This window comes from Trachypithecus francoisi, unplaced genomic scaffold, assembly GCF_009764315.1.
Source record: "Trachypithecus francoisi isolate TF-2019V2 unplaced genomic scaffold, Tfra_2.0 Lachesis_group10, whole genome shotgun sequence".
Lineage (NCBI taxonomy): Eukaryota > Metazoa > Chordata > Mammalia > Primates > Cercopithecidae > Trachypithecus > Trachypithecus francoisi.
The window spans coordinates 26,588,439-26,729,724 of record NW_022681455.1 but is presented as its reverse complement, the minus strand read 5'-3'; the positions used below and the strand labels follow the sequence as shown (position 1 = coordinate 26,729,724).

At 43.6% G+C, this 141,286-nt stretch overlaps 4 protein-coding genes, 3 long non-coding RNA genes, 14 other non-coding genes and 1 pseudogene across 26 annotated transcripts in view; 16 read left to right on the top strand and 6 right to left on the bottom strand.

The window, feature by feature from the left end:
* BTN2A1 (butyrophilin subfamily 2 member A1) overlaps positions 1 to 38 on the top strand; it is an 18,838-nt gene extending 18,800 nt beyond the window's left edge. The window contains exon 9 of the transcript XR_004439122.1: positions 1 to 38. This exon is cut by the window's left edge and continues 977 nt beyond it. The gene's annotated coding sequence lies outside the window, so the exon portion shown is untranslated.
* Positions 1 to 4,387, bottom strand: part of LOC117088353 — a 9,086-nt gene extending 4,699 nt beyond the window's left edge. Inside the window, exon 1 of the long non-coding RNA XR_004439172.1 lies at positions 4,322 to 4,387. This is a non-coding gene — a long non-coding RNA (uncharacterized LOC117088353). The remainder of the gene's footprint in view (positions 1 to 4,321) is intronic.
* A 20,318-nt stretch (positions 4,388 to 24,705) lies between these two features.
* On the top strand, positions 24,706 to 35,693 carry BTN1A1 (butyrophilin subfamily 1 member A1). Of its 2 annotated transcripts, XM_033219496.1 has the most exons (8): positions 24,708 to 24,991; positions 25,855 to 25,989; positions 26,216 to 26,563; positions 30,194 to 30,475; positions 31,939 to 32,088; positions 33,202 to 33,222; positions 33,312 to 33,338; positions 33,767 to 35,693. In XM_033219496.1, exons 2-8 carry the CDS (start codon positions 25,911 to 25,913, stop codon positions 34,438 to 34,440), a joined length of 1,581 nt encoding a protein of 526 aa, XP_033075387.1. In that variant the 5' UTR covers positions 24,708 to 24,991; positions 25,855 to 25,910; the 3' UTR covers positions 34,441 to 35,693. The 2 variants fall into 2 exon arrangements, with proteins under 2 accessions (XP_033075388.1, XP_033075387.1); XM_033219497.1 differs by lacking the exon at positions 31,939 to 32,088 and having other exon boundaries at positions 24,706 to 24,991.
* Positions 26,741 to 49,555, bottom strand: LOC117088348. Its single transcript, XR_004439167.1, has 5 exons — positions 47,101 to 49,555; positions 45,151 to 45,277; positions 40,442 to 40,559; positions 28,810 to 28,969; positions 26,741 to 27,112 (listed from the first exon to the last, which is right to left on the bottom strand). It is a non-coding gene; the product is annotated as an uncharacterized LOC117088348 (long non-coding RNA).
* Positions 44,597 to 44,704, bottom strand: LOC117088814. The gene has a single exon (XR_004439346.1). It is a non-coding gene; the product is annotated as a U6 spliceosomal RNA (small nuclear RNA).
* Positions 46,411 to 46,493, top strand: TRNAL-CAG. The gene has a single exon. It is a non-coding gene; the product is annotated as a tRNA-Leu (tRNA).
* Positions 49,556 to 58,025: 8,470 nt separating the features above from the next.
* TRNAT-AGU lies at positions 58,026 to 58,099 on the bottom strand. The gene has a single exon. It is a non-coding gene; the product is annotated as a tRNA-Thr (tRNA).
* Positions 58,100 to 62,578: 4,479 nt separating this feature from the next.
* Positions 62,579 to 62,651, top strand: TRNAR-ACG. Its single transcript has one exon. It is a non-coding gene; the product is annotated as a tRNA-Arg (tRNA).
* Positions 62,652 to 62,698: 47 nt separating this feature from the next.
* Positions 62,699 to 72,361, top strand: HMGN4 (high mobility group nucleosomal binding domain 4). 3 transcript variants are annotated; one of them, XR_004439164.1, is made up of 3 exons: positions 62,699 to 62,713; positions 63,267 to 63,586; positions 70,555 to 72,361. XR_004439164.1 is itself a non-coding variant. In XM_033219548.1 (2 exons), exon 2 carries the CDS (start codon positions 70,635 to 70,637, stop codon positions 70,905 to 70,907), a length of 273 nt encoding a protein of 90 aa, XP_033075439.1. In that variant the 5' UTR covers positions 63,057 to 63,586; positions 70,555 to 70,634; the 3' UTR covers positions 70,908 to 72,361. The 3 variants fall into 3 exon arrangements, 1 of the variants encoding a protein (XP_033075439.1); XR_004439163.1 differs by lacking the exon at positions 62,699 to 62,713 and adding an exon at positions 62,999 to 63,138; XM_033219548.1 differs by lacking the exon at positions 62,699 to 62,713 and having other exon boundaries at positions 63,057 to 63,586.
* Positions 63,143 to 63,215, top strand: TRNAV-CAC. The gene has a single exon. It is a non-coding gene; the product is annotated as a tRNA-Val (tRNA).
* Positions 72,362 to 78,678: 6,317 nt separating the features above from the next.
* On the top strand, positions 78,679 to 78,750 carry TRNAA-CGC. The gene has a single exon. It is a non-coding gene; the product is annotated as a tRNA-Ala (tRNA).
* Positions 78,751 to 79,298: 548 nt separating this feature from the next.
* Positions 79,299 to 79,372, top strand: TRNAI-AAU. The gene has a single exon. It is a non-coding gene; the product is annotated as a tRNA-Ile (tRNA).
* A 1,044-nt stretch (positions 79,373 to 80,416) lies between these two features.
* TRNAP-AGG lies at positions 80,417 to 80,488 on the top strand. The gene has a single exon. It is a non-coding gene; the product is annotated as a tRNA-Pro (tRNA).
* A 1,199-nt stretch (positions 80,489 to 81,687) lies between these two features.
* TRNAK-CUU lies at positions 81,688 to 81,760 on the top strand. The gene has a single exon. It is a non-coding gene; the product is annotated as a tRNA-Lys (tRNA).
* An 18,200-nt stretch (positions 81,761 to 99,960) lies between these two features.
* Positions 99,961 to 100,051, top strand: TRNAY-GUA. Its single transcript is given in 2 exon segments — positions 99,961 to 99,997; positions 100,016 to 100,051. It is a non-coding gene; the product is annotated as a tRNA-Tyr (tRNA).
* Positions 100,052 to 100,427: 376 nt separating this feature from the next.
* LOC117088350 lies at positions 100,428 to 107,019 on the top strand. Of its 2 annotated transcripts, none has more exons than XR_004439168.1 (3): positions 100,428 to 100,634; positions 103,177 to 106,176; positions 106,933 to 107,019. It is a non-coding gene; the product is annotated as an uncharacterized LOC117088350 (long non-coding RNA). The 2 variants fall into 2 exon arrangements; XR_004439169.1 differs by having other exon boundaries at positions 100,471 to 100,634; positions 106,079 to 106,176.
* TRNAA-AGC lies at positions 103,012 to 103,084 on the bottom strand. Its single transcript has one exon. It is a non-coding gene; the product is annotated as a tRNA-Ala (tRNA).
* TRNAY-GUA lies at positions 106,729 to 106,820 on the top strand. Its single transcript is given in 2 exon segments — positions 106,729 to 106,765; positions 106,785 to 106,820. It is a non-coding gene; the product is annotated as a tRNA-Tyr (tRNA).
* A 1,191-nt stretch (positions 107,020 to 108,210) lies between the features above and the next one.
* On the top strand, positions 108,211 to 108,304 carry TRNAY-GUA. Its single transcript has 2 exons — positions 108,211 to 108,247; positions 108,269 to 108,304. It is a non-coding gene; the product is annotated as a tRNA-Tyr (tRNA).
* An 8,554-nt stretch (positions 108,305 to 116,858) lies between these two features.
* TRNAY-GUA lies at positions 116,859 to 116,947 on the top strand. The gene is given in 2 exon segments: positions 116,859 to 116,895; positions 116,912 to 116,947. It is a non-coding gene; the product is annotated as a tRNA-Tyr (tRNA).
* Positions 116,948 to 118,600: 1,653 nt separating this feature from the next.
* ABT1 (activator of basal transcription 1) lies at positions 118,601 to 120,813 on the top strand. Its single transcript, XM_033219523.1, has 3 exons — positions 118,601 to 118,884; positions 119,573 to 119,769; positions 119,924 to 120,813. Exons 1-3 carry the CDS (start codon positions 118,644 to 118,646, stop codon positions 120,302 to 120,304), a joined length of 819 nt encoding a protein of 272 aa, XP_033075414.1. The 5' UTR covers positions 118,601 to 118,643; the 3' UTR covers positions 120,305 to 120,813.
* A 1,230-nt stretch (positions 120,814 to 122,043) lies between these two features.
* Positions 122,044 to 122,675, bottom strand: LOC117088326 (annotated as a pseudogene). The gene has a single exon (XR_004439162.1). The product of XR_004439162.1 is annotated as a 60S ribosomal protein L17-like (transcript).
* Between the last annotated feature and the right edge of the window lie 18,611 nt (positions 122,676 to 141,286).

Here is a 141,286-nt window from a genome sequence, read left to right as displayed (position 1 = left end):
GGAGTATTCTCTGTGTTATGCACGTAAAAAGAAAAAAAGGAAAAAAAAATCATTACTGGGAAAGGAAGCATCCCAAACAGAAGTCCAAGAAAGGTACACAGAGGAAACACAGAAACAGTTGTGTTAGCAGAAGATGACATGAAACCCAGCTGACAGTGAAATTAGGAAGTCGCCTTGGAATTTCAAGAACTTGCATTCTCAAGTTTTTGGTTCTATGTCCAACAGAGCAGCAAAATCCAGGACTACTTTTGAGTCTCCGTATCAGGCTAACAGAAAGACAAGGGGTTGGGAGATGCAGGGATGAGGAGGAGCTCAGGAGTAACAGTGTTGAAGAGATTCTGAGCAAAACTCCACAGTGATCTGTGTAATTTATATCCAACCCTGATCCCTCCATCTTCTGCCTGTCCAACCCTTGCTCAGATCTCAATCTAACTTCACTTCATTGTATCCAAGAAGTTCTCTGGTCTTCTCTTCCCCTGTGAATTTAGCAAACCTCCATTTTAGAGGCATTTTCAGGAATTTTTTGCAATGCATCATCACTATGAGAGCTCAGTTTCCTGCGCCCTAGGCCAATTTAGCCTAACATCCCTGTGCTACACCACTCCGACAGACATGCTATCAAATTAGTCACCATCTTTCACACAACCCATCCCCAACCCACCCTTCACATATACAAAACCTCTTCTACCTACAGATTGTGTTTCTGTAATAGGAATTAGCTCATGTGCTTTTTGTTAATCCTGGAATTATGACAGCATTATAATGTCAGTGTTCCTTTTACTCATACTCAATTTTCTCCCAAATTAATGTTTTATGCCATTGAGGAAGAGTTATTTGAGTACAAAATACACCAATAGCTGAGCTCAGCAAACCTCAGAGAAATGCGCTAGCATCTCTAATGCCTTTTAGCCCCATGGTTTTCCTTTTGGCTTAAAAGAAACACAAGACCATAGCTTTGTAGATCACATTTTGTACAAAGATGACAACTTCTCCACCTTTAGCCTGTTGTCACAATGTTACTCAGCCCTTACTCCTGTTGATGTCCTAGAGCCAGCCAGCTTGCACCAGTTTAGGAGAGCTGATTGTTAAATTTTCAGGAAAGTAGTGAGCAAAAATCACTCATAGTAGGAGTATTTACACCACAGAAATTGCCAAACAATACAAAACAAGGCATTTCTTCCTGCATACGATTTATTAGCCCACCACTGCTTTGTTCCCAAATTTGGCAAACTCATCTTTTTGGTATACTTTTTTTTTTTTGAGATGGAGTTTTGCTCTTGTTGCCCAGGCTAGAGTGCAATGGCATGATGTTGACTCACCACAATCTCTGCCTCCTGGGTTCAAGCGATTCTTCTGCCTCAGCCTCCCGAGTAACTAGGATTGCAGGTGTGCGCCACCATGCCTAGCTAATTTTGTATTTTTAGTAGAGACGGGGTTTCCACATGTTGGTCAGGCTGGTCTCAAACTCCCAACCTCAAGTGATCTGCCCGCCTCAGCCTCCCAAAGTGCTGGGATTACAGGTGTGAGCCACCACACCCGGCCAGTATACTTTCTATTAAGCTACATTCACCTACCTTCAGGTAAAGCCCTACATTTACTATTAAACACCTTTAGTTATTGGGAGTTTGGATAACTGTGCTAAAATTATTACTATCATTGATGTTTTTATTAGTGTTCTTTTTTTCTCTTTTTAAGGGTTTTTATGGACAATTTGGTGGGCATTAGGGAATGGGTGCTGCCTGATTGGTTGGCTTTATTAGTGTTTTGAAAACAAACCTGCATGGGTTTAGTTGTCTAAGCCCAACTCTATTTTTTTATAAGCCCCGGTGTTTTTGGTGCATGATTTTGAAGAATTCAAAGTGTTTGGTGGTTTTTTTTTTCCAGGAAAATAAAATAATATATTGGGTTATTGTGGAAACACATACTTTATTTTCTCTAAAATCCCACAAATGCTTGGATAAATGCTTGGTTCCAAAATTTCAAGCATCTTTTTTTTTTTTTTTTTTTTTTTAGAGGGGAAGTTGAGGCCAAGAAAAGTGAAAGTATTTAGTTAAAAACACATAGTAAGTGACTGAGCTGCAAGTAAACCAGTCTCCCAGCTATTCATGCAGTAAAATAACTGAACTACAAATGGAAATAAGAACAGATTAAACTAATCTGGAGCCAGAGTTGTCAGAAAGTTCTCTAGGGAAATCCACGAGAATGTCCCCTTTGGTTCAAGGAATTCTTATGCAGAGGAAGAGAAATAATGTGATTTCTCTCACATGAACTCAGGGGCCAACTTTGGATAGAACTGCAAGCTGGCCGGGTGCGGTGGCTCAAGCCTGTAATCCCAGCACTTTGGGAGGCCGAGACGGGCAGATCACGAGGTCAGGAGATCGAGACCATCCTGCCTAACACGGTGAAACCCCGTCTCTACTAAAAAAAAAAAAAATACAAAAAACTAGCCGGGCAAGGTGGCGGGCGCCTGTAGTCCCAGCTACTCAGGAGGCTGAGGCAGGAGAATGGCGTAAACCCGGGAGGCGGAGCTTGCAGTGAGCTGAGATCCGGCCACTGCACTCCAGCCCCGGCGACAGAGTGAGACTCGGTCTCAAAAAAAAAAAAAAAGAACTGCAAGCTGTACCTGAGAAACAGAGAAATACTCCTTCCTCCTTCGTTTTATACTATTTCCAGCACCAAAACCTTTTCTTCTCTCTGCCTGTCCCCTTCCACACAAACTGTGCAGCTCCATTCTCATTTCCCCACTGAGGTGGATGCTGTGGAAGCACTGCCCTGATCACTCCATGTTGGACTGAGACACACAATCAACCAGCTGCCGAGAGTGTTGGTGGATCAGGGCCCTCAGCTGACTCCATACCATGGAATTGTTAAAGAGCCAAAGAGAGCCCTGTTGCCCAGTGTTATTCCACCTCTCAGTGAGTGGACCACATCCAATGACTGGACAACGTAGGTGTAAAGGGCCTGGACCCCTTGCACAAGGTGCACAGCTCTGAAGGGTCACCCCAGTTCCAGAGTTCATTGTGAGACTGCATTATATTTCAACTTCTTCTGTCTATCCTCTTTCCTTAACTTCCCCAGGGTATTGATGCTGAGGAGCTCCCCAGTGAACGTCCTATAGTCTATTTCTCTGGAACCACCTACGATAGGGATTCTCAAAAGTGTGGTCTGACCCTAAGATCCTTTCAGGGGATCCATGAAGTGAAGACTCTTTTTTTTTTTTTTTTTTTGAGACAGAGTCTCACTCTGTTGCCCAGGCTGGAGTGCAGTGGCGTGATCTCTGCAACCTCTGCCTCCTGGGTTCAAGCTATTCTCCTGTCTCAGCTTCCCAAGTAGCTGGAATTACAGGTGTACACCACCACTCTAGCTAATTTTTGTATTTTTTTTTTTTTTTTTTTTTTTTTTTTTTTTTTTTTTTTTTTTTTTTTTTGTTTTTTTTTTTTTTTTTTTTTTTTTTTGAGACGGAGTCTCGCTCTGTCGCCCAGGCTAGAGTGCTGTGGCCGGATCTCAGCTCACTGCAAGCTCCGCCTCCCGGTTCACGCCATTCTCCTGCCTCAGCCTCCCGAGTAGCTGGGACTACAGCGCCCGCCACCTCGCCCGGCTAATTTTTTATATTTTTTAGTAGAGACGGGGTTTCACCGTGTTAGCCAGGATGGTCTCGATCTCCTGACCTCGTGATCCGCCCGTCTCGGCCTCCCAAAGTGCTGGATTACAGGCTTGAGCCACCGCGCCCGGCTAATTTTTGTATTTTTAGTAGAGATGGAGTTTCACCACATGGGTCAGGCTGGTCTCAAACTCCTGACCTCAGGTGATCCACTCACCTCTCCCTCCCAAAGTGGTGAGATTACAGGTGTGAGCCACTGCACCTGGCCAAGACAATTTTTATAATGATACTTAAATGTTATTTGTGGCTGAGTACGGTGGCTCATGCCTGTAATCCCAACACTTTGGGAGACCGAGGTGGGCAGATCACTTGATACTAGAAGTTCAAGACCAGCGTGGGCACATGGTGTAACCCCATCTCTACAAAAAATACATAAAACTAGCTGGGTGTGGTGGTGAGTGCCTGTAGTCCCAGCTACTCAGGAGGCTGATGTGGGAGGATCTCCTGAGCCTCGGAAGTCAAGAATGCAGTGAGCTGTGATCACGCCTCTAGACTCCAGCTTGGGTGACAGAATGAGAACTCTTTTTCAAAAAAAAAAAGAAGCAGGAGGATCACTTGAGCCCAGGAATTCAAGATCAGCCTGGGCAAGATAGTGAGACCCCCCATCTCTATTTTTAAAAATAAATAATTTTTTAAAAGTTATTTGCCTCTTTTACTCACATACTCCCACATGTATGCATTGGAGTTTTCCAGATGTTAAAGACATGATGACATCATCCCTCTGACACCTATTGGAATGTATGTCACAATATGTAGTATTGTGTTTAAAATGCTGTGTTTTAAGGGCCGAGCATGGTGGCTCATGCCTGTAATCCTAGCACTTAGGGAGACTGAGGCACGTCGATCACTTGAGCCCAGGAGTCTGAGACCTGGCCAACATGGTGAAACCTTGTCTGTATGAAAAATACAAAAATTAGCCAGACATGGTGGTGCGTGCCTGTAATCCTAGCTCTAGGAAACGGAGACAGGAGAATCACTTGAATTTGGGAGGCAGAGGTTGCAGTGAGCCGAGATTGTACCACTACACTCCAGCCTGGGCAACAGAGCGAGACTCTGTCTCATTAAAAAAAAAAAAAAAAAGGTTGTTTTATTTATTTATTTGAGACAGGGTCTCAATCAGTTGCCCAGGCTGGAGAGTAGTGGTGCCATCTAGGCTGACTGCAACCTTCACCTCCCAGGCTCAAGCGATCTTCCTGCCTCAGCCTCCCACGTAGCTGCAATTACAGGTGCATGTCACCACACATAGCTAATTTTTGCATTTTTTGTAGAGACAAGGTCTCACCATGTTGCCCAGGCTTGTCTCAAACTCCTGAGCTCAAGCGATCCACCCACCTTGGCCTCCCAAAGTGCTGGAATTACAGATGTGCACCACCATACCCTGCCCAGTTTTAATTTTTAAATGCTAAGTGTTGATAGATATAACTCACATAAATAAAAACTCTCTGGGGTTCTCAGTTACTTTCAAGAGTATAAGAAGGTCATGAGACCAAAGCATCTGAGAATTGTTGCTCTAAGATAACCAAATCTACCCTGGGAGGAAAAGGCTTAGGTTTTAAAGCACAAGTTATTTTCAAATTATACTTTTAGACATTAAACACACATGTGTGCACACACACACGTAGAGAAGTCAGTGAGACTGGTAGAGTGAGGACTTCTGAAAATCCCTCCCTCCATATAAACAATAAACACTGGCAAAAATTGCCAGAACAGACCAGGTGCACTGGCTCACGCCTGTAATCTCAGCAGTCTGGGAGGCCAAGGTGGGTGGATCACCTGAGGTTGGGAGTTCAAGACTAGCCTGACCAACATGGAGAAACCCCATCTCTACTAAAAATACAAAATTAACCAGGCATGGTGGTGCACGCCTGTAATCTCAGCTACTCAGGAGGCTGAGGCAGGAGAAGCACTTGAACCCAGGATGGGGAGGTTGTGGTGAGCCAAGATCATGCCATTGCACTCTAGCCTGGGCAACAAGAGCGAAACTCCATCTCAAAAAAAAAAAAAAAAAAAATTAACTTTCTCAGAACTCTGTAAATTAACCTAAGGCTGGCAGCAATCAGAGTGAATTTTATTCAAGAAAAATGGCCGGACCTCAGTAAGAACAGTAAGTTTTATAGGCATTTTAACATGTCCTATTACACCACCACCACCCCACTACAGCTCTACAGTAGCCTAGAAACCACCCCACAATTACAATGAAAAACAGCTCCTGACAGTCACTGGAAGGAATAGAAAAAGGTTGGGGCTCCTTCAAAACCCCATTCCTAGAGAATTGTTACTAGACCTGCCTGGTCATTCCTTGTGTAGGGGAGGGAAAAATCTGCCTCTCTCTGCCCCTCTAGGTTATTTGGCTAGGCTGAATTAAATTGATCTAAAACAGATTAACAGAAAAAAAATCATTTTAATTATATGTGTATGTACAGGAGTCCCTCAAATCTCAAAATATGAGACTCAAAGAAGGGCCAGATGATTGAAGCTAATGTAGCATCCTGAGCTACAGAAAGGAGGGGTCAGGGCTTCTGGGAAATGATGGAGACAAATTATGGGATGGTGAAAGGAGAAAATGTATGGTGAGTAAAGGTTACCTTGTTACAGATAAAAGTCCCTCAAGTGATAAAACTTGTCTCAGGGCAGTTCTCTTCCTGGTGTAAATACCTCTACTAGTAAAAATTTATTTTATAGATGTAAATTTTTCTCTACAAAAGGGGTGTTTTATACTTCATTTTAGACAATTGAGGGGAAGGCAAAGAGCTTTTTCTATGTTGGCTGGTCTTCAATTTCTTTTAGCTCAAAAAGATCAATATGCCATGGTGGCATATTTTGAGATGGCATATTCTGGTCTCCTGCACTCCTGCACTCATATTTTTGGATGGTGTGTCCTGAAACTCAGCACCCAGAAGACGTCACTTGCAAACTTTGTCCTTATTTGATCTGACTCAAAGCTTACCAAGTGTGAACAGGGTTTTCTCTGGGAGCATTTGTTGACAATAATCAGTGACAATTGCTTAACATCACAGCTGTCTGAGATGGTGGATAATCATTGGAGCAAACAATAACTAAAAAGCTTAATAAGAAAGGCTGAGGAGTGAAATATATACAGAGGGCTTTGAAAATCTGTGACATATTTCTGGGATTCTAGAAGTCCACACATATATATAGGGTTGTGCCCATGCGCAGGGCCATGTGTGTGCTCTGGAGAGACCTGAGAAGGCCCTAAGTTCTCACTCTAGCTGATCTTGAGGCTCTGTGTGCCCTCATGCTTCACAGGATGGGGACCCGCTGCCACCACTACCAAATTCCTGGTCTCAGAGTAATGTAGAGAGGGCCTGGCCATCTTTACCACAGCACAGCACACTCTACCCCATGCCTGGTGGTAAATGAGCTCTTCCCTCTGGTCACATAAAAGAACCTCTTCCAGTTGCCCCCATTGACACCCATTTTAGGCCCGAAACCCACCTCTCTTCCCGATTAAACTGTTGCCTTAGTAGCTCATTAGCTTATAACCATAGGGCGGAATCCTATGGGCTGTCTCAGGGAAACTCTTGCTGCCACAGGGTTGTCAACCAAGGAGAAAAGCGTGAGAAAATGACATGTTATAAACTACTTGCTTTAACATCAGGGTGGCACATTCAACCTAGTGCTTGATGGACACTGTATGCTTGGACTTATAGTGGAGAAAATAGGACATATGAAGATATATATATAGAGAGAGAGAGAACTATGGAGCCTCCTAAGGAGAAGAGGAAACCACAAAGGAAGGTCAGAGACAGAAGTGGACAGAGAGCTGGGAAGGGGGAAACAGCTGTGAGCCTGATTAAATCCCATCGTGACAGCTATGAGGCCCAGGAGCTGACAGCCCATTTCCACCCAACTTCAAAGATTTCCAGTCCACACTGGAAATCTTCAGGCCTAGAATTGGGATGAAGAAATATTGTACTCTAAGTTTCTATGAGAACAAACTCATGATAAGCTGACTTGGTTCAGGTGCTCCTAGAATAACTAAGGCTGTAGGCATGGTTACCCATGACCTGAGTTTGAGCTTACTGGCAAGCAAGTAAGTAGTGAACCCAGGCTGCCATTAGGTGAATCCTCAGTAGCCGGAGGGGACTGAAAGTGAGCCAGGCATCTAAAATGATGACTTGAAGGGTAGTGTTTGCATTCAAGCCAATTCAATAATCCATGTTTGTAATAATGACCAGGAAAAAAAGTTTTAAAAAAGTACATATGGCCGGGCGCGGTGGCTCAAGCCTGTAATCCCAGCACTTTAGGAGGCCGAGACGGGCGGATCACGAGCTCAGGAGTTCGAGACCATCCTGGCTAACACGGTGAAACCTCGTCTCTACTAAAAAATACAAAAAGCTAGCCGGGCGAGGTGGCTGGCGCCTGTAGTCCCAGCTACTCGGGAGGCTGAGGCAGGAGAATGGCGTAAACCCGGGAGGCGGAGCTTGCAGTGAGCTGAGATCCGGCCACTGCACTCCAGTCCGGGTGACAGAGCGAGACTCCGTCTCAAAAAAAAAAAAAAAAGTACATTTATCAATGTTGGTCAAAACTGTCATTAATTCAGATAGTCAGATCTGGAAATATTTAATAGGAAAGTATAAAAATAGATCTTTTATGGCTGCAGCTCTAGAGGAGTTGTATGCTTTTTACATTTATTTCTGGTATTGCTGATACTCTTTGAACAGTTTTGTTTAAAGAAAAGGTACAATACTAAGTTTCAGGAAGAGAAAAATTCAGCCCTGGTCTCACTGGTTGTATTTTTTTAAAGTCATTGTATTAGACCATTTTCACATTGCTATAAAGAACTATTTGAGACTGTGTAATTTATAAATAAAAGAGATTTAATTGACTCATAGTTCTGCATGGCTGTGAGGCCTCAGGAAACTTAACATTGTGGCAAAAGGTGAAGGAAAAGCAAGCACCTTCTTCATAAGGCAGCAGGAGAGAAAGAGGTAGGGGTGAGAAGGAAAGTGTCACACTTTTAAACCATCAGATCTCTTAAGAACTCATGTACCATCATGAGAAAAGCATGGTGGAAACTGCCCCCATGATTCAATCACCTCCCATCTGGTCCTTTCTTCAACACATGGGAATTAAAATTAAAGATGAGATTTGGGTGGGGACACAGAGCCAAACAATATCAGTCATATCTTCATGGTGCCTCTCTTTCTTCATCTGTACAAAGAGTGAGTTAAACCTGAGGACTTTTTAAAATGAATTTGTGTGTGCATATGTGTTTAAGTTATAAAATGTTTCTATCACTCTGTTAGAGTTCTCATGACAACCCTGTGAGACAGAGTTTATTCATTTTATTTTATTTTATTTTTTCTTTGAGACAGAGTCTCGGTCTTGCACAGGCTTGAGTGCCGTGGTACAATCACGGTTCATTGTGGCCCCAACTTCCTAGGCTCAAGCAATCCTCCCACCTCAGCCTCCTGAGTAGTTGGGACTGGAAGCGCATGCCACCACACCTAGCTAATTTTTTATTTTTTTGTAGAAACAGGGTCTCACTATGTTGCCCAGGCTGAGATAGAGATTATTAAGTCCATATTGTGGTTGATAAAACTGAGGTCTAGAAAATTTAAGTCTTTTTCCTTTCTGAATATTTCCAGATCAAATAAAAAAAAAACTTTTGTTTTTTCTTTTCTAAATCCTGCTCATCTATATCAATTAGCTATTGTTGCTTAGTAAACTATTCAAAAACTCAGTGGCTTTAAAAAGCAAGCATATTTATTGCTTACGTTTCTACAAGATGACTTGGGTTAGCTAATCTAAGTGGAGTTCAGATAGGGTGCTCTACTTCTCACCTGCCAGTTTATGTGTCAACTGGAATGCCTCTGCTCTATGAATCTACCAACCTCCTGGGACCAGTAAGCAAGCCAAGGTATCTACCTCTCATGCTGCTGGCAGAGACAGAAGAGGATGAGAAGTGACAGTCATGAGGCTTTTAAGTCTTATGATTAGAACTGGTACACTATCATTCTCACCCACATGTTACTGGCCCAAAAAGTCATATGGGCAAGCATAGAGTCAAGTGGTAGGACATACATTTCACCCATGAAGAAGCATGGCAAAGGTTTCAGGGATGGCCAATAAGTCCTTCAACCACAATGTATCCCCAGGCCATAATTATTCATGTCTCTCACACATACAAAAATATCAATACATTCAATCCCAATCACAGGACCTTCAAAAAGTCTTACCCATCCTGTCATCATTCTTTTTTTTTTTTTTTTTTGAGGCAGAGTCTCTCTCTGTCGCCCAGGCTGGAGTGCAGTGGCCGGATCTCAGCTCACTGCAAGCTCCGCCTCTCGGGTTTACACCATTCTCCTGCCTCAGCCTCCCGAGTAGCTGGGACTACAGGTGCCCACCACCTCGCCCGGCTAGTTTTTTGTATTTTTTAGTAGAGACGGGGTTTCACCGTGTTAGCCAGGATGGTCTCGATCTCCTGACCTTGTGATCCACCTGTCTCAGCCTCCCAAAGTGCTGGGATTACAGGCTTGAGCCACCGCGTCCGGCCCTGTCATCATTCTTAAGGTCCAGCACCTCATGTTCTACCTGAGGCTTGATCCAGCTTCTCTTGATCTGGAGACCAATGAACAAAAAAAGGATAAGTCCACCCACCATCAACTTGGATCCCTGCATTACACACACACACAATGTACAATGGTGGAATAGAGGCAGAATTACCACATTAACTTACATTTGAGAGAGAATTGTTGGAGAACCATAGCTGTCACTGCTCCACAGTGATTATGAAATGAAATCCCACTGGGCAAATGTTGCCGTTCTTCCTTACTTTGTGATAGAGCCTGTTCCTTGATTAGGCTGTGGTTCTGTTCACTGGGAGCAGCTCTGGTGTCCTCCACAGCTCTTGGTTCCACCCTTTGGGAGGGTCTTCATTTTCCATCCTCCTTAGCCCCTTCTGAAGAGAACTTTGGAGAATAAACCATTTTGGGCTGCCGAGTAACTTTCTCTGCCAGCTTCATGGCATTCAAATTGGGGGTCCAAACAATCTCAGTCTCTTCTAATGTAGGCTGACTGTCAATACAGTTTTCTCAAAGCTTTGTGAGTTTTCTTTGTATTTGATTTTAGTTCACTCGCATGTCAAAAGCAACACCCAACTTATTTTAGAGAAATACCTCTTTCTCTGAATCCTATTTGTGGTGTTTTGGGTACAGCAAGCTGTTACGGGTCCACACCCTTTAAGCTGTCCAGAAACCCTCTTGTACATTACCTTATTCCTTTCAAGGGATTTGAAAAGTATTTTGGTCTAGACTGGGCTGTAATAATAACAACAATAATAATAATGAAGTATGTTACAGTCACACCCATCATTTGATCTTAAGCCAGAAGCCATGCCTTACATGGCAGTCCCTGGATTTCATCTTTGCTCCCAGAGTATGTCAACTGCTGGCTGGAGATCTACTGTCTCATCTACACTCATAGATGAAAAACAGTTTTATTTTTCAACCCAGAAGCTCAAAGCGCTTCATCTTCTAAATTCTACTTACAAACTTGCCTGGGCCATGCCCGGTGACTCACACCTGTAATCCTAGCACCTTGGGAGGCCGAGGAGGGTGGATTGCTTGAGGCCAAGAGTTCAAGACCAGCCTGGGTAACATGGCAAAACTCTGTCTCTACTAAAAGTACAAAAATTAGCTGGGCATGGTGGTTCATCCCTATAGTCCCAGCTACCTGGGAACCTGAGGCACAAGAATCACTTGAGCCTGGGAGGCAGAGGTTGCAGTGAGCAGAGATCTATATTGCACCACTGAGCTCCAGCCTGGGCGTCAGGGCAAGACCCTGTCCCAAAAAAAAAAAAAAAAAAAAACAAAGAAAACTTGCCCATTCTTTCCTGAGCCCATCTCTTTCCTGCAGTATCTTATATGCAACTAAAAGCAATTAACTCACATGTCCAACATTTTGCCTGGAAATTTCTTTGCCTAAATCCAGAAGTTCATTAGGTAACATTTTATATCTCTCAAGTTCTACAGGCAACAGTTTGAATAAATATTTGGTAAATACATAACACAGGCTGCCATTTCTTCTAGCCTTCTCTGGGGGAAAAAAAGCAGTTTTTCTCTCCCTCTACTCACACATTCAAACACAGAACACTTTTGTGATCAGACCTATGGGGTTGGCCTCTGCTAACCACAAGGTAATTATCCAGTGGACACCAATTTGGTATCTTATAATTAAATTCTGACACCATCTACCTGGAGATAATGTCAGATCTCACAAGTTGGGGGCTGGGTCCAGTAAGACTGCCCCCACTTCAGATGCCATTCTAAAGTCTGGGCCACCCATACTTCTGACCCAACAGCTACAAACCAGGGTTTCCACGACCTCTTTTTTCGGGGGAGGTTCATAAATTTGCTAGGATGACTCACAAAACTCAGAGAAATGGTTACTTACATTTACTTGTTATTTACTTGTTTATAGACCAAATATACTTGTTTATAGACCAGAATAATTTTCAAATCCCTTGAAAGGAATAAGGTAATGTACAAGAGGGCTTCTGGGTAGCTTAAAGGGTGTGGACCCATAACAGCTTGCTGTGCCCAAAATACCACAAATAAGATTTAGAGAAAGAGGTATTTCTCTAAATTTTTTTTTTTTTTTTTTGCTAAACATCTCCTTGTAGACATTTACTGGGTTATTATAAAGAATATTACAAAGGATAAGCTCCACAGCCAGATGAAGAGATGGACAGGACAAGGTATGTGTGTGGATGGGAGGGTGACACGGAGTGTCCATGCCCTTTCTGGGCATACCACTCTCTAAGCACCTCCATGTGCTAAACAATCTGGAAGCTCACAGAGAGCTGTAGTTGTATAGTTATTGTCAGGCCTCTGAGCCCAAGCTAAGCCATCATATCCCCTGTGACCTGCATGTATACATCCAGATGACCTGAAGCAACTGAAGAGCCACAAAAGAGGTGAAAATAGCCTTAACTGATGACATTCCACCCTTGTGATTTGTTCCTGCCCCACCCTAACTGATACAATATAGTCTCCCCAGCCCTTAAGAACGTACTTTGTAATATTCTCCCCCACCCTTAAGGATGTACTTTGTATGCCTATCCCAAACCTATAAGAACTAATGATTGCTGACTCGTTTTCGGATTCAGCCCGCCTTCTCCCAGGTGAAATAAATAGCTTTGTTGCTCACACAAAGCCTGTTTGGTGGTCTCTTCACATGGAGGACAGGCATGACAGTTATATAGTTGTATGGTTTGTATAGAGCTTTGTCTGCAAACCCCAGACCATTTCCTGGAGGTTGGCCAGTGGGACTAAAAGTTCTAACCCTCTAATCCTCTGATCACTTAGTCCTTCTGGTGATTGGCCCTGTCCTGAGGCTATCTAGGGGCCCTACCCTAACTTACCGCATTTAATAGCTCAGGTGTTATCTAATGGCTCCCTATGAATAACAAAAGACACTCATATGAATTTTCACTCAGGACATTTCAAGGGTTTTTTGCTCAGTACAAAGACCAAATATATTTCATATTATACCACACCTTCCATAACAGTTTCCAGCCATTTTCAGCTTCCCATTAAGAATTTTTTAGCTCCCACCTATCCAAAATCAATGCCACATATTTTTGGTTTTCAATATTGTAACACCTCACTTTCAAGTATCAATTTCTGTATTGCATAGCTATCGCTGAGTAAAAAATCACTCCAAACTCACTGACTTACAACAACAACTCTTATTATTATTCATCTTCTGGGTCTCAGCTGAGTGTGACTGATCTAGTCTGATGATGAGTTCTTATGCCTTCAGGGTCCCCCCTTCTAACACCTGCCTAAATTAAAAAACAAAACAAAACCAACACCTTCTTAGCCGTGACCACATGGCCAGAGTTAGCCACTTATTCCAGAGTTTTTAAAGAGATGAAACTTGCTCCAAAAATCTCCACTTAAAGAAACTGAAAATTAAGAAATAAAACAAAACAAAACAAAAAACACAGATTGGGTGCAGTGGCTCAGGCCTGTAATCACAGCACTTTAGGAGGCTAAGGCGGGAGGATCACTTCAACTCAGGAGTTCAAGACCAGCCTGGGCAAGAGAGCGAGACCTCGTCTCTACTAAAAATTTTAAAAACACAGCCTGGCTAACATGGTGAAACCCTGTCTCTACAAAAATACAAATATCAGCTGGGAGTGGTGGCACATGCCTGTAGTCCCAGCTACACCTGTGGCTGAGGCAGGAGAATTGCTTGAACCCAGGAGGCAGAGGTTGCAGTGAGCTGAGATAGCACCACTGTGTTGTAACCGAGCGAGTTATAGAGAAATGCCACACTTTGAGACTAATTCAGGAGTCCTTTATTGCTGGTGACTGAGAGACAGCTAGTGCTCAAAATTCTCTCAGCCCCAAAGAAGGGGCTAGATTTTCCTTTATACTTTGGTTTAGAAAGGGGAGCGGGAGCCTAGCTGAAGCAATCCTACAGAAGTAAAACAGACAAAAAAAGTTAAAAAGACAAATGGTTACGGAAAAACAAACAGTTCCAGGTGCAGGGGCTTTAAATCCATTACAAGGTGATAGACGCAGGGGCTTTGGGTACCATCAACCAGATACAAATGCGGGGGCTTAAGGTACTATCAACTGGGTGAATTCCTGGGAACTGCAGATATAGCTTGCCACAGTATCTTATCAGTTAATTGCATTCTTGGATGTGCTGGGAGTCAGCTTGCACAAGTTAAGTCCTTGAGGAAGGGGTCTGGGTAAGGGGCGGCAAGGGAAGGAGCCAAAATGGAGTTTGTCTGGCTCTCTCAGCTAAGGGAGAGTCAATTCAGGTTAGGACAAGGTAGGGTATCACAACTGTACTCCAGCCTGGGTGACAGTGAGATTCCATTTTAAAAAAACAAACAAAAAAATAGCCGGGTGTGTTGGTGCACACCTGTAGTCCCAGCTACTCGGGAGGCTGAGGTGGGAGGATCACTTAAGCCTAGAGGTTGAAGCTGCAGTAACCAAGCCTGGACAACAAAGCAGGATGTTGTCTCAATAAATAAATAACCAATACCTGAAGGAAAGTAACATCTCAATAGTGCCTGTTTAAAAAGCAGAGAGGGGCTCCTCAGGAAGCTAACTTATTCCTGATTCTATGTGACTCTTGAAAAGGTAGAGAAAGGGAAGACAGAAGAATCTCCAAAGGCGAGACCCCTTCCCACTTCATGTCACATTTTCCCCATTCCTACTCACTTCCTCTTATTCTCACTTTCCTGATTCTCCTCATTTCCCATGCTATATTTATTAGTTTGGAGGGTTTTAAACATCAACTCCAATGGTTTAATTTTTTGTTTCTTTTTTTTCACAAGTCCTTTCTCGTAATATCTCTTATCTCCCTCCTTCTGTCTCTCAGAAAGATTCAAAACTTTTTTGAGATGATCAGGTTGGACTTGGAGCCACTGTTTCTTGCTGTAGGAGGGAAGAATGGATTGGAGCACAGATGCAGCAGGCACAGAAGGCCCTGAGTCGCCCCTGACCTCCACACCACCATGCAATTGGGGGGAAATGCTTCCTCAGAGTTTCTCATCAACTTTTCTGGGGCATTTTGTTTTAGCTCCCTTACTCTAAGAGTGATTCTCTGCTCAGTGGCTGTAACATGCCTTAGACTTCCCATTTAGACAATAATTTTTCTTTCAGAAATGAAATGGGGGGTAAACAGAGAAACAATGAATTTACTTCCTGATCCATTTCACCATACCAGGCTATTTGTCAGGAATGTTCCATCCTGGTGGGGATTTAAACCTTAAGCATATGCTTGGATTCATACCCTTTATGATGATTTCCAATCAAAAGTCATCTAAATGTTACATCTAGAATCTAGAAAATGATTCTAAGTTTTTCAAAATTGGAAAGGACAATAAAAGTTATAAAAGCCAAATATGGCCGGGCTCAATGGCACACACCTGTAATCCCAGCACTTTGGGAGGCCGATGTGGGCAGATCACCTGAAATCAAGAATGTGAGACCAGCCTGGCCAACATGGTGAAACCCCATTTCTACTAAAAATACAAAAATTAATCAGGCGTGGTGGCGGGCGCCTATAATCCCACCTACTCAGGAGGCTGAGGCAGGAGAATCGCTTGAGCCCAGGAGGCGGAGGTTGCAGTGAGCAGAAATCGAGCCACTGCACTCCAGCCTGCAGTACAGAGTGGGACTGTCTAAAAAAGAAGAAGAAGAAGAAGGAGAAGAAGAAGAAGAAGAAGAAGAAGAAGGAGGAGGAGAGGAGGAGGAGGAGGAGGAGGAGGAGGAGGAGGGGGGAGGAGGAGGAGGAGGGGGGAGGAGGAGGAGGAGGGGGGGAGGAGGGGGGGAGGAGGAGGAGGAGGGGGGAGGAGGAGGAGGAGGGGGAGGAAGAAGAAGAAGAAGAAGAAGAAGAAGAAGAAGAGAAGAAGAAGAAGGAGAAGAAGAGAAGAAGAAGAAGAAGAAGAAGAAGAAGAAGAAGAGAAGAAGAAGAAGAAGAAGAAGAAGAAGAAGAAAAGAAAAGAAAAGAAAAGAAAAGAAAAGAAAAGAAAAGAAAAGAAAAAAAAGAAAGCCAAAACCTTTTAGACCTGAAAGAGAATGAGGGCTCTGACTGAGAAAGAAACAAAGCAGGCCTGACAGCTATCAGCTGAGAACAGGTCAGGCACTCCCAGCTAGGCTGTGTGTTTCCTACTGAAAAGAAGAAACTTCACAGAGCACTAAATACCAAACAAGGGTATTCTGTGACTGTGATTGAGTGAGATAAAAACAAGACCATTTCATAACCATGCCAGAGCACAGACAAAATGACCATACATCCCCCTCTCCTGGCTAACCAGAGTAACTGCTGCTTCTTTACGAACTACAACTTGAGCCTTCTCTGTTCTCCCACCTCCTAATAAAAAGCACTGGAATAGGGCCGGGCGCGGTGGCTCACACCTGTAATCCCAGCACTTTGGGAGGCGGAGAAAGGAGGATCGCTTGGGCCCAGGAGTTGGAGACCAGCATAGTGAGACCCTATCTCTACCAAAAATACAAAAATTAGCTGGGTTTGATGGTACGCGCCTGTAATCCCAGTTACTGAGGAGGTTGAGGAGGGAGGATGGCTTGAGCCCGAAAGGTGGAGGTTGCAGTGACCTGAGATGGTGCCACTGCACTCCATCCTGGGTGACAAAGTGACACCTTGTCTCAAAAACAAAAATACACAAAAAATTGTCTACTGCTTCATGACATTCATCCAGATAAATCCATTGCTTCCTTGAACATCTCCCAAATCACTTACAACAAATTCCTCCCATATTTTCTCGTGAGTGATGTGCTGCACCTTCCAATTCTCCATGGTGTGTGCGATCTGCCCACAGTGTGTGGAATCCAGGCTGCTGTAACAAGTATCCATAAACGCACTTGGTTGGGTTCCAGGGGGCTCTGGCTGATGAAGTTCAGCATGGCCACAGGTCAGCGCCCACTATAATCCTCCCAGTGCCACTCTACCCACCCAAACTTGGCCCTAAGACTTTTCGTTCTCAGGTACAGCAAAATTTCCTAGCATCTAAAGCCAAAAGGAACTTCCCACAGATTTCTAAGAACAAAAACTGAAACAAAAAGCATGTTCATGGTTTACTGATAATGTTTCAGTAATCAGGTATTCACAGAAGGAAACAGTTGTTTCATTGTATGTTTCATGCACACATTCCATCTCCCTTCCCAAGTCTTTAACTCAAATGATAATTGTATTTTTTTCATTTTCTAAATACACTCATCAAAGAGCTTGAAAAATTCTGAGTTTTTCCCCCTATTGTTCCACAAACAACAAACCTTTTACAAACCCCTCTGTTACTGCAAAATGGAAAAGAGCACAATTGTGTCCAGGTCAGAGGCTCTTCACTTCTCCAGGATTCTGAGCTCCTTCCTCCCAAGGGCTCAAGGCCTCAGGATATATGAAAATGGAGAATATTTGAGACCCTGTCTCTACCAAAAAAAGGAAAGTAGGGTGAAGTCAGGACAACAATGAATTCATAGGCTGCTCCTAAGATGTCTAAGTCTTGCATTTTCACATTTATCATAGCTTGTCCTCCCGCAGGAGAATGTACACCTGCTTTGGAAGGATCTACCCCACCAGGTAACAGGAAGAAAGACTAAGATGAACAGATATGAAAGACAGCTCAGAGGCTGCAATGGGATAAATTCTGGCAGAACTCAAACAGTGGTCCACAAACCTTGATCCCTTCCCTGAACTCTTTCTCTCTTGCTCAATCCAACCTCAATTTATTGGCTCCCGTAAGTTCCCTGTCTACCTCTCTTGTTCTAGGAACTCTCCATTTCAAAAGTACTTCCAAGAATATAATTCAGGGATGTCCACACTCCACCAGATCTCAGCCTTTTGCTTCCCCAGGGCAAACCCCTGCTAACCCCTCTTCCACACAGAAGTCCACCATCTTCATCTCCACACCATCTGCGCTTCACTTCCCCTCCACCTTCACATACGCAAGCTGTTGTGCATAAATTATACAAATTATAATTGTAACATTATATAAACTCTGTATGTATAATTTTAACATGGGCTTGATAAATAGCGGAATTATGTCACTATAATAATGTTGAAGCGCCATTAGGTCATATCTGATTATTACTATCATATCAATAGTGTGTGCCCCCAAGAAAGAGCAGCTGACCACAAAGCTGACTAGCAAGCCACAGAAGAATACAGTATTTACATGATGCCCATTCACCCCAGTCCTTTGTCTTGGCTCAATATGGCCACATGTAAAACAAGCCTAAGACCTTGAGCCAGAATCATCCTTCAGAGGCATCTCTGTAATTCATGCAAAGCTGGTAGCTGCCTCTTCACAGAAAGCTTCTGAATAAGGAGCAAGATAAAGAGCTATAGCTGGGTGGGTGCAGTGGCACGTGCCTGTGTTCCTAGCTACTGGAGAGGCTGAAGTGGGAAGTCCCTTGAGCCCAGGAGTTTGAGTCCAGTCTGGGCAACATAGCAAGACCACCCCCCAACCTCGCACCCTACACCCCCCCACCCCATCTCAAGAAAGAAAAAAAAAAGAGCTGTAGGCTGTAGATCTTGCCCTGTGGACCTGTGGACCAGAGCAACCAGCAGTGAGAATCCTGGTCCTATTCCAGACCTACTAAATCAGAATCTGTTTTTAAGTAAGACCGAAGTGCTGCTCTGGGAAGAATGAAGAGAGGGGACTGATAAATTATCTGACATGCTTGACTATGGAAACTGTGCTTAGAGTCAATTAGAGGAGTGGGAAAAACCTGTGAGGGGAATAACGAAAACTAAACAAAGGAACAAAAATGATTCATTTCACCCCCTCCCTACTCCTAAAAAAACAAGAGGTTGTACATGAAAATAAATGGAATCATATATGATACTTGGTCCCGTAAAACTATAGTTACATAGCCACGGTATTGGAAATATGGAACAGAAGTTGTGATGTATACTACTGGTGGTATAACAGAGCTAAATCATAATTGATCATAATAGGGTATAGAAAAGTAATATCTAGAAATGTATATAGAGAGAAATAGCAGCATAAATATGGTATTGTCTCTAGAAACATTCAGATAAGTACCAGATAAAACAACTGAGCACTTAAAGAAGCTGTTTCTGGGGATTCAGGAGTAATAGGTTGGAAGTGGGAAGTGGGACTGACATTTCTTAAAAGCTCTTTGTCCTTTAAAAAAAAAAACAAAAACCTGTTTGTATGTATTACTTTGACAGAATATGATACTGTCTTGAGAAATATGTAGATAAGTACCACATAACACAACTGATCTACAGTAAACTGTTAAAAAGCACATTTAAAAAGAAAAGACATTGACCGGGCATGGTGGCTCACACCTGTATTCCCAGCAGTTTGGGAGGCCAAGGCAGGCAGATCACATGAGTTCAGGAGTTCAAGACCAGCCTGGCCAAAAAGGTGAAACCCCATCTCTACTAAAAGTACAAAAATGAGCCGGGCATGGTGGCACATGTCTATAATCTCAGCTACTTGGGAGGCTGAGGCATGAGGATCGCTTGAACCCAGGGGGTTGCAGTAAGCCGAGATTGTGCCACTGTACTTCAGCCTGGGTGACAGAGTAAGACTCTGTCTCTAAATAAATAAATAAACACAAATTGTTGCCTCAGTGATGAAAGTCAAGTAAGATGAGAATGAGAGTAACCATTGAATTTGACAAGAGGATAACACTGAGAAATTTCAACAGATTATAGTGAAAAGCAGGGAGGGGAAACAAATGCTGACATTTTATCATTAGGTTCCATATGAAGCATATTATATTCCTCAGCCCAAATGATTTCATGTCTAAAAGGAAGAGGTTTTTGTTTCCATCTCCCAGTGGGCCTGGGAAGAGCAGGAACTTCCTAAGAGCAGCCCCACCTCACAAGGCCTCTCCCAGTCAGGAACCATGACAGACAGGGGCATTCTAGGGGCATCCTAGAGATTCTGTTCTCTAAACCTTGGGAAATTCAGAGATCTTGTCTTTCTTTGTGTAAGACTGATGACTTGGTTTCTGTCAAAATGACCCAGATGCTATCCAATCAAAATAGTGTCTGTTATACAACAGCTTGAGCTCTAAGTACTTTCTTCTTCTTTCCCCCAGACCCTTTCTTTTCAGTATGGCTCCCTAAGTTGCAAGTAAAAGCTCTTTTGTCCCCCTGAAAACAATCTCTTATGAGAATATAAAGCATGAGACAAAAGTCTCATTGAAAGGGGCCGATAAGAGAAGTGAGATGAGGAAGGGGAAATAGATTATAGATGATATGATCAGCAAGTTAAGCATGAAGAGGAAAATGAGACAGGAGCCTTTCAAACTAGGAAGGCTAAGGAATGATGGGTTTGAATAAAGCCACAAATTATATTTCAGTCTATATGCTGATGAGAAGACAGGGAGTAAGAACTAGAAAAGCTCAGTTTAAGAGGGGAAGATAAGCTTGGAAACAAGAGATGACAATAAACACATCTGCTTCTGAAACTAGGGCTCAGATCAGGTGTCTGCCATGAGAAAGGGACCAAGTGTCACAGGATACACCTGGCCCATCTTCCAGGAAAGTCTACTTCTCTTGGAGGGGACAAAGGCTAATCAGGAGAAGCCCTAGAAGTGAGGTTGCATCTGCTTGATGCAATGTCTGAAAGACATTGCAGAAGGTGCAGCACTTACATGAGCTTTTGAGGGAAGAAAAGGAGTTCATCATAAAGATAAGAGGGAACAGGCCAGTCGCAGTGGCTCACACCTGTAATCCCAGCACTTTGGGAGACCAAGGCGGGTGTATCACTTGAGGTCAGGAGTTCAAAACCAGCCTGGCCAACATTAGGAAACCCCACCTCTATCAAAAATACAAACAAAGCCAGGTGTGGTGGGGCACGCCTGTAGTCCCAGCTACTCTGGAGGCTGAGGCAGGAGAAATGCTTGAACCTGGGAGTCAGAAGCTGCAGTGAGCCGAAATTGTGCCACTGCCCTCCAGCCTGGGCAACAAAAAGAGACTCCATCTCAAAAAAACAAACAAACAAAAAAAAGTTAAGAGGGGACAGAATATTCTGGAAGAGGGAAGGTAAGCACTGCTATCTGGAGGCCTGAGAGGCATTGTGGGTTGAGGTAACCACACCCACTTCAAATTCAGCCTGTGGGTGGACAGGCAGGGAAGGAGAAGGGGAATGGAGAAAAGGCCCTCAGGAAAGAAGCAGGGAGACTGCCAGAGTATTTTCTTGACCAGATCAAGCAAGACCTACAGCATTTTCCTAACCGGATTAAGGTGCATAAACTTGATGCTGAAGTCACTAGGGAGACGTGGAAAGGTTTTTAAGCAAAAAGCAATATGATCAGATTTGCATTTGGGAAAGATCATTCTCCTGGCAGTCTGTTGGGTGAAATGGAGTAACTGTCTTTTGTCTTAATCACAATTCCAACTCAAAGATAAATAACAAAACTGGGAAGAATGCTTGTTACTATAATTCAGGATTGATATTTTTAAGTTATTAAAAGTTCACACAGATTGCTAAGAACTAGCACCAGGACCAGTCTTGAAAACAATGGGCAACTGGCCTGTAAAGCTTATTTCTAGAATGTATTAAATGTCTAATTAACACATAAAAACTCCAGCCTCGCTATCATATAAAGGCATAATAAATAACAATTTAATTAACTAGACCCACCCCAATAGTAAGGATGTGAAATAATAACTTCTCAGTGCTAGCAGGGATTAAGTGACGGCACTTACATTGAGGGTGTGATGGGTTCAACATTTCAGCAAGGGACTGTAGAAATATGCTGATACCATGTCAGGCATGGTGGCTCATGCCTGTAATCCCAGCACTTTGGGAGGCCAAGGCAAGTGGATCACCGGAGGTCAGGAGTTCAAGACCAGCCTGGCCAACATGGTGAAAGGCCGTCTCCACTAAAATACAAAAATTAGCTGGGCATGGTGGCACAGCCTGTAATCTCAGTTACTTGGAAGGCTGAGGCAAGAAGAGAATCCCTTGAACCCTGGAGGCGGAGGTTGCAGTGAGCCAAGATTACACCACTGCACTCCAGCCGAGGCGACAGAGCGAGATTCTGTCTCAAAAAAAAAAGAAAAGAGAAACGAAATATTCTTATACCATTTGATCTGATGACTCTATTTCTGGAAATTTATCAAACAGCTTATCAGGACATTATCCAATTTGTAAATACTTATATATAAAGTGTATTATTTATAATAGGACAAAAATCCCAAATGTCCCACAACCATGGCAATTTTACAACTATTAACAATATTTTTAGTTATACAAAAAGTCTAATTGATTGTTTTTATGATATACATAAGCATAAAATAAATCTTGGAAGGAAATATGCCAAAATGTGAATTGAGGTTATCATTAATTGGTAGATTAAGTGTGACTTCCATTTCATAAAAATATTTTTCTGTATTTTTAATTTTTTTCATAACAATGAGAGGTAGGTTTAGTATAAATCCAGGAATTGTAGGTCTCATGATGAGTTGCTTCAAGAGAAATAATTGTCAGGGATGCAACTTTGGGGCCCTGTAAACAGAATTACACTTCATGAGCTGGCCTACCCTTAAGACTGGCCTTTAATGGAGTTGTGCCAACAGACACAGCACCTTCAGTGGACACTCCAATAACGAAGACGGCTGTAGCCAGAGGCTACTGCTACTTGGCCTCTGGGCTTTCATTGTTCAACCCACATAAATAATAATAGAATAACAATTATCCTCTGCTGAGTTCCTACTATGTGCTAAGCAGTTTACCTGCTTAATCTCATTTAATCCTCCCAACACCTCTTCAAGAAAGGTATGTTCAATATTATTACCACTTTAGAGATCAAAGAACTGAGGCTTGGAAAGAGGAAATAACTGGCTGACACCCTCACATCTCATTTGTGTGTTTCCTTGCCTCTCTTCTTTTTTCTCTTTTCCTCTTTTCATTTGGTCCAGCTCATCAATGCATATCTTGATTTCTGAGCTGAAGACCACAAATCCAGTTTTCCGTCTCTCTGAAAAACTTTTCATATCCTTTTTTTTTCTCAAAGTGAATATACCAGGCTACCTGGAGGCAGGCTTTCCTGAGAGCACCTCCCCCTTCCTTTTCCTGTTGGCTTTTAACTTTTGCCCTTGGGGCCACTTTCTCACTTGGTAGCAGTGGCCTCTTGTGCCTTTTTCTCCAAGATCACCCAGGTCAGTATGTGCCATTACTCTCAGTTCCCTGAAGGAGTGAGAAGCCAGGAGGGCATAGCATAGTTCTCTCTCTCCAGCTCTTTTCTCCTTGGTCCTAGGCCCTCTACTCTTCAAGCCCTTTTGCTTGCCTCAGCTCCTGCTTCCTGTGCCATCTCTTCCCATCTTTTCTCTCTTCTCCTCCAATTCATTTCCTTGAACTCCATTTCTGCCTTTATACCCTTATCTTTATTATCATTGCCAAAAGCAATACCAAATTCTTGTATTTGAAAAAAGTCTGGCTGGGCGCTGTGACTCACACCTGTAATCCCAGCACTTTGGAAGACCAACGCGGGCGGATCACGAGGTCAGGAGTTCGAGGCCAGCCTGGCCAAGATGGTGAAACTCCGTCTCTACTAAAAATACAAAAATTAGCTGGGCATGGTGGCACAGCCTGTAATCTCAGTTACTTGGAAGGCTGAGGCAAGAAGAGAATCCCTTGAACCCTGGAGGCGGAGGTTGCAGTGAGCCAAGATTACACCACTGCACTCCAGCCGAGGCGACAGAGCGAGATTCTGTCTCAAAAAAAAAAGAAAAGAGAAACGAAATATTCTTATACCATTTGATCTGATGACTCTATTTCTGGAAATTTATCAAACAGCTTATCAGGACATTATCCAATTTGTAAATACTTATATATAAAGTGTATTATTTATAATAGGACAAAAATCCCAAATGTCCCACAACCATGGCAATTTTACAACTATTAACAATATTTTTAGTTATACAAAAAGTCTAATTGATTGTTTTTATGATATACATAAGCATAAAATAAATCTTGGAAGGAAATATGCCAAAATGTGAATTGAGGCTATCATTAATTGGTAGATTAAGTGTGACTTCCATTTCATAAAAATATTTTTCTGTATTTTTAATTTTTTTCATAACAATGAGAGGTAGGTTTAGTATAAATCCAGGAATTGTAGGTCTCATGATGAGTTGCTTCAAGAGAAATAATTGTCAGGGATGCAACTTTGGGGCCCTGTAAACAGAATTACACTTCATGAGCTGGCCTACCCTTAAGACTGGCCTTTAATGGAGTTGTGCCAACAGACACAGCACCTTCAGTGGACACTCCAATAACGAAGACGGCTGTAGCCAGAGGCTACTGCTACCTTGGCCTCTGGGCTTTCATTGTTCAACCCACATAAATAATAATAGAATAACAATTTATCCTCTGCTGAGTTCCTACTATGTGCTAAGCAGTTTACCTGCTTAATCTCATTTAATCCTCCCAACACCTCTTCAAGAAAGGTATGTTCAATATTATTACCACTTTAGAGATCAAAGAACTGAGGCTTGGAAAGAGGAAATAACTGGCTGACACCCTCACATCTCATTTGTGTGTTTCCTTGCCTCTCTTCTTTTTTTCTCTTTTCCTCTTTTCATTTGGTCCAGCTCATCAATGCATATCTTGATTTCTGAGCTGAAGACCACAAATCCAGTTTTCCGTCTCTCTGAAAAACTTTTCATATCCTTTTTTTTTCTCAAAGTGAATATACCAGGCTACCTGGAGGCAGGCTTTCCTGAGAGCACCTCCCCCTTCCTTTTCCTGTTGGCTTTTAACTTTTGCCCTTGGGGCCACTTTCTCACTTGGTAGCAGTGGCCTCTTGTGCCTTTTTCTCCAAGATCACCCAGGTCAGTATGTGCCATTACTCTCAGTTCCCTGAAGGAGTGAGAAGCCAGGAGGGCATAGCATAGTTCTCTCTCTCCAGCTCTTTTCTCCTTGGTCCTAGGCCCTCTACTCTTCAAGCCCTTTTGCTTGCCTCAGCTCCTGCTTCCTGTGCCATCTCTTCCCATCTTTTCTCTCTTCTCCTCCAATTCATTTCCTTGAACTCCATTTCTGCCTTTATACCCTTATCTTTATTATCATTGCCAAAAGCAAATACCAAATTCTTGTATTTGAAAAAAGTCTGGCTGGGCGCTGTGACTCACACCTGTAATCCCAGCACTTTGGAAGACCAACGCGGGCGGATCACGAGGTCAGGAGTTCGAGGCCAGCCTGGCCAAGATGGTGAAACTCCGTCTCTACTAAAAATACAAAAAATAGCCGGGCATGGTGGTGTGCGCCTGTAGTCCCAGCTACTTGGGAGGCTGAGATAGAAGAATTGCTTGAACCCAAGAGGCGGAGGTTGCATTGAGCCAAGATCATGCCACTGCACTCCAACCGGGGCAACACTGCAAGACTCCGTCTGAAAAAATAAAAAACAAAAAAGGAGACTTTTTTAGTGCAGTGATTCCAAGATTGTTCATCGATGTGCAACCAACTAATGAGTGTTATGCCTCACAGTTCCCTTCTCCTAAGTTTTAGAGTCAGGGTGGTGGGTGGGAAGGTGATGATCACAGTGTAAACTAAAAATCCATACTGGGGATGGAGGTTGAGAGGAGGTTTCAGGGGCAAATGACCAGAACACTTCCTGCTGGAAAGAACTGTAGAGAGGATTTTGAAAAACGGAGGGTTGACAGAGCCGGTAGCTGTTTCCTGTCCATTCATCTCCTAGGCTGAAGCTCCTGAGGGACTCACGTCAGTTATCTTGCTGCTCCAGAAAGGTGGGAGATGGCAGTTTTCCCAAACTCTGGCCTCCCCAGATGTCTGCTCACCCTCATTCTCCTCCAGCTGCCCAAACTGGATTCAGGTAGGTCTCTTTCTCTCTCTCTGGCCTGCATAGATGAAATATCTCAATAAATGTGAAAGAAACAATCCCACTTGGCTCTCCCTGGAGACCTCCACTAGATCCAGATAAACTCAGCTGTCAAAGGAGTAAGAGAGCTCGGGGCACTGGGCCATGGCGGGAATCTGGTCCGTGTCTGTCCGCAGTTCCCATATCCACATCCCATCTCATCCCACTCGTTTTTCCGCAGCTCCCTTTGACGTCATTGGACCCCCGGAGCCCATCCTGGCCGTCGTGGGTGAGGACGCCGAGCTGCCCTGTCGCCTGTCCCCGAACGCAAGCGCCGAGCACCTGGAGCTGCGCTGGTTCCGAAAGAAGGTTTCGCCGGCGGTGCTGGTGCACAGGGACGGGCGAGAGCAAGAAGCCGAGCAGATGCCCGAGTACCGCGGGCGGGCGACGCTTGTCCAGGACGGCATCGCCGAGGGGCGCGTGGCCTTGAGGATCCGCGGCGTCAGAGTCTCTGACGACGGGGAGTACACGTGCTTTTTCAGGGAGGATGGAAGTTACGAAGAAGCCCTGGTGCATCTGAAGGTGGCTGGTGAGTAGACGGGTTTTGACTTTCTCTGACGACTCCCCTGCTGTATATACTTTCGTATGGATCAGCTACTTTGTAAACCATCAGATTCATTCTCAAAATCTCCTTTAGGTTGATGTCGCCGGGGAGGGACGACTATCTGGGCCGGAGGCGCGGTGGGGACGGGGTGGGGGGCAGATAAAAGAATTTACCGAGACAATTGTAAAGGCAGATTTACTTTTAAAAGTATAAAAATACTTTGCGAGGAGGCAAAGGGCAGGATCAGCAAAAGAGAAACTGACTGCCAGGAAACAAAGGCTTGCTGGAGAATTTATAGAATAGTTTTTATGCTGTCTGTTGAAGAGAGTTTTGTGCAGTATCTACAAGGCAAAGGTTGCGGTGAGCTAACTTGCAGGTGTTTGGTGATAGCTGGACACAGGAAGGACGACTGTGAGTTATTTGCACAGGAGGGCTGTGTACTGGACCTTGAAGAAAGGCAGACTTGTAGCTTATCTGCCTTATCTCTTTCCTTTCCCCTGATGAGGACTCCACAGCTAGAAGGTACTGAAGGTCCTACAGTAGATCAGTGAGAAAGGGTTTTGAGTTGAACACGGAGAGAGCAGTGCAATGTCTTTATTGTAGAACTTTATTACAATTATCTCTAGCCCTTTTTCAATAATAGGGTAAGCATTTCTTCATGAAATAATTAAATACGTGTAAGAGTTATGTAACAGTCTTTTATACAAGTACACCATAATTTACTTCGAGTCCCTGAATTGTACATTTAAATTGTATTTTTCACCATTACACACCTTATGGCTGTGATGAGCATACCACACACTTTAAGGCTGGCTTATGGATTAGTTTCTAAAGACTGACATCCTAAGATTAGAGAGCATGGCCATTTGTCACATTCCTGATTCATATAGAAAAGATTCTCTTCTTGTTCCCTTTTTTGTTTCAAGCCAGAACTCAAAGGGAAACAATAAAGAAAATAATAAGCTTTGGGGAGGAAAGTACGCATTGAGGTCTGACTTTTTCAATTCCTAGTGAATGACATCAAGCAAATCTCTTTCTGATTTTTTTTTTTTTTTTTTTTTTTTTTTGAGACGGAGTCTCGCTCTGTCGCCCAGGCTGGAGTGCAGTGGCCGGATCGCAGCTCACTGCAAGCTCTGCTCCCGGGTTCACACCATTCTCCTGCCTCAGCCTCCCGAGCAGCTGGGACTACAGGCGCCCGCCACCTCGCCCAGCTAGTTTTTTGTATTTTTTAGTAGAGACGGGGTTTCACCGTGTTAGCCAGGATGGTCTCGATCTCCTGACCTCGTGATCCGCCCGTCTCGGCCTCCCAAAGTGCTGGGATTACAGGCTTGAGCCACCGCGCCCGGCCTCTGATTTTTACTGTAAAACTGAGGATGCTTTTATCTAAGATTATTTTTCAAGAATAAAATAGTCTGGGAGCAGTGGCCAACTCCTATAATCCCAGCTCTTTAGGAAGGAGAGGCAGGAGGATCTGTGAGCCAAGAAGTTCAAGGTTACAGTGAGCTGATGGTTGCCACTGCATTCCTGCCTGGACAATAGAGTGAAATGCTGTCAAAAAAAAAAAAAAAAAAAGGTGGGGTAGGGTGTGGTGTCTCACACCTGTAATCCCAGCATTTTGGGAGGCCAAGGCGGGTGGATCACTTTTGATCAGGATATTCAAGACCAGCCTGGCCAACTTGGCAAAACCCCATTTCTACGAAAAAAAAAAAAATTAGCTGGGACATACCTGTAATCCCAGCTACTCAAGGAAAATCGCTTGAACCTGGGAGGCAGAGGTTGCAGTAAGCTGAGATTGCACCACTGCACTCCAGCCTGGGTAACAGAGTGAGACTCATCTCAAAAAAAATAAAAAAGAATAAAATAAAATTAGACAATATATGAGAAATGACCTCGCCAATTCTAAAAACATTATGGATGTATTAGATGCTACACTGTGCCTTAAACTGATCTAAAACATATAATATACAAACATTGCCTTTCACACATATATCATATATGCATGCATTATCTATATCTATATGCATATTATATATCTATATACATAGATATATATTCAAGTAAACATAAAGTTTGAAAAATACTTGGGTGAAATGTGGGTCCCTGCTTCACAACAGGGTCCCCCAGTTGCAGCATCATGTATAATTTTAATATTGACATTTTGTTTTCTGGGAAGAAGTATCTTAAAGGTTGATTATAGAAACCTAGAGATTTGATGGTATAAAACGTGTTACCTTTTATGAGTGGCAGACACTATTGAGAATCTGCTGAAAGTGGCAGCTTCTTCCATGAAAAGAATATACATTCTTGTATATGCACACATTATTGGAACGTGGATTTTAACCAGTGGTTGTGGGAATGTGTTGAAGAGCTCTTTTAGGCAACTCAGTTTTTCTGTGCCATGTGGAATTAAGAGAAAAAAATAGGTTGAACACACAAGAAAAGCAGCTTTATGTTTATATATAGCAGGCCACAATTATGTGAGGGAAGATGAAGTTGAGACCATTTAAGAAAATTTCTAAATCAACATCATAGATAAAGAAAGCTTAAATTGTCAACTATAATCTCAGGTCAAAGAATCTCCAATCCTCTACTCAAGGATATTCCTCTGTTCATCCCAGTCCTAGTTATCCTCCTCCCCACCAAAGCCTTCTCATAATGCTCTCAACCATAGAGCTATCAGCCAGCTCTGAGGCTTTCAACCTAGACCACTAACCCACCTCTGAGTTATTGGTCTTAGTGTTCCTGCTGGCTGGACAATCACCCCCAAGTCTGTCCACCAAACTGCTGCAAACATTTCAAAGGCTTGATCCCAACAAGGCATCCCTCTCTGATAAGGTATATGAAATTCATTTTATTGGCCGGGCGCGGTGGCTCAAGCCTGTAATCCCAGCACTTTGGGAGGCCGAGACGGGCGGATCACGAGGTCAGGAGATCGAGACCATCCTGGCTAACATGGTGAAACCCCGTCTCTACTAAAAAATACAAAAAAAACTAGCCGGGCGACGTGGCGGGCGCCTGTAGTCCCAGCTGCTTGGGAGGCTGAGGCAGGAGAATGGCGTAAACCGGGAGGCGGAGCTTGCAGTGAGCTGAGACCCGGCCACTGCACTCCAGCCTGGGCGGCAGAGCAAGACTCCGTCTCAAAAAAAAAAAAAAAAAAAAAAAAAATCAATTTCCTTTAAAAAAAAAAAAAAAAACTTTTTTAGAAACCGCATTTCACTCTGTCACCAGGGCTGGAGTGCAGTGGTGCCATCACAGCTCACTGCAGCCTTGAACTCCTGAACTGAAGCAATCCTCCAACCTCAGCCTCCCAAGTAGCTAGGAATACAGGCAAGAACCACCATGCCCAAAGAGATGGAGTCTCATTATGTTGCCAAGGCTGTCTTGATCTCCTGGACTCAAGCAATCCTGCCTCAGCCTCCCAAAGTGCTGATATTACAGACAGAAACCACTGTGCCTGGCCCTCAGTTTCCTTGCGTATTGAAATATGGAGATGAGTTCTTCCCACTACTAGTACACTTGTGCCTTTCTCTCTCTCTCTCTTTCTCAAACTATGTACCTCTATGGTTATAAGGCTCTCAAAAGGGGTCCACTAAAACATTAATTCTCTCTCCATAGCTCTGGGCTCTGACCCTCACATCAGTATGCAAGTTCAAGAAAATGGAGAAATCCGGCTCGAGTGCACCTCAGTGGGATGGTACCCAGAGCCCCAGGTGCAGTGGAGAACTTCCAAGGGAGAGAAGTTTCCATCTACATCAGAGTCCAGGAATCCCGATGAAGAAGGTTTGTTCACTGTGGCTGCTTCAGTGATCATCAGAGACACTTTCGTGAAAAATGTGTCCTGCTACATCCAGAATCTCCTTCTTGGCCAGGAAAAGGAAGTAGAAATATTCTTACCAGGTTAGTGGAATCAATGCTGCTGGATTCCTATGTTGACACAGCTTCAGAGACATACCACCTGGGACATCTGCCCAGATGTGACCTCATGGCAGAGTTGTCTACTTTCCCCACCTAAGCTCTTGTCCACTGACTTAAAGGAACCCCCTCAACTTTATTAGAAGAGTTAAGATACTGAAGACATAAATCTAACTTGATCTCATATAAATTTCAGATTATTTATCTATTTAATTTTTGAGACAGTGTCTCACTCTGTTGCCCAGACTGAAGGGCAGCAGCAGAATGATCTCAGCTCACTGCAAGTTCCGCTTCCTAGGTTCAAGCGATTCTCCTGCCTCAGCTGCAGAACAGCTGGGATGACAAGTGCACACCACCATGCCCAACTAATTTTTTGTATTTTTAGCAAAGGCAGGGTTTCACCATGTTCCCCAGGTTGGTCTTGAACTTCTGGCCTCAAGCAATCCACCTGCCTTGGCCTCCCAAAGTGCTGGGATTATAGGTGTGAGTCATTGCACCCAGCGAAACTCCAAATTTTCCATTTTAGGAGATCTAAGTGAGATAGAGAAGCTTTGTCCCTGGAGACCTTCCTGATCCAGAGCCTTCTCGCCTCAAGTAAACAAAAAGACTAAGTTGACTGGGCGCGGTGGCTCATGCCTGTAATCCCAGCACTTTGGGAGGCCGACACGGGGGGAGACCACGAGGTCAAGAGATGGAGACCATCCTGACTAACACGGTGAAACCCCGCTTCTACTAAAAATACAAAAAAATTAGCCGGGCATGGTGGCAGGTGCCTGTAGTCCCAGCTACTCGGGAGGCTGAGGCAGGAGAATGGCGTGAACCTGGGAGGCAGAGCTTGCAGTGAGCTGAGATCGCGCCACTGCACTCCAGCCTGGGCGACAGAACGAGACTCTGTCTCAAAAAAAAGACTAAGTTTTTTTCTACTTTTGCCATTTCCACCCATACCCACTTCTCCCTCCCATCCTGTGCTAGAGCTCTGTCTAGGTTTCCAGGGTCCTCAGGGAAGCAAATCCTCTCATTATTCCCCAGATACTATCTCTGGTTCAGGCAGGAACTTTCCTTATTCTTTGGTCAATGAGTCCCACTCTGTTACATACAGAGGCACATTTCCCTTTCCTTATTTACCTCCTTCATCCTCTTGGCTCCCATTGTGCACTGATAGTTAAGGAGGAATTTCCATAATGACATGAATTTGTCCATTATATTTATTATTTCACAGGTCCTGTCCTCAAATTACTCTTCATTTCTCTCTTTCTCTGCTGACTCCTGCTTGAAGTCAGTTTTTTTCTGAAAATTTTAGAGTGGCATTGGATTGACTATTTTTTTGCTGTATGAGGGAGGAGAGTGGTCCAGGCCATCAACTCTTCTACCCTTCTTTGGAATCTGGAGAAAAGCCAGACTTGCTCAGCGTTTCTCAACTAATGTCCTTCTTGGGGATTTTGTTTTAGCTTCCTCCCTCCCAAGGCTGACTCCTTGGATAGTGGCTGTGGCTGTCATCCTGATGGTTCTAGGACTTCTCACCATTGGGTCCATATTTTTCACTTGGAGACTATACAACGAAAGATCCAGAGAGAGGAGGAATGAATTCAGCTCTAAAGGTACATCATAGAATCCACAAGGGCTACGTGTCAGGAGTGCTTCAGAGGCAGGCTGGATCCAAGTGCTTTAGAATGACTTCCTTTAGGATGACAGGAAGATATTTGAGGCTGGGCATGGTGGCTCACACCTATAATCCCAGCAGTTTTGGAGGCCGAGGCAGGTGGATCACCTGAGGTCAGGAGTTCGAGATCAGCCTGGCCAACATGGCAAAACTCCATCTCGACTAAAAATACAAATATTAGCCAGGCTTGGTGGTGGGTGCCTGTAATCCCAGCTACTTGGGAGGCTGAGGCAGGAGAATTGCTTGAACCTGGGAGGCGGGGGTTGCAGTAAGCCAAGATCATGCCATTGCACTCTAGCCTGAGCAACAGAGTAAGACTCCATCTCAAAAAAAGAAGAAGATACTTGATTCTAGAATTCTGAAAATTGGAAGGAATCATAAGGCTCCTGAAGTCACAGATGCCAATATGAAGAAGCACAGAAGTTTGGGGCATAGGCAGAGTCTAATCAAGATATCAGGCCTGATGTTTACTCACTACCCACCCTCAGACCCTACTCCCACTTTTAACTCAATTACCCAGTACCAATCTTATTATCAAAGATCTGAGGCCAGGTGCAGTGGCTCATGCCTGTAATCTTAGCACTTCTGGAGGCCGAGGTGGGTGGATCACATGAGGTCAGGAGTTCAAGACCAGACAACATGGTGAAACCCCGTCTCTACTAAAAATACAAAATTTAGCCAGGATGGTGGCGCACACCTGTAGTCCCATCTACTCAGGAGGCTGAGGCGGCAGAATTGCTTGACCCTGGGAGATGGAGGTTACAGTGTGCTGAGATTGCACCACTGCACTCTAGACTGGGTGACAGAATGAGATTCTATCTAAAAAGAAAAAAAAAAAATCTGATCCCAAGTGAGTTCCAATATGTAGGAACTTCCTGCATCTTTCTTCAAAAACAAAGCAAAACAAAATCCTTGTTCTTGATTTATTGGCAGTGCTTCAATATTCAGGTAGTCATGAATTAAACAGTTCCTCCTTTGTGTGTTTCCCACACGAGTTTTGTCCCCTCCTTTACATCCACTATACATTGAGGTATTTTTGTTTGTTTTCCAGAGAGACTCCTGGAAGAACTCAGTAAGTTCTGTCTTCTTGTTATTTCACCCACAGAGTTTTCTCTCTCTATTATATAACCTGTCAATGACTATCATTCTCTTTTGTTGCAGAATGGAGAAAGGCTACATTGCATGCAGGTCAGTGGCTCTGAACTTCTCTAGGGCTCTGAGGCTCTATCCCCTGGGAATTCAAAGTGCTATGATACTTGGAAATGAAAACACTAACACACTTTAGTGATGAGGATAGGAAGGAAACCAGTGATGACAAATGGCCTCAACAGTTTCTGTGAGGCACACAGAGAACCCTCGGAAGATGGCCAGGAGACAAGCCCCTTCCAGCAGAGTCCCATTAGGCCCTAGGCACAGTCAGCTCTTACATCACCCTCTGGCTGCTGGTAAGGGGGGATCCTGTGGTGAATGGAGGCCCATGAGCAGGCCAAACATCTCCCCACCTCCAGGAGACCTGTCAACTCCTACAACAGTGCTCTGTTTCTTAGAAGAAGGAAAGACAGTTCTGCAACCTGTAATATTCACTGATGTCAGATCTGCTGTTTCTTTCTCTCCAGTTGATGTGACTCTGGACCCAGACACCGCTCATCCCCACCTCTTTCTTTATGAGGATTCAAAATCTGTTCGACTGGAAGATTCACGTCAGAAACTGCCTGAGAAACCAGAGAGATTTGACTCCTGGCCCTGTGTGTTGGGCCGTGAGACCTTCACCTCAGGAAGGCATTACTGGGAGGTGGAGGTGGGAGACAGGACTGACTGGGCAATCGGTGTGTGTAGGGAGAATGTGATGAAGAAAGGATTTGACCCCATGACTCCTGAGAATGGGTTCTGGGCTGTAGAGTTGTATGGAAATGGGTACTGGGCCCTCACTCCTCTCCGGACCCCTCTCCCATTGGCAGGACCCCCACGCCGGGTTGGGATTTTCCTAGACTATGAATCAGGAGACATCTCCTTCTACAACATGAATGATGGATCTCATATCTACACTTTCTCCAACGTCTCTTTCTCTGGCCCCCTCCGGCCCTTCTTTTGCCTATGGTCCTGTGGTAAAAAGCCCCTGACCATCTGCCCAATTGCTGATGGGCCTGAGGGGGTCACAGTCATTGCTAATGCCCAGGACCTTTCTAAGGAGATCCCATTGTCCCCCATAGGGGAGGACTCTGCCTCTGTAGATGCAGACACACTCCATTCTAAGCTAATCCCTACCCAACCCAGCCAAGGGGCACCTTAAGGAATATCCCAGCTCATCTGTTTTCCTTTCCTCTAACCCCTCTCCTCCATAGCCTTCTGAGGCTTCACCAGCCAGCTTCACCCAGCCTGTTTCTTCCTGTTGGGTGGCAATTAATCAATCCTGTGAAGGTTGCATTACTGCTGCTAGAGAGGGTGGGGATCGCACCTTCCGAATCTGTTTCTGTACCAATATTTGGGGGATGGAGGGGTGACTCAAACTGCTTCTTGTGTTCTCCTAATCCCTTAAGACTAGAACCTATAGGAAACTACTTGGAGCAAACTCAAAAGGACAGATTAGGGATCGAGATCGGGTCAGGTTAGCAAGGGGTTGTGGTTGAAATGTCTTGGTATCCAGGATAAGGGTATGTGGAAAAACAGGCTTTAGGCAAGTGGAAAATTCAAAATGTGCTGCAAAAGGACAATCCCAGGCTGAAATCCCAAGAAGGAACTTGGAGGGAACATTATGATGGAGGGAAGTGAGGTGAACCCAGGCACATGATGAACACCTGGCTCACCCATAGAGTTTTCACAGCCTATATCTCAAATTTTCTAAGCCATGTCCTATAGGATAGAGGAGACTGGCCCCACTTCTATGGGTGCTGAGCTCTGGAAAAGGGGGAGCAGAGAAGAACTGAGATGAGCAGGGATGAAGAGTCAGGCAGAAAGTGTAATAGAGGAGAGAATTTTTGACAAAACTCGAAAGTTGTGTGCACCACTGTCCTTTGTGCCCTATTCTTTTCTCTGCGCCCTCCTGTTTCTCCCTTGCCTGGAGGTCATTCCACCCTCAGTATGTTGACTCTGCAAGTTTCCAGTTGTCCTCTTCTTTTTGTTATAGCATCTCTCCATTTCAAAGACATTCCTAGAAATCATCCTTCAGTGATATCATTACTTGATCAGCCACCATCTCAACCTTATGTCACCTCAGCCCTCATCTCAATGCCCAAACCCCTTACGCACACCTTCGGTTAGCTTTAACTGCCTCCATTTCCACACTGTGCACCTTTCACTGTTTCCCTACCCAGCTTTCCTACATGCTGCCTCTCCTCAGGGTCCCCTGAATGCCGCATTATTGTGTTCAGCACAGCTGGACTGACTGCACCTATGTATTTGCCCCTGAGCACTTTCCTGTATACATGTGGCTTGTCTTGCCAATGAACTCTGGCTTACACCTTCCATTTCCATTGTATTCTCCATTTTCCAGGATAGATGTTGCTCATTGTCTTTACCTAATAAATAAATTTGTCTGATTGCTGAGAGCAGCCTCTTAACCTTTATTTATGTGAACTGAAACAAAATAAAACATTGGGAAAGAAACTTGCATGGGAATGCAGCTGTCCAAAGCTTTGTCATTGTATGTGGTCTAAGACTCATCTCTAGGCCTGATGGCAGTGGGCTCACCAGGGCAGGTGCACATAGGGGCTGATGCCTCATGAGGGAACAACTACTTACCAATAGTCTTCAAGCAGGAATACAGAATCTCAACTCAGGAACAATTTTGTGTTAGTCCATTCTCATATTTCTGTAAATAAATACCTGAAACTGGGTAATTTATAAAGATAAGAAGTTTAGGCTGGGCACGGTGGCTCACGCCTGTAATCCCAGCACTTTGGGAGGCCGAGACAGGTGGATCACGAGGTCAGGAGTTTGAGACTAGCCTGACAAACATGGTGAAACCCCGCCTCTACTAAAAATACAAAAATTAGCCAGGTGTGGTGGCAGGCACCCGTAATCCAAGCTACTCAGAAGGCTGAGGCAGGAGAATCACTTGAACCTGGGACGCAGAGGTTGCAATGAGCCGAGATCGTACCATTGCACTACAGCCTGGGTGACACAGCAAGACTCCGTCTCAGAAAAAAAAAAAAAAGATAAGAAGTTTAATTGGTTCATAGTTCTGTAGGCATGACAGCTTCTGCTCAGCTTCTGGGGCGGCCTCAGGAAATTTACAATCATGGCAGAAGGCGAAGGGGAAGCAGGCAAGTCTTAATGGCCGTGGCAGAAGGAAGACAGCAGCAGGGATAGGGGAGGAGGTTGGGGGAGAAGGGGATGTGTTACACACTTTTAAACAATCAGATCTCATAATTAGTCACTCATTCACTATCACAAAAATAGCACTGGCCGGGCATGATGGCTCACGCCTGTAATCCCAGCACTTTAGGAGGCCGAGGTGGGTAGATCACCTGAGGTCAGGAGCTCAAGACCAGCCTGGCTATAATGGTGAAACCCCGTCTCTACTAAAAATACCAAAAAAATTAGGTAGTCGTGGTGACATATGTCTGTAGTCCCACCTACTCAGGAGACTGAGGCAGGAGAACTGGTTGAACCTGGGAGGCAGAGGTTGCAGTGAGCCGAGATCATGCCACTCACTTCACTCCAGCCTGGGCGACAGATAGAGACTCCATCTCCAAAAAAAAAAGAAAGAAAAAAAGAAAAAGAAAAAAATATAGCACTGAGAGGATGGTGCTAAACCACTCATGAGAAACTGCCCCCATTATCTAATTACCTCCCAATGGGCCACACCTCCAACATTAGGGATTACAGTTGAACGTGGAATTTGGGTGGGGACACAGATCCAAACTATATCAAATAATTTCCAAAGATCACCCACCCCATTTTTCTTCCTTTAATTCCAAGGCCTTAACATTAAAGATTTCCCAAACATTTTCTCCTCTTGGAAAAGTACTGTTAATTTAAAGAGCTGGCTTCACTTATCTATACCATCGATCAGGTTACCTTTACAGTAGTAGAAATGGAGTCACCACCCAAACAGGGGCAGTGGGTAGGTAGCCACTGGCATTGTGGCCCTTTGGATAGCTGAACACCTGGAGGTTCCTGGAGGGTGGTGTGTGCACAGAGAAGGCTTGGGAGCTGCATGCCTCTCCCCACACACCTTGCCCTATACATATTTTCCATCTAGCTGTTCATCTGTATACTTTGTAATATCCTTTATAATAAATCAGTAAACATGTATTTGCAGGATAGGTTGGATAAAATCAAGAGTAAACTCTATTGAAGGAAGGAGGAGGATTAGTAGCATCAGTCCCTGAATTTAAAAGGGATGTTTGAATGAAACTGGGATTCCAAGAAGAGGAAAGAGAAGACTAAAAAAGGAACTAAAAGAAATTGCTCGATCTATTTATAATACATTATGATGCATCAGGAAAGTAAATACCACTCTAATACTTTCAGGATATATTATAATCCTCCCTGCACTTACTTGCTTAAATCCAACACCTATTTCTGCAATATTAAAATCCTCCAAAGCATTCTATTTGTTTTAGGGGCAAGTAGGCAGTGGAGAAGCTGTGAGCCTGCATTGCATTCTAGTGTGGGCCACAGAGAAGAGGACTCTCAAGTTGAAGAATGGATGGTATCAGCCAGAAAGAGGAAAATGGGCTTGTTTCCGGAGCTGAGGGGAGAGAAAAGGGGGTCAAATGGGAATTCACTTGGGGTTACGCATTACATTCAAGTGTGTATTTGGATACAATCCTTTACCTCAACACCTTCCTTATCCCCATTCTGAATAAATTTCGTGCCAAAGTAAAAACAAAACCAATTCATAATCATTCTATTAAAAATAGTAAATATTTAAGAACCACAGGCAGTAGCTTTACTGATTTAATGTGTAATGTATATCTTGAAATGTATCTCTAAACCTCACCCAGAATAGACAGACTGCCACAGAAATCCCCCTCTGAGAGTAGGGAAAAAGAACAGTCACAGATTATAATCAGCTCTATGACTCCTCTTTCCTTTTTCCCCATGACCTTCCAGGAAAATGGTCACTGGGCACAGTACTGAGCTTGTGGTAGATTCTTAGGAGATACCATGTTCTCCTTCCTTTTTCCCTCCAGCTCCAGCCAGACACACCCCTTAGAAAGAATTTATGTGGGCCAGGCGCAGTGGCTCACAACTGTAATCCCAGCACTTTGGGGAGGCCAAGGTGGGTGGATCGCTTGAGGCCAGGAGTTCTGAGGCCAGCCTGGTCAACATGGCAAAACCCTGTCTATACTAAAAATATAAAAATTAGCCAGGCATGGTGACACACGCCTGTAGTCCCATCTATTCGGGAGGCTGAGGTTGGGGGATGGCTTGAGCCTGGGAAGCAGAGGTCACAGTGAGCCAATATCATTCCACTGCACTCCAGCCTGGGGGACAGAGCCAGACACTGCCTCAAAAATAAATAAATAAATAAATAAATAAAATAATTTATGTGCTAGAGCTAAGAACCCGCCTTTGGCTCCCTGTCCTGGTGGCACCAGCTATAAGAAGTGTGCCCCAGAGATAAGGAAATTATCAGTCTCAGTATGTCTGGCCTTATTTCCAAATCTTCTAAAAGACAAGAAATGTTGCATCGCCAATGCTTTACCAAAGCCTGTGTTAGTCACCCAGGCAAAGTAGGTGACACTATGATTTCAAAAGCACTGAAACTAACTGAAGTATTTGCTAATGTCTGATTTTTTTAAAATCTAGAAACAAACACCTTTCCACCCTACAACTAAAAATCATACTAAAAATGCACATACCCCTAAAATAATAACAGCTGACTTTATTTCACACTGCCAAATGCCAGCTCTGGTAGTCACATGTTTCTGGAAGCCTGCCTCTATTTAACAGAGACTATGAGGTAACTAAACCCAGACATTCAGATTGTGAGAAAAATAACTGAACTACTTCCCTATTCCCTAATCAATAGCAGCTCTTCCATGCCATTCCTCCACACATCTTGAGTCATGTCTCTTCTGCCTACAGACAGCACTCATATTTCCTCAAATACCTCTCTTGCAATAGTCTTTGACAGTCTACTCCCAACTACATACACATTTACTCTTGCTCTCATCGTATTATTTTAAAATGGAAATAACTCATTTTCCTGACAATACATGAAAATGTATTTTACAAAGTAAAAATGGTCCGAAATCTCATCACTCAAATATGACCAATGCCAATATTTGGATTTATCCTTTCATTTAAAACATATATATATACACACAGACACATACACACACACATATATAATATATACACACATATATTACATATTATATATAATATATATATATATATATATTATATATTATAATCTATTATATATTTTATATATATTATATATATATATATATATATGTGGTGCCAAGAGCTTCCAAGGAAAGGTCAGATGAGCAACAATCATCCATCATAGAAGACTGGCTGACCATGGAGGAGAGAGCTGCATAGGGATTCCATGCATACTTTAAAGCATTGCTACTCATGCTGATTCTGGACTGGCTTGTTAGAACCACAAAACCTTAGGTCCCACTGAGACCTCCTGAATCAGAAACTGCATTTAACAACATGGTGATTCATGTGCACTTTATTGTTTGAGAACAGACTACATGTGTGCTTCAAAATATTATGCATCTACTCGGTATTGAAGATCTTAGTTGAAGTAACAAGAGTCTTTCTAGAGGAATATCTCACTGGGTGCAGTGGCTCATGCCTGTAATCCCAGCACTTTGGGAGGCTGAGACAGTGGATCACCTGAGGTTAGGAGTTTGAGACCAGCCTGGCCAACATGGTGAAATCCCATCTCTACTAAAATTACAAAAATTAACTCAGCATGGTGGCCCACGCCTGTGGCGCCAGCTACTCTGGAGGCTAAGGCAGGAGAATCGCTTGAACCTAGGAGGCAGCGGTAGCAGTGAGCCAAGATTGCACCATTGCACTCCAGCTTGGGTGACAGAGCGAGACTCTGTCTCAAGAAAAAAAAAAAGAAAGAAAGAAAGAAAGAAAGAGAAATATCTCCAAATTTTGATAATTGTGCAAAATGCATTTATGTAGTGACTGAATATGCATACTCATAGTATTAACAGTGACAAAGTACTTATTATGCATCAGATCCTGTATTTTGCATGTTGTAATTCCTGCCATTTTTCAGACCCCTAGGAGGTAGGTAGGTATCAGTGCAGTCTCCATTTTACAAATAAAGAGTCTGGGGAGCAGAAAGATAAAATGGCTTCTATCACCTGCTGGAGAGTAAGCAGAGATGAGATTTGACTCCAGGCCATCTGACTCCAGGGTCCATGCTGTTGGTTAGGTACAAAGTACACTGTCCAGAAAATGACTTTCAAGTAATCCTATAAGCTGAGCAAATCTTGTGTTAGTTTATAAAGCAGTATACAACTTAGAACCAGTAGGAGGTAAGAAAGTTAACATAACATCAAGCCACTGCCACAGAAAGACCTTCTGCTGGACTATACAAGAATTTGGCCTCATGTTCTTCTAAGAGAGAGAGGTGAAGGCAGCCACCAGTTCCATTCAAACAGCAAAACAGCAGTGGAAGATAATCAAGGGTCAGGACAGTGGCTTTGGATTGTAATAACCACAGTGAGACACTGTTACATTGTTGTAGTTGTCGAATTGTAGTTCTGACGAGTTTATTGTTGTTTAAAGCCTTTTAATCCTTTCAAGAGCCGCTGAAGACTGAATTTTTCTCTAGGTCTGCAGCATTAACTCTCACCTAATTGGCTCACTACTCCTGCATCGATGACTCTGGCCCCAACATGGTTTCCCAATGGCCTTACTTATTCTACTGCCTCTTGAACATCTTCTCTGTGATAAATAATAGGTACCTCAAATTTAAGGGAACCAAAGTACAACTCTAGATTCCCTCTGACCAATTTACACCTTACTTAATCTTTTCCACTCCATTAATGACTCTAATTGTCATCCATTTTCTCGAGCCAAAAATATAGGTATAAGCACTAATTCCTCTTTTTATCTCATTTTCCACCTCCAAATGCCTAGTAAGTCCTGTCAGCTCTGCCTTCAAAACGTATCCTGGACATGAGCACTTCTTTCCTTCTTTACCACTAGCTCCCTAAGCCATCATCACTTCTTATCTGGATTTTTTATATAGCACTTGCTTCAACCCTTGCCTCTATGGTCAGTTACCCACAAAGACGAGAGTATTGTTTGGTTTGGTTTGGTTTGGTTTGGTTTTGAAATAGAGACTCACAGCCAGGTGTGGTGGCTCACACCTGAAATCCCAGCACTTTGGAAGGCCAAGGCAGGCGGATCATGAGGTCAAGAGATCGAGACCATCCTGCTCAATATGGTGAAACCCCATTTCTACAAAAAATACAAAAATTAGCTGGGTGTGGTGGCGTGCGCCTGTAGTCCCAGCTACTCCGAAGGCTGAGGCAGGAGAATTGCTTGAACCAGGGAGGCAGAGGTTGGAGTGAGCCGAGATCGTGCCACTGCACTCCAGCCTGACGATAGAGCAAGACTCCATCTCAAAAAAATAAAAGGAAAAGAAAAGACAAAGAAATAGAGTCTCACTCTGTGGCCCAGGCTGGGTATTTTTTGTTTGTTTGTTTGTTTGTTTGTTTTAGAGACAGGATCTCCCTTTGTTGCCCAGGATGGTCTTCAACTCCTGAGCTCAAGCCATCTGTCCTCCTCCGCCTTCCAAAGTGCTGGGATTACAGGCATGAGCCACTGTGCCACGCCCAGAGTATTGTTTTCAAAGACAAGTCAGATTATGTTATTAAAATTCTCCAATGGCTTCCCAATGCAGCCTCAGGATTAAATTCAGGCCCTACTAACACCATCTGGTCCTTGGCTATATCTGCAGTTTCATCTCTTTCATTTACTTATTCCTCTTCTCCAGACACAGAAGCCTTTTGTTGCTCCTTCATTCTCTCCCCATGCTCTTTGCCCTTGCTGTGCCCTCTGTGTGTCCCCTGGATATGTGTGATATGTGTTTGTCTTGCCCCCCATTTCATTCAGGTTTCTGTTCAAATGATGTCTCTAACCACCCTCTGTAAAATAGCACCCGCCTCCCACTTTTCTACTTTCTGACCCGTCACCCTGCACTACTTTTCTTTTGGGAAAACTCCTGCACAATTACTAATTTTCTTTAAAGTACTTATTAATACTTGAAACTATATGCATTTTTTTAATAGTCTTTCTTCATCACAGAGGCAAGAATCCACAAAAGCAGGGATTTCATTTTGTTTGTAAATCAAGTACCTGGCACATATTAGTTGCTTAATAAATATCAACTGACAGATTAAGTCATGATTATGCTCAAAGTTCAAGGAAGTTTGAAACTGACCTGGAGGTCAGGGATAGTATGGTTAAACTACCCGAGAGAGATGGCTGCTGGATGTTTTCAAACACACGTGGGGACAGACCCAAACCCTGCCTACCAAGTAGACTTTTATTGACTTAGCCTCTTTGGGATTTAGCAAATAATGTATTTTAATGTTGGACATACTTACACTAAAAAGTCATTCATGGTTTATCTGAAATTCTAATTTAACTATGTATCCTGTATTTCATCTAGTAATCTTATTTGAGAGCCCTGAGCCCTTATACCCTCTGGCTGAGTAAATCCCATGCTTCACCAGAAAACAGCTTACCTCAAGAAATTTGTATGAACACTCACTCTCTATCCTCTTCTTATCTTTCACCTAATTTTCAATTTTGTGTCTTACGATTTAGTTTTTCAATTGTTAATTTTGTTTCTTCTCACTGTTCTTTAAGATTACTGTAGTAGATGGTTGTATAAATACACCTGGGCCCTACCCTTGTAGTACCCTCTGCCTACACTGCCTTTGGTTTGGGCCCTGTGACTTGCTTTGGGTAATGTGAGGCAAGCAGAAGTTCGATAAGAACGTGCACACTGGGGCATGACCTCTGGGAACTGCTTTCCCATCACATCTAGCCTCCTTGGGAATGAAAGACTTTATGAAAAGAGAGGGTTGGCATCTTGGCTGAATGGCGGCATAAATGAGCCTAGGCAAAGCCAGCCAGAGCTGGGGGTGAGGGGTGGGGGGATGGGGGTGGGGAAGTGGGAGGAAGTTTCGTTCTTGTTGTCAAGGCTGGGGTGCAATGGCAGTCTCGGCTCACTGCAACCTCTGCCTTCCAGGTTGAAGCGATTCTCCTGCCTCAGCCTCCCAAGTAGCTGGGATTACAGGTATGGGTCACCTCGCCTAGCTATTTTTGTATTTTTAGTAGAGACGGGGTTGAAACCCCCACTTGTTGGCCAGGTTAGTCTTGAACTCCTGACCTCAGGTGATCCGCCCGCCTTGGCCTCCCAAAGTGCTGGGATTACAGGCGTGAAGTCACCACGTCCGGCCTTAGTTTTGCTTTCTATATTTTTAACCATTTATTTATTTGAGATAGAATTTTACTCTTGTTGCCCAGGCTGGAGTGCAATGGCACGATCTCGGCTCACTGCAACCTCTGCCTCCCAGGTTCAAGCGATTCTCCTACCTCAGCCTCCCAAGTAGCTGGGATTACAAGCATGTGCCACCACGCCTGGCTAATTTTTTTTTGTTGTTGTTCCTGTATTTTTAGTTGAGATGGGTTTTCACCATGCTGGCTACACTTGTCTCGAAGTCCTGACTTCACGTGATCCACCCGCCTCGGCCTCCCAAAATGGTGGGATTACAGGTGTGAGCCACTGTGCCTGGACATTTTCAACCTTTTATAAAACTATCTAGCCAGGGCAACATAATAACAAAAAAACAAAAAACAGCCAGGCCAGCTGATGTGTGCCTGTAGTCCTAGCTACTGTAATCCTTGCTCCTGTACTCCTCCTTAGGGAGTTTGAGGCTACAGTGAGCCAGGATCATGCTGCTGCTCTCTAGCATGGGCAACAGAGCCAGATCCCATCTCAAAAAATACATATATTGTTTCGAAATTGGACTTTTCCTCTCCCACTTCTCTTTCTTTAGAGGGCGATTCTAATTTTCATTGAGGAACTAAGCTGGGATTTCTCATGAGGCCTAGAGACTGCAGTTAAAATAACTACTTTATTAGAGGACTCAGCTTCTCTATTTTATTATTTTTTAAATTTTGTATTCTTTTTGTAAAAAATGGAATGCTTTAGTCGGGCACCGTGGCTGAGGCCTGTCATCCCAGCCCTTTGGGAGACTTGAGGAGAATGGATCGCCTGAGGTCAGGAGTTCAAGACCAACCTGGCCAACATGGTGAAACCCCGTCTCTACTAAAAATACAAAAATTAGCCGGGTATGGTGGCGGGCGCCTTTAATCTCAGCTCCTCGGGAGGCTGAGGCAGGAGAGTGGCTTGAACCCGGGAGGCGGAGGTTGCAGTGAGCCAAGATCGCACCACTGCACTCCAGCCTGGGCGACAAGAGCGAGACTTTGTCTCAGAAAAAAGAGAATGCTTCACAAATTTGCCTGTCATCCTTGTGCAAAGGCCATGCTAATCTTCTCTGCATTGTTCCAATTTTAGTGTAAGTGCTTGCCGAAGGGAGCACAGCTCTGTCCATTTTATTTCATGTTTCTTGGGCTCACTGCCCCATTATAATGTAAGCCCTTCGATGGTGGAGCTTCTTCTGTCTGTTTACTGTTGGATCACCAGCACCTAGAACTCTGCCTGGCACATAGTGGGTACCCAATAAATATTTCCTGTATGTTGGATGAATGAATTGCCTCTCTCCTCTCTTGTCTCCAAAGTTGGTATCCACCAGTATACTACCCTGTGAAAAGAGCAGAGGTGACTGCATTTTAGAGGCCTTGCAGAGGACTTATTAAACACTTACTGTGGGATTCTATCCCCATAACTTCTTAATTTGCTTATTTATATTTTTAAAATCAACAAATATATATATATATTTATGATGTACAAAATGATGTTTTGTTCTATGTGTACATTGTGGGAAGGCTAAATCAAGCTAATTAACATATCAATTACATCACATACTTATCTTTTTCTTTTTGTGGCGAGAACATTTAAAATCCACTCTCTTAGCAATTTTCAAGTATTCAATAACGTTGTTATTAACTGTAGTCACCATGTTGGACATAGCACAACTTCTGAATTGGTAGGCCTGGGAAGAACAGAATTTGCCTCTAATTGATTCCCTGGAGATGGGAATTTAATGCTTAATTTAAGGGATTAAGCATTGTATTCTATCAATTGAACTCACGATGAAACTATTATAGGTGTCTAAGAAAGCTGTTTCTAATGTCCACAGAAGCAAAATGACTTATCTAAGATTCTCCAGGTAGTTAGTGACCAGTTCTAGTGCTGTCTGAAATTCGTATTCAGATCCCCTGACTTCCAGTCAGTGATATTCCGACCCATGGCATCCTGACTGCTAACCCTTGCTAACAACATTTAAAGTAGGTCACCTCTGACCTTCATGTTTAGAAAAGTTGTGCTAGAGGCCTTCTATCAAGTACCCGCTGTGCCAGGTTTAGTAAAATACATAAGCTACTCCCCATTTTTGTTGCTGTTGTTTTTGCTTTTGCGTTTTAAAGTTTTTATTACATACAGTATAACATCCACACCGAAAAGTACACAAATCCTCCATAAACTCCGATCGAGAGGCAAGACAAGCCAGCCTACCCACTCTCCCCGCCCCCTCCACCCGCCTCGCCAACAGTAACCACGTGCTGGGAGATTTGCAGCAGAATGCAAAGGAGAGGGATCAGCGAGCACCTTGTTCCAGCAAAAAACTGGAGTAAGCCTAAAACTTCCTGGGAGTTAAGCGTAAATTTAAGCCAGGTAGTCTAGCAATGTCGAGTTCAACAGGATTGCCATTATTTTAACTAGAATTCAGTTGAGAGTAGAGGACGATCGCGCGATCGCCGTCTTCCGCTGTAGTCACTCGGCCCTGAGCTTGCTCACGCCCGCCCCTCGCTCCGCCCCGCCCAGCTGCTCCCCGCCCCGCCCGCCGCCGCCCTCCTCGCGCAGCCTGCGAGCGACTCGGCATTCTCTCGGGAGGCGCCGCTCTGTGGCCCCGACAACCTGTCCTATGCAGTGCTTCAGCTCCGGGTCGCCGTCCGAGGCAGTTCGTGGAGTGGCAGCTTACCTTTTAACCCAGCAATGCCCATATCTTGAGAAAAAGAGAAACAAGGGGGTGGGAGGGGGTGGGGACTGAGGGGGACGGTGGAGGGGGAACGAATAGCTTTTAGATAGAGACAGAAGTGAGTTCTGAGCAGGTGAAGCAGTAAGCTAGTCAGGATGGCCGAGCGGTCTAAGGCGCTGCGTTCAGGTCGCAGTCTCCCCTGGAGGCGTGGGTTCGAATCCCACTCCTGACAGCTGCTGCTTTTAGTATTTACACACAAATCGACTTGAAGTTTACGCCATGTTTTCTTGAGTATAAGTTTACGCTACGTTTTCCTACCTGCTCTTTTAAAAAATAATTTTTCCGAGTTCCGGAATAAAAGCACTCTGTTTTTATTAGCCACTCCAAGGACAGCAAAAAGTATTCTGTACTCAGAAAATAATTTCAGAACCTACTGGTGTTTTGAAATCTCACCTCCTTTCCCTGTTTCTCCTCTGTCTCTAGTTGTCTTTCCCTCTCCCTCCTTCACATGCAGAGTTGAATGAATGTGGATCACCATTCATTCTAATGAGCCTCTTCAGTTCATGGCTCATTATCATTACTGTAGGGCTCTTATTTATTTAGTTATAGATTTCTTTTTAATTCCCTTTCCTCAGTCTCATTCCCCACCTCATCCTGACTCACTGCAAGAGTTCCGGCCCCGCTCCTCCTGGGCCCCCCAGGCCCTCCGGCCCTGGGTCGGCGGGTGAGCTAGGGGACCCCGGGACAGGCCGCGCCCTCTGCCCTGCAGATACGGGAGGCCTCTACTGTGACTGGGCCCAGGCCTTGAAGCGGCGTCGAACCTCTCTTCTCCACCCTACCTCGGTGACTGATGGCGGCGTTGGCCTCTCCCAGCCCGGACCCCGCCGGCCGTCGAGTCTCCCGGCCCAAGCCTGCCGGGCCTGGTGGCGGGAGTGGCGGGCTGGGAAGCATGGCGGCCGCTCGAACGCCGCGCAGCGGAGGCCGTTAAGGCGTGGAGGGCCCGGGAAGGCGGCCTAGGAACGCAGGCAGGCTCGGCCGCCTCTTCAGGCCATGGAACCGCCAGATCTGGGTCCCGGGTGACCTGTCTGTCGCCATTGGGCAAGACCTACCTAGTCCTGACGACAACGGACAAAGGCCTTAACGGGCCTGCGAGGTGAGCGAAGTCCCGAACGACGACGGGTGGAACGGTTAGCGGACATCGGGCGATTGGTCTTCGTACTACCAGACCTTGCTGTCGGAAGAGAGAAATGGTAGAATGACAGGCCACGTTTGGCCCATCGGAAATGCCCACCACCCTCTGGGAAGATTTACTGGCGGTTATGGAAGGCCTGTGTATATAATATGAAAAAGCTGCCCTCAACTCCACCCTAACCTTTTAATAGAAAACATTTGTCAAATCTAGCCCTTCTAGATGGAAAGAGGTTGCCGACCTATGATAGTTAGAAAGTCACACATCTTGTAAATTCTCATATATTTAAAAGAAATCGTAGAAAATACATGTCTTCTGGAAATGACTTTTGGAAATGGAGTTGTTAGACGGCCTCTGGAAGCTATACGTCCACGTTTGTTGAGTGGGTTAGATGACATGGAGCTGGAAGACCCGAAAAGGAAGAAAAGAAGGTTCTATGCCAGACTGGTCATATTTAGAAGATATTTTCATATTCTATCCAGTATTTTGTGTGCATTTTGTTCCTCACTACTGTGTATATAGTTGACAATGCTAAGCTTTTTTGAAATGTCTATTCTTTTTAGATATTCTGAAGTGTCTGATATATGTTAGAATTAGAGGTAGTAAAATCACATTTTGTAAATATCTTTTTGTTACAATTCATAGACATGTTATTTTTGGGGGGAAATGACCAAATCACCTGTTGAGTAATACTCATTGTGTTTGTGCAGTGGTTCAGGGGAAGAGAGAGGAGGGGAGGTGCAGAGAGCTGTATGCCATCCTACTTACAGTGAGGCAAGATGAATCGCTATGTCTGTGCATTTTGTTTTACTTATCTGTGTGTATAGTATACATAAAGGACAAACGAGTCCTAATTTACAACATCTAGTCTTTCTGGATGTTAAAGAGATTGCCAGTGTGTGACAAAAGTAGAGTTTGTAAACTAATATATTTTGTACATTTTGTTTTACAAGTCCTAGGAAAGATTGTCTTATGAAAATTTGAGCATTCTTGCCCACTGGATTGATGGAGGTGGGAAGGGTTCTAGGCCAGAATGTTCACATTTGGAAGACTCTTTCATATTGTAACTGTTGTTACATGTTTGCAGTTTATTCAAGACTGCTGTGTACATAGTGGACAAATTAACTCCTTACTTGAAACATCTAGTCTATCTAGATGTTTAGAAGTTCCCGGTGTATGTTAAATGTACAGGCAGTAAAATACCACTTTGTAAATATCTTTTTGCTAAAATTCACAGGAAATGCTTTTGGAAATTGAATTGCGAAGCCACCTTTGTAAGCAGTATAGTACTGTCTATACTTGTTCAATGGTTTAGAGGAGGTGGGAGGGAAGAAATTGCAAAAGATAATATGCTGGTGTGTTCATACTTGGACATTTTCAGACACCATTTTTCTGTATGTTTTGTGTGTTTTGTTTTGCTCTGTATATAGTGTATATAATGGACAAATAGTCCTAATGTTTCAACATCTAGTCTCTTGATGTTAAAGAGGTTGCCAGTGTATGACAAAGTAGTAAAATTGGCATATTTTGTATACTTTGTGTTGAAATTCATAGGGAAACTTGTCTTCTGTAATTGACTTTTGCATAGGAATTTGTTCAACAGTCTCTAAGCATTACACGTGCCTGTACTTGTCCACTGGATTGAAGGCAGAGAAGGAAGAGTAGAGGGAATGATTCAAGGCCAAAATGGTCACATTTAGAAGATAGCTCAGATGATAACCATTGTTATGTGTGTGCAGTTTTATTTAACAGTGCTGTGTACGTGGTAGACAAGTTATGAAATGTCTAGTCTTGAGATATTTGGAAGTGCTTGATGTATTTTAAAGTAGTATTAGAATAACACTTTTTGTAAATAACTTTTAAAAACTGATGGGAAATGCTGTTTGGAAGTGGAATTGTTGAACCACGTGGGAGGTGGGAGGGAAGAAATTGCAAAAGGTTTTGCCATTGTTTATTAGAACATTTCAGCTTAATCCATTGCCTATATGTTACATGCATTTCATTTAACTTTGCTATACTGTATATTGTATATATACTGGACAAATGAGTCCTGATTTTATAATATCTAGTCTGTAGCTATTAAATAGGTTGCCAATGTATGACAAAAGTAGAATTAGTAAACTAATGCATTTTGTACATTTTGTTAAAATTCATAGAGAGGCTGTCTTCTGAAAAGGACTTTTGGAAGTGAAATAACGTCAGCTTGAAGTGACACATGTGCCTATATCCACCAGTTTGGTGGTGGAGAGGAGTTGGAAGGAATGAAGGGTTCTAGACCAGAATGTTCCTATTTAGGAAACACTTTCAGATATAACCATTGTTACATGTGTGTAGTTTATTCCACAGTGCTATGTATATAGTGGACAAACTTAAGTCCTTATTTGAAACATCTCATCTTTCTAGATGTTTAGAAGTGCACAAAGTATGTTAAAAGTAGACGTAGTAAATAACACGTTTTGTAGTTATCCTTTTGATATGAAATATTGTCTTGGAAATTGATCAATTCTCGGAGAAGTACACATTATGATATTTGTGCTGGTTCAGGGTAAAGGAGGAGCACAAAGTACAAAGGGCTTTCTACCAGTGTCCAGTGTGTTCATGATGAGGCACATTGACCATTGTCCCTTAGGTCTGCATTTTCATTTACTGTGCTGTGTATATAGTGTATATAAGCAGACATAGGAGTCCTAATTTACATTTAGTCAGTGTTAAAGATGTTGCCAGTGTATGACAAAAGTAGAGTTAGTACACGAATACATTGAGTACACTTTGTGTTAAAATTCATAGGGAACATTTCTTAAAAACAGAAATGAAATTGTTAAAATCCCCCCTAAGCATTACAGATGGCTTATAGCTGTCAACAGGGTTGGTAGAGGTCAGAAAGGGAAGGGTTCTAGGCCAGAATGTTCCTATTTAGAAGACACTCAAATTATAGTCTATGTTATGTATATACACCATTTATTCAATGCTACTGTATATGTAATGGAAAACTTCAGTGCAGTTTGAAACATCTAGCCTTTCTAGGTGTTTACAAGTGCACAACAGCCAGGTGCAGTGGCTCACACCTGTAATCCTGGCACTTTGGCAGGCCTAGGCAGGCGGATCACGAAGTCAAGGGATTGAGACCATCCTGGCCAACACGGTGAAATCCCATCTCTACAAAAATTAGCTGATCATGGTAGTGCATGCCTGTAGTCCCAGCTACCTGGGAGGCTGAGGCAGGAGAATCGCTTGAACCCGGGAGGCAGAGGTTGCCGTGGGGGGAGATCATGCCACTGTATCCAGCCTGGCAACAGAGCAAGACTCTGTCTCAAAAAAAAAAAAAAAAAAAAAAATGCACAACATGGGTTAAAAGTAGAGAGCTAAAGTAACATGCCTCTAAGCATTTGTTTTCAGTACTTCTAGGAGTGGTTGCATTTGGAAATGGAATTGTTAAAACGTGATGCTTAGGAGCCTATGCTGACTATTCATTGGGTGGTGGAGTAGAGGAGGGGAGGAGGTATGCAGGGAGAAGGGTTTTGTGGCCCTGAGTTAGATTAGTTCAGATAGTCTAACCATTGTTCTATATGTGCATTTTAGTTAATATTGTGTATTAAAGGATAAACAACTCTTAATGCTCAAAGTATGTTAAAAATAGGTGTAGTGAATCCGTCCCTTTGGGAATGTCCTTTTGTTAGTTTTTAGGAAAGCCTGTCTTCTGGGAGTGACCTTTATTAGTCCACCTCTTGGAGCTAGACGTCCTATACTTAGTTACTGGGGATGGTGGAAGAGGGAGAAGAGGAAGGGTGAAGGGAAGGACTGTTTGCTAGTATCTCCATATCTAGAAGATGGTTTTAGATGATAACCACAGGTCTATATGAGTATTTTTAGTAAAGTGCCTGTGTTTATTATGGACAAAGTTTATTATTTTGCAACATCTAACCTTTACGAATGTCTGAGGTGACAACATATGATAAAAACTAGAGCTAGTGGGCCGGCTACGGTGGCTCATGCCTGTAATCCCAACACTTTGGGAGGCCGAGGCAGGTGGATCACAAGGTCAAGAGATCGAGACCATCCTGGCCAATGTGCAGAAACTCCATCTCTACTAATACAAAAATTAGCTGGGTGTGGTGGCGCGCACCTGTAGTCCCCGCTACTCAGAAGGCTGAGGCAGGAGAATTGCTTGAACCTGGGAGGCGGATGTTGCAATGAGCCAAGATTGTGCCACTGCACTCCAGCCTGGGCAACAGAGTGAGACTCCATCTCAAAAAGAAAAAAAAAAAAAAACTAGAGCTAGTGAATTAGCCAATTTGTAAACACCTTTGTTAAAACTGATAGAAAATATGCATCTTGGACATGGAATTGTTAAACCACCTCTGAGCAGTATATGTCAGGACTTGTTCATTAGGTTGGCAGCAGAGGGGCAGAAGGAAGTATACAGGGAGAGAGAGATGTATGCAGATGTGTCCATATGTGTCCTTATTTACATTTTGATGATTGCCATTGATGTATGCATCTCTTTTGGCTGTACTATAGGAATACATTAAGTAAGTCAATGGAAATATACCTTGCTTATATTATAATGTTATAGCTCTGCTAATGAATTCTCTTAGGAACATTATACTTAGTGTATTCTGTTGCTGTATGTTTCATTTTAAATTGAGCATTAAGGGAATGCAGCATTTAAATCAGAACTCTGCCAATGCTTTTATCTAGAGGCATGTTGCCATTTTTGTCTTCTATGAAATTTTTGTCCCAAGACAGGCAGGATTACATTTTTTTTTTTAACAGATTGAGTTGGTGTAGTGTATTCTTGGTTATCAAAATACTCGCATAGCTTTGGGATTCTGAATTGATAAATATTCATGATGTGTGAAAAATCATGATACATACTGTACAATCTCAGTCCCATAAGATTGGATGTTGTGCCTACACAAGCAAAGGACCTAGAAGAACATGTCAAACAATAAACTGCTTGTGATTGTGAATGACTTTGTTCTTTGCTTCTTGTGGTTTTCAATTTCCTATAATGCACATATTAACATATTAACTTTTAAAAATACAGGTTGTTTTAAAAGCCTGTTTAAAGGAAAAAAGAAATCACTGGAAAAGGCATCCTTTTCTTTGTATATGCTTTTGTAGAACAGGTATGATTGGTTTGGGTGAATGTGTTTTTAATTTACATAAGTGGTACTGTGTCATAGATCTCTTTCTTATTCCATTAGTACTGCAGTTTTGAGTTATGTTGCTGTGTGTACATCTAAACCAATTATTTTAATTGCTGCATAGAAGTCTGCAATGTGAAGTCACCTACTCTCCCACTTTGCCACTAAAAATAAGGGTTCCATCAATGAACATCTTCGTACATTTCAATTACGAGACTGTAAGATTTTCCTTGAGATACAGCAGGAACACATTGCAGGTCATGAGATCTGACAATCTACTAATTTTGCAGTTCAGAACAGGACCTGGGACCCAGGGAGCATGATGTAGACACACAGAAGTTCATGTTTAATGACATCTCCAGAAATATTCCTCAAATTCAAGTTTCCTGATGTTCAGCCTGATCATCTTGAGCATTAATAGCTACCGTTAGAAACATGAATAGGCAATGTTTCTATTTTGAGCTCATAATTTACTGCAAAGCCTCAATCAAAAACCTCAGATGACTGGAATTTTCTCTTCATCATTCCTTTTTAAAAAAGAAATTCAATCTGATTACCAAGTTACCAAAGCAGAACATAGAGTGAATCTGTTTTATGATCATTGATATTCAAAATTTTTCTGCCCTCTTTCTCTCCTAAAACTCTTAAAACTCACAAAAAGATTCAAGCATGCACTAAAAGAAAAATGAATTGATATGTGTTAGAAAGATCATTATCAGCAAGGCTAGAAAAGAATAAAGTTCCCCCTTATTGCCCAAGTATTCACTCCACATATTCACTCCATTTCTGCCTACCCTGACATTCTGATCAAACATGGCTTTGAATCCCTCCTTCAGAGGTGGCAACATAAGAGAAAGGAGGAAATGGCAAATAGGTGTACCCCCTAGGGTAGCAGAAAAAACACTTAAAGGTGCTTGGAAGGCCAGCAGATTAGTCGAATTCAATTCAGGCTGCCTAGGCCCATCTCTGGATGCTGCCACTTGTCACCTTCCAGGAAAGTGACTTTGCATCCTTGTGCCTCAGTGCCCTTCTCTTTAAAACGGAGGAAATAATTGCACCTTTCCTTATAACTATGCAGTAAGGATTACATGACTTGGAATATGTAAAAAGCTTAGAAGAGTGTCTGGCAAATAACAAATGCCTGGTACATTGTAATTTTTTTTCATAATTGAGTACCTGCTTGTATTAGGGTCCTTCAGAAATGCCGAACTAATAGTCTATCTATTAACTATGTATGTATGTATGTATCTATCTATCTATCTATGCCTGTCTATCGAGAGAGAGACAGTAATTTATGATAAGGAATTGGTTCACACAATTATGGAGGAGGCTGAGAAGTCCCACAATCTGCCATCTGCTAGCTGGAGTCCCAGAAAAGCAGGTCGTATAATTCAGTCTGGATCTGAAGGCCTGAAAGCCCCAGGAGTCAATGATGTAAATCCCAATCCCAATCCAAGAGCAAGAGGAAAAAAATGAGATGTCAAGCAGTGGGATGGGGGAAAAGAGGTGAATTCCTCCTTCCTCAACCTTTGTTCTATTAAGGTCCTCAATGAATGGGAGGGATCATACTGGGGAGGGCAATCTACTTTACTGAGTCCCTGATTCAAATGATAATCTCATCTAGAAACACCCTGAGATAAGTTCTCGCTCTGTCACCTAGGCTAGAGTGCAGGGGTGCAACCAGGGCTCACTGCAGCCTCGATCTTCTGGACTCAAGTATTCCTCCCACCTCAGTCTCATGAGTAGCTGGGACTACAGGTGTGTACCACCACACCTAGCTAATTTTTTTTTTTTTTTTTGTAGTGACATGAGGGCCTCACTATGTTGACCAGGCTGGTCTCAAACTCCTGGGCTCAAGCAATCCTCCTATCTTGGCCTCCTCCCAAACTGCTGGGAGTACGGGCATGAGCCACCAAGCCCAGCCAGAAACAATGTGTAATCTGAGTATCTAATGGACCACTCTAATTGACACATAATATTAATCAACACACTGCTGTTGGCCAGGCCCTGTGCTGGTCTCTGGAGATACAGCAGTGAAGAAGACAGGCACAGCCCCTGCCTTGAGAGGTAAACAGGCTAGCTCAGACAGATATGAAGCAAGTAGATGAGCATTGCTACTTAGAATGCAATGGGAAACACGGTCCTTTCTAGTTCTACCTGCCCATAGGAGAACCTCAGCAGCCAAGCTAGAGGCCCTACTTAATCCACAACTTGTAAATTCAAATGCTATCCAAACTGCTTTGGTAAGGCATTGTCTTTTTAAAAGAAAGCATGAAACACCTGACACTTATCAACTGCCAAGTCCAATGTTCTCTAGCTATCTCCAGACAAAAAATAGTTTTAAGACTTGCACATACCCTCACCTAACTACCTTCCACTTATCTGAACTGCGCATTCTCTTCCTCACCTTTAGTTACACAGTGTTTCCTTTGCCCAGAGCATCTATTCCACTCCTTCTCCCACATCTACCCTCTTGCCTTGATAAGTTCTATGTCTCCCTCGTGGCTCAGCGTGGGTATCACTTCTTCCATAAAGTCTTCCTTCCACCTTCGCCCAATCAGGGTTTTTGTTTGTTTTTCTATTTTGTTTTGAATTTTTCAGCCTCAACCTCCTGAGCTCAAGAGATCCTTCCGCTTCAGCCTCCCGAGTAGCTAGGGCTACAGGTACACACCATTATGCCAGGCTAATTTATTTTATCTTATGTAGGGATGGTGTCTTGCTATGGACTATGTTGCCCAAGCTGGTCGTGAGCTCCTGGCTTCAAGTGATCCTCCTACCTTAGCATCCCAAAGTGCTGAGACTACAGAGGTGATCCCCACTGCACCCAGCCCCAACACAGGTTTGTTTCCAAATGTAGCTGCAGGCCTGAGCAGTGGCCCACGCCTGTAATCCCAACACTCTGGAAGACCTAGGCCAGAGTATGGCTGGAGCCCAGGAGTTGGAGAACAGCCTGGACAATATTATGAAATCTTATCTTTACAAACAAAACACAAAAGTCACCTGGATGTGGTGGCAAACACGTATGGCACACACTGGTAGGCCTAGCTATTCAGGAGGCTGAAGCAGGAGGATTTCTTGAGACCAGGAGTTCAAGACTGCAGTGAGTTAGGATTGTGCTATTGCACTCCAGCCTGGGCAACTGACCCAGATCCTGTCCCTAAAAAAAAAAAAATAAATAAGCAAATGTGGGGCCGAGAGTGGTGGCTCATGCCTGTAATCCCAGCACTTTGGGAGGCCGAGGCAGGTGGATCACTTGAGGTCAGGAGTTCGAGACCAGCCTGGCCAACATGGTGAAGCCCGTCTCTACTAAAAATACAAAAAGTAGCCGGGTGTGGTGGTGGGCACTTGGGTGGGACTGTACTTGGGAGGCTGAGGCAGGAGAATCACTTGAACCTGGGAGACAGAGGTTGCAGTGAGCCGAGATCACGCCATTGCACTCCAGCCTGGGCAACAGAGAGAGACTCCATCTCTAAATAAATAAACAAATAAATAAGCAAATGTGGCTCAAAGCACTCTGTACTCCCAATAGTATTACATCCCACTATACTATAACTGCCATTAAATTGTTTTCCCCTCCCATCAGCCTCTTCACCCAAGTGTGATCAGCGTGGTAACTGCCACATAATTGGTCATTGACAAATAGCCACTCACTAGACAAACAAGCATCTGATTGCAAACCGTTTCCACTTTTACATATAAATTGTTTCCATGATTTATCCATTTATGGAGAGCTAGGAAGACATAGGCTTTTGGGAAAGATAGTGAGACTCATCACCTGGAATATTCAATAGCTTCAGTAGCCAGTACTACTACTGCCAACTCAGTAGTACAGACTATGCAATCTGTTGAGGGCCACTTGGCTACAAGCCTCCTATAAAGGTATTTCTGGAGCTGACGGAGCAGGAGAGTGGAAATGAGGCAGGGTTGGTAAGGGAATGAATTAGTGATTTAGTGTTGATGTCTGCACCAGTGACCCAGCCTGTCTTATCATTTGAGGGAAGTTTGTATCTGGACCTAGGGAAAAAGAACAGAAGATGGAAGGCTCTAGTGAAAAAAAAAAGGGTCTGCCTTTCCACTGCTGCTTGATGTTTGTAAAGAGAAGTGGGGAACTGGCCGGGTGCGGTGGCTCAGGCTTATAATCCCAGCACTTTGGGAGGTCAAGGCGGGCAGATTACCTGAGGTCAGGAGTTCGAGACCAGCCTGACTAATATGGTGAAACCCTATCTCTACCAAAAATACAAAAATTATCCGGGCATGATGGTGGGCGTCTGTAATCCCAACTACTCAGGTGGCTGAGGCAGGAGAATCACTTGAACTCTAGAGGCAGAGTTTGCAGTGAGCCGAGATCACACCATTGCACTCCAGCCTGAGTGACAGAGCGAGGCTCCGTCTCAAAAAACAACAACAACAAAAAAGAAAAGTGGGGAATTAAGCTGCAGAATGGGAGTAGAAAGTCCATAAAAGTAGAGTTGCTTCTGAGCTGTTCCTCCAAGTGCTGGGATTTTGTCTCCAGAGCTAGAACAGGAAATCATATTTCAAGCCTTGACAATCTACACAAAATAATATGCTCTGAAGGCAAAAGCCAGAGAAGTGGAACTTTCTGTGCCAGGTGAGCTGGGGGCTGGGTTTTGGGAGATGGGTAAGAGGATCGGTAATAGTTACAGTGAACTTCCATTTTCTTGTGTTTCTATGTGGAAAACTTCTTCTAAGAGTAAAACTGACTTCTTTCCTACTTCTCAATTTCTCTTTCTTCCTCTTGGAGAGTTTGGGAGAAGGCATCTCAACCCTTCCTAGACTTCTTCAGGTCAGCCTGTTCTAGTGGGCTCCATAAGTAAATGGAGGCTCCTCTCTGACAGCTCCTTTTCTCAAGTCTCGATGACAAATATTTGTTTTTGCTTTGATTTGTTCCTTTCCAAAAAACTCTGAGTACAATGCAATCTTTTAAAATAGCGAATCACAGCTTGTTTTATGTGGCCAGATCTTACTGTCTGCTGTGAATTTTCAGAGATGCTACAGCCTTCTCAACAACAGATTATCAATCATTCCAAAGACTGACCTTCCAAAAACATTACCTGCAGATTCTAACAATGAATCTGTTTAGGATGTCCCCAGGAAAGAAAATAGAATGACCAAAGATTGTGATGTTGCTTGTAGTTTAAATTTGGTGTTTACCTTCGGCTTTCCCTGGTTCCTCTCGTACATGTTTTAAGAATATAACATGTGGAAGAAAAATGTAAGAAAAACAAGAAATTCACAATTTCATTATTCTAAAAGAAAGCCAAGTTGATGTTTGCTTTTTTTTCATAAACAAGTTGGTTTCACACCGGACGCATATAAAACATTTTGAGGGAGCCCCACGGTGGCACATAAGCTTTCAAGTTACACTTCAATGGTTCCGTGAGTACTTCGAAGGCAGTAAAACTACAACAGGCCCCGCTGGGATTCGAACCCAGGATCTCCTGTTTACTAGACAGGCGCTTTAACCAGCTAAGCCACGGAGCCAGTATACTTTGTACGCTGCAAATGAGCATAGAAAAGAGATGATCTTTGCCTTTGTTCTGTGCATTGATTTATTTTCTTGTTACTGAGGTTTGAAAGTACGCAGACACTGAAGATTAACCTTGGCTTCGCCCCAAAAGACCTAAGAAACCGCTCAGTTGCAGGATAACGAAGTTTTACGCGCGGGGGAGGTGAGGGATGGGGAAAACACCGGCGATAGCCTGACCCCCGCCCCAGGGCGAAACAGCAAGCAGCTCATCCTGCTCATCCTAACGTGGGTGGGTAAAGTATGACCTCTGGCCTCAGGGAGAAGAGGGTAGGAAAGCGGGTAGCCAGCCACGTTTACAGAACACTCCTCCGAGTCGTGTAATACATTTACACCAGAGCACTTACGGCACCAAGAACTGATCCTAGCAAGAAGCAAGCTATTTCTTATTTCATGGCTTTTAAATTAAACTGGAATTAGATTAAAATTCCGGTCATTCCTTACCCCATTTCTTTCCGTTAAAATTGGGGTCCCCCTACCTGCGTAAAGATTAACTAATGGAGTTCCAGAGTTGCTTCTTAAAAACTCAACATTTGGCCGGGCGCGGTGGCTCACGCCTGTAATCCCAGCACTTTGGGAGGCTGAGACGGGTGGATCACGAGGTCAGCAGATCGAGGTCATCCTGGCTAACATGGTGAAACCCCGTCTCTACTAAAAATACAAAAAATTAGCCGGGCGTGGTGGCGGGCGCCTGTAGTCCCAGCTACTCGAGAGACTGAGGCAAGAGAATGGCGTGAACCCGGGAGGCGGAGCTTGCAGTGAGCCGAGATCGCGCCACTGCACTACCGCCTGGGCGACAAAGCGAGACTCCGCCTCAAAAAACAAAACAAAACAAAACAAAAACCGGCAAGATTTAAGAATTAACAACTTAATCTTGGAAAGAGATAAAGAAGTTCCCTTCCTGGTATAGCTACACAGAAAGAGAAGCTTTCTTGTCCTGATACTTGACCAAAGGATCTGATTTGATGTGTCAAATTAGCATTATGTGTATGTGTGTGTGTGTGTGTGTGTTGTGTGTGTGTGTGTATACATAGAGAGAGGAAAAAAAATTCTATATCGTCATGGTGGCTTATGTGTTGCCAACTTATTCTGTTCTCTATTAAAAATAAATCTGATCTTGGGAGTATAATTTGAACAAAGGGGTTTAATGAAATTCTGAAGAGTATCCAAATTGTTGGCACAGCTGTGAAAGTAACTTCCCAAATGAAACCTGTAATTATGTTTGGCTTTTTTACTTGAAATCTGTTGTCCTGGTGATTATGCTGAAACAGACATTTCAGTATTTCTTAGCTGTATCAATATTTAGAGGATTTCTCTGTCACAATCTAAGGCAGACATTGGCATGTACCTTTGCCTATATATGTGATGGGGTGAACAGTAAAAGGCCACGCCGACTAGAGTTTTCATTTTTATAAACAGATGCAAGTCTATGAACTCAGCACTCACTTTGAGACTCATGAAATAAGCACTTATTACTTTATTATTATACGATTAGCCATCATATTATGAGTGTGCTTGGAGCCAATATAATCATCATAAATAGCACAGTCACACCTAAAATGGCTTTAACCCAACTGTGGCAGGCACCAGACAGCAGAGCCAATAGTATTTTATTTTGGTTTTTCTTTTGACTGGCAGCTGACGAAGTTTGCACACAATTTCTAGGATGTCAAAGGAGTTGTTTAGCCAGAGATAAGCCTTGGAAGCAAATTGAGACTTTGAGCAATCATTTTCAGAACTCTTGGTGTGAACTGGATCTTCTATTCAGTTCCCACTGTGATTAGGATGAACCGTGGAACTCTCACGTTGGCTCCGCTCCACACATCTGAAATTGGAGAGGATGCAGGTGGCTGTGTCACAGTCTGCTGACAGTCATGTAAAACAATGTGAGAGTGGCGATGGTGCAGTTTTCCATATGCCTGGGAGTGAAACTGAAAAAAACTGTGCACTGAAACAGAGGAGAAGAGTCCACCACTGTGATAGTTGTATGTGTCAACTTAGCTAGGCTAGATAGTATCCAGTTATTCAATTAAACGCTAATCTACATGTTTCTGCGAAGTTATTTTGTAAATGTGGTCAACAATCAGTTAACCTTAAATAAAGATTTTCCTTTATGTAGATGGGCCTTATCCAATCAGTTAAAAGGCTTGGAGAGCAAAACAAAGACTTCCCTAAGGAAGAAGAAATTGTTTCAAGACTTCAGCGTCAGCTTCTGCCTGAGAGTTTCCAGCTTGCCCTACAACCCTACAGGTTTCAGACTTGCCAGTCCTCACCCTAGATATATATAAATATATACCTAGATTTATATATCTGGACTCTGTTTCTCCGATATATGCTGAAGAAAAGACTGGAAGTTGAAACTGGAACTGTCAGAAAAGACGTAGAAAGATGCTCAAAAACAAAGCGAAAGCATTTTCTTTTTCTTTTCTTTCTTTCTTTTTTTTTTTTTTTTTGAGACAGAGTCTCGCTCTGTCGCCTAGGCTAGAGTGCAGTAAGTGGCGCGATCTCGGCTCACTGCAACCTCCGCCTCCCGGATTCAAGCAATTATCCTGCCTCCCGAGTAGCTGGGACCGACGCCCGGCTAATTTTTTGTGTTTTTAGTAGAGACGAGGGTTCACGATGTTGGCCAGGCTGGTCTCGATCTGCTGACCTCGTGATCCGCCCACCTCGGCCTCCCAAACTGCTGGGATTACAGGCATGAGCCGCCGCGCCCAGCCGAAAGTATTTCTTGTAGTGAATATAGCTAAGAAATTTGAGGTTCCCAAGGGAGGTCTTCAAAGCCTGCAAAACACAGATAAATTTTTATAGACAAACACTGAGGAGACTGAATGTGGACAGAACCTACAACCAGCTGAGTTAAAGTCCATTTTTAAGGTGCTAGGTGGGACCTGTGACTTCCAGGGATGCTCTAGCCTGACCAACATGGAGAAACCCCGTCTCTACTAAAAACACAAAATTAGCCGGACGTGGTGGCACATGCCTGTAATCCCAGCTACTCAGGATGCTGAGGCAGGAGAATCGCTTGAACCCGGGAGGCAGAAGTTGCGGTGAGCCGAGATCGCGCCATTGCACTGCGGCCTGGGCAGTAAGAGCAAAATTCTGTCTCAAAAAAAAAGTTTTGGTAACCTATTTTAACATAATTAGTTTTCTTTTGAAATCTTACATATTTATCTTTTCTTTCGTATATTCAGAAGTATTATTGTGAGATAGAGTCCAGAATCGCCAAGCTGCCCTTGGGGTCCATCGTACAAAACCGAACGAGAAGATCCCTATGCTACTGCCTAGGGAGGAATCCATAACCTAGGCCTACCTTAACGCTTATGCAGAAAGAGCAGAATATTTTTTGTAAGGGCTGTTGAAACTTTATGAACTGAAAACAAATATTTTCTAATCTCAATGTGTATATTCTCAGTATCAGACAGTTTTACTCCTGTTTAGTAGACCTTAACTTACTTAAAATGCTCACCAGGCATGGGGATGATTTATTCTCAGAAATATGGACAAACTAAAACACACACATATGAGACGTTTGTTTGCTTTCAAAGTGAACACGTGAACATTCATATGTGTGTCCGGGTTGATGCTCCTTATAAAGCTGTCAAATTCTGAGATCAAGGCCCTGCAGTAGAAGCAGCATGCAGTGAGGAGGCCTAGCACAGTTTTGCTTAGTAAAATATTTGAAGAAAAAAAAAAAGAACCACAGAGAGACAAATAAAAACTCAGACCATGTCACCGTACAACGGCTTCCAGTTTCCTACCGAATACCAGCCAGGGTCCTTACAAGGGCCTGTAAAGTTGGCCAGAGTACTTACAAGGGCTATATAAAGCCGGAGGTGGTTTTCCAGGATCTCCTATTCCTCTCCACTGAGCACTGGCCTCCTCAACATAACTCCCAAGCCTGCTCCCACCTCCAGGCCTTTTTCCTAGCGATTTTTCCCCTGTTCCAGATCACTCTTTTCCCCTCATAACAGCATTTATCTCTCATTCATCGCTTTCACTGCTGGCCTTTCCTATCCTCTTCCCTGTTTTATTATTTTTTTCTCCAATCGCTTATCACTATTATTTCGTTTACTTAGTGCTTTATTATCCGCTTCCGCCACTGCCCTGTAATCTTCAGGGCAAGGGTCTCTCATGTTTTCTTCACCGTTATCTACAGTACCTTGAACACTAATACTGGTTGAATGAACGAACATATTAATGGAGCGGTGATACTGGGGCAGAGAGGATGCAGGGCATGCTTTTCACCGCCATCTTTCAGCCAGGAGAGACAGTCCGAGAAAGGAATGAAGGCTACGGGGCGTGTGCAGAAGTAGCCACCAGGGAGTCCGTGCGCTGCGAGCCTGGACCAGCGGGCAAACGCGGCTTACAGGCCCTCGCCCAGACATTACGGGTATAACCTAGTTTCTTATGAATACCCTGCTACTGCCACACGCGCAGGGCCAGTGGCGCAATGGATAACGCGTCTGACTACGGATCAGAAGATTCCAGGTTCGACTCCTGGCTGGCTCGGTATATGCGGAGGTTTATTTTACAACTTTCCGATTCCGCTGGAGTAATGAAATTCGTGCAAGGTAAATTTGCCTGGAAGTCTCAGAAGCGAGAGGGGCCGCTTTCGACAACAGATGGGGTTATCATTTCTCTGGGGAGCAAATTCTGCCACCGAACACGTGGTAACGCCAACTACGTCAGAGAAACGCTCGCCCTACCCAAATCGTGCCCAGCCTCGCCTGACCATTTTGGCCGAAGAACGAAGGACCGTTCAGAGATATTAAAGTCTCTATCGTGTTCTTCCCTATTCAGTCATTTGAAATGACTGTATGTGGCTTCAGTTTTAACACTGGAGAGGCTAGGTCTGAACTGTTCATTGGTTTTTCTGGTTTGAGAGTTCGGTACAGAGACGCATGCGCACATCAGCAAAACTCGCACTTGGAACGAAGTAACACCAAGTGTATTTACTACGCAGATAGAACTGCTTGCTCTAAGAGGGCGCTTTTCGGTAGGTTTCCGTAGTGTAGTGGTTATCACGTTCGCTTCACACGCGAAAGGTCCCCGGTTCGAAACCGGGCGGAAACACGGTTTTCTCTCTTCCTACTACGAAATTCTTACATTGTGTATCTTTTAAAGATTTTTCAGGCCATCATAAATTTCCTGTCTTCCTGTCTTACAAGGTCGGGAGAGCGGTGCTTAGGGCGGGCCTCAGAGGCTCACACACGTATCGCCAGGGGGAGAACCGGCTCTCTCCGGCTTGAATTCGGGGCGGCTCCCAGCCTGCAGCCCCGGAAGCGCATCCTCACCTTCCCTCGCCTTCCTGTTCCTGGCAGTGCTGCGCTCCCCTCGTCTTTTCTATCTTGGGGCTGGTGCTGGCCCTGCCCACGCCTAGGGCTCCGGCGCGTTAAGAGCCTCAGCTGGGATTCCCGCTCCCCTCGGACGGCCACGAGACTCGGGTAAGTGCCTCACAGACTTTAGTACACTACCCGGGAAAATGAGGGGCGGGGTGGGGGGTCTCGCCGCCCTCCATATACTTAGGACCCTCCTGCCAGCTGGCCCCGGTCATGATTAAGGGCCTTGGGCCCCGTCAGCCCCGCCTGTCTTCCCGTCTCCAGAGTAATCGCAGCATCTCTCCTGAGCTCCGAGTGTGAATCCCTGGGAAAAGCTGAATCCAGAGGTGGGGTCACAGAGAGCCGCAGGCCCGACAGGGATGAGAAGCCCTAATCGGCGCTCTAGGGCCAATAAAAGAAGGAAAGAAGGGGATTTGAAAGGATTGCTCCCGCAGGTCTGTGGCCTTGAAGAGGTGGTGACTGGCAGGTTCGACTGACCTGCCGTGGGCTCTCCTTTCCTCCCCAATTTACCTTCGAGAAACCCTCGTTGAGGAGACACCCAAGGGCTGAGTCTTCCTCCACTTTGACCTTTCGCTATCCCATCACAAAGAAAAAATGGATCCCAGGCTTAAGAAATGGACCAGCACTTGTTTAGAATCAGGACTTGTTGCATGGTGTTTGGCCTCTTACCCCTGCTTGCCACATGGCTTGTTTACAAGTTAATTGGATTAATCAAACGCTTTTATGAGAAAGTTTTGTTGTGCCACCTGGCAGCCTCGGATGTACCCTCAGAGAGATTTCTTTCTTGGATGTATTACTACTTTTTCTAGGGATTAGCCAAGCCTAGCCTCTCAGATCACATTGCTCCAGGTTCCCTCAAATGACTGATAAGAATGTGATGTGTTTGTTTTTGTTTGTTTTTGAGACAGAGTCTCACTGTGTCTCCCAGGCTGGAGAGTAATGGTGCGATCTCTCTCACTGCAACCTGCACCTCCCTCTACCTCCCGAGTTCAAGCGATTTTTGTGCCTCTGACTCCCGAGCAGCTGGGACTATAGGCATGCAATACCACGTCCGGATAATCTTTGTATTTTAGTTAGAGACGGGGTTTCACCATATTGGCCAGGCTGGTCTCAGACTCCTGACTTCAAGTGATCCGCCTGCTTCGGCCTCCCAAAGTGAGATAACAGGCGTGAGCCACCGCGCCCGACCGAATGTGATATTTTTATGACCACGACAAAAGAAGGGCTGCATTCTTTGGTGGGTCTGCAAAATTAAAAAAAAAAAAAAAGAAATAAAGAAAAGAAAAAAGAAAAGGACAATGTTTAATGAGCTGTTTTCTTTTTACCATTTTCTTAAACAGGCTGCTTGGATAGATGTTGACTTGAAAGGTCCATTCTTTTGTCATCTTGCTGTTTCCCTTAACAAGACAACATCTTGGTTAGCAACATAATATCTTGGTTAGCAAGACAATAAACTTGGGCATGTGCTCAACAGCAATCTGTCTAATACATTTTCATTTAAAATCCCCTCTGTACTACCCAGAAATATAAGCAAGTTATTGTGGTGCCCTGAAAGGGGGCAGAGGTTCCAGGGTCCTGGGAGATGACAAGGATTTATCCTCTTCATCTTTCTCTGATGCCAGTTAGCAGGAATACTTTAGCCTGGAAGCTGAGTGTGCCTCTAACCAACCTTTACAGATGGGTGACTGTCTAGGAGCTTATGGCTCACTCCTTCTCTTTAAACCAGATGCATTCTGGCAAGCTGCAACAGCAAACCTACCATTTTAGACACCCTGCCTTTTCTCATCTTTCCTTTCTACCCCTGCATCTCCCAGTCTCTCTCACTTAACCCCCATGGAAACTCATGCTGCGTCTCTAATACTTTGGAAGATGAAGAACAAACAGGCCCTGGAGAGTGACTGACACCATGTGACCTCTTGCTTCTGTAGCACACAGCATCTTGCCTGTGAATCTTTTTATTTTTTATTGAGACAGAGTCTCGCTCTGTCACCCAGGCTGGAGTGCAGTGGCGCAATCTTGGCTCACTGCAACCTCCGCCTCCCGGGCTCAAGTGATTCTCCTGCCTCAACCTCCCAAGTAGCTGGGACTATAGGCATGTGCCACCACACCCAGCTAATTTTTGTATTTTTAGTAGAGATGGGTTTCACCATGTTGGCCATGCTGGTCTTGAACTCCTGACCTCAAGTGATCCACCTGCCTCCACCTCCCAAAGTGCTGGGATTACAGGCGTGAGCCACTGCTCCCAGCATTGCCTGTGATTTTTTATTGTATTTTAATTACATCCTTTATTCTCTCTTTCCTAAGCTTGGTGTTCATAACTTTCTTCCAGGTCTTCCTTCCAACCCCCCAAAACGATCTTTCCTTAAGAGGCAGGGAAGAAGAGGGGAGCCTTCTGATTTTGGGGTGGGATTGAGGCTAAAACCCAAGTTAGAACTACCTCCCAGAAACGCAGTTCTGTATCCATTGAAAGAGCAAAAAGATGCTGCTAAATATGCCTTGTGTTTGCTAGGGATGAGGTGAAAATGAGTATTGAATGAGGTGGCATTTTGGTCCATGGATTTGCTTGCTATGAAAGAGAAAAAACATGGAAAAATATATTTTGAGAGCTGGGTGAGACCCCCAAATTAATCTAATCCAAGATGCTTCCCTAGTCACTAAATTCTTTTCTTTTCTTTTTTTTTTTAAATAGAGTCTCACTCTATTGCCCAGGCTGGAGTGCAATGGCGCAATCTCGGCTCACTGCAACCTCCGCCTCCCAGGTTCAAGCAATTCTCCTGCCTCAGCATCCTGAGTAGCTGGGATTACAGGCACGTACCACCACCCCTGGCTAATTTTTGTATTTTTTAGTAGAGCCAGGGTTTCACCATGTTGGCCAGGCTGGTCTTGAACTCCTGACCTCGTGATCTGCCCACCTTGGCCTCCCAAAGTTCTGGGATTACAGGCGTGAGCCACCACGCTCTACCCAAGTCACTAAATTCTTACACTGTTCCCTCTTATGTTAGTCCGCTAGGGCTGCCAAAACAAGGTACCACAGGTTGGGTGGCTTAAACAACAAAAATTAATTTTCTTTGACTTCTGGAGGGTAGAAGTCCAAGATCAAGATGTCGGCAGGTTTGGTTTCTTCTGAGGCCTCTCCTTGGCTTGCAGATGGCCGCCTCCCACTACGTCCTTAAATGTGTTCCTCTATGTTGTCTGTATCCTAATCTCCTCTTCCTAGAAGTACACCAGTCATTTGAATTAGGGCCCACCCATAAGACCCTATTTTGCTTTTTATTTCACTATTAGGTTTTTTTTTTTAAGCTATTTCTGCCAGTTAATTTAAACATCACGATCTTTTTCTGAGGATAAAAATGCAAGTCTTCATGCTAACAAAAGGATTGGAAGAAGGATGAAGCAGATGTTCCTTCTCTCCTACAGCAATCTCTTTAAATGAGGAGTGGCCGGGCGCGGTGGCTCAAGCCTGTAATCCCAGCACTTTGGGAGGCCAAGACGGGCGGATCACGAGGTCAGGAGATCGAGACCATCCTGGCTAACACGGTGAAACCCCGTCTCTACTAAAAATACAAAAAAAAAAAAAACTAGCCGGGCGAGGTGGCGGGCGCCTGTAGTCCCAGCTACTCGGAGGCTGAGGTAGGAGAATGGCGTAAACCCGGGAGGCGGAGCTTGCAGTGAGCTGAGATCCGGCCACTGCACTCCAGTCCGGGCGACAGAGCAAGACTCCGCCTCAAAAAATAAAAAATAAAAAATAAATGAGGAGTTAAATTGAGAACATTCATGAGAATTTCAGTCCAGTTCTGTGCAATGAAGAGGAGTGATTCAAAACTTTCACTAACTTGCTCTGTTGTTTGTTAATATAATGTTATTGGAAGAGTTATTTTAACAAAGGGGAATTGTTATATTTCTAAAACTTTTAAATTGTTGCCATGTCTTGGAAAAATAACTTCAGTATCTGTCTTGATAATTTCTTGCCCTGATGATACCACTGAAAGTCATTTCTCTCTGTTTCCAAAAGTTACACAGTTACTAGTAAGATTTATCTGCCAGTTAATGTTCTTTTCTTCCACATGCATGAAGGAGTATTTGTAATGACTTTTATATTTTATCATTAACATTATTTTTTTGAACTCTTAAAATGTGTATTGTTTTTACATTAATAGACTTCCTTTTTTTAGAGCAATTTTTGGTTTACAGAAAATTGAACAGAGCGTTCCCACATACTTCCTTTCCCCCACCTCAGTTTCTCCTAAGTTATTAACAACTTGCACTGGTGTTGTACATTTGTTACAAATGATTAACTAATATTGACAGCTTATTATTAACTAAAATATATAGTTTACATCAGGGTTCACTCACTGTATGAAGTTCTGTGGGTTTTGTCAAATTCATAACATCTACCATTATATAATATATGCCATTACAGTAGCATACAAAAGAGTTTCATTTACCTAAAAATCCCTTCCGTGCCACCTCAGATAATTTCTTCTAAGTTAAAACCACTGTGTGGTGAGAGCTCCTTCCTTTTCGAACCTCCTTGTCCTTTATGGAAATGGTAAGAGCTTTTACCCATCTCTCTGGCCCCTTTTCATTATATGTGTATCTGTCTCCTACATTTGTAAGTTCTGTAGAGAGTCGGTGACCTGGTCTCCTAATCAGCTTCCTAAAGGTGAGTTTCAAGAATTAAATCGTTATTTATATACTCAGATACAGCATCTAGGCAGTGGCCTATTTTTCCTGATTTTATTTTGTCACCTGCTGTATTTTGGCCTTTGACATGTGGAGATAATGGCCCCCCTACTTGGGATGGACTGCAATGGATCTAACTTGAAGAAAACTGAACCCAGGAAAAGAGGTTGTGTGAGCATTCCCACACCAGGAAATGGGCTGAGAAACAATTTTGTAGTGAGATGGAAGGAGAATGGTATGCGGTATCCATTCTTAGGGAAATGTGTGCTAGGCCAAAAGCTCACTCTTTGGTTAAACACTCTCATTCTCTGGTAACATAAAGGTCTCTAAAAATATATGCAGAATATTTGGGATAACCTTATTTATTATTCATTGCCCAAGTTGGGTCACTTTTCAAAGTAAAAGGGAACATTATGAATAATTATACTAGGGCAACAGGTATAAATCAAGTCACCCTACTATTAGACCAAGTGATTTTCACTGGTTCCTTCATTGTAAGAGTAGCTTCTTTTGTTTCCTAAAAATTGTTAAAATGATTCCTTAATGTTGCATTTGAAAGAAAGGGAAAAGGACAAAAATTAGCAATAAATTTATGTAATGGCAAGGATTTCTTCAGAAGAGAGCAGGTCAGGTGTAGTTAGATCAGTAGAACTGTATGTCTCAGTGGCACCATTACTTTTTTATTTTATTTTTTTTTGAGATAGACTCGCTCTGTCCCCCAGGCTGGAGTGCAGTGGCACGATCTCGGCTCACTGCATCCTCCGCCTCCCGGTTTCAAGCGATTCTCAGGTGGATCACCTGAGGTCAGGAGTTTGAGACCAGCCTGGCCAACATGGTGAAACCCCATCTCTAATAAAAATACAAAAATTAGCTGGGTGTGATGGTGGGCACCTGTAATCCCAGCTACCCGGGAGGCTGAGGCAGGAGAATTGCTTCAACTAGGGAGACAGAGGTTGCAGTGAGATGAGATCGCACCACTGCACTCCAGCCTGGGTGACAGAGGGAGACTCTGAGACTCCGTCTAAAAAAACAAAACAAAACAAACAAAATCAAAACTGGAGCAATTTGGAGACAAGATTAAAAAACTAATAATAACATTGTAGAATGGGGCCACTCACAAGGTTACAGAATTTCCCAGAAAATGTTTTCAAGGGTGGGGCAGAAGGTATGATAGACAAAAGCTTTAAAAAAGTCACACAGTGCCTGTGAATGCCAGCCCTAGGCCTAAGTCCTAATTACCCAAACTCAAACTCTTTTCTATTTCCTACCTGTGTGGCTATCAATCTGTGCTCTGGGCTACCCACATTTTTTAGTATTTTTATTAATTCTTGAGCAGGCACATACAATTTTTCTGTGTAAGACATAGATAATACTCCACCCATGTGCTTCCCCTACAGCTTAAAGAAGAGAACGCAACATCCCCCATCTCTGGACTAACCTACATGCCTTCTCCAACCACATCCCTTTCCCAACTCCCAAGAGATAACCACTGGCCAATTTTTATTTATCCCTTTTTTTTTTTTAAGTTTTGCTATATGTTTGTGGCCTCAACATGTCATAGTTTTACATGTGTAAATGGATCTATAGTGTACATATTCTTCTGCAACTTCCTATTTTTGTTTGTCATTATAGTCTTGAGATTGATCCTCGTTTTTGAACCTAGCTGTAATGTATTTGTTTCTGCTGCTGAATAGAATTCCCTTTTATAGATACTACCAAAATATATATATCCCTTCTACTATTGAAGGACATTTGGGTGATTTACAGGTTTTTGAAATTACAGTGTTGCTGGAAACATTCTTGTGGAGATCTCCTGTCCACACCTCCAAGAATCCCTCTAAGTAAACACCTAGACGTAAAATTGCTTTGCATAATACCACTGTTTCCAGAGTGCTTTACAAATAACCACTGTTTCCTGAAGCAAATACACTAATTTGCACACACACACAGCAGTACATAAGGGTTTTGATTGCTCCCTATCAGTTGAGTCCTTGATATTGTCAGATAACTTGGTTTTCCTCAGTTTGATAGATATGAAATGTTACATCCTATGCTTTTCATATGTACTTCTTATCTATTTTTAGGTGCTTATTCCTCACTCATGCTTCCAAGAAGTATCTGTTAACATTTTTTGCCATAGTTTTAAAATTTTCATTTTGTCTTTTTCTCATGGATCTGTAGGAATGCTTTATGTATTCAGGATTCTAACATTTTGTCCATTATATGTGTTACACATATCTTTGCCGAGCTGGTAACTTATTGTTTTACTTTTACTATGCTATCTTTTTTGATATACACAAATTATTAACAATATAGTCAAATTTGATTTTTAATATTTACATTGGTCAGTCTTTCCCTTTATGGTTTACACTTTTTGTGTCTTGTTAAAGACATCTTTCCAGGAGCAGTGTGAGGAGGACAGAAACACCCACCAGGACTGCTCAAGCTGCCTGCCAACACTGCTGCCACCATGCCGAAGAGAAAGGCAAAAGGAGATGCTAAAGGTGATAAAGCAAAGGTGAAGGATGAGCCACAGAGGAGATCAGCACGGTTATCTGCTAAACCAGCTCCTCCAAAACCAGAGCCCAGGCCTAAAAAAGCCTCTGCAAAGAAGGGAGAGAAGCTTCCCAAAGGGAGAAAGGGGAAAGCAGATGCTGGCAAAGATGGGAACAACCCTGCAAAAAACCGAGATGCCTCTACACTGCAGTCCCAGAAAGCAGAAGGCACTGGGGATGCCAAGTGAAATGTACATTTTTGATAGCTCTGTCTTATAGTGATTCTACTGTTTGAAATACTATTTTTTTAAATCAAGTTTTATAAAACCGTAGAATTTTGGCTCTCTTTTTTAAGTTATGTTGTTAGCACACAGGACACTTCCTTGTTGTCTTTTGTGGAAAGGGCAAATACCACTAATAGGGTGTATCTCAGAAACTGAATTGAAATAGGGGAAAATAGGATTTTCTGTCCTGTTTGAAGATAGTTCTTGATTCCCTTGATTCCCAGAAGAGAGTCTCTGACATTCACATGTCAGCCACTTTGGCAGAGAAGCCTTACAGTGTGGGGAACCAAAACTTCGTGTCTCCTCTTTCCCTGATGCCATCAGCATAGACTTGACTTCCTTAAACCAAGAGTCTTGATGTGGCCTTGGCAACCCTAAAATCAACTGTGTTAGGTAACAAAACTCAGGCTTTCTGTTGATGACATTGAGATGGTGTCACTCAAAAGAGCCAAGATTCCTGTTTTCAGTTTGTGGATCCATCCTGCTGGTTTTACTTTATTCCCTTCATGTCAAAGTGGGCCTGTGAAAAGCTCATACAGGCCTCATGGGAAGTGTCCACCCTTTCTGAAAATCAGTCTTGTTCAAAACAGCAGCAACCTATGTTGTTAACTTTTACAGTGACTTTTAGAGGAAGGAGTTTGGAAATTGTAAAATGTTATAGATTGTTGCCTATTTCCTGCTGAAAGTAAATGTTTTTAAAAAGTATCATATAAAGCTGAACACAAGTTGGTTTGGGGGGAGTTCTTTTCCAACCCAAAGTCATAAATATATTCTTTACTGCCTTGTAGAAATTTTATACTTTTGCCTTTCACATTTGTCTTTAGTCTGTCCTGAACTGATTTTTGTGAAAATTATGAGTTAGAAATTCAATTTAACATTTTTCATATTTCAAAGTGGTTGTCTCTGCACTATTTACTGAAAAGTTCATCTTTTCCCCAGTGATTTGTAACACTGCCTCTTTCATAAATTAAATTTTTGTGTACGTGTGTGGGTCTTTTGATGGTTTCTATTCTGACTGACATCAATTTGTCTAATCTTATAGCAGTACAATACAGTCCTGATTATTGCAACTTTAGGAAAAGGTCTGATAAAAACCAAGATGCCTCCACATTTTGTCATAATTTTAGCCAATTTCACCTCTGTCTCCAATATCACCACAAAATTTTTCTTCCTTGGAGTGTCTTGGCTATTCTTAGCCAACTGTTCCTCCATGTTACTTGTAGAATTAGATCAACAATTTGTAAATCAAACAAACCCAAGAACATTGAAATTTTGATTGGATTTGTATTGAATTTATAGATTAATCTGGTAAGCCATGTCATCTTTACAATGTTGTCTTCCAATACATGAATATGGTTCAGCTCTCCATTTACTTAGGCCTTTGAAATATCTTTCAATAAAGTTTATAATTTTCTCCATAAAGGTCTTCTTGTTAATATTTCCTAGAAACTTTATGCTTTTTAACACTACTTTCTATGGCATATTTTTAGTTCTTACATTTTCTGGTTTTAGCTAATGTTGATTTCAATTTTTGTATCCAGCAACCTTGCTACCTTTCATTCTTGTATCTGCATATTCTTGTGGGTTTTTTGTTTTTTACATAGACAACCATATATTCTGTGTATATAAACAATTTTGTTTCTTTTTAGTCCTTACACCTGTAATTTCTTTTTCTAATGCTCAGTGTAGTCTAGGTGTTGGTGTCTGCTTTTTTTTTTTTTTTCTTCCAACCAGAGTCTCACTCTGTCTCCCAGGCTGGAGTGCAGTGATGCAATCTCCACTGGCCGCAACCTCTGCCTCCCGGGTTCAAGCGATTCTTCTGCCTCACCTTCCAAATACGTGGGACTGCAGGCGTGCACCACCACACCCGACTAATGTTTGTATTTTTAGTTAGTAGAGACGGAGTTTCACCATGTTGGCCATGCTGGTTTCGAACTCCTGACCTCAGGTGATCCACCCGCCTCAGCCTCCCAAAGTGCTGAGATTACAGACGTGTGCCACCACACCCAGCCGTGTCTCTCCTTTCTTTTCTTTTTTTTTTTTTTGAAATGGAGTCTCACTCTGTCACCCAGGCTGGAGTGCAGTGACGCGATCTCTGCTCACTGCAACCTCCGCCCCCGATCCTCCTGCCTCAGCCTCCCGAGTAGCTGGTATTACAGGCACCTACCACCAGGCCTGGCTAATTTTTTTATTATTATTATTTTTATTTTGTATTTTTAGAAGAGACGGGTTTTTGCCATATTGGTCAGGCTGGTCTCGACCTCCTGGCCTCAAGTAATCAGCCCGCCTCGGCCTCCCAAAGTGCTGGGATTACAGGCATGAGCCGCCATGCCCGGTGCCATTAGAGTTTTGAGCAAAGAAATGGCACAGTCTAAGGTGTTTCATATATGCGTGTGTGTGTATGGCTGCTGCGTGAGCAATAGACGGTAAGCTGTCACAGCAATCTAGGCAAAACATGTTGATGATTTGTACCTGTTATGGAACCGTGAAGAGGTCTGAGAGAGTTGGCAGTAAATAATGCCAAGTTTGGATGATTGCTTAGCCTTTCTAAGCCACAGTTTCCTCAGTAGCAAAGCAAGAACTAATATCTATTTTGCAAGGTTTTGAAAAGAATTAGAGATACTTTATGTAAATGACTAATATTGCAATTTACTAATATGCATAAAGCTCTTGGAGATTTGAAAAAAAATTAATATTTCCAAGAATCTTACATCGCCACTGCAAAACGGGAGGAAAAAAGATGATTCGATTACTCCACAAAACGGAGGCCCAGGACACTCCATATGGAGCCTTACTAAAACCAATAAGTAGCATATATAGTAAAATTGGAATTACGTAATAGCATTTTTTTCCTTTGTAATAGTGAATTGCTGGCATTTCTACTTTGTCATGCTGTATTACCATCCTTCATCTGCTCAACTATTCCCACTCCATTTTATTTGTTAAACAACAAACACTTATCTGCACTTTATGCCTGACAACAGATTAGGATCCATGCACCATATTGCACCATATCTATGCAAGGATAAAAGAAATATTCCCTGTTCTCAGCTCAAAGTTGAATGAGAGCCGGGTGCAGTGGCTCACACCTGTAATCTCAGCACTTTGGGAGGCCAAGGCAGGCAGATCATTTGAGGTCAAGAGTTCGAAACCAGTCTGACCAACATAGTGAAACCCTGTCTCCTACTACAAATACCAAAATATTAGCCAGGCATGGTGGCGCATCCCTGTAGTCCCAGCTACTCAGGAGGCTGAGGCAGCAGAATTGCTTGAACCGGGGAGGCGGAGGTTGCAGTGAGCCGAGATGGCGCCACTGCACTCCAGCCTGGGCCACAGAGTGAAACTCCATCTCAAAAAAACAAAACAAAACAAAACAAAACGTTGAATGAGATAGAGAGACAGGTCACCATACAGTAATGTGCTCTCTGTTATAACACAGCAAGAGACCCAAACCCCGACGCCAGGGAATGAAGAGGCCTTAGGGAGGACTTCCTGTAGTATGTTGACACATGACCAATAAAATGAAAACAGAAAGGAGCTGGTCAAGCAAGGAGTGGGAAAAAGGCTTCCAGTAAGAATAATAACGTTTACAAAGATGTTAAGAGAATATGGTGCATAGATGTTTACTTTTATTCTTTTTCCCCCTCTTGCTGTCATCTTAGGTGCACAGATGTTCAATAAATTATTGTTGGATCAAAAAATAATTAAGATGAATAACCAAATTATATCAGGTTTCTGACTATAATAAAAGAGATTAAGTGTTGTTTGCCCAACTGCCCAGTGATTTATATGAATAATTTTATTTCAAAAACCCTATGAGCTGAGTAGCATTGTTCTCATTTAACTTTACATTTAGACAAACATAAATTTAGACATATATCAGCCTGAGTGATCTAGAGTATTTTGTTTGTTTTGTTTTGTTTTGTTTTGTTTTTTTGAGACGGAGTTTCACTCTTGTCGCCCAAGCTGGAGTGCAATGGCGCGATCTCAGCTCACTGCAACCTCCGCCTCCCGGGTTCAAGGGATTCTCTTGCCTCAGCCTCCCGCGTAGCTGGAATTACAGGCGCCTGCCACCGTGCCCGGCTAATTTTTTGTGTTGGTTTTAGTAGAGACAGGGTTTCACCGTGTTTGCCAGGCTGGTCTCGAATTCCTGACCTCGTGATCCGCCCGCCTTGGCCTCCCAAAGTGCTGGGATTACAGGCGTGAGCCACCACGTCCGGCCTAGAGCTTTTAATAACCAAATTTCTCACCCTCACATCTGAGGCACTGAGCATGGAAGAGTTGGAAAGAAGAGGAAGGGAAACTTATTTTTCTGTATCCGTCCTTGCACCACTACCTTCTTTTCTCAGTAGTAGTTGTGTTACAGGAAAGGGGCCCCGATCCAGACCCCAAGGGAGGGTTCTTGGCTTTCACGAAAGAAAGAATTCAGGGTGAGTGCGCAGTGCAAAGTAAGAGCAAGTTTATTTTATTTTATTTTTTTTTTGAGACGGAGTCTTGCTCTTTCGCCCGGGCTGGAGTGCAGTGGCCGGATCTCAGCTCACTGCAAGCTCCGCCTCCCGGGTTTTACGCCATTCTCCTGCCTCAGCCTCCGGAGTAGCTGGGACTACAGGCGCCTGCCACCTCGCCCGGCTAGTTTTTTGTATTTTTAGTAGAGACGGGGTTTCACCCTGTTAGCCAGGATGGTCTCGATCTCCTGACCTCGTGATCCGCCCGTCTCGGCCTCCCAAAGTGCTGGGATTACAGGCTTGAGCCACCGCGCCCGGCCGTAAGAGCAAGTTTAATAAAAAAGTTAAGTAGTGAAAGTACAGCTACTCCATAGACAGAGTAGGGTGTTCCTGAAACACTGAGGAACGCGTCCACCCTAGGTACAATACTTACATATATGGGGAGATGTGCTCTGCTACAAGGGTTTGTGATAAAGGATTAATTTTCTTATTATATTTTGTGAGAACCGATAATATTATATTTAAAGCAAAATTTCGAATACCTTTGTTCTCCAGATGTGGGGACATCTGGAAACTCCCAAGTCTGGGTCTGTTTACTAAACATTATTAATTTGTTTCCTTAACCATAAACATCTAGAGGCTAGGAATGCCTGACTTTCTGGGAATGCAGCCCAGCGAAAGTTCCAGCCTCGTTTTCCTAGCCCTCACTCAAAATGGAGTCGCTCTGGTTCGAATGCCTCTGACAGAGATCCTGGTAAAATGTACCTCCTCGGTTGCAGTGAGCCGTGATCGCACCCCTGAACTCCATCCGGCCTGGGAGATAGAGACTCCGTTTCAAAAAAAAAGAAAAGAAAAGAGAAGAAAAAATACCTCCCGCTTCTCTCAAAACTCGCCAATGGCTTCCAGCCTGAGTCATCAACATGGCCTGAGGAGCCCTACTTGGTGTACCCAAGAGCGCGGCCCAAGCGCCGCGACGCCCCGCCCCTCTGGCCGGCTCTGCTCTGGGACGCACTTCCGACACCCTCGAGGCCTGGGAGGTCAGCGACTCTCGGTGTCGCCTGGCGGGGCCGGCTCTGGTTGGCTCACTGATTCCCAGTTGGGTAGGGGAGGCTTGACTGAGCTCCCACCCGGAATTTCACCTTAGACCTTTAAAGACCTTGTTCCGGCCTCAGGAGCCAGCGCTAACCCCTAGTCCTCATTAGTGGAGTTGCGGCGGAAGGGGATGGCAGGCACCCGACAGTGGTCTCCTCAAAGATGGCGAATTTCTGCGGGGATTCATCTTTTAGCTCCCAGGGAGCCCTCTGGCCCCAGCAGGAAGCCCATGGAGCCCTTTTCAAAAATTGTATTTTTGAAAAATTAAAAAAATACACAGGACTTCAAAGAAAGCCAATTATACTACAAAACAGTTATCAAACGATTAAAATAATTTCAGAGTAATGTGTGTTTCTCATTAAGGCATTAAATATTAAACTTCAAGACCCGTCTTATGACTGCTGTAATTTTGAAACAGTTGTCTTGGGTATTTGTAACAACTGTATTATATTGTATACAGAAATATGTGATTTTTCTTGGTGACAGAGTCACAGTTACTTCTCTTTCAATTGTATTGGCAAGTGAAAGATATGTTAAATTTCAGTTAGAATAGACTAGAATCAGAAATAATCAGAACACAGTGTCTATGGTAAGAGTAAGGAACAGTTCATGCAACTTTTGTTTCTGTTACTTATGTATGACTGACGATGTACACTAAACTTCAAATTGTAGGTTACTACCAAAAAAATGAAAGCTACTGCCACTAGGCCCAAGTTCTGGGTGACAAACCACGTCTGTTTACCTAGGCAGCCCCAGGGCAAAACAGGGGATCAGAAAGGAGCACACTAATGGAGAAAACAGGGAGCCTTTGCATTTTTGTTGCTTTTCAAGAAAGAGTTTAACTTTTAACAACTTGTAACCATTGTTATTGCAACTTTATTCCTATTCCAGATGAAAAACTTTGTGCGCTGAGGTTCCCTTTCCAAAAGGCCCATCTATTTACTAAACAGCTCCTAGGTTATGAGATCTATGGTCAGCTCAAGAGTCCTTCATTTTTTCGGGGATATCAGCCTGTGACTTGATCTTACCTTCCTCCCTCCAACTGCAGTAACCTCTCTCGCCTTGTCCGTAGTTTCCCTTCCGCTGTCTCAGTTACCCTCTTCAACCGTGGTCCAAAATATTAAATGAAACTTCCAGAAATAAAAAATGCGTAAGTTTCAAATAACTCACCTTTCTCAGTAGCGTCATGAAATCTCCCACCCGCCCGAGGATCATCCCTTTGTCCAGAGTATCCACGGGGTATGCGCTCCCCACACGTTAGTCACTTAGTACTCATCCTGGTTATCAGATCGAAAAAACATAGTATACTATGGTACTATCCGAGGTTTCAGGCATTCACTGGGTGTCTTGGACTGATAAGGAAAGAATACTGTACATATTGGGTTAAAAATGAAGAAACTCAGCCACAACGAGGGTCCGTTTTAAGACCGAGGTCTAACTATATTACAAATTAATGCTAACATCCCCCCAAAATTCTATCTATCTATCTATCTATCTATCTATCTATCTATCTACCTACCTATCTACCTATCTTTCTACACGCATATATATGTATTCGTGTAATTCAGTCCAGTCAAGGACTAACAGAATGCTCGCCTTCAGTTCCTAGGCTTCCCAGATAAATATTTCAAATCCTCTCTCCAAACTTGGGCCCAAACAAAACATTTTCAAAAGTAACCTGATCTGACGCTGGTGCACGTAAAGGGGAGTAATTGAATCACCTTTTCGGCGACATACTTAGGGAAGCTGATGTGAGACGAAGAATAGAGAAAACTGTTTGATTTAGCAGTGCTTGGTTTCACCTGCCTTGGTTTTCAGTGTTCAGTTTCTTTGAAAAAAGGAAAAAGAAATTAAAGAAGTTTGTAAAGAAACGTCCTCACTCTCCTTTTTCTTCTCAGATTTCCAGGTAGTTATCAATAGTTCTATCCCTGGGTCAGTAGGTTAAGTATTTGACTAGTGTGTCTGATGCCTGGAAGGTTTTACACACTTTGAAAACTGATGGATGCTACCCCATTAACCATTTCAGGATTTTGTTTGACAAATAAAAGAGAATTTAACTTCAGCAGTCAGCAAACCTTAGAATTTGGGGACCGAGATGGGGAAGGGGGCAGATATGGGAAGACGAAGGCGCGGGGGGAGGTAACAGAAATCTCTTACAAACAACTAGGGAGAGCTACAAACAAGACTTCCGTAGGTTTGGGGATGTAGCTCAGTGGTAGAGCGCATGCTTCGCATGTATGAGGCCCCGGGTTCGATCCCCGGCATCTCCAAGTCCTTTTATCCTATCTGCCCAATACTATTAGAAACTGTATTTCAAAATGTTAAATAATTATATTTTGTATCCTCCACTTCTTTAACTTTTTATGGCGTTCTTTTAGCCACTATATGTAGAATTGTATATGGAGTACGGGGGAACAAGGTTGCTTTGAGCTATTTTGAACTATGTGAAACAAATCGAATTGAGAACACAGGAAAACCTGCCCAATGGAGAGATGACAAAAGAGGAGCAACCTGGAAAGTTGCCCGGAAACCATTAATGAGCCCTATTTGTGGTATATGGTTTGCCTTTAGGGCAAAAATAATCTTGGCTTGAGAACACGGAAAGGGGAGGGAGGACGGGCTATTGTTAGTCCTGTGCGTCATAGGATGATAAAAATAGGACAAATATCGGGAGAAGGATGAATCTCAGCTAGCTCAGCACGGGTGAATTTGATTGCTCTAGTGCACCGTTCTCCCGTAGGGGAATAACGAAAACGAAAACATTCCGAAACACTGATGAAATTCTTAATACAGTTTTTAAAGTCCCTTAGACGTAGGTGGCCGGTTAGCTCAGTTGGTTAGAGCGTGGTGCTAATAACGCCAAGGTCGCGGGTTCGATCCCCGTACGGGCCAGAGTTCTTTTCTTCCGTCATGGAACTTACACAAAGATAAGGAAAAACCAATTGTTTGAAGACTGTTACTACAGGAAAGACTGTGCTAACCTCTACAACTAACACTTTGCCAGAAGTCCAAACATTTGTAGTAAGTTCAGAGGCCCTGTTTTCTTAACTCATGGTGCTCAAAATGTTTGCTCATGAGAAGCAGAAAAGCAGCAGGATATTTTAGGAGATTTAAATTCAATATAGGGCAAAACAATGGCACCAATTTGTTTAGTGCTCCAACACTGTCCTTGAAATAGTCTGAAAACAGATAAATCTTCAGATACTGAAATGCGGGGCAAGTGTGAGAAGGCAGTGTTCATTATCTCTGATTGCCCAGTTAAGGAAAGCTCAACATTCACACATCAAGACAGAAATTTCATTCCGAGAGAAACATTTTCTTGTTACTTTGATTTCCCAAGAAAGGACTAAGCCCCTTTCCAAAAATCTACCTTTTCCACATCAGCAACCTGGACCCTTTGGTCCAGGTTGGCCAACTCCAGGAATAACAGTTCAGTCCACTTCTTGATGTATTTAACATTCCCCGTTCCTTGTACAACGAATGTACTCTGTTTATTTACGACCTCACAGCTGTATATCCTGTCGAGTGAATTTTCACGTGTTTTACTATTTTCTATGGAAAATGCTGATCTCAAGTTCCGAGCTCCACGTGGGCTTTGTTAGCCCCATACCTGTGGGTGAGCTCCAGCGCTTGTCAAAAACGAAACTTATTGGGCCTCGCCTCCAGATACTTTGACTAAGATTTGAGAGGGAACCCAGATTTCTGCGTTTGAAACAAACGCCACAGTTGTTTCTTTTAGAAAGGATGGGTCAAGACCCCTTTGAGATAACAGTCCTTAGGATTGGATTGAGGGACAATTCTGAGAGTCTCGTTGACCTGATAATTTTTTAAATAAAGTTAATTAAAGGTATTATAAATCATAGTTGCATATAGCTACACGTATTTTTTAAAAATTTAGTAAATATTAAATACATTTAAAATGGATTACGTTCAGGCGGCTCGTTGGTCTAGGGGTATGATTCTCGCTTAGGGTGCGAGAGGTCCCGGGTTCAAATCCCGGACGAGCCCAGGTTTTGTTCCTTGCTTTTGAATCTGGCTGCCTTCACCCAACCTTAGTTTCTAAGTTAAAACTTTCCAGTTAGAAGTGCCGGTAATCGTGGCATCGATATGCATTCAAACCCAACAAGTGAGTTGCGATCTCTAGTTAAGGACTTTTTTTTTTTTTTTTTGGCTTCTCTTTAGTTTCCCATCCGCTCTACAGAGACTTTTGCAAGGGCAAACGTTTCCGGATCTTCTAGAAGTTCCGACTCCACGATTGTGTTCATGTGAAATACGTTAGAAATAAAATGGCCACATCTTAATTCAATGCTGCTTATTATTGATTCATTACATCAAAGGATGGATTTAAATGGGAAGATTAAGAGTCAACGTGTTAGGAACCTTTGAGTTATTTCGACTTTCCTCGTTGCTATAGCGTCAAGTACTACCCTGTCATACATATCAGGGTTCTACTTTCTTCTGAGAAGGAGCATTTTTTCTCTCCTCTTGGAGCGTACCGTTGGTATACTCATTAAGTAGATTTTTTTTTTTTTTTAATCTATTGTGCTGAATCTACTTTTGCGGTTGGTGGTAAACACAACATAACAAAAATCACTGAATCCTATAGTAGTGGTTGTCAGATTCTTTATATTAAAATATAATTGCAACCCTGCCCCATTTTCTGTGTGTGCCTTGATTATGAAGGGCAACAAATGAGAAAACATACGAGTCCAGCAAAGGTGAGAGAACGCCGCAGACATTTTCTTGAGGGCCATATCCACATAGCTTGGCAGGAGGGGCAAGAATTGATGGGTTATGAGGACAAGAGAGGAACGCCTCACTGGACCACGGAGAGGGTCCAAGATATTGTTTGGGCTCGAGGACCTAAGGTCCTTGGGACTATGCTTGGAGCCACATTGGTAACCGGGTCTGGAGTTTTGGGTGTGCCAGTGCAGGCGTCACTCTGGTAAGCATCCAATGACACTGACTTTTAGGTTCTGGAAATATTCTGTGGTCTATCAACACAAATTGGTGAGAATGGGGAAAAGAGGGAAGATGTAGAGAAAGTGAGTGGAATGCATGCTAATGATTCAGATAATGTTTACGTCCTTTGAGTTTCATTTCATCTTACCTATAAAATCAACATAAACATAAAATCCAGAATCCCAACTGTACAAAAGAAGTTATGTATGCTCTTAGTAGGTTGGAGAAGACCTAGTGTCTCAGGAGCCCGGCTAGCTCAGTCGGTAGAGCATGAGACTCTTAATCTCAGGGTCGTGGGTTCGAGCCCCACGTTGGGCGCTTTGTTTTAATTCATTCTCAAAAGTTTTCAGTTTCTTCATTACTATCCAAAAAAAGGGCATTACTAAAGCTCATCTACCCTGGAAGAATGGAATTGTGTGATCGTGGTGACCATTTTAGCCTTACTGACTTGACTGACATATTCCAGCCTTCTCTGAAATTCTAGCTGAACTTAGTCTCAGCGCTCCCTGGTGTGGATACACTTTTCTCTAGCCTAGAGGCTTTGTAAAACCAGAGATACTTAAACATAGGTTATGTAGGTCGGTGGTAGGGCATGAGCTCTTGTATATTTAACAAGTTCCTGGGCTGATTCTGAAGCACAAATCCCAGCAAAAAAGGTTTAGGAGGCAGGAAGAAGGATCCATGACCATGAGTCAAAAAAAGCATACCATACACCTTTGATTTCAAAAGCCCAGTTAGCCACATACTTTCCTTTCACTTCACTAACATAGTTCTCATCTCTTCAGGTCTCAGGGCAATATAAAGAAAATGCTCTAGCTCAGGTATCCAAGACTGGCTGTACATGTGAATCACCTGAGGCACTTTTAAAATTTTAGATTCCTGGGCCCTAACTCAGACTCACAGGATCTGAATCTCCAATGGTTTAGAAACCATTGTTTTATAAGGTCCTTTTTTTATTTTATGATACATATAGCAAGTTGGCTGCCTATTCAGTCTAGAATTCCACAGGAAATCAACGCCTTATGGAAAACACCACCATCTTTCTGTAATAGATGTAAGGTATTAGCTTTTTGGGTTGAGAAACTTGATGTTACATGTTTTCCTGCCATTCCCAGTTCAGGGAAACTCCAGAAGGATGAGCTTCTGATTAATACATGTTTCATACATAAATGAAACGTACTTATCCATTCATTCATTACACACGTTTATTGAGAACCATAGGTGTTAGGCATTGTTTTGGGTATTTGAGATCCATGAGTGAACAAAACTAAGATTCCTGCCCCTCACATTCTATGGAGGGAGGCAAACAATAAGTATTAAGTGTAAAAGTAACAAATAAAAAGGTAAGAAGAAAAAAAAGTCAGCTACGTAGGATGTTAGAATGTAATTGGAAGCGCTAGGAATGCTGTGGTGCATGTTGCAGTATTGGCTAGGGTAGTAGAGCTGGGTCTCATGGAGGTGACATTTGAGCAAAGACGGTCAAAAAATATTATCAAAAAGAGTTCCTAGACCGGGCGTGGTGGCTCACGCCTGTGATCTCAGCACTTTGGGAGGCCGAGGCCGGTGGATCACTTGAGGTCAACAGTTCCAGACCAGGCTGGCCAACACGGTGAAACACCGTCTCTACTAAAAATACAAAAATTAGCCGGGCCTGGTGGTGCACGCCTGTAATCCCAGCTACTCTGGACGCTGAGGCAGGAGAATGGCTTGAACCCGGGAGGCGGAGGTTGCGGTGAGCCGAGATGGCGCCACTGCACTCCAGCCTGGGCCACAAGAGCGAAACTCCGTCTCAAAAATAAAAATAAAAGCATTAAAATAGGCCGGGCGCGGTGGTTCACGCCTGTAATTCCCAGCACTTTGGGAGGCTGAGGTAGGCAGATCACCTGAGGTCGGGTGTTGGAGACCAGCCCGACCAACATGGCGAAACTCCGTCTCTACTAAAAATACAAAAACCGGGTGTGGTGGCGCATGCCTGTAATCCCAGCTACTTGGGAGGCTGAGGCAGGAGAATTGCTTGAACCTGGGAGGCGGAGGTTGCGGTGAGCCGAGATCGCGCCATTGCACTCCAGCCTGGGCAACAGGAGCGAAACTCCGTCTCAAAAATAAAACAAAATAAATAAAAATAAAAGAGTTCTAGCTGGGCGTGTGGCTCAGGCCTGTAATCCCAGCACTTTGGGAGGTCGAGGTGGGAGGATCACTTTGGATCACGAGTTAGAGACCAGCCTGGCCAACACGGTGAAACCCCGTATCTACTAAAAATACAAAAATTAGCCGGGTGTGATGGTGTGTGCCTGTAATCCCAGTTACTCAGGAGGCTGAGGAAGGAGAAACGCTTGAGCCCAGGAGGCGGAGGTTGCAGTGGGCGGAGATCTCACCACTGCTCTCCAGCCTGGGAGACAGAGTGAGTCTCAAAAAAGAAAGTTTCTAAGTAGAGGAATCAAGTAGAGCCTAAGGCAAAAGCAGTCTGGTTTACTATAGAAACACAGCAGGCGGGCCAGTGTGGCTGCAGCAGTATGAGAGAAGAATGGTGGGAAGGAAGTCAAAAAGATATGGAGCCTTCCGGGCTTTAAGGACTTTAGATTTAACTGAGAGATGGGAAGTCTGTGAAGGTTCTGAACAGAAGAGTAACAGTGTTGTGGGAAGTCAGGGACCCCGAACGGAGAGACTGGCTGAAGCCGCGGCAGAAGAACATAAATTGTGAAGATTTCATGGACATTTATTAGTTCCCCAAATTAATACTTTTATAATTTCTTACGCCTGTCTTTACTGTAATCTCTGAACATAAATTGTGAAGATTTCATGGACACTTATCACTTCCCCAATCAATACCCTTGTGTTTTCCTATGCCTGTCTTTACTTTAATCTCTTAATCCCGTCATCTTCTTTGTAAGCTGAGGAGGATGAAGGTCGCCTCAGGACCCTGTGATTGTGTCAACTGCACACATTGTTTGTAGAGCATGTGTGTTTGAACAATATGAAATCTGGGCACCTTTAAAAAAGAACAGGATAACAGCGATGTTCAGGGAACAAAAGACGTAGCTTTGAACTGGCCGCTGGTGAGTCGAACGGAACAGAGCTATATTTCTCCTCTTTCATAAGCAAATAGGAGAAATATCGCTGAATTCTTTTTCTCAGCAAGGAACATCCCTGAGAAAGAGAATGCACCCTGAGGGTAGGTCTATAAACGGCCCCTTTAGAAGCGTGCGGTCTTTTATGGTCGAAGCCGAAGGGATGAAATAAGCCCCGGTCTCCTGTAGCGTTCCCAGGCTTATTAGGAGGAGGAAAATTCCCGCCTAATAAATTTTGGTCAGACAGGTTGTCTGCTCTCAAACCCGGTTTCCTGATAAGATGTTATCAACGACAATGCGTGCCCGAAACTTCATTAGCAATTTTAATTTCGCCCTGTCCTGTGGTCCTGTGATGTCGCCCTGCCTCCATTTGCCTTGTGATATTTTATTACCTTGTGAAGTATGTGATCTCCGTGACCCACACCCTATTCGTACACTCCCTCCCCTTTTGAAAATCGCTAATAAAAATTTGCTGGTTTTACAGCTCGGGGAACATCACGGAAACTGCCGACATGTGATGTCTCCCCCGTACAGCCAGCTTTAAATTTCTCTCTCTCGTGCTCTTTCCCTTTATTTCTCAGCCCAGCCGAGACACTTAGGAAATAGAAAACAATCCACGTTAAACTTCGGGAGCGGGTTCTCCCGATATAACAGAATCTAACTTACCTTTTAAAAAGATAATTTTAACTGTTATGTTGAGAAAAGACCTTAGGGGGACACTGATAGAAACAAGGAAACCAATTAAGAGACTCCTGGTGACAAAAAGTATTAAGAAAGATCAGAGTGCTAGCAGGGAAAGAGAAGTGGGTCTCTCTGGAAGGCTGAATCAGTAAGATTTCCTGGTAGATTTGAATGGGAGTGAGGAGAATAGTCAAGGATAACTTTAGGTCAGAACACCAACCTATATATCCATACCAATGAATAAAAGTGTTAAGTGGCCCAGTGCATTTTTTAAAATTGCCCTCAAACTTGGAAAGACTGAATTCACATATAGTGTTCTCTATTTAATCAGAGCAAAAGGGGTTCAATGATAACAAGAGTTATATCACTGTGAAGACTTGATATATCAGGTCTGCAGCCCACTGCATCTGTAAGGAGCGCCAGAACATGGATATTGCATTGAGAGAATGCTCACCTCCGAGCACGCTGGAGACACGATGACAAATTACCACTGTCTGTCCTCTGCCATCCAACCCTTTCTTCTTCTTCTTCTCCTTCTCTTCTTCTTCTTCTCCTCCCTCCTCCTCCTCCTTCTTCTTCTTCTCTTCTTCTCTTCTTTCTTCTTCTTTCTTCTTCTTCTTCTTCTTCTTCTTCTTCTTCTTTTTCTTCTTCTTCTTCTTCTTCTCTTCTTCTTCTCTTCTTCTTCTTCTTCTTCTTCTTCTTCTTCTTCTTCTCTTCTCTTCTTTTCTTCTTCTTCTTCTTCTTCTTCCTCCTCCTCCTCCTCTTCTTCTTTTTTTCCTCCTCCTCCTCTTTTTTTCTTCTTCTTCCTCCTCCTCCTCTTCTTTTTCCTCCTCCTCCTCCTCTCTTTCTTCTTCTTCTTCTTCTTCTTCTTCCTCCTCCCCTCCTCCTTCTTCTTCTTCTTCCTCTCTCTTCTCTTTTCTTCTCCTTCTCCTTCTCCTTTCCATTCTCCTCCCCTCCTCCTCCTCCTCTTTCTTCTCTTCTTCTTCTCTCTTCTTCTTCTTTTTCTTCTCCTTCTCCTCTCCTCCTCCTCCTGCCTCCTCCTCCAAAATGCTAGGATTACAGGCATAAGGCATCACAGGCCCTTTTTTCTTTACTCAGTAATCTGAATATTAACAGTAATTTATCACTTGCTCCATGTGATGTTATATCCAGTTTTAAAACTATTCCATATTTTATCTACTTAGATAAATAGCACATAGAGTTGGGCACAGGAAATTACAAGTATTAAACTAGATGGGGACTATCGCAGTGGTTTACGTCTGTAATCCCAGCACTTTGGGAGGCCAAGGTGAGCGGATCACTTGAGCTCAGGAGTTCAAGACCAGCCTGGCCAACATGGCAAAACCCCATCTCTACAAAAAATACAAAAATTAGTTGGATGTGGTGGTGCTCATGTCAAGTTCCAGCTACTGGGGAGGCTGAGGTGGGAGGATCGCTTGAACACAGGTGACGGAGGTAACAGTGAGCCTTGATTGCACCACTACACTCCAGCCTGGGTGACAGAGTGAGACCCTGTCACTAAATAAATAAATAAACTAACTAACTAACTAGATGGACTCCCTAGGATTTGGGTGTATTGTTGGTATATACACGATGAAACCTAGAGTTATGAGTTAACATAAAATGGATGAATTTGACCACAGTAACTTTTCTTCAGTACAGTGAGACTTGACTGTTCTCTAAGTCTACTTTATAAAAGATACAGTGTCTTTCAAAACAATTGACAAACACATTTTTATTAAGCACCTTTTCATCGCTGGACATTTAATAAAAATATGAACATGATATAGTCCCTGCCTTCAAGAAAGCTGCCAGCAAGACTACTTTCAGTGATCGTTTCCATAGTTTGTTACTAGAGAAGTTTCTCTGAATGTATAAAGCAGTGTAAGAAAAAAGAAAAAAAAAGAGAAAAGAAAATTGCCATATATCTACTGGGTGAATGTGACTGATTTAACAAAAATTACATCCACAGCTATGTATTAATTGTCTGGCAATAGGAAATGAAGATGCAGCCAGGTGCGATGGCTCACGCCTGTAATTCCAGCACTTTGGGAGGTCAAGGCAGGAGGATTGCTTGAGGCTAGGAGTTCAAGACCAGCCTGGGCAACATAGCGAGACCCTGTCTCTATATTTAAAAGAAAAAAATTCTTTTTCAGAAAATACAAAAATTAGCTGGGTGTGATAGTGCAACACCTGTAGTCCCAGCTACTTGGGAGGCTGAGGTGGGAGGATCACTTGAACTCAGGAGGTTGAGGCTTCAGTGAGCTGTGATTGAGCCACTACATTCCAGCCTTGGTGACAGAGCAAGACCCCGTCTCAAAAAAATTAAATAAAATAAAAAAGGATAAAGCATGTGCATTGCTTTATGCTTCTGTAAATAATTCTAGGATTTGAGTGCTAGAAATAGCATCAAAAAAAGTTAGTGGGGCCAGGGGTGGTGGCTCATGCCTGTAATCCCAGCACTCTAGGATGCCGAGGCAGGTGGATCACCTGAGGTCAGGAGTTGGAGACTAGCCTGGCCAACATGGCAAAACCCTGTCTCTACCAAAAACACAAAAATTAGCTGGGTGTGGTGGCTCGCGCCTCTAATCCCAGCTACTTGGGAGGCTGAAGTACAAGAATTGCTTGAACCCAGGAGGCAGAGGTTGCAGTGAGCTGAGATCGCATCACTGCACTCCAGCCTGGGTGACAGAGTGAGACTCCGTCTCAAAAAAAAAAAAAGTTAGCCTTGTATGGATATATGATTTTAAATATAATCTTAAAAGCAATCTAAAATGAAAATTGAAAATATTTGGGCCCTCTAATGTATTACGATATGAAATACCAGCATCATCTACGAAATACTTTAGCGAAAAATATTTTAACTTGAATTGAATCAAGTTTCTGGACATACCTTCTAATTTATAGAACACAGAGGATCAAATGCAACAAAACTATGAATCAAATGGTCTTTAAAAAGTCAACGTTATAAAAATATTGAGAGACTAAAGACATTACAACCACATGGAATGAGTGACTCTATACTGAATTCTAGTTAAAAAAAATAAATACATAAATATATTCTTGGGATAACTAGAGAAATTGGATCATAAGCCAGTTCTTAGATACAATGAAATTACTGATACTTTTCCTAGGAGTGATAACAAGTTTATGATGTGTAGAATGCTCTTACATGTAGGAGTGCTTGCTGAAGTGTTTAATGGTAAAGTCATCACATCTGTCACTTATTTTCAAACAGTTCAGCAAAAGAAATGTACATGCTGTGTGTGTGCACACACAAGAAAGATTGATTTAAAGCGAGTATGGCAAATACTAGCAATTGTTGATTGTGGAGTGTATATATTGTTCACTGCAATATTATTTCAACTCCTTTTTGTAAATTTAAAGCTTTTCGGCTGGGCGCGGTGGCTCAAGCCTGTAATCCCAGCACTTTGGGAGGCCAAGACGGGCGGATCACAAGGTCAGGAGATCGAGACCCACCTGGCTAACACGATGAAACCCTGTATCTACTAAAAAAATACAAAAAACTAGCCAGGCGAGGTGGCGGGCGCCTGTAGTCCCAGCTACTTGGGAGGCTGAGGCAGGAGAATATCGTAAACTCGGGAGGCGGAGCTTGCAGTTAGCTGAGATCCGGCCACTGCACTCCAGCCTGGGCGACAGAGTGAGACTCCGTCTCAAAAAAAAAAAAAAATTAACTTTTCATAATAAAAAGCTATAGAGAGAAAATAACCTCCTTCAAGAGTAACATATAAAAAATACGACACAACTAAAAACTGTGATAATTGTGCCCCTTTTGTAATTTCTGAGAAATCTCCAAACATTGTCTTTTATTCTTTTGTAAAGGAAGAAAGTTTAGGCAAGAGTTTATTTTAGGGACAAGCCTAAGAACATGTTCTCTTTATTATTTCTGTTTTAATCCAAAGAGCTTCTTCAGATGTCAAAAGTCATGTACAATTTGTGTGTGGATGAGATTAGAGCAAGGCAAGTTCCTGGCTAATGATTCACATTAAGAGGCTGAACATACTGGGTTTGAAAATGGCTCAGGCTGGGCACTGTGACTCATTCCTGTAATCATAGCACTTTGGGAAGTCGAGACCAGCCTGGCCAACATGGTGAAACCCAGTCTCTACAAAAAATACAATAATTAGCCAGGCATGGTGTCAGGTGCCTGTACTCGCAGCTAGTCGGGAGGCTGAGTAGGAGGATGGCTTAAGCCCCATAAGGCAGTGAGCCATGTTCATGCCACAGCACTCCTGTAGCAGGAGGAGTCATAGACAAAAATCCCTCAGACACTGGATTGTGGAAGGAAAGAGCTTTATTCAGCTAGGACCATTGGCAGACTTACATCCTAGAAACTGAGCTCTCGGAATAAGTAATTCCTGTCCTTTTTAAGGGCTCACAACTCTAAAGGGGCTGCGTGAAGTGGGGGTCGTGATCGATTGAGCAAGCAATGGGTACATGACTGGGGGCTATAATGCACCAGTAATCAGAAAAAAACAGAACAGGGAGTTTCACGATGCTTCTTCATACAATGTCTAGAATCTATAGACACCACAAGCAGTGAGGTCAGGGGTTGAATTTTAACTACCAGGCCTGAAATGTGGCACCGGGCTGTCTGACTATGAATTTCACTTCTGTCTATTCTTTCAACTTCTACCTTTTCAGCAAACAAGAAATAAGTATAAGACAATATGAGGAGTGGTCTCCTCTCTCACTCCAATCTGGGAACAGAGCCAGACCCTGTCTCAAGAAAAAAAAGAAAAAGAAAAAAGAAAAAACAAATAAAGAAAAGAAAACGACTCAGTAATTGGATTGGGATTGTTGCAAAATTTTAGAAACTAGGTGTTAAAGCATGTACAGTGGCAGCACATTGTATGCACTATATGTTAATAAATAATTACTTAATACTGGTGAGGTTTGGCAGGGTAATGGGTATGTGTTAACTGAAAGAGGACACCAACATCTAAAAAAGGCAACGTTCTTACCAGCTGAGAGCTGAAAACACAGCTAATATTTAATTATTCATAGAAGGAAAATAAAATGAAGAAAAATCTCAACTGATCTATCTTCTAATGTTCTGAAATTTACAGCTCGTTGCTTAAAGTAGGTCTAGCAAAGAGAATGGAGTCAAAGCTCTTCTTTTTTTTTTTTAACCAAATAACATCTATTAACATCTCAAGGAACTCTTGATACTCAAGGAACTAACATTTAGCAAAAATACGTTTTAGAAAATATGGTTCTTTTCAAATGTAAATTATTGTGACAGGCAAACAACCAGGAAATAAAAGACTGGAAGAACTGGTTAAAGACACATCTAATGCCATAAAAGTTCACAAGACTACTTAAATATAAATAATAGTTTATTAACAATCTTGTACTTTTAAAATTTACATTGGTAGTTCTAAAATGCTTTGAGTGACATCAGAATCACCTAAGATGTGGGAATGACAATCAATTAATTAATTTATAATTAATCTAAGAAAAGTTATATACATTTTAGAGACCAGGAAGACTAAAGTGGCTTCTGAATTACTGTGTTTATGAACCAAGAACTGGATTATGAAGACTTTTATAAAATCATCTTGAAGTAGGAAAAAAACCAACGTTCTGGGAGTACGATGCCCATTTTTGTGTGTGTTTACAATATTGTGATTGCTGTAATAATCAGGCAGTGAGAATACCAGCTCTTCATCTGACAAGCCACTGTAACCCTCAGGTCCTTATTAACCCTTTATAGAGCTGGTGATATGGTGTGGCTGTTTCCCCACCCAAATCTCATTTTGAATTGTAGTTCCCAAAATCTCCATGTGTCATGGGAGGAACCCAGTGGGAGGTAATGAAATCATGGGGATGGTTGCCCCCGTGCTATTCTCTTCATGGTAATTGCTCATGAGATCCAATGGTTTTATAAGGGGCTTCCCCCTTCACTTGGTTCTCAGTCTCTCTCCTGCCGCCCTGTGAAAAGTAGGCACCCTTCTAGGGGCATGCATTATCACGTGAAAGTATACCAATGTTAAATACAGAAACAATAGACTCTAAGGAGACTTCAGAAAGGAAAAACAGTAATATAAAAGAGGTCAGAGCCGGGCGTGGTGGCTCACGCCTGTAATCCCAGCACTTTGGGAGGCCGAGGCAGGTGGACCACGAGGTCAGGATATTGAGACCATCCTGGCTAACACGGTGAAACCCCATCTCTACTAAAAGTACAAAAAACAAAACACAAAACAAAACAAAACAAAACGTAGCTGTGTGTGGTGGCAGATGCCTGTAGTCCCGGCTGCTCAGGCAGGAGGATGGCGTGAACCCGGGAGGCGGAGCTTGCAGTGAGCAGAGATGGCGCCACTGCACTCCAGCCTGGGCGACAGAGCGAGACTCCGTCTCAAAAAAAAAGAAAAAGTGGTCAGAAAAGGGATACCTCTCATTGACACCTATTAGACAAGTACAGGACAAGATCTTGACAGAGAGTGGAGGGATATCCTGCCCTATCTCATTAGGGTTACTCTGTGAGGCAAGACCAGGAGTGGAGATAGGTCTGAAACAGCCATGTTGTAGTAAGTCTTTCCAAGAAAACGTCACTACATTATTTTGGAGGACAGTATGAAAGGTAAGGTAGCAGAGAGAACTGGGGATAATCAGAAAATAGGCTGTCCCACTCAGCTTTCTTCCTATTTGTTTATTTATGCCACAGAGTCTCCCTCTGTTGCCCAGGCTGGAGTACAGTGGCGGATCTCGGCTCACCGCAGCCTCGACTTCCCAGTGAGGCAGGAAGATAGGATCTGGAGGCAGGGAACATAAGGCCAACTCACACTTCAGCTATAACAGGAAATATCCTCTCCCTAGGGCATACACGGAGTAAATGACTTTGTAACTTTACTTCATCCTCTTCATTTACATAGGGTGTACCCCAAGTAGACGGTATTTAAACTCACAAAAACTCTGTAAGGGGGCCTTTGAGCGCCTATGCTCAGCCCCACTCCCACACTGTGGAGTGTACTTTCATTTTCAATAAAACCCTTCATTCTTTCCTTGCTCTGTTTGTGCGTTTTGTCCAATTCTTTGTTCAAGACGCCAAGAACCTGGACACCCTCCACCATTAACACCAGGCTCTAGTGATCTCCCATCTCAGCCTCCTGAGTAGCTGGAACTGTAGGCACGTGCCACCATGCCCAGTTAATTTTTGTATTTTTTGTAGAGACGGGGTTTTGCCATATTCCCCAGGGTTAAATTTTTTTGTTTTTTTTTTTGAGATGGAGTCTCCCTCTGTTGCCCAGGCTGGAGGGCAGTGATGCGATCGGCTCAACTGCAACCTTCACCTCCTGGGTTAAAGCGATTCTCCTGCCTCAGACTCCTGAGCAGCTGGAATTATGAGCACACAACACCATGCCCGGCTAATTTTTGTATTTTTTAGCAGAGACAACGTTTCACCATGTTGGCCAAGCTGGTCTCGAACTCCTGACCTCAGGTGATCCGCTGGCTTCGGCTTCCCAAAGTGTTGGGATTATAGGCATGAGCCACTGCACCCAGCCAAAAATTTCTTTATTAGGCATTAATAACTGTTATCATTTATTAAAACCCTGCCACAGTCAATCAAGGCCCTATACTATGTGCTCGAAGGCTAACAACACAAGACAGACCTCAGTTAGTGAAAGCTACATAAGTAATGCCTAAACATATCAGGTACTTTGAAATGTTAGATGTTTTCCTGACAGTTATCTAAAGTCTAGTAAAAGTTTACGGACTTTACCATTCACTTTTCCTACTTTTCTAGCTCTTTTGGTTTTTACTTTTTAAATATCTTACACTTCTAGCATAGAATACCTTTAACCAAAAGTCATGGGGAAAGGAGAAGTTATGAATCAATTAAAAAAAAAAACTCAAGGGAAAAAAATGATAAAATTTTACTCTGAAAAGCTTGTAAAAATACTGATGTCTGCTGGTATGTATAAGGCATGTTTTAACCATCTTATGGCATTCTTCATGTTAGATATTTGCAATCAATCTATATAGCATACCAGGGGAGAAATTTATCTTAAAGCAGGGAAGTTGTTGGCAAGTATGATTAATTTAGCTTTGCCTTGTGTAATCATTTTTAGTATCTGTCTGTGTCCCAGCACATATTTCCTAATTTTCATAATTGCTTGCGTCTAGAGTTCAGAGAGTTCCAGGATTTTTTCCAAAAGACATATGTTTACATAAGCAAAATACACTTTTATTATAGTATGGTGTAAATCACCAACCAGAAAGGTTCTACAAACTCAAATTCCAAGCATTCTGAATCAGACCTTCAAAGCCAAAAACCTTTATTTCCATAACTGACTCATGACTTACTCTTTGAGCTTTTAAATTTTGACAGCTTTTGAGGACAGAGGCTGTCTTGTTTCTGTGTGTTCCCAGCACTTAGCATAGGACCTGGAATAGTCAGTGATCAATACATGTCTGTGAATATACAGGTCACTGCTGTGTACATATTGCTTCCTTTTAGTACTTTTATTCTCAGAATTACAACAGCTGAAATGTTCACTCATTTGACTACCAAGATCAATGTAAAATACACAAATAAAAAAATCAAGTAACTTTTAGATCTTGCTCACACATACATAATCCTGGGATGGATTCAAAATGTCTCTACTTAACTTTTGTCAGGAATCTATTCAAAATGTCACTACTAACTTTTGTCAAAAGTGATTCTGGGCAGGGTGCGGTGACTCATGCCAGTAGTCCCAACACTTTGGGAGGCCAAGCTGGGAAGATTGCTTGAGCCCAGGAGTTCAAGACCAGCTTGGGCCACATAGTGAGACCACATCTCCATTTTCTTTTTTTTTTTAAGTGATTCTGGCCAGACACAGTGGTTCACGCCTATAATCCCAGCAGTTTGGGAGGCTGAGGTGGGTTGATCACGAGGTCAGGATTTCGAGACCAGCCTGGCCAACATGGTGAAACCCTGTCTCTACCCAAAATACAAAAATTAGCTGGGCACGGTGGCGGGCGCTTGTAATCCCAGCTACTAGGGAGGCTGAGGCAGAAGAATCGTTTGAACTTGGGAGGCGGAGGTTGCAGTGAGCCAAGACTGGGCCACTGCACCACTCCAGCCTCGGTGACTGAGCAAGACTCCTTCTTGGGGAAAAAATAAAAGTGTTTCTGATCAATCACTTCCTTCAAAATTCCTATCTAAGCAAGGGCAACATAGTGAGACCTACGACTCAACATACTGAGTCTCTACAAAAATACAAAAACAAAATAAAACAGCCCATTAGCTGGGCATGATGATATGTCCCTTAATCCTAGCTGCTCAGGAGGCTGAGGGGAGAGGATCCCTTGAGCCTAGGAGTTCAATACTTCAGTGAGCTCTGATCCCACCACTGCACACCAGCCTGGACCACTGCACCCCAGCATTAACAACACAGTGAGACCCTGTCTCAAAAAAAAAAAAAAAAAATCCTCTGTAAGGACTGTAACTCCATCTACGAGGCTTTCCTTAATTAATCTCAACCAAATCTGATCTCTTACATAGTCTAAATTCTTGTGTACTTAGCTTTTTTTGTGGTACTGTTTGGGACTTGTTTTTAATGATTACGTTATTACTCATATGCTTCCTATGGTGTTATTCTTGAATTCTTTATACTCTAATTTAACCAAAGATAAGGCCCAGCTAAAAGGCTTTCCAAGTACCCTCTGTGGGTTCCCCTGTTTGAGCCTGTGGGAGTAAGGCAGTAGACAGCACACTCTGAGAAATGAATTCTGTTTCATTTGATATTCACAACTACCCCCTTAGGATCTGTATTATCTTCATTATCATCATCTCCATTTTGCATAAGGCATGAGGAAGTTAGGGAAGTCATATTACTTGTGGGACATTGAAGTGGCTAAAACGCCTGTCTGTGTTCTTTCCATTACATCACACATAGGAGTAAATAGCCCGTCATGTTGCTGTAACTTTTACTACCAAAATTCATTATTTACTTTTAAATTGTGTTCAAAAGGGTCTATGTACACAATTAGTTCAGTTACTGTTGAAACACATGCAACAGAAATTGGTTCTTCACTCACTCCCGAAGGACCCAAGCGGCCTCCACTTGGGGTTCCTCCGGCTTTATCTGGCGCTGCTGCACCACGTCCTCCCCTACACGTGGGGGTCGGTGGTCCGATTTCCTCACCCTCAAGGGACCACGCGCTCGCAAAGAACCCAGGGCCTCTTCCACCAGCCCGCAGCAGGTACGCAGTAAACCTTTACCGAATGAATGAATGGAAAACTGCGAATTAACCTTATGTTACTTTGCAACATGGGCTGTATGTATGTATATATGTGTGTATTTATATATTTTTTGAGACGGAGTCTCGCTCTGTCGCCCAGGCTGGAATGCAGCGGCGCGATCTCGGCTCACTGCAAGCCCCGCCTCCTGGGTTCACGCCATTCTCCTGTCTCAGCCTCCCGAGTAGCTCAGCCTCCCGAGTAGCTGGGACTACAGGCGCCCGCCACCACGCCCGGCTAATTTTTTGTATTTTTAGTAGAGAGGGGGTTTCACCGTGTTAGCCAGGATGGTCTCGATCTCCTGACCTGGTGATCCGCCCACCTGGGCCTCCCAAAGTGTTGGGATTACAGGCGTGAGCCACCGCGCCTGGCCCGCATTTTTTTTTTTAATGACACTTATTTGATCTATAAATACGCAGATGCACAGAGCGCCACTCTACAACCTTTCATGTCACCCGCGGAGTTCTGCAGCCGTGGCGGCAACTGCGCCTGCGCACCTGGCAACACAACTAGGCCACACCCTTGCCACCACGTGACCTCCTCCCCATCACGCGACCCGTTGCTCCCCACGCTGGCCCAGGACCGCAAGTTTCCGGTTACCTTTATTTCGCTGGTTTTCCAAACCTCCAACGGAACGCGCTCGCCGTCCGCTTGCTGTCCTCTTGCTAGCCGCTAGCTCCGGATGGCTACCATTCGGAAAATCAGCTCCGCTACCAAACACAAGTGGAAAGAAAGCGTGTCGGATAGAGTGAAAGCGGGTGAAAAAGCTGAGAAAGTGGAAGAGGGCGACGGGCCCCCAGCCCCTTAGCTCAAAATGACCACCCGGGAGCAGAGATACCCTTTGCGAAGCTTTCTTTTTCTTTGTGTGTCTATTCGTCAACGCAGGTGCCCCCCTCGCCACTCCCTCTTCACCTTTCCCTGTGCGAAAGGCTTTGCAGTCTTCCAATTAGCAAGTAAATGAAACCGACGCCAGGGCACCCACCCTGGGCCCTGGCCTCTGGCGCTACTGATACTCTCTTCTCTTGCACTACAGCGGGAGTGAGGTGGGGGGCTGGAAGGGGCAGGTGGGACTGGAGACTCATCTCCCACCTGCATCTAAGAACACGATTTATGAAGGAGAGCAAAGGAAAGCAAAACCTTTCCAGCTTCCCGTTTTCACATTGGGTTATGTTTTGTTTTGAAAATGAACACATAGAAGATAATTTTAGCCATACATAGGATAATCATAATTCCTAACCTGCAAGAATACAATTTGTCATGCCCGTCTCATAATCCCTCAAATCTAACGTTTGTTCCCGTCACTTTCCGCTGTCCCTCAAATTTCCTTCAGGCCTGTCTTCTCTGAATTTTCTGTAATTTGGCGCTGGAGAAATGAAGGAGTGGATCCTGCCTCAGGGCGGATGTAGGATTACACACAAGTATGAGCCCCAGTCCACAAGCAAATTCAGGAAGAACTTGTGCTTGGAAGACTTCATAAATCACATTTAACTTACACTGGGTGGTTCTGTTAGTAGGTCAGACTTTTTTTTTTTTTTTTTTCAAGATGGAATTTCGCTCTTGTTGCCCAGGCTGGAGTGCAATGGCGCGATCTCGGCTCACCGCAACCCCCGTCTCCCTGGTTTAAGCGATTCTCCTGCCTCAGCCTCCTGAGTAGATGGGATTACAGGCGCCCGCCAACATGCCCAGCTAATTTTTGTATTTTTAGTAGAGACAGGGTCTCGCCATATTAGCCAGGCTGGTCTTGAACTCCTGACCTCGGGTGATCCACCCGCCTCGGCCTTCCAAAGTGCTGGGGATTACAGACGTGAGCCACCGCGCTGGGCCTGAACTTCTTTTAATGGTGCCAATCTTATGGACCTCAGACACCTCTCAGTGAGAACTTGCTGGCATTTTGTGTGGAGAACAGAACTGAGAGGACCAATCTGGACAAGGGGAGCCAATTAGAAAACTGCAGGCCCAGGATTATCTTATTTTCATTCTCTAGAGCAGAGTTGCAATAGAGCGCTATTGACATTTTGGACTAGATATTATAATTCTTTGTTGTGGGGGCTGTTCTATGCATTACAGGATGTTTACTAGCATTCCTGTTCTTTACCTACTATATTCCTCAGTTACAGCTATTTACCTACTATGTTCCTCAGTCACAACAATTAAAAATGTCTTCTTACATTGTCAGATGACCCTTGTGAGGGCAAAATTGCTCCATTAGAGAAATCACTGCTCCACGAGTATGTAGCATTGTTTTGGCTTACTATTTATTTTTGAGACAGGGTCTGGCTCTGTCGCTCAGGCTGCAGTGTGCAGTGAAACAATCATAGCTTACTGTGGCCTCAAACTCCTGGGCTCATGGGATCCTCCCTCTTCAGCCAGTCCCAGTAGCTGGGCCTACAGGCGCCCGACCACTACTCCCGGCTAATTTTTGTATTTTTTGTAGAAACAGGATTTCACCATGTTGGCCATGGCTGATCTCGAACTGCTGGTCTCAAGCGACTTACCTGCCTCAGGGTCCCAAACTCCTGGGATTACAGGCCTGAGCCACCAAGCCCGGCCTAGTTTACTATTTATTGATTAGGGTATTTTTTCAGCTTTGTAAGGGACCGTCGTTAACCTGTAGACAACTGTGATGATGCAAATGAACTTCGTCTGATATTTAGTTATTTTCCGTCTTGTAGAAACAGTAACAGTTGTATTGCCCTATGGGGCAGTTTCTAGTTCTCTATCTCACTTAGCAATGTTAATTTACAGCATTGCTTCTTTCAGTGACTATCAATAAATTCTTTGAATCAGTTTTACCATCTTGATGATTCCCTCATTAGTGAATTAAACCTTTGGCAAGTGTTTATTTCATATTCATATAATAATCATGCATTTAACCGTTTGAAAAGTGTATTTTGACCAAATGCAGTAAATACATCTATGAAATAGGGTAACTTATTCAGTCAATTGAGGTTGGAGAGGAGATAAAACATTACGTTTAATTCATACAGACTCGCCCCACTCAAATGAATGTTTCATGGACTTGAGGAGATTAATGGCCAAGTTAAATGTGCTTTCAATTCTTGTTCAGAAAAGAAAAAATAAATCTGTGTGCCATAAAGGAGTGAACATTGGGCTCAATGGACTACCTGCACAAGAAGGATCATTGCCCTGTGCATGTTGTATTACATGACGAGGTAATTATCTTTAATGGAACATGAAGAAGAATGAAACGGATTTGTTTTCCTTTTTCTTTCTTTCTTTCTTTCTTTTTTTTTTCTTTCTTTTTTTTTTTTTTGGTTTGTTTTTTTGAGAGGGAGTCTTGCTCTGTCCAGCAGCTGGAGTGCAATGGCAACATTTCTGCTCACTGCAACCTCAGCTTCCTGGGTTCCAGCGATACCCCTGCCTCAGCCTCCCGAGTAGCTGGGATTACAGGCGCCCACCACCATGCCCGGCTGATTTTTGTAGTTTTAACAGAGACGTGAGTTTCACCATTTTGGCCAGGTTGGTCTCGAACTCCTGACCTCAAGTGATCTCCCCATCTCGGCCTGCCAAAGTCCTGGGATTACAGAGGTGAGTCAACACGCCAGGCCATAATGAAACAGATTTCCGATGCCAGATTCCACAAGTGGATTTCTTCGTTAATGAGGGAGGATAATAGCTATTCTGAGCTTCAGAGTCATAGAAAACTAGACAAGAACTTTACACTTTGCAAAACTGATATTTGAAATGATATTACCTTGTATTAAAGTTGATCATTTAAAAATGTATCATTTTAGCACCCCCATGGATAGGATTTTGCTGAGTGAAGAATTAATGTGATGGCCAGCTGCTGTGGGCTCACGCCTATGATGCTAGGACTTTGGGAGGCCAAAGCAGATGGATCACTTGAGGCCAAGAGTTCGAGACCAGACTGGCCAACATGGCAAAATCACATCTCTACTAAAAATACAAAAATTAGCCAGGCGTGGTGGCTTGCGCTTGTAATCCCAGCTGTTCGGAGACTGAGGCGGGAGAACGGGAGAATCGCTTGAACCTGGGAAGCGGAGGTTGCAGTGAGCTGATATCACGCCACTGCACTCCAGTCTGGGCGACAGAGCGAGACTCAAAAAGAAAAAAAAAAAATTAGTATGCGTTCGAAGTTGCATTATTTAGCCTGCTCTTCCTTCTCCTCCTCCTGTCAATTATCTCAATAAAATATCATTAAAATTGCAGTGTTAAAGTGTTTCAAATTCTATTTTTAGGTAGAGATTAAAATTGGTTATATAATGCATTCATCACAACAGAAGATGGTCATTGCTAAATTCTTATCAGTTCCTTGTGCCTCCTTAACATTTTATGTTTCTTTTTGTAAACCAGTGAGAGTGGTGCTCCTGTTTTCTCCCTGTTTCAGAGAAAAGGGCTTCTGAATATCAATCAATTCCGAAGGGGTACTGGATGTCAAAGAGTATCAACAACATAGGTAAATAGGACGGCAAACGGCCACGATTGCCCAACCTCGAGCAGAGATGGCATCCCCAGCAGAGAGAGAAAGTTACGTGAATCCTTCGATAGCTCAGTTGGTAGAGCGGAGGACTGTAGTTGGATATTTCCCTAGACATCCTTAGGTCGCTGGTTCGAATCCGGCTCGAAGGAATTCATGGTCTTTTTGGCGTATAAATTTTAAGAATCATTCTCAGAAATGAGTAGTTCACTTATATATATCCTCGATGAGAATCTATTATAAAACTATTCTGGATGTGCAATGAATCTCTTTAATTTTTTATTATTCTCCGTAATAATTTTTAACACGCGCCATCAAGACTTCATCCCTATAATTCATATAATCCAACTCTTTTAGAAGTCCTGGGCACTGAGGAAGTGAATCAGACACTGGTCCACTGGGCTAGAGATCCACAGAGGCCTCTCCACCCCTTAACCCCGGATCCACAGCCTGGGGAAAGGGGTGGCTGGTGGGAATTACTCGGAGCAACTGGTAATTGGTGGGGCACGCGCGTCCCCTGGTGTTCAAAGTTCTGAATCGTTGAGAGTTACGTGCTGAACCACTAGCGTCTGAACCCTACACATCTGAAGCCAGGATGACATTCAGGGAGTCTATTCGCCCTTCTCCTTTTAATTGTCAAGGTGGTGGTTTTCGATCCTAGCTGAGAATATGTGGTAGATACTAGAATCACCTGGAGAGATTTTACAACGCATCTATGCTTGGGTTTCTTTGGAGGTAAGATTCAGGTATTGTAGTTTCAAAAGCTCACCAGGTGACTTTTATGTACTGCAAGTTTTGTAAAACACTGGTAGAAGCGAATTATTTTAGGATAAAATAATACATACAGGAAAAAATGGACAGGATTTCCTACCCATATAGGAAATTAGCTCACGAAGTAGAGATCTGGCATAACAGTGGTACATATTTGCTAATTTTGTGTCAATCTAATTACAATATATTAATCCCATTGTACCCTTTTGTGTCTCCAAATGTGATCCCAGGTACCTATGGAAGAGTTCTTAATGACAAATATCTTTGTCTAGATCAAAGTAAGGAAGCGTTTTCTGAGGATTTTGTGCCTGGCAATTTCTTGTATGTGCCTTCCCATGTTTCCAAACTTTTATTTTTTATGAAAATAATTCTCAAACTTGGATATGTATCAGAACCACCTGGAAAACTAATAAAAAACACAGAAGCCCAGGCTTATTGAATTAGGGTGGTGGTTGGAGAGCCCTGCCCAAAACGCATTGGAAGCCACTCCTATTAAGGGCTGGAGATGGATCTAAACTGATAGCTCCCCATGAACTTGCTTTTTGAAAGCTGGTTGGGGGCAAAAGAAAAATGGCCTTTTGTTTGTTTTTTGAGAAGGAGTCTCGCTCTGTCGCCCAGCCTGGAGTGCAGTGGCTCCATCTCAGTTCACTGCAAGCTCCGCCTTCCGGGATTCTCCCGCCTCAGTCTCCCGAGTAGCTAGGATTACAGGCGTCCGCCATCACGCCGGGCTAATTTTTGTGTTTTTAGTAGAAACGGGATTTCACCATGTTGGCCAGGCTGGTCTGGAACTCCTGACCTCAGGTGATCCACCTGCCTCGTCCTCCCAAAGTGCTGGAATTACAGGCGCGAGACACCGCACCCAGCCAGAAAACAAAACAAAACAAAAAATAGGTACTTTGAAAGGTAATGTTTGGGCCTTGAATGCGACATTTATTAAATAGTCCTGAACTAAGCTTCTTGCCAAGGCACAATAGATTTCGGTCCAGATAGATTCTCTGTTACAATTCTCCTCCCATATGCCAGCACCAGTAACAGCAGAAGACCCCCCACCCCCACCCTCCGGCAAGTTATAGCAAGATTACTTCAGAAGAGGAAGAGTGAATGTCAAAACAAAACAAAACAAAACAAAAACCCTCAAACATACCTACATATCTTTGGCTCTCCCTCATTTTATTTTGTTTATTTTTTTTGAGACGGAGTCTCGCTCTGTCGCCCAGGCTGGAGTGCAGTGGCGCGATCTCGGCTCACCACAACCTCTGCCTTCCGGTTTCAAGCCATTCTCCTGGGTCAGCCTCCCGAGTAGCTGGGATTACAGGCATGCGCCACCACGCCCGGCTAATTTTTGTTGGGATTCATGCACCACCAAGCCCGGCTAATTTTTGTATTTTTAGTAAAGGACGGGGTTTCAACATGTTGCCAGGCTGGTCTCGGCCTCCCAAAGTGCTGGGATTACAGATGTGAGCCACCACGCCCCGCCCATCCATTTTATTGAGATAATGGGAGTGCATTTGTTACAGTTGTAACAACTCGAGGTGGTCCTCAATAGGTCGGACATGTAGGAAATCGATTCTAAGAATAAAAATGTAATTTTAAAAATCTTTTAAAATTTGTAATACAGGGCCAGGCGCGGTGGCCCACTCCTGTAATCCCAGCCCTGTGGGAGGCCGAGGCGGGTGGATCACTAGAGGTTAGGAGTTCAAGACCAGCCTGGCCAATGTGGTGAAACCCCGTGTCTACTAAAAATATTCCGGGTGTGGTGGCTCACAGCTGTAATCCCAGCTACTCCGGAGGCTGAGGCACAAGAATCGCTTGAACCCGGGAAGCGGAGGTTGCAGTGAGCCGAGATCGTGCCACTGCACTCCAGACCGGGCGACAGAGTAAGTCTGTCTCAAAAAAAAAAAAAAAAAAAAAAGGAAAAGAAAAAGAAAAAGAAAAAAATTGTAAAATTTGTAATATGTCAAGTCTGTCTCAAAAAAAAAAAAAAAAAGGAAAAGAAAAAGAAAAAGAAAAAAATTTGTAATGTCCTCAGTCTGCTCTGATAAAAATGTAATACATAAATGTAATACATAAATGATCGAAGTGCATAATAGATTTGCCAAAGCACCTGGCAGAGACCAACGTTCAGAACTGAAAACCGTGAGAGAAATTCCAAAGAACCCAGCTCTGTCTACCATAGAACAATCTGAGGACTAGGTGGTGAGGGAATCTTGAGCTTGAAGGAAAGACCACCCCCATTATGATATGGAAGTGTGTTGTTAGCTGTTTATGAGTCAGCAAGACATTCATGGAAACATAGGAGTAAAGGCCAAAGGGTAAGGTGGGAGAGGAAACTACATAAAACTGGAGAATGCGGGCATCGATCCCGCTACCTCTCGCATGCTAAGCGAGCGCTCTACCATTTGAGCTAATTCCCCTCGTGGAAAAATATCACTTACATCCTTTACCCTCTTTGATATCTGGAAGTAATTCAGGACTCGCTGCTATTTCAATTGACTTTCGTCATTAGCCAATAGGAAAAAAATGAAGAACTGTATATCAATGGTAACTAAAGAGCCTCAGCATGACTTCTGCCCCTCAGCGCCATCTATAATCTGTTTTACCATGTCGGATCCCGTCGGGAGGAGACCACGGAGTGCAGGTGAACCAGGGAGTCAGAGTCCTTAGAAACAGCTGTCTTGGGGATCCGGGAAGAGTTTAACACTGGAATCACATCTACGGAAACCGGAAACTGGAAGCAAATTGAGGATGCAGCCAGAAGGGAAAATCAAGTTTTTCAAGCAATGAGGTTCGGCCTTGGCCTAACCAATAGTTTCTACCACTCTCCGCACCCCTAAAATTTTCATCTATTCATCTGGTTCCAGAAACAGATTATCCAGCGTCTTTATAGATCTACAAATGTCCCTTAAAGTCGGGAGCGGTGGTTCACGCCTGTAATCCCAGCACTTTGGGAGGCCGAGGCGGGTGGATCACTTGAGATTAGGAGTTCGTGACCAGCCTGCCAATATGGTGAAACCCCCCCGCCCCCCCGTCTCCACTAAAAACACAAAAAACTAGCCGGGCATGGTGGCGCACGCCTGTAATCCCAGCTGCTAGGGAGGCTGAAGCAGGAGACTCGCTTGAACCCAGGAGGCAGAGCTTGCAATAAGCTGAGTTCGCACCACTGCATTCCAGCCTGGGCGACAGAGTAGTAAGACTCCCTCTCAAAAAGAAAAAGAAAAAAAAATCCACTTTTTGTCTGGCTTTGTCACCGCCGGAGGACCTGTGGCCACGAGGGGGCGTGCGTCCCATTTGATTTCTCTATTCTAGTTTCTGTAGTCCTGATTTCGATCAAGGGGTGTACAAATTATTTTTCTAAGGTAAATATTAGCAAGAGAAGCGAATATACTTATGGCTGCAGACTTAGAGGCAGAGTGCACAAAGACAAATGCTTTAGTTGCCACTTTTTCTTCTGGGCCTACTGAGTACCAGGTACTGTGCCAGGTGCTAGGTGCTAGGTACTGTTCAGCAGAAGCTAGTTGGGAAAAGGAGGATCCGTTGGGCATTGCTAGAGGCCCATCACTCTCAGAAAAGCCATACGAAAGCTGTCACCCAACATCTGCACCTTCAACTGCTTCTTTTCTAGAAATTCCATCATTAGAAACTTATTTTTTTTATTTTCTAGTCTCAATGAAATTGGGGCAAGATGCTAAAAATTGAAAATGGAGAAGACAAAATATCTTATGTAAGAAAGTGACTATGCTGCTCAGGACATAACAGGTCTTTTTAAAACCTTAAGACAACCTTTAGTACTTGCTCTTCTCTTTTGCTTTTTCATTGCAATCATGGCTGACAAAGTGGATAACTCTGTGGAAAGAAGACCTCCCAATTTCCTGCCCCCACCATTTTAGACAAGAGAGTTAAAAACTCAGATATTGCCAGGCGCAGTGGCTCACTCCTGTAATCCCAGCTCTTTGGGAGGCGGCTGGATCATTTGACGTCAGGAGTTCGAGACCAGCCTGAGACCAACATGGCGAAACTCTGTCTCTACTAAAAATACAAAAATCAGCTGTGGGCCGTGGTGGGTACCTGTAATCTTGGCTACTTGGGAGGCTGATGTAGGAGAATCGCTTGAACCTGAGAGGCAGAGGTTGCAGTGAGCAGAGATTGCACCACTGCCCTCCAGCCTGGGTGACAGAGCGAGACCCTCTCAATAAACAAACAAAAAACCAGATGTTCTAAGTGTGTGTAGAAACCCACCATTCATCTCGGAACTTGGCTCAAAGTCAGCCTTGCTTTGAGGCTCACACCACCTAGGTGCTTTCTCCTTCTACCCTGGACAGAATTTATCCAGTCAGTTTGGCCTCCCCTTACTCTTTTCTGTTTATTTTCTATGACTCTATTAGCAGTGCGGGTGTGGAAATGAGGTGAAAGAAAATTAGCCCAATCCCATAGTTCAGATCCATGGGTTGTGTGTTGGCATGACTGCAAACTGGGAGCAATTGGTTTGCCTAGGGCTTTTGAATTGGGAGTTCTGGTTTCCAGCAACATTGGATTAGGTATCAAATTTTACAACTTCTTAGCTTCCACAGAAGTAAATTAAGGTCAAGAAACCCCATCTCTACAAAAAGTACAAAAATTAGCTGGGCTTGGTAGCATGTGCCTGTAGTAGTCCCAGCTACTAGGGAAGCTGAGGTGGGAGGATCATCTGAGGAGAGTGAAGTTGCAGAACTGTGATCATGCCTCTGCACTCCAGCCTGTGTGACAGAGTGACAGACTGAGCCGCTTTCTCAAAAAAAAAAAAAAAAAAGAATATCTTAAAGTTCACATGGAAGTTTTAACAGTTGTTAGCAGTAGTTAAACTATTGACTCTCAACTCCAAACCCACTGCTATGGACTGAATTGTGTTTCCTTAAAATTCTGTGTTGAATCCCGAACCCTTAAAGTGACTTAGTTGGAGTAAGGAAGTAGTTAAGGTTAAATAAGGTCATAGGGATGGGCCTTGATCCCTAAGATTAGTTTCCTTATAAGAGGAGACAGAGTACTCAAACCATGTGAAGACACAGCAATAAGATGTCCGTCTGCAAGCCAGGAAGTGAGCCCTTACCAAGAACCAAATCAGTTAGCAACTTAATCTTGGACTTCCCAGTCTCCAGAACTGTGAGAAAATAAATTTCTGTTGTTTTAAGCCACCCAGTCTGTGGTATTTTTGTCACAGCAGCCTGCTAGAGTTTGAATGTCTGTGTCCTTCCAAAATTCATTATACTGAAATCTAAGACCCAATATGATAGTGTTAAGACGTGGGGACTTTAGGAAGCCATTTGGCCATCAGAACTATGCCATTTCTTTTTTGAGGGGGGCCTTCTCTTTCTTCTGCCATATGAGAACACAATGTTTCTTCCTTATGCCCTCCATTTCTTCTGCCATGTGAGGACACAAACATAGGTGCTATCTTGGAAGCAGAAAGCAGGTCTCACCAGACACTGAATCTGCTGGTCCCTTGATCTTGGACTTCCCAGCCTCCAGAATCGTGAGCAATACATTTCTACTTTATTTATTTATTATTTATTTATTTATTTGAGATGGAATCTCACTCTGTCACCCAGGCTGGAGTGCAGTGGTGCAACCTTGGCTCACTGCAGCCTCTGCCTCCCGGTGTCTCCTGCCTTAGCCTGCCCAGTAGCTGGGACTATAGGTGTGAGCCACCATACCCAGCTAATTTTTGTATTTTTAGTAGAGATGGGGTTTCACCATGTTGGCCAGGCTGGTTTTGAACTTGTGACCTCAAGTGATCCACCCACCATGGCCTCCTAAAGTGCTAGGATTACAGTTGCAAACCAGAGCACCTGGCCTCTACTCTTTATAAATTACCCAGTCTCAGGTATTTTGATACGCAGAACAAATGGATTCATTATACCGAATACTTCCAGTGTTCTGAAAAAACTGCGTTAAAACCGATTGTAGTTTAAAAAATGAGTATCAACATAATTAAAACTGAGTCTCCTTAATGCAACAAGACTTGAAGACCCAGAAACTTTCAGGACACGTATTTAGGAATTCTAGAAAACGGAAACCTACGTGTCCTTCGATAGCTCAGTTGGTAGAGCGGAGGACTGTAGGCTTACTAAACATTAAGGGATCCTTAGGTCGCTGGTTCGAATCCGGCTCGGAGGACGTCAGTTTTGAACTGCGGGCTAACTAACGAACTTTACGAAAATAAGGCTCTAGACGGGAAAACGTATTAAGCTGCTCTTTAATCCTTTCTTTAATCCCCTTTGTGATACAGGAAGTAAGACTCTTAATCACACTGCAGTTTTACCACTTGACCCTATGGATAAGCCTTGCCAAAAGGGAGGCTACAGACTCCAAGGCTGGAGGTGAGAAAGTGAACTTGTTTTCTTTCTGGGGCCTTCCTGTTTCTCTAGGTGTCACCCCAGTAACCCTAACAGAGACAACAACTTTGTAGCAGCCCCGTCTCGAAATTTCACTTCTTATTGGCATCTCTGTAGCTTTTCCACGTGGTGTCCAAGGTACAGATAGGATACACAATGATGTCAAGAGAGACTGTCCACATCCTAGGATCACTCCTCTCTAGCTGCTAGCTCTCTATTAGGTTAGAAACATTGAAAGTTAGCATCTACTTTTTTCTTAGTTACTCATGCAAGGGACTTAATTACGGAGTTCAATATCAACTGTATGCTATTAATATGTCTGACAAGAGGCACTGGCAGTTGCCATTTGAAAAAAAAACTTGGGATTTTTCCTTTTAAAGCTTTTCTTGCGAGATAGTTTTAACATATTCCCCATTTCTGCCTTACGTATAAGGAAGTTGAGCAGACAACAATCTACACAGAACCTCTCTCTATGTTGGACAATTTGCTTTGAAAAAGGAATATTTATATTTCCACGTAAAGTTTTCAAGAGTTTTTGCTTCATTTTAACTGCTCCGCCATGATTATGTAATATACACTCAAATTTACACAAACACGCACAGACGACACTTCAACGTTTCAACACTACAGTTATGAATATACACAATTTATCATTCGACTTTCAGAAAGGAGAACTGCAAGGATACCGGAATGCTTTGTTCACAACCCTGGGATCCTCATCAACCCAGTTGTCTGTATTTAGGGCAACCATAGCATTTATCAAGCAAATCCAGACACTTTTAAGAGAGAAAGGAGGAGTTAATCAGACAAAACAGCAGGAGAGAGGGCGTAATCTGGGAGATTGTGTATATCTAGGGGAGGAGGACGGGGAATTCCAGTAAGGTTTCTGGTTTGAGCTATACATAAATATCCTAATGTTTTCAATATAAAACCCAATGCCTTTTACATATTTATAACCATGAAGCCAATTACCTAGATCATTACACAGAATAATTCCGGTGTCTGAGAATACTGCTTTAAAGCCGATGGAAGTTTAAAAAATTAATATTAATTAAAACCAAGTCTCCTAAACGGAACGAGACTTGAAAACCTAGAAACTTCCAGGACGCACATTATTTTGGGGCTTTTAGAGAGCGCAGAACTACGTGTCTAGAGAACAAACAGTTACGTCTCCTTCGATAGCTCAGTTGGTAGAGCGGAGGACTGTAGGTAGGTTCATTAAACCAAGGTATCCTTAGGTCGCTGGTTCGAATCCGGCTCGAAGGACGGCGGTTTTGACTTACGGATGAGTGATTCCAGACATATATGATCTTTACGAAAATAAATAAAGATCTAGAAAAAAAGTGTTTTACGAAAACAAAGATCTAGAAAAAAATGAATCAGAGGGCCCCTTAGGCTCAACCATGCGCGAGTAGACAATTTTTGGTTACATGCGTAAAATCTTTTAGGAATAAACCAGAAACGTGGTAGCTTCACCGAAGGGCGCCTGCGTAGATGAAAAGCAGTGTTTCCAGGAAGTCTGAGGCTTCACTTTTTCCTTGTGAAATTTGTACCTCGCAACACTCTTCACCTCCACTCCCTCCCTGAGTCTCCTCCTGGCTCTTGGTTTCTTGATGTCATTCTTATTTCCCGCTACTGATCATCAAATGCAGTTTTTATTCCCCTCCCCATCCCCGACCCGAGTTGACGTTCCACCAGCAAACCGCCGCCAACGCCCGCAATGGAGTTCAGTTAAGAAGGCGCGTGGGAGGTGTGGGGAATGCCAGGAGCACCCTGGCCCCAAGGTTTTCATTTCAGTTTTTATTGGAGGTTAGAATATACGAAGACTTTTGGGGTCCTCTGCTATCTTGTTACTTTTCTTCTTCTCTCTTTCTTTTTCTCTGTGTGTGGGGGTTTTTGTTGTTGTTGTTGTTGTTGTTGTTTTAGACAATCTCGCTCTGTCGCCCAGGCTGAAGGGCTCACTGGACTTCCTGGGCTCAAATGATCCTCCCACCTCAGACTCCCGAGTAGCTGGGACTACAGGCTCGAGTCACCACCCCTAGCTATTTTTGGAGAGACGAGGGGTGTGGTGGGAGAGTCTCGCTTTGTCGGCCAAACTAGTCTCGAACTGCTGGATTCAAGCGATCCGTCCGCCTCGGCCTCCCACAGTGCTGGGATTACAGGAATGAGCCACCGCGCCTGGCCAATACTTTTTTATTCTTTAGGCACAGAAAATGAAGAAAAAATTTTGAGAACTTTTTTATTTTTAAATTTTCGGTTCAGGGGCTACATAGGCAGATTTGTTACGTGACTAAATTGCGTGTCGCTCGGTTTTGGTGTACGAACGTCCCCATCACCAAGGTAGTAATCATAGTACCCGATAGTTTTTCAACCCTCATCCTCCTTCCATCCTCCTGCCTCTAGTAGTTCCCAGGGTCTATTGTTCTCACCTTTGTGTCCATGTGTACTCAGTGTTTAGCTCCCTACTTATAAGTGAGAGAAGGTGAGGTATTTGGTTTTCTGTTCCTGAGTTAATCCACTTACAATAGTGGCCTCCAGCTGCACCCATGTTGCTGCAAAAGACGTGATTTTGTACTTTTTCATGGCTGTGTAGTATTCCATGGTGTATATGTATCACGTTTTCTTTATTCCACCCTTAGTGGGTATGTAGGTTGATTCCATGTCTTTGCTATTGTGAATAGTGCTGCAACAAACATACTTATGCATGTGTCTTTTTGGTAGAATGATTTATTTTCCTTTGTGTATATACTCAGTAGTAGAATTGATGAGTCAAATGGTAGTTCTAAGTTATTTGGGAAATTTCCAAACTGCTTTGCCCAGTAGCTGAATTAATTTACATTCCCACTAACAGTGGAAATGTAAGCATTCCCTTTTCTCTGCCACCTTGCCATATATCCATTATTTTTGATGTTTTAATAACAGCCATACTGACTGATGTGAAATGGTATCTCATTGAGGTTTGATTTCTGTTTCTCTAATTAGCGATGTTGAACATTTTTCATATATTTGTTCGCTGCATGTATGTCTTCTTTTGAAAAGTGTCTGTTCATGTCTCTTCCCCATTTTTTATTGGAGTTATTTGTTTTTTGCTCATGGAATTATTTAAGTTCCATATGAATCCTTAGCATTAGAGCTATGTCGGATGCATTTGTGAATATTTTCTTCATTCTGTAGAATGTCTATTTACTCTGTTGACGGTTTTTTTGTTTGTTTGTTTTGTTTTGTTTGTTTTGACACAAGAGTCTCACTCCGTAGCCCAGGCTGGAGTGCAGTGGTGCGATCTCGGCACACCACAATTTTGGCCTTCCAGGTTCAAGTGATTCTCATGCCTCTGCCTCCTGAGTAGCTGGGACTACAGGTGTGTGCCACCATGCCTGGCTGATTTTTGTATTTTTAGTAGAGATGGGATTTCGCCATACTGGCCAGGCTGGTTTCCAACTCCTAGCCTCAGGTAATCCACATGCTTCCACTTCCCAAAGTGTTGGGATTACAGGTATGAGCGAGTGAACCAGGCCCCTTGATAGTTTCTTTTGTTGGGCAGAAGTTCAATTACATTCCCCTTAACAATTTGGTTTTTGTTGCAAATGCTTTTGGAGACTTAGTCATAAATTACTTGCCAAGGCTGATGTCCAGAATGGTATTTCATAGGTTTTCTTCTAGGATTTTTATAGTTTGAGGTCTTACATTTAAATCTTGAGTTAATTTTTGTATATGGTGAAAGGTATGGGTCCAGTTTCAATCTTCTGCACATGGTTAGCCAGTTATTCCAGCACCATTTATTGAACACAGTCCATTCTCCATTGCTTGTTATTTTGTCAGCTTTGTCAAAGATGAGATGGTTATAGTTGTGTGACTTTATGTCTGGGTTCTCTATCCTGTTCCATAGGTTTATGTGTCTGTTTTTGTACCAGTACGATGCTGTTTTGGTTACCTGTAGCTTTGCAGTATAGTTTGAAGATGAGTAGTGTGATTCCTCTGGCTTTGTTCTTTTTGCTTAGTATTGCTTTGGCTATTTGGACTCTTTTATTTCATATGATTTTATTTTATTTATTTATTTAGAGATGGAGTCTCGCTTTGTCACCCAGGCTGGAGTGCAGTGGTGCCATCTCAGCTCACTGCAACCTCTGCCTCCTGGGTTCAGGCGATTCTCCTGCCTCAGCCTCCAGAGGAGCTGGGATTACAGGCACCCGCCACCACACCTGGCTTTTTTTTTTTTTTTTGTATTTTTAGTAGATACTGGGTTTCATCATATTGGACAGGCTGGTCTTGAACTTCCGACCTCTGCCTCAGCGTTCTAAAATGTTGGAATTACACTGCGAATGGCCGAAATTAACTGATGTTGAAATTAACCTTTCTTGACTCTTTAGCCACACCTGGCTAAATTTAGTTTGTATTTTTAGTGGACACTGCGTTTCACCATGTTGGACAGGCTGGTCTTGTACTCCTGACCTCTGGTGATCTGCCTGCCTCAGCGTCGCAAAGTATTGGAATTACACCGCAACTGGCCGAAATTAACTGATCTTGAAATTAACGTTTCTTGACTCTATCGGTTGATAGTGAAATAAACTTCTCCCTGATATTTTTTTTTTTTTTTTTTTTTTGAGGCGGAGTCTCGCTCTGTCGCCCAGGCTGGAGTGCAATGGCGCGATATCCGCTCACTGCAAGCCCCATCTCCCGGGTTCACGCCATTCTCCTGCCTCAGGCTCCGAGGAGCTGGGACTACAGTACAGGCGCCCACCTCCAGGCCCGGCTATTTTTTTTTTTTTTTGTATTTTTTGATAGAGACGGGGTTTCACCGTGTTAGCCAGGATGGTCTCGATCTCCTGATCTTGTGAGCTACCCGCCTTGGACTCCCAAAGTGCTGGGATTACAGGTGTGAGCCACCGCGCCCGGCCTCCCTGATCTGGAAACAAACCCTTCTTTATTGTTTATCCTCTGGCAGCTACTGCTTCACACATCTTGAAAGAATGGTCCTCGGTCTTTCTTGTCTTTGCACTCAGTCTTTTCTTTATTTTTTTTCCTTTATTTTTTTTTTTTTGAGACAGGGTCTGGCTCTGTTACTCAGGCTGCACTGCAGTGGCATGATACCAGCTCACTGCAGCCTCAACCTCCTCAGCTTAAGCTGTTCTCCCACTTCAACCTCCCGAGTAGCCAGGACTACAGGTGCGTGCCACCACACCTGTGGCTAATTTTTGTAGAGATGGGGTCTCTCCATTTTGCCCAGGCTGGTCTCCAACTCCTGGTCTCAAGCGAACCTCCCGACTTGGCCTCCCAAAGTGCTGGGATTACAGGCTTGAGCCACTGCATCCAGCCTGTCCTCTGTGTTAAACTTACTCCAATTTGTCTCTCATCTCTACATAAATGGCTCTTTTCAAAGTTCCCGTGGACCTCACTGTTGCTAATCTAATGATCAATTCTCTGCCTTCTCTTACATGGTTCATCAGTAGCAGCATTAGATTGGGACGCTCAATTCTTCTTGGTATATTTTCTTCATTTGGCTTCTGGGGCATCACACTCTCTTTGAGTTACTCCTTCCTCATTGATAGCTTCTTCCTAGTCTTCTTTACTGGTTCTTCCTCTTCTCCCTGACTCCTTAACATTGTTTTTCTCCCCAGGCTTTAGTTCTTAGTCCTCTTCTGTTATCTATTTACACCCAATTCTTTGAGAGTCTCCTCCAGGGTCATGAACTTAAACCTGTTTCTGTGCAGATAACTCACATTATTATATCTCCAGCCCAGACAGTTTTGGCGGTTATGCATAAAGCTACTATAAATATTCATATAGTGTTATGGCAAATATACGTATAATTTCATTTTTAAAAACTGACAGTGTTTTTCAAGGTGGAACAGTTTTTACTCCCACCAGCAATATATGAGAATTTCAGTTATTTCACATCATCATCAGCACTTGGCACTGTTAATTTCTCACCTTTTTTTTTCTTTTTTAACTTTAGCCATTCTCTTAGGTGTGTAAAGCATCTCATTGTGGCTTTAATTTGCATCTCCCTAATGAATAGTGATGTTGAATATCTTTTTACGCTTATTGGCCATCAGTACAGCTTCTTTTGTAAAATATCTGTCCAAATCATTTGTCCATTTAAAAAAATGTATTGTCTGGTCTTATTATTGAGTTGCAAGAGTATGTTATATGTTCTGGTTACAAGTCCTTCATCAGGGAAGTGTTTTCCAAGTATCTTTTTCTAATCTGTGACTTGACTTTTTTTTTTTTTTTCTTTTGGTAGATACGGGATTTCACTGTGTTGCCCAGGCTGATCTTGAACTCCTGGACTCAAGCGATCCGCTGGCCTCAGCCTTCCCAAGGGCTGGGATTATAGGCATGAGCTACCATGCCTGGCCTGACTGTCTTTTCTTAACAGTATATTTTAAGGAGCAGATTTTTTGTTAAACTGTAATGAAATTCAACTTATTTTTTCCTTTACGGTTTATGCTTTTGTGTCCCATTTAAAATCTTTTTGCTTAACCTAAAGTCACAAAGAGTTTCTTCTCCATTTTCTTCTAGAGGTTTTGTGTTCTAGTCCCTGCATTTAAGTCTTTGATTAATTTTGAATTAATGTTTGTACATTGTGTGATATAAGGGTCTAAGTTCATTTATTTGCATATGGATATTCAGTTTTTGCAGAATCATTTTGCAAAGATTATCTTTTTCTTATAGAATTACCTTGGCACTTCTGTCAAAAATCAATTAATCATAATCATGTAAGTTTATCTCTAGACAGGGTCATGCTCTGTTGCCTAGGCTGGAGTGCAGTTCTTCCATCATAGCTTACTGCAGGTTGGAACTCCTGGGTTCAAGCCATTATAGGCATGACACCAGGCCTAGCCTCCCATGTTGTTTCCTCTTCTTCTTTCTTCCTTCTTTCTTCTCCTCCTCCTCCTCTTCCTCCTCCTTCTCTTTTGTCCTTCTCCTCTCCTCCTCCTTCTCCTTCTCCTCCTCTCCGCTCCTCCTCCTTCTCCTTCTTCCTCTTCTTCTTTTTCTATTTTGGCCTTACTGAATCACCATGTTTCTTTTATAATTAATTTCTTCCCCTATCTTCTACCCCAGCAGCAACTATGGATATTTTCTGTCCCTATAGTTTTGCACTTGCAAGAAGTTCATAGGAATACCATAGTATGTAGCCTTTTGTATCTGGCCTTTTAAATTCAGCATAATGCAGATGACTTTCATCCCTGTTATTACATTTACCAATAGTTTGTTCCTTTTTATTCCATAGGAATATTATAGTGGTCTGTAAGCTTCAAGAGAAGTTAAAACCATCTAGGTAGGACTCAATTCATAAGTTGAAAAGGTACTAAAACAATAGAGAAGGTACAGGGTGAGATTGTAATCAATTGATGATGATACATCTCCAAGAATTATTTCAGAGTTAGATTTATCCATAAACCCATTTTGAACTTGTGTCTGCAAGAGGGAATAGAATGGTCGTTCTGACACCAGATTCTGTAAGAAGAGGAAGAAGGAAGTCTTCCCACAAAGTGATACAGATATCTAGTGCGGAAAGGTCCTAATCACTTGTTCTTGTATTCCCAGGAGGCAAATCTTGGGGATTATCAGGGGAAAGAGCATTTCAGGCAAATGAAATTCCAACTTTAACAGCCCTGAGGTGAGATTCTCATGCTAGGATTAGTTTATAGGTAAAGAAAATAATTGATGAGATTAGCAATTGGAGTTCTTCCCGATCAAAATCAACTCTATAGTACCATGTCACTGGGAGGCATGAGGCTCTGGGAGCTTGTGAGCATAGCAGTAACTGATGAGAAACATACTGAGCATTTTTTTCAGTATATTTACTGCCCCCTGTGAAAATTAGTGAAGCTTTTATTCAAGAAAGCACGTGAACTGAGATCCTGGGGTTTGGTGGTGAAATGGCAGGGTTGGTCAACTGCTTTTACATCTGGTGTCCAAGGCTCAGGTAAGTACACTTCATATGGGCAGAGACCATCTCATACAGAATCTGCTCATTTCTCTTCTCTGGCTTCTCGTATTTTCCCCTGCTAGGCTACGTTATTGAAAAGGAATTTACCAGACTGTATATGCTTAGTTTGTCATGGCAATGAATTGAGTAACTGAATTACATACTAGTTATGTTGCTGCAGATATTTCCCATGGGAAATGCTGGAGAGGATCTTTTGGGAAAAAAAGCATATTTTTGTCAAGATTACAATTATGGAGAACTTTAATAAGTGAGGATCTTTTATAGATAAATTCACCAGAACTCCTTTCCATAAATTTCACAATTTATAATTTCCATATAGTTTTAATAATTTTATAAAAAAGAAAAGTCTCTCCAGATGCCTTCCCATTTTTCCCATTGGTGTTCATTTCTGTCTTAGGCGCCAGGAAGCTGAATACCATTATAGGCATTTATTAGCTAAGCATGACAGCATACCTGTGTGAAAACTGTCAGAATCAAGATGGAGTCACTATTGTTAAAACACACAAACACACAAACAAACTAAAAACGCTGATTAATAGAGCTGGAAAAGGCCATGCTTGATAACAAAAACTATCACAAAAGACTGCAAAAACCATAACCTTGCACAGGCCATCACAATCCTACACAAAAAATACCTCTATAAGGACATCTGCCTCACAACTGCCTGTCCAACCTTGGACTAGCTTCCTCTCTACTATCCATCTTTGTAGCACACGATAATTACTTCAACACAGTTATATAATCCCTCTCATTTTTTCCCTTAAAAATCTTTGTCGCTGGGCTCGGTGGCTCACGCCTGTAATCCCAGCACTTTGGGAGGCCAAGGTGGGTGGATCATGAGGTCAGGAGTTTGAGACCAGCCTGGCCAACATGGTGAAATCCCGTCTCTGCTAAAAATACAAAAATTAGCCGGGTGTGGTGGCGGGCATCTGTAATTCTAGGTACTCGGGAGATTGAGGCAGGAGAATTGCTTGAACCCGGAAGGCAGAGGTTGCAGTGAGCCAAGATCGTTGCACTCCAGCCTGGGCAACAGAGCCAGACTCCAACTCAAAAACACCTTTTTCTTCCTTTACCTCCCTGAATATACATAGTTTCCTATGGCACTCGTATTTTCATTGCAATGCTCTATTCCCAAATAAACATCATTTTCTTTCAGAGAGTTTCTCTTTGTTATTTAGGTTGACACCTGTAAATAGAATGTTATATTTCTTGTTTAAATTGTGGGGGGAGGGAGAAGCGTTGTGTTTCATTTGTTTGTCCCATTACAATTGTGCAATATCATATGAGCCGCTCAATTCCTAAACATAGGTACACACACAACGCACTTCTCATCTCATGTTTTGTGTCTTGAACACAAATTACAAATTATACAAATTCTGCAATTTTCCTTGCCCTTCAGAAAGGAGAATCTCAATGTTTCCAAAATGAGCTGTGCAGTAACTCCGCTTCAAGGTGGTAGGTCCCCCCTCTTCAACCCAGTTGTCTAAGATAAACTTGTCTTTATTATTCACTTCCTAAAGAGAGAGGAGGTGCTAAGCGGACAGGACAGCTGGACAACACGTGCAATAAGGGCAATGGTCCTATCTACTCTATCTAAGGGAGCAGTACACGGAATATTCGTGGGTTGTTTTTTTTTTCTGGTTTTTTTTGGACCTGTGTGAAATTTTAAATGTTCAAGGGAATTGTTCATACACTTGTATAGTCACTATCCCTACTCAGCTGAAAACATTTTAGAACATTTTGGAACATTTCTAATATCCTCGAAACTTTCCTCACGTTTCCCTATATTTTCAAAATGAACAAGAATACAGGATAGTCAAAAGCAATAGGTAAATTCTGAAGTATCCAAATAACACGCAACAACATCCTTCGGTAGCTCAGCTGGTAGAGCGGAGGACTGTAGGGGTTTGAATATAGTCATCCTTAGGTCGCTGGTTCGAGTCCGGCTCGGAGGAGTTCCCTTTTAAAAGGGTCTCTCCTGGGCCTGAAAGAAACTTGGAGAACGCAGTGTGCAGCTTGCTTATACATGAATTTGTAAGACGCTCAGAGAAGGAAAATAATCCACCTTGAAAACTGCTAACAAGGGTTGCTTCACGGACAGTGAGAGTCAATTTTCACCAAGTTGAGGAGGGATTATGAGGAATGTGGGGAATGGGATTTTGATATCCCGCTCCTCTTCAAAAAAGGGGCAGTGTACACTTGACAGAAAGTTCTCTTAGTGTACACTTGACAGAAAGTTCTCTTCAATAAAATTAATGAACACAGGCGTGTTTGAATTCGAAGAATCTATTATTAGACTTTTAGACACTCCATGAAAGAGTGCGGGCCCTGTTACTTTAGAAATATACTTGGGGACTGGCAAAAACTGTCATCTCTGATTTTAATAGTGGACACATTTACTCCCTGCTTCCATTCGCTGGTCTACTCTGCGCTCTTGGAGCGAGATGGGAAATTTTGTCAGGCCGCAGCAAGGGCGGATTTATATTGATGGTCCTCAAACTCGCCCCGGGCTGCTTCCAGAAAGCTAATCGGATTATTTGTACTCGGTTCCCAGCAATATCCTTTGCAGTCAGCTTGTCGCTGGCGCGGATCGCAAGAACTGAAACGCCTTAAGGATGTGGACGGCGCCCCCTGCTGGTCGCGCCCTCGGGCGACGGTAAGAGACTGAGGACTCCAGCCCGTGCGGGGAAAACGGCTATGGGCTTGGCTTAGGGATGGTTCGCAGGTCGCCTGGTAGGAGCAGCACCGCCGGGGCCCTGTCCGTTCTGTGGTTACGTAGGTCATAGAAGGAAAACTGGTTTGTGATCTGATGGGGAATCTGTGAGGACAGACCCAGGGAGGGCAGAACTAAGCGCGCCGCCGGGGGGGTCGCCAGAATTGGAGGCGTGTGCGCCTCTGACAAGTATTTGCAACATAAGTATGCATATGGATAATGTATCAATACACATGTGTAATAGATGCCAAATTATTCAAATAATTGTCACATATTTAAATTTTCAGACATTCACAAAATCAAATGTAAAATATTAAACTGAAAGTTCGCAATTTAAATTTTCAAAAATTAAATCTAATTAAATTTCCAAAATTAAACTTTTCAAAATTAAATTTTAAAATATTCAAAATTCCAAGGTAAATTTCCAGAAATAATTAAAACTTCAAAACTCAAATCTTTTAAATGAAATTTATAACCTTTAAAAGGTGAGTCATTCCTCTGCTGGAATCGCACCCAGGGCCCTTGAATAAAATGCTATTTTGATCGCTAGAACACAGAGAAACTTCCCTAAAACTGCTCTGCAAAATTCCCTAAAAACCCGGCATCAACCCGCCTTTAGCGGCGTTCTATAGGGTAGGTTATATCTGGGGATCTGCCTTTTCTGGTTCTGCGTGTCCTGAGTTGGAGATGTGACAGGGAATCTGTGAACCTAACCCAAGCTTCCCATCCTGCTTCCACGCTCTGAATCTGGCTTTCGACCTGCCACCCCACTTCCGCCCTCTCCTCTCGGCCTTCTCCGTACCCGACAGCATCGCCAATCATATCCTTTCATTTGTCATCACCGCCTTGGCCCCGCCCCCTCGTCTCAGGCCGTCGCACACGTTTTGCGTCAGTAGGCAAGGCACTTTACGGCCGTCGCGCCACTCGTGTCAGTCAACATGGAGGCAGAGGAATCGGAGAAGGCCGCAATGGAGCACGAGCCGCTGGAAGAGACAGAACAGACAGTAGACGCGGAGGAGGAGCACCAGGAATCCGAAGAAGCGGCCTGTGGCGGCAATAAGCGGGTAGTGCCAGGTATCGTGTACCTGGGCCATATCCCGCCGCGCTTCCGTCCCCTGCACGTCCGTAACCTTCTCAGCGCCTATGGCGAGGTCGGACGCGTCTTCTTTCAGGCTGAGGGTAAGTATGCAGACCCTGACGGTGAAAGGATGAGGTTGTCGCTCGCTGGCGGGGTGCAAGCATGGATGTCCTGTTGCTTCGCTGCGCGAGACTGAGGCACGAGTTGTTGGATTTTGGGGGTGAGGAGTGCGGTGCTCGGCTCCTGGCTGGTGAATCAGTCTGTGAGGATGCTGGGGTGGGTGGGCGGAGGGGATATGGGGAGAGTGGGTAGCGCAGTGCGTCTGGTGGTTCTTTAGTTCTCGGATTGTTACTATTCGTGTTCTTATCCTGGCCCTGCTCACCTCTCTTTCCGGATCTGTTTACTGGTTTGTTACATGAGTACAACTTGAGTAAAAGCCTCGTTAGCTTTTCTACAAAGCTGAACATACCCCTTTGGCATCGCGGCCTAGGTCAAGAAACTGTTTGATCAACCGCCCTTCCTCTTTCCACCCTCAGTTTTAAATCGAGGTTTGGGACTTGCGCGGGTTTTAAATAGCGTTCAGAGCCGGCTAGATTAAGGAGTGGACAATTAAGGAAAGAATTGAGTTAGCTGGAGGAAAGGGTGCAATTTACAGTTTTCTCCCTCCTGGGCAAAAACTCTCAGGTGGGACTCCCGCTGGCAGATGTGAAGAACGATGCGGGCAGTGGGAAGTGGTTTTGAGTGAGTGCTGCATAGTCCCTGACGGGTCTTTTTGTCTTTGGCGCTCAGACCAGTTCGTGAGACGCAAGAAGAAAGCAGCAGCAGCTGCGGGAGGAAAAAAGCGGTCCTATAGCAAGGACTACACCGAGGGATGGGTGGAGTTCCGTGACAAGCGCATAGCCAAGCGCGTGGCGGCCAGTCTACACAACACGCCTATGGGTGCCCGCAGGCGCAGCCCCTTCCGTTATGATCTTTGGAACCTCAAGGTGAGGAGATAGATCTTTCTGCCACACCTCTCACCCTCCCTTCTCCCCGGCTCTGGCCCAAGTATACCCATGGCTTCTCATTGGTCTTGTCCCCCTGTCTCATCTTTCTCCCTAATCTGCACTATCCTGATCTTTTCTTATTTTCTGCCCACAGTACTTGCACCGTTTCACCTGGTCCCACCTGAGCGAGCACCTTGCCTTTGAACGCCAGGTGCGCAGGCAGCGCCTGAGAGCGGAGGTTGCTCAGGCCAAGCGTGAGACCGACTTCTATCTTCAAAGTGTGGAACGGGGACAACGCTTTCTTGCGGCCGATGGGGATCCTGCTCGCCCAGATGGCTCCTGGACATTTGCCCAACGTCCTACTGAGCAGGAACTGAGGGCTCGGAAAGCAGCACGGCCAGGGGGCCGTGAACGGGCTCGCCTGGCGACTGCCCAGGACAAGGCCCGCTCCAACAAAGGGCTCCTGGCCAGGATCTTTGGATCCCCGCCACCCTCAGAGAGCATGGAGGGACCTTCCCTTGTCAGGGACTCCTGAGGGCCAGGGTGGCCCCTTCCAGCTCCTGGCCCTGCTCTGCTTCCTGTCTACCTCATACTAGAATGATCGTGACTATTCAGGCAAACATTTTACTGTGTTTCTCAGACCAAGTGTCTCTGTTAAGGGCCCAAATGTGCAAGTTTTGAGGGCTTCCACTGTCCCCACTCTGAACTCCTGTATATGCCTGGCTGAGTCACCTAATTCATACTGTCATACTAGCATGATTATGACTATTGCATATACTTGTTTTGTTTGACTCTTGGCTGCCTACGTCTATAGGGTCCCCTAAAAATCCCACTTCCTTCCCCCAGGAAGGGCCTTTATTTCCAACTAGGGGGATAATGCCTAGTCCCAGCAATCTTTCTCTATTTAGCAGTCACAGGTGAGGGTGGTATTAGCATCTTTTTTATGTAGAAAAAATTGACAGTTAATAGCGTGGACTGAGTTGGGAAGAAATACGTTTCCTAATGTATTTATAGAAAATAAAAATATTTTTATGTGCCTTTTTATTTTTGTTGGGGAGGGTCATTGGACAAGTTCCAGCTTTCATCTTGTGTTCACCTTCATCTCCTGATCTTAGAGCCCCCCCGCCCCTGCCACCCACCTTACTGTTTAACCTGGATTTGTTTTCTATTTAATTTCTGTCTAATATCTTAGCCCAGTTTATCAATTAGTTATCTTAAGTCAGCATTTTCTAAGCCATTGTTTGAGGAAACAGTGACAATAGGTAATAACACATCTTAGTATTAAGAGTTTTACAGGCCACTAGTATAAGATAGGCATCGTGGTAGCTGCATATATGGGGAGGAATGGGGCCTATGGCATGTCATGGAGCCCTCTCAAGGGGGACCTGATTGATGATCACAGTCTTCAGTGGTGAGTCAGCCCTCACCAAGTTTTCCAGGTCATTCCTACAAAATAACTGTAAGAATAATAAAGGAGAAGTTTGAAAGAGTCTGGAGTGCTCCCACAATTGCAAACAATGCTTCCTGGGTGGAGTGTTGAGTTGGAACCATTGTAAAGGTGGGCAAAGCCTAGGAGAGAACCAGTGCACTTCAGGTGCACTTATATATGGTGGGGCTGCAGCAAAGCAGCCCTGTAGGCTTCAAAGAATGAGTGTAAGCTACTAAAAGGAACTGAAAACCTAGGTGTCACAATAAACAGTCTACACAGTCTCATGTAGACAAAAATTCTGATCATTTTCCAGGCTGTTTCAGGAAGTGATAGATGATTATAATTAGTATTTTCCTTGTGCTGTTTGTTTTTGTTTTTTGTCTGTCAATGTGATGATCTGTGTTTTATGGGGTAGAGTGGATTTGTCTACTTTGGCTATAAAATATCCTAACCACATTATGATCCTGATAGGTGCACTTTACTGGGTACAGTAAAAAGGACCATACAGTAAAGCTTGGTATAACATTTCTCACAATCCACATACCTCTTATACTTGGCACACAAACTACGTTTCCACTCAGAAACTTTCATCTTGTTTCTGTTTTTATTTCTTGTGGATTTGTTTCATGTGAATTGTTTCCTCAGGTCATTGATGTCTTCAAGTGAAACAGAAAAATCCAGAATCCGAATTTGACAGGCTGGCATATTCATTTATTCAGAATTCCAAGTGCCCATTGCTACTTCTGCTAGATAAAGAGATACCAAGGTGAAGAAGAAACTTTCCTTCCAGTTGCTAACAGCTTAGAAAGTACAGTAGACATACTGGGGTTTTATTTAAGACTTTCTTTTTTTTTTTTTTTTTTTTCCTTTAAATTACATTTATTTTAATGCTGAATTTACTCCCGTGCCATAAGTTTTTGTTTCTTCAGTTTCTTCTGGGATATCTTTTTCTTCTGGGCAACCTCCTCTTCTGGTTTAGGAACAATCTGTTCCTTTTCAGTAAGGATCATCTCAATGTGGCAGGGAGAGCTCATGTATGGGTTAATCCGACCATGAGCTCTGTAGGTCCGTCGGCGCATTTTAGGTGCTTTGTTCACTTGGATATGCTCGATGACCAGAGAATCTACATCTAAACCCTTAAGTTCAGCATTACTCTCTGCATTTTAAGCATGTGCAGCAAAAATTCAGCACTCTTTTTGGGCCATCGACCTTGTGTCCAGCCCCACTGCTTGGCCTGGGCACACCTGCCAACTCCACCATTGTAACGTCGGAATGGTACACACTGTTTCTGTAAAGTGACATCTTTCAGATACTTCGTGGCTTTTCGAATATGCATACCCTTGATGGCCTGGGCAGTTTCACGAGTGTTCTTAAGTGAACACGAAGATTGGAACCTCTTGATTTGCATGATTTCGTGGGGTTCTCCGGGTCAAGTGAATAGCGAACCATTTTCCCAGATTACCTCAGGCCGCTTATTATTTAAGACTTTCTTGAATGAAGAAAGAAATTGCATTCCCAGGGTGGACAGACAGCATTAGATAACAGTATGTTCAAGGGTTGGTATTTCAGGCTTCATCTCCAAAATAGTTCGGTACAAAGAGCTCACACCTGCGGCCAGGCAAGCTGATTAAGTCACAGGTGGAGTGAGGAATGAGAATAAGTGGGTTGAATAAAATATCCTAGGGACTTTCACCTTGACTTTAAGCCTATTGAGGGTAGGAAAATAATTTTTTTACATCCACAATTTTCTTTCTTTTTAAACAGCATTTTGTTTTTTATATGAAGTAACTCATTTAATCCACAACTATCTAATATTGTTATCCCCCCCATTAAAACTGAGCTCAGAGATATGACTCAGTTTGCCTCTTAATATTTTATCCTTTGTTCCCCACCTTTTCCCAGTGTGCATATGGTGAATGCTTATTACATGAAACTCATGAGAAATGCACGTCATAAACTAGAGAATGAAGTGTACCTACAAATATGAGTGGACTTATTTTATCTAAGACCAAGAGTAGCAAACTGAGTAATAATTCTCAGTCATGATTCTGTGGTTGCAGTGTATACTCTGATTCAACTTAGTTTCACTCCTGTCTGAGAAGCTGGGACTCTGCATTTGATGGCAATGGAGTGGGCTGATTTCTTTCCAAATAAGTTGAGGTGGGACTTCTGGTAGAATAAGAGGGCTTTAATAGGGTATGTCTGGGTGCCTAAAAACTGCCTTTTTTTTTTTTTCTTTTTTTCAGAAGCAGGGTCTCTCTATGTTGCTCAGGCTGCTCTTGAGCTCCTGGGCTCAAGCGATCCTCTCTCCTCGGCCTCCCAAAGTGCTGGGAGTACAGGCATGAGCCACCATGCCCTCCCCTAAAAACGTTCAAAAGTCATACTTAGAGCTACTCTCAAATTACTTTTCTTGTGATTCCTCATAAAACCTTTCTCCCTGAAATTTGTCTTGTTATATCACAGTAGAATTATGAGGGGGAAAATCCTTTGGTGGAAGTCTAGGGACACGCTCAGCTCCCCAGGAGGCTTTATATGAATTTTAGCGAATTGCTTAAGATCCAATATTAGATCTGCTGTTCCCCATCCACCCCCCTTTTATTTTTTGAGACAGGGTCTCACTTTGTCACCCAGGTTGGAGTGTAGTGGCACGATCCTGGCTCTGCAGCCTCCATCTTCTGGGCTCAAGCGATCCTCCCACCTCAGTTTTCTGAGTAGCTGGGACCACAGGCATGCACCATCATGCCCAGCTAATTTTTAAAATATTTTTTCTAGAGATGAGGTCTCACTGTGTTGCCCAGGCTACTCTCGAACTCCTGTTCTCAAGCGATCCACCCACCCTGGCCTCCCAAAGTGCTGAGATTACAGCCACAGCGCTCAGCGCCCATCTTGAAATCAATACCTGACAGAATATTAAAGAAAATGAAAATTGGCTGGGTGTAGTGGCTCACGCCTGTAATCCCAACACTTTGGGAGGCCGAGCCGGGTGGATCACTTGAGGTCAGGAGTTTGAGACCAGCGTGGGCAACATGGTGAAATGCTGTCTCTATTAAAAATACAGGCCGGGCGCGGTGGCTCAAGCCTGTAATCCCAGCACTTTGGGAGGCCGAGACGGGCGGATCACGAGGTCAGGAGATCGAGACCATCCTGGCTACTACGGTGAAACCCCGTCTCTACTAAAAATACAAAAAAAAAACTAGCCGGGCGAGGTGGCGGCGCCTGTAGTCCCAGCTACTCGGGAGGCTGAGGCAGGAGAATGGCGGAAACCCGGGAGGCGGAGCTTGCAGTGAGCTGAGATCTGGCCACTGCACTCCAGTCTGGGCGACAGAGCGAGACTCCGCCTCAAAAAAAAAAAAAAAAAAAAAAAAATTAGCCGGGTGTAATGGTGGGCGCCTGTAATCCCAGCTGCATGGGAGGCTAAGGCAGGAGAATGGCTGCTTGAACCCGGGAAGCAGAGGTTTCAGTGAGTCGAGATTAAAAATCAATCTTCTGTCACCAGGGCCAGTGAAACCACACCTTTTTCGCACCCCTTGTTAACTAAAAACACGAAGGCGGGCTGAGGGGAGAGACCATCGGAAACCTGGCAATGTCTTTTGTAGCTGCGTGGTGTGTGTCCAGCCACCTTCAGCAATTATTGTAGTGGCCAGTCTGTGGCTGACCTGGGCTATCAGGGTTAGCACACTCCAATGAGGTCCCCCAGCACAGTGGCTGTAAATGAATTCAGAGAACTTCTTTTTGTTTTTCACCTTTGCCTCCAATTCCATTGTGTCAATTATCATTGATTATTTAATCAGGACTTTATGGATGGATGTGCAGCTTCTTCTAATTTTTTTTCTTTTAAGTGTTTAAAAGAATAATGCTGACATGAGTCAATTTTAGTTGTACAAATATAGCTATTGTGTAAAAATTGTCAGAAGCGAAATTGCGGAGTCTAAGAGAGACCATCTTTGGTATTCATTTTGTTAGCAAGAAAAAAATAGAGAGTCTGGTAATTTATGAAAATATCAGTCACAGGAAACCTGTAGATATCCTAGCTAGAGGTCTCCACCCCTTTCATTCGTGGTCTATTGTGACGTCCAAAGCCTGACCCAAGGAACTGATTCAGGTAGAGGCAACACCAGCTCAGTGTAGAGGGCAAGCTCTGCAAGACCTTGGCCAAGTGACTTCTGCTGCTTTTTGCTGTGGGGACTCTACTGGATGGACTAGCACATTGAGAGAGATGGAGTTTGGAAACAAAATAAGTGGTTCAGAACAATGGGATTTCTTTCATATCTACTGGCATTTAGAAGGAGCTTGGTAAATTTAATCAAGAAGCAAGGAAATGAAGATACCCAAGGAACACCAGGGGAAGAATAATGGTTGGATTTTCATTTAATTTGCCAGACACAATCCCTGAAGTAAGAAAATACTATTTCTCACGAAATTCCAGCACCAGAGGTTCAAACCACCAACCCTACGGTTAACAGCTGAACGCGCTAACCAATTGTGCCACAGAAATGAATGTGGTAGAAGATCTCCATTCCAACAAGGTTATTTTACTTTTTTTCAGTCTAAACAATACATTAGAAAGGAGGCTTCTTCTCCGTGTATTGGAAAAATGTTTTCCCATTTTTTGACTTTCATTGTTCTCATGTTAATGTATTTTAAAAACAGAGGTTTATAGGCTTGGCGCGGTGGCTCACGCTGTAATCCCAGCACTGTGGGAGTCTGAGGCGGGTGGATCATGAGGTCAGGAATTCCAGACCAGCCTGGCCAACATGGTGAAACCTGTCTCTACTAAAAATACAAAAATTAGCCGGGCATGGTGGTGGGCACCTGTAACCCCAGCTACTCGGGAGGCTGAGGCAGGAGAATTGCTTGAACCCGGGAAGCAGAGGTTGCAGTGAGCTGAGATCACACCACTGTACTCCAGCCTGGGTGACAGAGCAAGACTCCATCTCAGAAAACAACAACAGCAACAACAAAACACAGAGGTTTGTAATAATACAGATATTATTCTTAGAGAGGAACATCAAAGTGTTAATTGGGTGGAGAGCAGGACGCCGGACAGGTGCGTTTTTCAAAATAAGTATGAGTAGAATCAAAGGAAAGACATCAGACTCAATTTATTTTCGGTTCAATAAGGAAGTTTTCACTGATAGTTCAGTTGAGAGAGAAGCCACTGGAAGACTGTTGCATGGAAGAAAATATATTAAATGAGAAAGACACCAGCAAGATCAGAGGGGAAAACCATTTAATGGAAAATCTGATACAAATATTAAGGGATAGGACAGTAATTTAAGGGGCCAAACCCCAGGACACGAAACCAGAAACTGCTGTACATTAGTGCTTGGCCACACAAAATGTGAGCCTGAAATTGCGATCATACCTTGTATTTGTTTTTTAAAGAGTAAGTTGGTGACAGATTTCGTTTCATTTCTTTTCTGCCTATCTTCCTGCTTCCTCTTTTTCTTTCTGCCTTCCTCTAATTCTCCAATATGTATACCTTCTAATAATTTTCTTCTGGGTTTTATTCTGAATATTGTGATTTTCTAAATTTGTGCCTGTTTTTCTCATTTTCTTAAGCATATGTGGGTTGACCTTGGAAGTGTGATGATGGGTAGGGGATGGGTGAATGTGGTGATATTCACTACCCTATTTGTCTTTCTAGTCCTTTCAGTGACATTTAAGCCCAGGAGTCAGATTACATTAGGATGATTTCCTCAACTTGGAACTGTTGATTCTTGGATGTCCTCTATTCATTTAGTCTCCCAACTAATAGTTATTGAGTGTCTGCTAAAAGCTAGGCACAGTTCTAGGCATTTGAATACATCAACAGTATGCAGCAGAGACTAGGGTGGATTTTTCAAGCTGGGGAGAAACACATAATAAACACAAAAAAGTAAATTGTATATATTTGAAGATAATAAGTTATATGGAGCAAAGAAAAGGTCAAGCAGGGTAAGGGGACCAGGGAGTGGGAGGTATGTGGTTTGCAATATTAAACAGGCAAGTTAGGGTGGCCTCTTTGTTTATGATGTTTTGGAATGGCTTGTTAGAGTTTTGATACATCCATCTTTGTCTTTAAAAGATGTCTCTCTGAGAATCTAGGCTGAAACAGACAAAAGAGACTGGATAGATCTTTCAACAACAATTATGAGGAGTTTTGAGAGGAGGTGCTCCCTGGGATTGGATGAAGATACCAGTTAGAAAGGATGTAAATGCCTATTATTTAAGAATAGACAAACCTCCTAATCTATTTTACAACCATGAATTATGTGTTGGCCATTTTCAGAGATTTGGGTAGGGGGCTCAATGTAGAATGCCCTTTTCTATGGATCATTATATTCTATGCCAATGGGTCTCGTGGCTAAGGATTCAATGGTGCATGTGCAAGAAATGCTACTGATAAGTAATGTTAGATCAAGTTTCTCAAGAGTGGCTAAAGCTGAGAAATCTCGCTGCTATACTTGGAGAGGATAATATGGATGGTGTAAATTAGAATTGTATATAATAAGTTAGAATATGGACAGTCTTTTTTTCCTTTTTTTTTTTTTAGGAAATGGACATTCTTTCATGATTCATCAAAAGAATCATTAAAGAAACTGATTTATCATGCTACCTCAAGTGTTTCTTGAAAACCTGTTGAAGGAAAAAGAAATTAAATATGCTGAATTGGCTGAAAAAATATAGAAGAAGCACTTTCAGATTATATTAATATATACAAACTGGAAATAATCTATGCACACAGAAAACACCCAATTTGAAGTGACTTTTAAAGTCTTCAGCCGAGTTAGAGGCATGACAACAGAATGAAATGAAAATCTGGACAATGTTGGCTCCACTTAATATGGAGAAGAAAAACTTCCCAACATAGATGATGATCTGAGCCATGCACATGAAAGTTGCATTTCTACAGAAAATGGGCCAAACATCTTACAGAAAATCCTGAAAGTGCTGTTTGTTCTTCACAAAACCAGATGAGTTCCCATGAGGAAAAATTATGATAACTGGAGGTCATCGACTCTGCTTGCTGAGAAAAACTTAGCTACGTAAGAAAATAAAATGAGCCAGGCACGGTGGCTCATGCCTGTAATCCCAGCACTTGGGGAGGCTAAGGCGGGAGGATTGCTTGAAGCCGGAGTTCAGAAGCATCCTGGCCAACATAGTGAGACCTCATCTCTATTTTTTAAAATAAATGAAAAATTTGTTGTATGCGTTTTATATTTATTTTATATTTTACATATAAAGGAAAATAAAATGCATACAGCAAACAAAGTATATTGAAGCCAAGATCATATGTGGCTTTTGGGAAGAGGATCCACATGCTCCTGTTCTAACAGGGCCACTTTGGAAAGGCCCAGGACAATAGATTTCCCTGGAATATCAGATCACAAAGGAAGGTTAAGCTAGGTGGGCTCAGAAATCTAGGATCCATAGTTGTCCTGTGAGGACCTGAAGAAACTTAGGATAAAAGACAAATGATTTCCCTAGAACAATTCCATTCTGATCCAGATCTTGCTCCAAAAAGCCTTTTGACTTTGATAGACTTGCTGAGTCTGAAGACTTCAGAAGTTTCAGTACACCTTAAATGGAAATGAAGTCCAATGGAAATACTACAAAGATGTAGCTGATGAGAACAAGTGACTTGTCTCCACCACCTGAAAGTAGAACAGCTGGCTCAAGCATAGTTCTGCCATCTCACAGTCAGAGTCCCAAACATTCTCATGAACTCCAGGGGCATTTCACATTCCAAAGACTTCCATTTGCTCGCCCTTCTTTGGACAGTATATACGGATGTTCCCCAAGTGCTTGTTCTCTTAAGTGATTTCCAGAACCTAACACACTCTCCATTTACAATGCCAAGTTATTCTCTCCTAATTGCTGTATTCCTCCCCTCCACTCCCATTTGAAAACCCTGAAGGTAGATGTGACCTGCACTTAGGGTTAGTTGAGCTCTCAAATAAAACTCAATCCAAAGATCTGAAACCATAGTAAGGAATTCTTCAGTCCCTTGTGTCAACTAATTCTGAATTATCTGTTATTTAATGCAAATAATCTTAGTTAAGTAGTTATAAAATTGGATCAAATGGAAACCTCATTGAATTTTAAATCTTAGTGCTTCCACTATATCCTAGAAGAGATAGTATACGTATAGTAATTGTTATTACCTAGTCTTCTATAACAAAAACTTGAGTGGAAGTCTGACATGAGCAGTTTAGCATTTGGAGAAATTTGGAAGTGCAAAGGTCATTTTTCTATGTCATAAATTGTGTTTATTATAATTCTTAGACAAATGTTAAAATAACTTGTTTACTAACACAATTTAATTTTTTAAAAAAGTATCTGTATATTGTCAAAATTGGCATGATAATTTGGGATACGGGAAGAAACATTGAGGACCATGGGGTAAAGCAATGTGTTGCTGGTTTTAGGGCTGTGTGAGGGAATGAGAAGTATATATTCACATGAGCACTACATATTCCAGTAACTGAGGCAGATCTAGAGTCCAGGTTTTCTGACGTTCAGATTTGGATCTTAAGCACAGGGAAAAAGGAATTTTATAAGAAATTTAAAATCATTTGCTAAGTTCTATTCAATTTACTTTGCAACAAACATGTAAAGGTATAATTTTATCTCTGCAATAGGTCTGGAAATAATAACACTTAAAACTTCTTGCAGTGGGGTAACTTGTAGTACAAAAACTCACATAAACACACACATTCAATATAAAAATGATGCCAGTTATCATATGTACCAGTTATCACATGATTGTGTCCCAGCCCTGAATTCACCCTCAAGTACTCCAGGCTTTGAGATGCGGGGCTTGGGCTCTGCAAAACATTTTCTCTTTTGCTTGCGGTTCCCTGTTAGATTCTGACACTAGAGGGCCCCAGGAGCCTGTTGGTTCTCTGTTACTTTATTACAGGGCAACAGCCCTTCACCCTGGCAGTGATAGTTTTTTCCACTTTCCAGATTTTGAAAAGTGCCTGCAGACCCAGGCTCATTGCACCTTCAGTGATGCCAGCGTCATCTAGGAAGTGTCTCCTTCTCAGATACTGAGTCTCAGCTCCACAAGACCCCAGTCCTAGGAGCTCCTGAGGTACTGACAGCAGCCAGGATGCACTTTCTCTTCAGAGCTCTAAGCCGGGATCTCTCTTCTCACTTTCCAGTTTCTGATACCAACTCCTTTCCTTTATTCCCCACCATAGTGGGTGGGAGCTGTTTGCTGCAGTTTTCAACTCTGTGTTACCTTTTTGTGTTTTAGATTTCTAAAACCTGAGCAAACAATTCCCTATATGAACTTCATGGTGAAATGCCTCACGTGGTTTTTGAATTGCTGACTACTTTATTTCTCCTTGATGTCTATCCGAATCTTGCCCACCCTTTCAGGCCCAAGTCTTTCCCCATAGATTTTTCTCTTTGCAGACTGGATGAATCTCCAGGTCCTCCAAATGACTACATTATATCATGCACACCTCAGTTATAGACCTCTGGGTAGTTATTTTAGTATTCATGCTTTATTACAGACTTCTAGGTTTTTACAGTCATATTGAAGACATGGTATTTTGTTATTAACTAGCATATATGCTCTTCAGGGACATAGAACAAACCTCAATGTTCTTGGGATGTTTTTCGTGTTTTTTTGGAAAATCAAAATGGTAAAAGTGAAAATAAATATGCCCCATTCAAACTTAGAATTCTCATTGGTTACAGAGCTGAGATGATCCAGGAAGCTGCCCCCTAGCTAACAAGCCTGTCCTATTTGGGAGAGTATGGGCATGGGAGATAATTCTAAGTTAGGAGAAAGGTCTTTAAGCGTTAAAAATACAATTAGGCCGATCATGGTGGCAAACACCTGTAATCCCAGCAGTTTGGGAGGCCAAGGCAGACAGATCACTTGAGGTCAGGAGTTCAAAACCAGCCTGGCCAACATGGTGAAACCCCATCTCTACAAAAACAAAAACAAAAAACAAACAATAAAAAATAGCCGGGCATGATGGCACGTGCCTGTAATCCCAGCTACTTAGGAGACTGAGGCAGGAGAATCACTTGAACCTTGGAGGCAGAGTGAGCCGAGATTGCGCCACTGCACTCCAGCCTGGGCAACAGATCAAGACTCTATCTCAAAACAAAACAAAACAAAAGACAATTATTCCAAAGCATGTTCATTAATTCAGAATTCTTAACACACACTAGGGGTGACATAGGCTGTACTGAGGTCAAAAAGATGGGCAAGAACCAAGAGAAGAAAGAAGCAAAGGTCAGCCATGCCCCTATTCCTTCCCTGTTTCCTCTGTTTCCTAAGTCCTCACTGATGAAAATCAATGCGTGGCTTGACAGTTCAGAAATTAGTATTTGAAGACGTAAAATGGTGCTGCTTTCTTTATCCTGAAAACTTGGCCCCAGAATATGTTAAGCAGTAAAGTTCAGTTCTTACCAACATACCATCTTTGGTAGACAGAATGACCCCCTCAAAGATATCTAAATCTTAATCCCTGTAACTTGTGAATATGCTGCATTTCATGGCAAAATAGACATTGCAAATGTAACTAACGTTGTGAATCTTATAATAGGAAGATCATCTTGGATTTCTGGGTGGGCCTAATCACATGAACCCTTATAAGCAGAGAACTTTCTCTGAATTCAGAAAGATGCAGAAGGAAGAGAAACCAGATATTTGAAATAAGAAAAAGACTTGACAAGCCATTGCTGGCTTTAAGATAAAGGAGTCCATGAGTCAAGGACCTTAGTTCTAAGAACACTAGAAACTGAAAAATGCAAGCAATCTGAATGATCTTGGAAGCAACATTTTTTTACAAGCCTCCAAATAAGAGTCCAGCCCAGCCAACACCTTGACTTTGGCCTCATGAGGTCCTGAGCAGTTGGAACACTCTGTGCCCAGACTCCTGGCTCAAAGTATTGTGAAATAAGAAATGGGTGGTGTTTTAAGCTGCCAAGCTTGAGATGATTTATTATGGAGGCAGAGTAAAACTAATTTATCATCTTTCATGCAAGTCAATTCCTCCTCCAACTCAAAGAGCAAATACACACAAATGTCTGACAAAGTCACAAGAGAAAGGCTTTTCTTTTCTTTTTTTTTTTTTTTGTTTTGTTTTTTTTTTTTTTTTTTTTTTTTTGAGACGGAGTCTCGCTCTGTCGCCCGGGCTGGAGTGCAGTGGCCGGATCTCAGCTCACTGCAAGCTCCGCCTCCCGGGTTTACGCCATTCTCCTGCCTCAGCCTCCCGAGGAGCTGGGACTACAGGCGCCCGCCACCTTGCCCGGCTAGTTTTTTGTATTTTTTAGTAGAGACGGGGTTTCACAGTGTTAGCCAGGATGGTCTCGATCTCCTGACCTCGTGATCCGCCCCTCTCGGCCTCCCAAAGTGCTGGGATTACAGGCTTGAGCCACCGCGCCCGGCCGAGAAAGGCTTTTCATAAGCAAACCAGGGGAGACAGAGATTAGCGTAGTAAAACAAATTGGGAAGGAAGGGGAGATGACAGCTGTAAGCAGCAATGGGCATTCAGCCCACTCCAACATTGTAGGAAAACTGCCTAAGAGGTTCTTTCACAAGGAGCAAGGAATCTGACTGATGTTTTCCAGGCTAACAGTCTTAAACCTCTAGGTGTTAGGGCTTAATGGGCAGAGAGAGGATGGGGATGGAACATCATTTTTCTTTTCTTTTCTTTTCTTTTTTGATATGGAGTCTCTCTCTTGTTGCCCAGGCTGGAGTGCAATGGCGCGATCTCGGCTCACTCTCCGCATCCCGGGTTCAAGCGATTCTCCTGCCTTGGCCTCCTGGGTAGCTGGGATTACAGGCATGTGCCACCACGTCCAGCTAATTTTGCATTTTTAGTAGAGACAGGGTGTCTCCATGTTGGTGAGGCTGGTCTCAAACTCCTGACCTCAGGTGATCCACCCACCTCAGCCTCCCAAAGTGTTGGGATTACAGGGTGAACCACCGCGCTCAGCCTGAGCATCATCTTTCTAAGGGACTGTGCAGACGTGGTGGGAGGAAGTGATTCAGCAGGAGCAGCATCCACAGTGTCTCTCAGGGGATGATCAGTGTTTCCCAAGGATAAGCTAGATTCAAGATTTTCTTAGAAAGAGCTCCTCCAAGGACTGTGTATGAACAACTAATGAAAAGTGGACAAGGCTGGGCGCGGTGGCTCAAGCCTGTAATCCCAGCACTTTGGGAGGCCGAGACGGGCGGATCACGAGGTCAGGAGATCGAGACCATCCTGGCTAACACGGTGAAACCCCGTCTCTACTAAAAATACAAAAAAAACTAGCCGGGCGAGATGGCGGGCGCCTGTAGTCCCAGCTACTGGGGAGGCTGAGGCAGGAGAATGGCGTAAACCCGGGAGGCGGAGCTTGCAGTGAGCTGAGATCCGGCCACTGCACTCCAGCCTGGGCGACAGAGCGAGACTCCGCCTCAAAAAAAAAAAAAAAAGAAAAGTGGACAAACAGGCTCCCTATGAAGCAAGAGAGGGCCATGCCTGGTGGCTCACACTTGTAATCCCTGCACTTTGGGAGGCCAAGGTGGGCGGATCACTGGAGGCCAGGCGTTTGAGACCAGCCTGGCCAATCTGGCAAAACCCCATCAAAAAAAGCCAGAGGAAGAAAACCACACTTTACAGCCAGACCAAGGAAGGGAAATATTAAAGGCAAATGCAGTTTCCCATCCCCAAGATGCAAATGAAGAAAGACTACCTTCCTTATTTTTCAGGCAAGCATATTCCCAGGGAAAAGCAGAAAGGTAAGACTCCTTATCTGAGCTCACATATTGAAAAGAGAAATGTTGGCCGGGTGCGGTGGCTCACGCCTGTAATCCCAGCACTTTGGGAAGCTGAGCTGGGCGGATCACTTGAGGTCAGGAGTTTGAGACCAGCCTGGCAAACATGGTGAAATTCCTCTCTACTAAAAATACAAAATTAGCCGGGTGTGGTGGTGGGTGCTTGTAATCCCAGCTATTTGGGAGACTGAGGCAGGAGAATCACTTGAACCTGGGAGGCAGAGGCTGCAGTGAGCTGAGATTGCACCACTGCACTCCAACCTGAGTGGCAGTGGGATGCTGTCTCAAAAAATAAAAAATAAATAAAGATAAAAAATAAAATAAAAAGAGAAATGTCAATAGCATGGGCAGAAAAGTGGAAATTGGCCGGGCGCGGTGGCTCAAGCCTGTAATCCCAGCACTTTGGGAGGCCGAGACGGGCGGATCACGAGGTCAGGAGATCGAGACCATCCTGGCTAACACTGTGAAACCCCGTCTCTACTAAAAAATACAAAAAACTAGCCGGGCCAGGTGGCGGGTGCCTGTAGTCCCAGCTACGTGGGAGGCTGAGGCAGGAGAATGGCGTAAACCCGGGAGGCGGAGCTTGCAGTGAGCTGAGATCCGGCCACTGCACTCCAGCCCGGGCGACAGAGCGAGACTCCGTCTCAAAAAAAAAAAAAAGAAAAAAAGAAAAGTGGAAAATTTCCAAAGGTTGTTGATTCTGGGCTTGCAGTTGCTGAGCTCTTCTCTTATATCCCAAACTGATGGAAAACGAAGGTGCTGATGCTCTGACGGGTTCTTCTCCCACTGAAGCCTAGTCAGGGAGCATTGGCTCCCTAGGGGCACTTCTGCTGTTTAACAGGCCCACTCTAAGCAGGACACTCTGAGGCAGCAGTTAAGAGGTTTTTGTTTTGTTTTGTTTTTTGTTTGTTTGTTTTTGTTTTTTGAGATGGAGTCTTGCTCTGTCGCCCAGGCTGGAGTGCAGTGGCGCAATCTCGGCTCACTGCAACCTCCGCCTCCTGGGTTCACACCATTCTCCTGCCTCAGCCGCCGGAGTAGCTGAGACTATAGGCGCTCGCCACTACGCCCGGCTAATTTTTTGTATTCTTTAGTAGAGACGGGGTTTCACTGTGTTAGCCAGGATGGTCTCGATCTCCTGACCTCGTAATCCACCCGCCTCAGCCTCCTAAAGTGCTGGGATTACAGGCGTGAGCCACCGCGCTTGGCGGAAGTGAAGAGGTTTTGAAACCCAGGCTTACTCTGTGGTGCTGTCTCCTTTGAAGGGAAATCATGTGCCCTGAATAAAGGATCCTGGGTGTTCAGGACCAAATATACCCCAAAGGGCTGACGGCACCAGTGGTCCTACTAGGGCCTGCTTCAAAGATGAATGTTTCAGAAATGGAATTCCTGACTGAGCTAGACAGACCTATCCTAGAGCACCAGTGCCTTAGGATTGGCATTTCTCCAAAAGGAAGGCTCATGGGACTGTGCTACCAAATGCTGAGCCACTGGCCTCACTGTCAGGTAACTGTGTGGCAGGTCCCAAGTGGCCTTCTTTCTTTCTTTTAGATTGGGCTTCTATACTAGCCTAAATATAGGTGGATCAGAAGATCCAAAAGGATCTGTATGTGTAGGAGAACTAAGGGTTGGGATGCTTACGGGAATTGGTTTAGAGCAGGTATGGTTGGGGGCTTGGCAGACCTGTCAACCTGAGGGGTCAGAAGTGGCTTGGTGGGGTCAGTGATGGGTAATGTGGTAGAAGCAGGAGTCAACCAGGAGTAAGTGACTGTTGGCCTCAAGTCTGAAGAGATGCCTGGAAGTGTCTCTGAGTTCCAGGACACCAAAGAGGTCAGCAAGTTGGATGTTTCCTGAGGCAAAGCAGCCACACAGGTTATCCCTCCAGTGGATTATAAGAAGGCCAGTGGGCCTGGGGTATTCTGCATCACTTTCAAGCTCTCCAACTTGCATTAGTGCTCACAAATGGAGGGGTAGTTGGAAATGGAGCAGTCCCAGCAGCAGGTAGGGTGATAGAAAGGACGGGTTGAGTGGCAGGCACAATCTCAGGGATAGTCATTGGTGGCCTCAGTCTGCTCCTTTATGATTTTGTTGATCTACCAGAGTGCAGCTTTCTTGTCCAAGTTTTCTGCAGTGATTGCATAACCAAGTTGGGGAGTTGAGGACAGGATAAGCTCGCCCTATGGCTTAGAAGGCAGTAGCAAAGTTTTGCCTTCATGGGGCCCAGAACTAACAGATGTGGTTGATGTATTCCTTGAGTTTTGTTTTGTTTTCTTCTGTGAGGGAGTGTCTTCAGCCTGAACCTCATTGTTTAATCCCCATACAGCAAAATGTGGACACCTGTTTTTCTGTGCCTTTTTTTTTTTTCTTTCAGAGGGAGTCTTACTCTGACACCAGTCTGGAGTACAGTGGCATGATATCGTCTCACTGCAACCTCAGCCTCCTGTGTTCAAGCTCTTCTGTGCCTTTTTTAGGGGAAGAAGATACTGAGTACTGTAGACATCAGGAGCAGATCAGGAGGGATGGCAAACTGGGACCTCCTCTCTTCCCTGCCTTTGAAGTTTCCAGTAGAGCTGTAGGAACTGCCAATGTCATTTCTGTTGGAGCTGAGGGGACCACTTGTGAATATACTGGTCAAAGCGTTCTTGGAGGGATGATGAGACTTCTTATTGCAGTGGTCATCTGAACTCTGGGAATGCAGGTTTGTCTTCAAGGGACTCAGGCACCAAATAAACGGAGACTCCATTGGCCATCACGATTGAACACCAAATATCTGGTCTCCTGGAGATTTGTTTTCCTGTCCTGGCTCAGGGAATATTGGGTCTTCCACTTTCATTTTTTTGTATTCTCCGAGGGCCTCGGTTTGATCTCTGTGCCACAAGGGTGTGGAAGCTTTAAGGGTGCTTAGCTCAAAGTGGGCTTTGGTACTGGAAACTGGCTCACTTGGATGAGGTCAGGGGAAGCAATCTTGATGGTCACCAGACTCTTTCAGGGTGACCTGCTGGCTAATCTGTGGAAAGGAGTGGGGCGAAACACATCAATGTATTGAACACTGCAGGGTCTGAGAGAGCTGGCGTCTGGAGGGCTTCTCCAAAAGCTCCTGGTCCCCCTAGGAAGGTGGCGGCGAGGGATCAGGCTTTTCCGCGTATGACTACCTTTGGTGAGTGATGTGGCTGGACCTGGGCTTTCGAGCTGGGTACTGCCTCCAAGGAGTTTAGTTGGCTGCCAATGAGACCCCGTGCAAAGCGCAGGGTTCTGGTGACAGGTGGCCGTCGGGGGCGAATGATTTGCACGGGTCGTCCGGGGCCCTGGAGCCCTTCTAGACAGCTGATTCCCTAACCTGGCGAGCCAGCGCCCAGCACATGGGCACTAGGGACCACCGAGGTATAGCGACAGCCCCAGAGAGCTTCCCCAGCCCCAGTTCTGCCACCGCCGACCCCTCCAGTTTCTCGTCCAGCCACCTCATTTATCACTTGCCTTAGCGAGGGCTTGGGAGACACCAAAGGAAAATAAACTCTGGAATGAGCCCGGGCATCAGGACTGATAGGCCCACCCGGCTGCCTCATCTCCCGCTACTGCGTAACTGCTGGATATCTCAGCTTTGGGTTCCCGGGCACACGGGACCCCTCCCTCCGCTCTGTCCGGACCCTAAAGGCAAGTTCCCGGGGAATGTTCCTTAACGAACAGCGGGCCTCCGGGTAGCCGGGTTCCCAGTCCAAGAATCTTCTAATTCGCCAGCGGAGGACCGCGGGACCTCACCCTTCCAGTGTGTTGCCAAGATCCAGACTGCCTGACGTGTTTTCGTGCCCCCGGGCGGTGTGTTTAATCGGTGCTTAGTTTTTACTCTCTAGTTTGAGGACCAGGCGACAGGGCTCTAGTCCCTCTTCCTGCAGCTGCGGGTGACAGACATTGGCTCTTTGGGAATCGCAGCGCGCCAGCCCAGGAGCGCCGCGCCGTCTCGGAACTGTGGGGCAGTGGTCCCTTGGGACAGGCAGAGTTTGGGTCCAGGGGGCTCGCGTTGTCTGATCCCGGCTTGAAGGGGCCGCTTGAAGAGTCTGTTTACCTTTCCACCCACTCCGGGCCCTGGTGCGGGTCGAAGGCCACAGGCTGAGAATTTGCTGGGAGGGATCCGGAAGAAGCGTAGGAGCGCTGACCGCCTCCCCATTCCTCTTTCTCTGACTTCGCGGGCGGCACTACTTCCCTTTCCCGAATTCCGAGCGCCCCTCTTCAGGTCAAATGCTGGGCGCGGCCCTTCCGAGACTACCCGAGAAATTCTGACTGTGAGCGCCAGACAGCGGAGTGGTAGCGGCCTTCCAGGGAACTGCCCCTCGGGAGAGGAAGGGACCGGCGGGGAGACGCCCTCGGTCCCTCTCATTCCCTGAGTTCCTGCGGCGGCCCCTCTCCTGGAGCTTGAGACCTCAGGGTCTGAGGGTCGCAGGGAGCCTGGGACACAGCAGGCAGATGGTGCAGAAAATGCCACCTTCATTCTAAGTCTCTGGGGGCTCTGGTTTTTCCTGCTAACTGCCCATCTCTGGCGATCTCGGGAGGAAAGGGCCAAATGGCAAACTCTCTCTCAGGAAAATTCAAGTTTCCAGGGTTTTTGACCCACAGGTCTTTAGAGATTTTTCAGTGGGTGAATCTTCCGGGGTCCCTCTTTCTTCACCTCTCTCTCACCTACGACAACTTCAGATTGTGCACCAAGGATGGGAGGGAAGTTATCAGGAAAGGACAAGATTATATATAGAATTCACTGGGGAGGTGGTGATTCTGAAGACAAATCATGGGATCTTGGTCCTGTGCTTCTCAAGAATCAGGTGTGGAACTACTTTTGCTCTTGCTTCTGGCAATGACCTCCCATAGGATCTGCATCTCCAGCCTCTCCAAACTCCAACTCATCCTACACGGGACATCAAACCTACCTTTATACTGCCCAAGTATAAAAAATTGTTTTCTCAAGGCCTCCTCAACCTTTGGGTACAAAATGAGTTCTCACTAAAGCTAATAGGGATATTCCCAACTCACAGGCCCCAGGGAGCAGCAGGGGGTGAGGAAGGATCTAGCAGCAGGCCATCAACACCGGGCTTGATGGAGGTCTGGCAGGAGATACCTCAGTGCTGGACGTCTGAATGAGGCACCAAGACCTCAGCACAGATCTGGGGTGTGTTCACAGTGGGCTTCTTTATTGGAGTGGAGAGTGGAAAATGGAAACAATGGAAATATCCAAAAAAATGGATTGTCTAATTAATTCAGATAAAGACATGTGATGGGAAAACAGACAAGCTAGACTGTGTGTGTGAGTGTTGTGTATCTTGTTCCTGATACACAGTATATTATGTAAATCATACATCTATTTATATTTTGAATTAGCTATTGATATATAGAGAGAGATGTGTTTACAAAGGCATAAAAATCAATTGAAAGGATATAGACTGAACTGTAATAAAGTGATTAACTCTGGTGTGGGACTGGATTGGCAGGAATGGCAATGTTATAGTGGTATATTGTTTCGAATTTTCTACTTGTATTATATGTTTCCAGTAACAAAACAGTGAACATAATTATAATTTTATTTTTTTTTATTCAGTTATTTTTGGGACAGAGTTTTACTCTTGTTGCCCAGGCTGGAGTGCAATGGTGTGATCTCGGCTCACCACAACCTCTGCCTCCCAGGTTCAAGCGATTCTCCTGCCTCAGCCTCCCGAGTAGCTGGGATTACAGGCATGTGCCACCATGTCTAGCTAATTTTGTATTTTTAGTAGAGACAGGGATTTCTCCATGTTGGTCAGGCTGGTCTCGAACTCCCAACCTCAGGTGATCCACCCGTCTTGCCCTCCCAAAGCGGGCGGATCACGAGGTCAGGAGTTCAAAACCAGCCTGGCCAATATGGTGACACCCTGTCTCTACTAAAAATGCAAAAATTAGCTGGGTGTGGTGGCGTGCGCCTGTAGTCTCAGCTACTCCAGAGACTGAGGCAGAAGGATCACTTGAACCTGGGAGGTGGAGGTTGCAGTGAGCCATGATCGTGCCACTGCATTACAGCCTGGGTGACAGAGCAAGACTGTTTCGGAAAAAAAAAAAAAAAAAAAAAGGATGCTTTCAAAATTATACACGTTGTGCAGATGTTTAATGCTCAGTTCAAAGATGAACAACAGAGACCATGTACCTGGCCTTATTTCTCCTGGTTTTCAAGGAATCGTGATCCTTGATAGGTTTCTTGTGAAGTGCCACAAACAAAACAAAACAAAACAAAACAAAAAACAACAACAAAAAGGTTCTGGAATTTTCTATTCTTTAAAAAGAAAATGGACCAAAAAACAATAAAGTAAAACTTTTTGCCATAGAAAAGACAACAAAGAAATACAAAGTCACAGATTCAGAAGACACTTGCTCATTAGCAGCTTTGTCTTTTAGCAGAATCTACAGCCATAATTCCTCATTCAGATATGCATTTTTATTGAAGATTACTTTTTTTTTTTTTTTTTTTTTTTGAGACGGAGTCTCGCTCTGTCGCCCAAGCTGGAGTGCAGTGGCCGGATCTCAGCTCACTGCAAGCTCCGCCTCCCGGGTTGACGCCATTCTCCTGCCTCAGCCTCCCGAGTAGCTGGGACTACAGGCGCCTGACACCTCGCCCGGCTAGTTTTTTTGTATTTTTTAGTAGAGACGGGGTTTCACCGTGTTAGCCAGGATGGTCTCAATCTCCTGACCTTGTGATCCGCCCGCCTTGGCCTCCCAAAGTGCTGGGATTACAGGCTTGAGCCACCGCGCCCGGCCTACTTTTTTTTTTTTTAAAACATACTAACTGAATCACAGGCCGTTTACAGTGAAAGAGGTAGCAGTGGGTAAACAGATGACACTGGAAAACAGTACAGATCACAAACAGTTCAGGGATGAAACTCTGAATGTAGCATCTTCAGTGAAACTTGAAAGAGTCTTTTTGAACATACACTGTTATGTCAATGTGGACAATTGATTTTTGATAAAGGTGCAAAGGAAATTCAATAGAGAAAAAATGAAGTATTTTGTTGTTGTTGTTTGTTTTTTTGAGACAGGATCACATTCTGTCACTCAGCCTGGAGTGCAGTGGCATGATCATGGCTCACTGCAGCCTCCATATCCTGGGCTCAAATGATCCTCCCACCTCAGCCTCCCAAGTAGCTGGGACTTACAGATGTGCACCACCATGCCGGGCTAATTTTTACTTTTTGTAAAGATGGGGTCTCATTATGTTGTCCAGGCTAGTTTCAAACTCCTGAGCTCAAGCACCCTCCTGCCTTTGTCTCCCAAAGTGTTGGGATCACAGGCATGAACCACTGCACCTCACA

Excerpts from the sequence above, each read along its gene's own strand:
- BTN1A1 (XM_033219496.1), top strand. The coding sequence starts at position 25,911 with ATGGCAGTTTTCCCAAACTCTGGCCTCCCCAGATGTCTGCTCACCCTC. Across the intron at positions 32,089-33,201 it reads GAATGAATTCAGCTCTAAAG|AGAGACTCCTGGAAGAACTC; the intron begins GTACATCATAGA and ends TTTGTTTTCCAG. Across the intron at positions 33,339-33,766 it reads AAAGGCTACATTGCATGCAG|TTGATGTGACTCTGGACCCA; the intron begins GTCAGTGGCTCT and ends CTTTCTCTCCAG.
- HMGN4 (XM_033219548.1), top strand. The coding sequence starts at position 70,635 with ATGCCGAAGAGAAAGGCAAAAGGAGATGCTAAAGGTGATAAAGCAAAG.
- ABT1 (XM_033219523.1), top strand. The coding sequence starts at position 118,644 with ATGGAGGCAGAGGAATCGGAGAAGGCCGCAATGGAGCACGAGCCGCTG. Across the intron at positions 118,885-119,572 it reads CGTCTTCTTTCAGGCTGAGG|ACCAGTTCGTGAGACGCAAG; the intron begins GTAAGTATGCAG and ends TTTGGCGCTCAG. Across the intron at positions 119,770-119,923 it reads ATGATCTTTGGAACCTCAAG|TACTTGCACCGTTTCACCTG; the intron begins GTGAGGAGATAG and ends TTCTGCCCACAG.